The sequence below is a fragment of the Phoenix dactylifera genome, chromosome 2 (genome assembly GCF_009389715.1).
Source record: "Phoenix dactylifera cultivar Barhee BC4 chromosome 2, palm_55x_up_171113_PBpolish2nd_filt_p, whole genome shotgun sequence".
Taxonomy (NCBI): Eukaryota; Viridiplantae; Streptophyta; class Magnoliopsida; order Arecales; family Arecaceae; genus Phoenix; species Phoenix dactylifera.
Genome location: NC_052393.1, coordinates 24026670 through 24170848, shown reverse-complemented (window position 1 = coordinate 24170848; position 144179 = coordinate 24026670). Strand labels below are relative to the sequence as shown.

Below are 144179 nucleotides of genomic sequence, written 5' to 3'. Positions count from 1 at the left end.
TTTAAAGGCTACCTAGCATATTAGGAATTATTTTGGTGTAGGCTATGTGGTCATTTGTTTAGCTGTGCAAATCCCCAAATCCCTTATTACCCATGGAGATGGACTTGCTGGTGAAATCAATGTCCCGTAGTCCTTGGTTCGCTCTGTTTTGGCTCCTCAATTTATGATACGTTTGTCTTCTGTGGCTTGTTTTCTTTTTTTCTTTTTTGTTCTCTAGTTGATGTATGGTGAGAAACAATAAATTACAAATGCCAGAAGAATTCAGGGAAGTAAATAGGAGCTAGAAAGTATGACTCAGCTTTTTAGAAAGAGATCAGGGAATATCTCTAGATAAAACATCGGAAAATACGAGTCATCAATTCTTTATATTAATACCAGTTCATCTGCCTGAGTTTGACATATGCCATCTTGTGGAATGAATTAGGGAACCGGCGGCAGTAATGTTGGCATGTGACATATACATAAAAGGTATGTGGTTTGCTTAGGAATTTAAGATATTAAACATGAGCCTGTTGGTATATAGCTTCTGTTGGATTTGCTACTACCTCTATTTATAGCCTTTTCTTTTGCCAATCAACCAATTTGTGATTTGATGTATGATAGGCTCAGCAATTTATTGAAGCCTCAATGCAGATTTCATTCATATGCAGGGTTGGACAGGAGATAAATTATTAGGCTGAAATTTGGCACCATTGGATTTCGCCTGATTCATACATGGATGCATCTGATTTGGCGGGGTCTAGAGAATGCCATTCGCGCACAATTTTTGTGGTTGGTCGCTGAAATGCCTGTTCTCTAGTCAGGGAGCATGTAACATAGTGATATGCCAGTGTTTCATGTGAGAGCTTCATTGAGCTGGATGAGCCCTTGCCCCCAACCTTTGCAGAGGGGCTGGCTCTCCATTTGGAGAATGTGTTATATTTACTTTATTCGCACTCATGTGTGGCCAATTTTTATGGGTAAATTAAAATTATCAGTTGGTAATAAAAGGTTAGAAAATTCAATATGGTGTTTCTTGCTTACATCTGGAAATAAGTGATCGTTGCATCTGTGCTCTTTCTACATGTCCGCTGCCAATTGCTCTGTGAAGCCTGCCTCGCTTTTTAAAGTTTAGCTTGTTTGAACGTGGAAACTTAAATTGTGTGAGATCTGGCCCAAGAAAGGGCCGTTTTGGGCTAAAATTGGGAGGCCCAACCGGCTTCAGTGAGGAGAATGGATTGGACCAAAGGTATCGTGATCCTCAACTTCTTCGCTTCTTCGATTGAGAGGCTCGATCGCTCGCCATTGAGGAGATAAGGCCGCGCGGAGTTGTGGCCGGTAAGGCCTTCGTGGGCTGTTTAAACCGGCTGCAGGTTGTTTGAACGGCCACCGGCCGTTGGTCGAGCTCATCCGCTGCGAGAATCGCAATGATACAACATCCTCGAGTCTATCCGTTTCCGAAAACTCTCCTATAAATCTTCTCTCTCTGTGGTTGATCCACAACCGAACCCTCTACTCCCTATTTTTTCTTCTTCGGTAGCCAGCGTGCCACCCCGGTCGAGCACCACCACCTGAAGCTCTCTTTTCTCTCTCTATTTCTTTTGTATAATTTGTTTCGAGGTTCCATCCTGTTTGAGCATTGCTGCCACTAGCTTGTCGGACCCAACTCCTTAGTCGAGATCCTCCATCTCTGCCGCTTGCTGGTAAGCCTTCTTCTCCTGTTCCTCCAACCAAAGCTAACAAAGATGTTTTTCTTTCTTTATTTCGAGCTAAACAAAAAACGATCTTGGTTTTTCCTTTCCTGCCGGCTACCACAGCTGTTGTTGGACACCACCAACTGGCGACGGCTGGCTGTCGACCACCTAGGCTCGGCCGCCGCAAGACCTTCTTCCTCGGCTTCTTCCTTCTCTTCCCTCTCTTCCTTTCTCGACTTCTTCTTAGTTATTTTCTTCTTCCCATTCTTAGTTTCTTATATTTATCTATTAATCCCTATAAATATATGGATTATGTTCTTTCCTAGTTTACTAATTTTTCCTCCTGGCCCATCGACCGCATGTTGTGATGATCTATGCCACTATGACAAACCCAAACCCAGGCCCCTGACTGAACCCGAACTGAGAATCTCTCTCCTCTCCTCCTTTCTCTCTCTAGACAGGCTTAGGGATCCTTGTGTAAGCCTTGTTTTTCTTGTTGCTCGGATCCAAGTTGACCCAGTTTGGAGACCCTAAACCGTCCTGGTATCCGGATGATAGACCGGCCCATCACTACAGTCCCAACTAGATCTTTTGAAATTTAACTACTTTTTGATCTTTATTGGATAGTTAAATTCTCCCTGCTCGGACCGACCTGGGCAGTCGGGCACCGTCACCTAATCGACCTGATTTGGGGGCATAAGGTTGTTCTCCAGTAGTGTTTGATTTTGACTTCGTTTGACTTCTGGAATGATGATGAAATTTATGGTGTTTTAATTATATTAAAACATGTGTACCTGACCTGTCTAACTGAAGTGGGATTTTTAAAGTGACAAGAGGTAAGCAACCTAATACTTTAAAGTATGTTTTTCGAATTTTTGATAAAATAATAATTATTTGATTAAATATTGATTAAAATATGTTTTTATACTTAGTTAAACATATCAGACATGTTGATGTTATGATAGTAATGTATTTTAAAATATATTATTGTTATGTTTTTGAAATATGAAAATATGTCTCGATAAAATTTATTTTGTATATATATGCATTCTCAGCATGACTATGATCTGGCTCCGCCGATAGAGATTATTCGTTGGCCCCGTCGACTTATATCTATGAGAAACTGGTTTCGACATCGCACCACCGGTGATTAAAATAGTGGTATTTGGACACCGTACCACCAGTGGATAATAATAGTGGTGTTTGGCACGTTGTGCATTCTGTCCCATGCCACTGGGTAACGTGGCTATAGCTTGATATCTGGTTTCTAGTATTTCTTTGTAAAAACAATAGTAATACTTCAAAAAAAATATGTATTATTCGAGAAATAATTTATTTCTTAGTCAATATTATGTTGCATTGACCCATTTTGGCGTATTGTGTTGCTTATCGGCTAATATAGCTCATTATTACAATTGCTATATTTTTCAGATCTGGATGCATAGTTGCTCGGACTTGAAGAGTCCGCTAGTTCTTTTGAAGATACTTTCAGTCATTGGAGTTTTAGTTAGTCTAGTTAGAATATTTTATTTAATTTATGTTAGTAGTTATTATATGTTGGACTTATGTCACTTTGAAACTATTGTAAAATCATTTGGATAATTCTTGATGAATAAATTTTTTAGAAATTATTATTATTTTGATATGATTTGTAGCTTTGCATGCTTGTATGGTTTACTATACAAGTATGCGATGTCTGTTATGCTCTAGGTTTGGGGCATGAACGATTTGGTGGTATGGAAGCCTAGGTTTCCAATTTCCTCCTTCAACACATGGCTATCCCAAGATTCACGTGCCTTCTCCCCTGCTCCGTGTCTTATCCAAGCTACTCTACCACAACTCCAACCGCAAGCCATCTCAGCCATTTATCTCGCATCCACGTCATCCTTCCCAGCAAAACAACACTCCAGCCTTCATTCAGACCCAAAACAGAACAAGGAACAGAGCCGCAGATCTTCTTCTTCCAACCTCCTTCCGGATTTCCCCAGCTGCCCAACATCCCAGCGATCTTCTGTGATCCATCCATATCCTGCGCCCGAGTTGAAGCTCCCCTGCTTCTGCGTGTCCGGATGAGAGCCAGCACAGATCATGCACTCATCTTTTCTTCTCCCGGATATCTCCCAGCTTCTCCCGCGATGCATGCCAAGCAAACAAACTTTTATCTTCATCCACATCCTCAACCGAATCCAGACCCCATCCGGATTTGCTCCCAGCTCATCTTTCCTTCTCCGAATATCCCAGCATCAAAGGATCAAGTCTTCTCAGCCATGAGCTTCATCCACATCATACCCTGCCTCAAAACGGAACTCCTCTTCCGGATAAGCTCCAATCTCAGCACTCGTGGATAGCTTCCAGGCCGGATCCCATGATCCCGTGATGATCTTTCAGCATTCCCAAGCACGTTCCAGCTAGATCCCCAAGCCTAAGCCTCTCAGCATCTGGATTAACAGCAGCATCCCGAGCTGATTGCGTCCCCAAACAACTTCATCCCGAACGCCACGGAATTCTCAGCATCACCATGAACACATCGGTTCTTTCTCCCAGCGCGAACAACAGCAAATTAAACTTTCAAACGGCATCATCACAACTGATTAAACATCTCAACCAGCAGTCTCTCGAGTTTCATGGATTACCAGCTTCGAACTTCATCTCTTCCCGATGGATTATCACCTACTCCACGCGTACGGCTCCCTCTTACTCATCCAAACTGAATCCCCTGTTTCAGTCGTGAAGAGCAAAATTCCCAACAAATTGCAACGAAACAATTGATTCATTCAAATCCCCTGCTCCTAAATTATCTCCTCTTCATCATGAATCACAGCAGCTGCATTCTTCTCGATGGATAAGCTCCCAGCCATCAGATCTTCGCCGGATCCCCTGTTACAGCAAAACAGAACCTGAGCTTATCCTCACGGGTTGTTCAAGCCATCGGGACCAGAGCCAGCATCTATAACACGTCCGAAGATTCAAGCAAGAAATCCTCAACTCCATCCAGCTTCGATCCATCCTTATCTCCATGGGGGAAATAGGGAAGAGGAGAGATGAAGGTTGGAGCTTATAAAAGGCCCAGGCATGAACAGAGGAGGCATTCCTTTCTCGCCCAAAAATTTTATGCTTCGGCTTGTTTTCGGGAGTCCCCATTCAGTGAATCCCAGAAAAGTCCGAGAAAGGTAGAAGAGAAGAAGAAGAAGAAGAAGAAGGAAGGAGTCCACCATTGCAATGAAAGTCTTTGGCGTTGAAAGTCTTTGGCGTTCCGACCACTGTCTGCATGGAAGCTTAATTCTTCACTAGGGCTCGATGTAGCCCTAACAAAGGAACACGGGTTTTATATCTTTAATTTCATGTTCTCGAAATTGTATAGACATTTCTTGCTTTTAATAAATATCATTTTATCTTATGCTTAGATTTTGTGATTTTAAGTATAATGTCTATACAAATTTTCTTTCATGATCATTTAGAAGTACAAGTACGATAGTTCATGCTGAAGGAAGATGCGATGTGACTGCCATTTAGATTAGGGTAGACAATTTCAAGCTAACTGAAGATGCGCTAATGCCTAACCTACTCTTGTGAGATCTTATTCAAATGCCTATTGGGCTTGTAGCCAGTTTGCATAATAACCTGAGAACGAAATAAATTACGAATAACCCTTTGTCCTCTGTTAGCGGTGAATTTCTTGTCCTAGGTTCCTTCTACTCATATCATTATCAATTGCATTTTTATTAAATTTCTTAGTTTAATTTTCTTCACAAAACTCTTCTTTTCAAATATTTTTAAGAAAACAACTGTACCCCAATCCCTGGTGAATCGATACCCGTAATCACTATCCTACCAGATACGTGCTATTGCGTGGTCTTTAAAGTTGACTATCACAAACTCGGGTACTTGAATTGATTGAGGAGGTTGTTGGATTAGTACGTCAGCAAGAGGCAGCAACCTTAGCATTCAATATAGCAGGATGTTGGTCCAACTGATCAAAGAAGGGGTATGGCAGAATTTAGAAGAATGACCCCTTCGGACTTTTAAAGGTACCACAAATCCTTATGAGGCCAAAGCTTTGGATTGATGAAATGGAGAAATCTTTCAGGGCAATAAGATACACTGATGAAGAAAGGTTAGATTGGCCATCTTTATGCGATAGGAATGAGCCTACTATTACTAGTAAGTCTATGGAGTGCACTTTGGCTCCCGAGCATGAGCTAATTACCTGGCAGAGGTTTTCACACAACCTTTTACTCCAAGTATTACCCTTCTAGTCGACCGATGGGAGCTAGAGAGGAAATTTCTTAATCTATCTCAAGGAGCTATGAACTGTGGATGAATATGAGGCTGAGTTTGACAGATTGTCCCGGTTTGCTCCACCTCGTTATGGATGCAAAGTCTAGGATGAGGAGATTTGAAAAAGGATTGAAGCCTCACTTATATTGGGGTTTGGCCGCAGTGCACTCAACAAACTATGATAAATATGGTAGATAGGGCAAGAATATGGAGGTTATTTGGAAAAGAAACTCAAGATACTAAAGGTGGGAAGCAAAAGAAGAGGAGTTAAAGATTTTGATACTTCGTGGTGGATAGAACTCTATGGAGCCTGCAAAAATCTCGTGACCAAATCTTGGCGGTCAAGGAAGCAAGAATCTTATGATAAGACTAACTCAGCAAGACAAGCCGAAGTGTAAAGCGTGTGGTGGTACTTATAAGATTGAGAATTGTAGGTGGTTATCTAGTGCTTATTTCAGATGTGGCCAGCAAGGTCACAAGAATAGTGGAGTTGCCCTCGTAATCAGCAAAAATCTAAATTAGTTCAGAGGCCTCAAGCTACTAAGTCCCAGCAGTGCAAGCTTCTCTTGCTCTAGCTCATGTCAGCTCAGCTTTCTTCTCCTAAGCTTCAGAAGGGAGAGACCGCCACTCAGGGACATGTTTATGCATTAAATCAACAGGATGCTCGGGCATCAACATCGTGGGTATCAAGTATATTTGCCAATTTTCATCTATTTATGTCCATGTGTTAATTTGATTCTGGTGCTACACATTATTTTGTGTCATCTGTAATTGTGTAAAGGCATAAACTTGCTCTATGTGCCGTTAGAATTTGATTTGTATGTTAGCAACCCTAACCGATGGTGGGGTGATTGCTAATTAGATATTGATGTCTTGTTTAGTTCAGATAGTAGGTAGAGATGGACCGCTGATTTGCTAGTGATAGACATTCATAATTTTGACATAATTTTGGTATGGATTGGTTGGCATCTAGATTTTGCTGCTATTGATTGCTATGACAAACAAATAAATTTTTGAATCCCTATGGATACTAAATTTAGCTTTTTGGGTAGTGGCGCTTTTACTTTCCCTCGAGTTCTCTTCTATGCAAATTAAGCGGCTACTCGGGAAGGAGAGTATGACATATATTGCCACAATAGTTGACACCTGACAAACAGACCAAAATTGGAAGATATCCCAATAGTGAATGAATACCCTAATGTCTTTTCGAAAGATCTTTCTAGTTTGCCACTACATAACAATTGAATTTGCAATTGATTTGATTTCTGATACAACAATTAAAGGAGTAGCTATAAGATCTTCTTGATAAAGGCTTCATTAGACCTAGTGTTTCTCTTTGGGGAGCTCCAATATTGTTTGTAAAGAAAAAGGATGGTAGTATGAGGTTATGTATTGATTATCGAGAGATAAATAAGTGACAGTAAAGAACAAGTATCCTCTATCAAGGATTGATGACCTATTTGATCAATTAAGGATGCTCAGGTATTCTCCAAGATTGATCTTCGTCCTAGTACCATCAATTGAAGATAAGGGTGGAGGATGTGCCAAGACTGCTTTTTGTATGCAGTACGGACATTATGAATTTTTGGTCATGCCCTTTGGGCTGACCAATGCTCCTGCAGCTTTTATGGAGCTGATGAATAGAGTGTTTAAACCCTTTTTAGACAAATTTGTTACTTGTCTTTATTGATGATATTCTAATTTATTCTCGAAGTCAAGCCGAGCATGAGCAGGATTTGAGGATAGTTCTAGAAACTCTGAGACATGAGCAGTTGTATGCTAAATTGAAGAAAAGTGAATTTTGGTTGGACAGTGTGATGTTCCTAAGGCATGTGATATCTAAAGAGGGGATTTATGTAGATCCAAGAAAGGTAGAAGCAATGGTCAACTATAACAGACCGAACAGTGTTTCTGAGGTTTGTAGTTTATTGGGTCTAGCCGAATACTATAGACGGTTTGCTGAGGTTTTTTTCTTTCTTGCTGCACCTTTAGCTCGATTAACTCGTAAAGGAGTTAAGATTGAGTGGTCAGATAAATGTGAATAGAGCTTCTAGGAGCTCCTATCCTTACCCTTCCCTCTAGTGGTGGAGGTTTTATCATCTACAATGATACTTCAAAGAAAGGAGTGGGTTGTGTGCTGATGCAAAATGATTAGGTAGTTGTTTATGCCTCACGACAGCTAAAGCTATATGAAGAAGATTACCCTACTCATGATCTTGAGCTTGCAACTGTCGTATTTGCATTAAAAATTTGGAGACACTATTATATGGTGACTCACAAAATTTGTGAGGTAGACATTAAAAAGTTTAAAATAACTCTTTACCTAGAAGGAATTGTGAGGATGATAGTGTTATTTTGATGATTAACAAGCAATTATCTAGAGCATGCTATAAGTTTAAATTGATACTTCATTTATAAGTTCATTACTCTCAGTATATTTGTTTAATTGAAAATGGATAAATGGCCTTGTTCATTTGGATGGAATCTAACCTTGAGAATGCAGCAAAGTGTGGTTTGAGTCGACCCATAGGTTGATTGGGTCGACCCTGGCACATCAAGAAGTCATTCTGGCACACTCCTGCAAAAATGGCACAAATGAACAGTGAGTTGGGTCTACCAAGGTAAGCATGAGTCGACCCAACCTCCAAAGAACCTCAAAACACAACAGAAGAATGCTCTCTGGATTTACTGAGAGGGTCGACCCACACAGTGGTTGAGTCGACCCAAGCTTGAGTCGACCCAAACCCTGAGAGGGTCGACCCAAAGGCAAGACAGAAAGACAGACAGAAAATGGTTCTCTGGAATTACTGAGAGGGTCGACCCAAGAAGAAGTTGAGTCGACCCAAGTGAACTTTGAGTCGACCCAAAGAATGGTTGGGTCGACCCATGGGAAGGAAGGCTGAAATTGAGGTTTCTGTGGTTTCTGAGAGGGTCGACCCAAGGAATGTTTGAGTCGACCCAAGTGAAGGTTGGGTCGACCTAAGGACAGGTTGAGCCGACCCAAACACGGGCTGAACATAACGGCTAGTTGTGCAGAAATGCTTTTTGGACTCCCAACGGCTATAAACGGCTAGTTTCTTCAATCCAACGGTCAGAAGGACTATTTGGAGGTTGGAGAAGTATTTAAGAGGGAGTATTCATCAGAGGAAGCAAGCTCTTGGGAAAATACATCAAGTGCATTCAAGAGAGAACCCTAGCAAGGAAGCTTCATCCAAGTGCTTCATTCAAGAGTCAAAAGAAAGGGGTTGAGCAGATTCAAAGAGTCATCAAGAGCTCCATCCTCCCTTGAAGAGTGAAGCATCCTTGACAAAGAAGAGCAAAGCGACTTCAAAGCGATAAATACTTTCTAACTCTTCTTTGTAGTTCATATTGTTTTATATGCTCATTTAGGTGTTTGAATCTTTCCTTTTGTTTATTAAACACTTTGTAAAGGTTCGTTGGTGAGCCCGCAAAACCAACAAAGGTTTTGGTGAACCCGGAAAACCAAAGTGTAAAGGTTAGTTGGTGAGCCCGCAAAACCAACAAAGGTTTTTTGGTGAACCCGAAAACCAAAGTGTATAGGTTCGTTGGTGAGCCCGTAAAACCAACAAAGGTTTTTGGATTGTGAGCCCGGAAAACAATCCAACTGTAATCCGCGGATTATAGTGAATTCCCAAGGGGACGCTTGGGAAGTGGACGTAGGTGCTAAGGAGAGCACCGAACCACTATATATTGTTGTGTTTGTGTTGTGCTTGTGCTTACGTTTATTCTTGCATCATCTTCTATCTTTGCACTAGTTTTAAATCATTCAAATAGTTTAAGGAAGCATCCACCGCACTTAATTAAGAAACGTTTAAAGCACCAAAATTTAGAAGAAACCAATTCACCCCCCTCTTGGCTTGTCACCTTGGGCAACAAGTGGTATCAGAGCAAGGTGCTCTAATAGTACTCATTGATCTCACAATCAAGAGTTAAAGATCATGACAACCCAAGTGGATATTCTATGAGTGAGGGACAATTAATTGATAGACCTCCACTATTTGATGGTATAAACTACACATATTGGAAAGCACGCATGCGCATTTTCATTCAAGCACATGACTACGATTTATGGAGTATCATAGTCAATGGGCTACACACAAACACTAATCATGATAAAGAAAGGGCTCAGCAAAATGCAAAAGCCATGAATATTCTATATTGTGCATTGGATGATAGTGAACTTAATAGCATATCTTTTTGCATAACTGCTAAGGAAATATGGAATATGCTTGAAGTTAAATATGAATGCACTAACGTTTCTAGTGAATTTGAAACTAGTTCCGAAGAAGAAGAGCATCAAACTGAAACTGAAAATCTATGCTTTGGAGCACATGAAGATGAGGTATGTACTCGAACACAAAGTGATTTCTCATTCAAAATCAAGTACATACTGAAGCTCAATCAAATTTTACATTTGATGAACTTCATGATGCTTTTTCTGATTTATACTTAGAATATAAGAAGCTTAGTTTAAAGAATAAAAAGCTAAATCAGAAAAATCTATCTCTTGCTGAAAGCTATAATATAACTCAGAAAAATAATAAATTACTTTCAGAAGACAATGAAAGGCTAACTAAAGAAGCTAACAAATTTAAGCCTATAGTTGAAAAATTTACTATCAGCTCTGAAAAACTGAACTTAATGATAAATGATCAAAGAACTGAATTTGAAAAGGCTGGATTAGGATATCAATCTTGGTACACACAAAAATTCCTTAATGATATATGTGTTAAATCCTCCACTATCTATCCTAAAACGGATTCTAATTTATCTGATGAACCTAATGAACAAAAACAAAAAATTAAAATCCATCATCCACTTATATTAAATCAATGTTTGTTAAATTTAATAAGAGTATGCAGAAATACATTCCTTATAATCCTAAATTCTGCAAGCCTATGGACAAAATAGCCATTAAGAAAATATGGGTTCCAAAGGAACAATAATAGCTAACCTACAAGGACCCAAAAGAGCTTGGGTTCCTAAGTTGAAAATCTGAATATTTTCTGTAGGTGTGTCTAGCACTCAAGGCTCCAACAAAAGATGCTAATTTAGAAATTGGGTGCTCTAGACATATATTAAAGAATGAAACTTAAAATATACTTTAGAAAAATAATTGAAATGAAAAGAATAATGAAATTAGTAATCCTTGCATCTCATCATTCTCTTTGCCTTAGTATCTAATTAAAACATAAATTGGAGGTATTAATCAATTTTGTGATATAGGTAATATTTTTAAAAAATATAATCAAATCACTTCATTTTATAGTATGCCTTACTTACTGCTGGATAAGTTGCTAAATGATTAATCAATTTATTAAGAATAACTCTATGAATTCTCTATCTACTTGATTGAGAGTTTTTATCAATGGTATTATCTTATTGATCATAGACATGAGAATGTATACTTGGTATGCCTTTAAATATATGCACTATGAATACCAAGATTAAAGAAACCACTTTTGGCATATAAAATCAACTCATACTAGTATGAACTTAATCTCAAAAGACCTTGTCATTGGTTCACTTAGATTAATTTTTGCAAGGTCAAAGTTTGCTATGTATGTCATCTAGAAAAATAAACTAGAATCATTTCTAAATTTGAAAATATTGTTTCCACCTTTTAGCCGTTGGAAATTCTCCATAAGAACTTATTTGGATCTCTAGGATTGTGAACCTAGGAGATAAGCTCTCTAATTTTGTAATTATGGATGATTTCTCAAAGCTAATGTTGGTTTATTCTTGGCACTTAAATTGAAATATTTTCTGCTTTGGCACAAACTTACAAAAGGTTTCAAATGAAAAAGGTTTGCAAACTGTGAAAATTCATGGCACAGCTTTGAAAACCAATTTGTTGATAAAATGGTATTGGATACAATTGTGCTTGCACCAAGAACACTATTGCATATAGGGGTTATAAAAATAAAAAAAAAATATAGAACCTTTGTTGTGTAAGGACAATGCTTTGTGATAGCAGTTGATTAATACTATCATCACAGCTTGTCATATTATAAGGTTTCTATTAAATCTATTTTTAAAGAAAACCCCATATGAACTCATGAAAAACAGAAAATCAAATGTTGCATACCTTCATGTTTTTCAGTTATACATATTATGTTCTCAAGAATGAAATATATGCCAAATCTGATAAAACAAGTATTTCTTTGGATATTACTCTTTAAGCAATGCATATAGAATATTCAATGAAAAGATACTAGTTGTAGAAAGATCAATTTATATTATTCTTAAAACTAGATCTTTTATTGAGAATATAGTTTATCACTTTGATTCTATGTAACAATTTGAATTTTGATAGAAACAATTGTTTAAGATAATTTGATTAAAACTCAACTTGTATATCTTATTGATAATTATCTTAAGCAAATAGAATCTAAGCTAAATTAATTCTGAAAATAAAAAAAAATTTGATTTGACCTTGATGAATCCTTCTATTGCCTCACATGCTTGTCCTTGAACCATTTTACTTAATGAAGTTATCTCTTTAGTTCAAGTGACTTGTGCTTGCTTATATTTAGACAATCTCTTAAGTAAAGTGACTTAATATTCAATTATTGTCATATCTTATGTTGAGTCATCTAGCTAAGAAATATATTGTATGAATGTTTTGTATCTTGAAGAAACTAATGACTTTCCTTCAAGAAAGAAAAAGATTTTATTAATGATACAGGATTTATGAGCAAGAAATTTCAACTTGAAGGACACCTCGATGAAAGATACAATAAACATTCCCTTGCAAACAAAAAAAAGAGAGATTTTCTTCAGCCAAGGGTGTAAAGAAGCTAAAAGGTATTTGGCTTGAAGAATGCTAAATGCACTGGTAATCTAAATCCTTCTCCTGTGAGTTAGTTGAGCAAAATCAATAGTCTGAAATTATATGGTAGCATGATTAAACCTTTAATTGCTGATCATCTTGATATCATGCTTCATTCTCAAGCTAATAAAAATTGTTTCATGGTATGATTAAATTGAAGTTCACTTTTGCCTGTATAATGCATAACCATGAAATACACAAGTTTATGCCTCAAGTTTCTAATTCAAAATAACTTGTGATAAGCTATGAATCATTGGGCATAATGAAAATGCTGTTTGCATGATATATATTTATATGCAGCATATTAGATTAATTCTTTATTCTGCTCTTTCATGTAACTACTTGAAAAATGACAAAAAGAGAGAGAGATAAAGAAAAAGAAAATGAACATTGCTCAGAAGAAGTAAAAGCTAAGTAAATACTCCAATCTTAAGGAAAAGAAAAATAAGCATAATACATTCGGCACATTTGTGAGACTTGTGAAAGGGATAAAATCCGTAATTTATTACACTTAAACAGGAAGAGTTTGAAGTGAACATTTTAACATTTCTATATTGCTCATCATAGGGATGGTGTCAATGGGAAGGCTAGTGGTAGTACCCGACACTATTTGACCCAACTATTCGGTGTAGGGCATATTAGGGACGGCACAAGAGGGAGGCTAGTGGTAGTACCTCGTGCCCCTTCCAACTCCACCGGATAGGGAGCAAATAGAGTATAGAGCATAGAAAAGTAAGACCAAAAGAAATGAAGATTAGAATGTTCACTAAGTGGTTAAAGGAAGAAATTCAAAAATGAGGAAATGAATGACAAGATAAATGAAAGTATATAAAAAGCTTGTGAAAAGCCAAATGAAGTTTCGATCACTTGAAAACACACCTTTAGGATAAAATCAATGTAGAATTATATATAAATAGGGAGAGTTTATTTAAAAAGAATAAATTTTGATCCTTGACATGCTTGCTCTTAATGTTTTAATACATGATGTTATGACTTAATACATATTATGTTTTGCATGTAACATGATGTTATGAATTATGTGTTTTCAATATTCAAATAACAAAGATCTTTCCTAAATATAACTTGTAATGCTTCATGCCTATAAAATTTGATTGAAACATGTTATTACCAACAACAACATCATTTTGTTTTAATGAATATATTTTGAAAAATAAAAGAAAAGAATAATTTGAATTTGCAAATTAGGCAAAATGAATTGATTCTGATTTATCTTTTATCTTGTCTAACATTAGTACATAATGTCCTCCAATTTGTACCAAAAATTCAATATGAATTACAAAGATTCTGGATGTGCTCTAATATTCTTGAAATATGTGTTTTCAATCTTAATAATTTAAGATGAGCTACAATGTAGAAGATGCATATCTCAAATTATAATCCTGAAAGCCTCCTTGAAAATTTTTATGAAATTCAGAATCTGATTTTGTATAAAAGCTTAAACTTAATTTAAAAAATGCTTCTATCATTGCATTTTTGTAACTTTCATTATATGCTTCAATGATTGCATCATTTTGAGGAATAACTCAATATGATTCCTAGATGAAAACTACGGTCTAAGAAAAATAGAATTAATTTTGATGCCTTGATTGTTTGCTCCGATACGCATCTGAAACATATCATTTTCTATCTTATAAGTTTATTAAAATTAGTCTAAATGATGCATTTTTTAATAATCTTGATTGCAAATGAATGGTTCTAAACATATGATATTATTTTGATATTAAAAAGATTTATGGTGCTTCATATATACATTGCTGAAAAACTATGACTAAGAAATTAATATTTTGAATATACACTCCTACATAATTAAATGCTTCTATCATTAAAAAGAAAAGCTATTTTTAAGAAGAGAGTTAATGATCCTAAAAGCTTAGAATATTTCAACTCACTTCAATAATTCTTATAGGAAAGAAAATGTAATTACTTTTGAAAGAAATTTGAGCTTCAAAAGAATTATTTTCTGATTAATATTTCCATACATATTCAAAAAAAAAGAGGAAATATAATTTATTCTTGAAAGATTAAAAAGAGTGATTGATATAAATTTTGAAAAATTCTAGATCACTCTACATTCTTGATATTATAGAAGAACAAAAAAAAAGGGTTTGAAAGAAAATGCATCTTTTGAGGGGGAGCTTTAAATACTCAATCTCTTTATTGAAAATTATCTTCAAACTCTAAACTCTCAAATGGAATGATTAATTAAGGGGGAGAAAGAAAATTTCAGAGTGAGAGATCATATAGAACTTAATCGTATAAATTCGCATCTAAAGATGAGACAAAGAATACTAAATGTAAAGTGGTATTAAACTTTGTGCTTCATTGAATATCTTTTGAAAGTTGGATTTCCATCTGTATTCATCGGTAAATCATTTATTTCTGAAAATTTAATTGAAAAGGATTCCATCTGTCTTAGTTTTGAAAATTTATCTTGGAATCTACTTATGAGTTCTTATTGGCTTGCACTTTGGTGTTTCAATCCTGAGCCAATTCATTTTAATTGATTTTGATGCTATGATCTTTAAAGGAGTAAAAGAAAGTTTTTAAGAGAGCTCTAAAAGAACTTTCAAAGCCTTGAATTTTATGTATCCTACACTGCATAAATTCATGTTTTGGTATCTATGCCCCAATACTTTTATATCATGAAAGAACTTTGAAGTCATTAAGAATTAAGGATTCAACATAATCTTATGTTTTTCGAGTATATAAGTTTTGATCTTTATTTGCTCTTATACTATACTCTGAAAATTAATTAGATTGCTCTCATCTTGTTATATACTTAATATATATATATATATATATATATATAAAGATGTTGAGTTTTCATTCGTGCCTTCTTTGAATATTATTCTTGATACTCCTTGAAATAACTTGAAAAAGATTCCATCTACACTTGATTTGAAAAATATCTTTGGAATCTACATTTAGAGATCACTTCTGGCTTATATCCTAAATATCTCATTCCTAAAGCCAAACACATAGAAATAAGATATGATTTTATTAGGGATCATGTGCAAAATGGAAACATATGTATTGAGCATATATGCACTGAAAAACAATTAGCCGACATATTCACAAAACCCTTGAGTGAAGATAGATTCTGCACGCTAAGGAGAGAATTAGGTATATGTGATCCTTTTTATTGAAGAAATATAAAAGGGAGCCAGTAGTCTCATGATACATTCCTCCAATTTCTAAAAATCCATGAAACATGAGTCAAACTTGTTATCTATAGATTCCTTACTCATGTATCATTGTCCCAGAAAGAATTTATAAGGATTGGAAGCAAGGAAAATTTTTAGAAGCAAAAAGGAAGAGAAAAGAAAAATTCTGCACTTGGGTCAACCCAACCCAGAATAGGGTCGACCCAACGTTGAGTCGACCCAAGAAGTTTCTTGAGTCGACCCAACGTCGGGATCCCACTGTTAAAAGGGGGACCCGTGAGCTATCTAGGGCACTGTTTACCCTTTGTCCTCTTCCGAAAACCTTATTTTCCACTCTCAAATCTTCTCCAATCATCTCCAAACAGTAGATTACTTCAAGATCTTGGAGAAATAGGGACCCGAGAGAGCCGTAGCCAAGCGATCCGGGAGAGTCTCACGATCTTGTTTAGAGACTAGAATATGTATCTAGTTCTCATATGTATTTGGTGGTTATCATGCATCTTTAAACTTTGATTGAGGAATATTGTATTTGCTTTTGCTTTTGATATACTAAAATGTTCCTATTTTGATCAATGAAGTTTGAAGTTTGGTATTTATTGCATCTTTTCCCATGTACCTATTTGATGATAACAAAAAGGGGGAGAAGTAAAGAAAGAGTAATAGGGGAGAAGTAAAGATATCTTTAGAGTTAATAGAGTAACAAAAAGGGGGAGAAGTAAAGAAAGAGTAATAAGAGGAGAAGTAAAGAAAGAAAGAGAAATAATTTGTAAAATAAATTGAAAATCATATAGGAAAGCATATACATCCAAGGGGGAGCAATTTGCAACAATGAAAATGATCAACTCAAAAATTTATATCAAATTTCAGAATTTGGCACACATAAATTCAGAATTTGGCACGCACCTCTCGCACCCCGATACATAACCTGAAACTCAGAGTTTATCTCAAATTTTTGAAGTTTCATTGCTAATGAATTATAAATGAAAGGGGGAGCAATTCAAAAAGTCAAATTGGCAACATTTGAATGATATAGGGGGAGATTTCACAAGTATATATGAAAAGCTGAAATTCAGCAATTTAATCCCTTTTATAAACTGATTTTAAAGACAAGTATCAATAGGCTTATACTCTTTATTTTGTAATCATCAAAAAGGGGGAGATTGAGGATGATAGTGTTATTTTGATGATTAACAAGCAATTATCTAGAGCATGCTATAAGTTAAATTGATACTTCATTTATAAGTTCATTACTCTCAGTATATTTGTTTAATTGAAAATGGATAAATGACCTTGTTTATTTGGATGAATCTAACCTTGAGAATGCAGCAAAGTGTGGTTTGAGTCGACCCATAGGTTGATTGGGTCGACCCTGGCACATCAAGAAGTCATCTGGCACACTCCTGCAAAAATGGCACAAATGAACAGTGAGTTGGGTCGACCCAAGGTAAGCATGAGTCGACCCAACCTCCAAAGAACCTCAAAACACAACAGAAGAATGCTCTCTGGATTTACTGAGAGGGTCGACCCACACAGTGGTTGAGTCGACCCAAGCTTGAGTCGACCCAAACCCTGAGAGGGTCGACCCAAAGGCAAGACAGAAAGACAGACAGAAAATGGTTCTCTGGAATTACTGAGAGAGTCGACCCAAGAAGAAGTTGAGTCGACCCAAGTGAACTTTGAGTCGACCCAAAGAATGGTTGGGTCGACCCATGGGAAGGAAGGCTGAAATTGAGGTTTCTGTGGTTTCTGAGAGGGTCGACCCAAGGAATGTTTGAGTTGACCCAAGTGAAGGTTGGGTCGACCCAAGGACAGGTTGAGCCGACCCAAACACGGGCTGAACATAACGGCTAGTTGTGCAGAAATGCTTTTTGGACTCCCAACGGCTATAAACGGCTAGTTTCTTCAATCCAACGGTCAGAAAGGACTATTTGGAGGTTGGAGAAGTATTTAAGAGGGAGTATTCATCAGAGGAAGCAAACTCTTGGGAAAATACATCAAGTGCATTCAAGAGAGAACCCTAGCAAGGAAGCTTCATCCAAGTGCTTCATTCAAGAGTCAAAAGAAAGGGGTTGAGCAGATTCAAAGAGTCATCAAGAGCTCCATCCTCCCTTGAAGAGTGAAGCATCCTTGACAAAGAAGAGCAAAGCGACTTCAAAGCGATAAATACTTTCTAACTCTTCTTTGTAGTTCATATTGTTTTATATGCTCATTTAGGAGTTTGAATCTTTCCTTTTGTTTATTAAACACTTTGTAAAGGTTCGTTGGTGAGCCCGCAAAACCAACAAAGGTTTTTGGTGAACCCGGAAAACCAAAGTGTAAAGGTTAGTTGGTGAGCCCGCAAAACCAACAAAGGTTTTTGGTGAACCCGGAAAACCAAAGTGTATAGGTTCGTTGGTGAGCCCGTAAAACCAACAAAGGTTTTTGGATTGTGAGCCCGGAAAACAATCCAACTGTAATCCGCGGGATTATAGTGAATTCCCAAGGGGACGCTTGGGGAGTGGACGTAGGTGCTAAGGAGAGCACCGAACCACTATATATTGTTGTGTTTGTGTTGTGCTTGTGCTTACGTTTATTCTTGCATCATCTTCTATCTTTGCACTAGTTTAAATCATTCAAATAGTTTAAGGAAGCATCCACCGCACTTAATTAAGAAAACGTTTAAAGCACCAAAATTTAGAAGAAACCAATTCACCCCCCCTCTTGGCTTGTCACCTTGGGCAACAAATTGAATATGAGATAGAGAAGATGGTTAGAGTTGCTTAAACATTAGAATTTGTCTATACATTACCATTCGAAAAAAGCTAATATCGTGGCTGATGCACTGAGTAGAAAATCTACAGGTAATATTGTTGCCTTACTCACCTCTCAAAGAGGCATTTTGGAAGATTTGAGGAGAGTCAAAATCGAGGTATTGGCATGATCTTGATATGTATTTGGCTAACTTGTGCATCCAACCTACCTTAATAGAGATGATCAAGATTGCCTAAGTAGATGACCCTCAGCTGCAAAAGACTAAAAATGATTTCAAGTCAGGTTTTGAGTCAGAGTTTAGAATGCACGAGAATTGATCATTGAGATTCAAGAATAGAATTTGTATTCTAAATGATTCTGAGTTAAAAAAAGAAATTATGGAAGAAGCTCATAGCACCGGGTATATAGTGCATCCTAGGAGTACTAAAATGTATAAGGATTTGAAGAATATATTTTGGTGGAATAACATAAAGAGAAAGATCACACAATTCATAGCTTAATGTTTGACTTGCCAATAGGTTAAAGTAGAACACCAATGACCACCAGGATTGTTGCATCTTCTTTCGATTCCTAAATGGAAGTGGGAACACATCATAATGGATTTCGTCTCTAGGTTGCCACGTACTCCTAAGGGTTATGATGCTATATGGGTAATTATAGATAGATTGACAAAATCAGCTCACTTCTTAGCATTTAAAGTAGGAATGACATTGGAAAAATTTGCAGAATTCTTTGTTGAGCAGATAGTGAGATTGCATGGGGTACATGTATCCATTATTTCTTATAGAGACTCAAAGTTTGTAGCACATTTTCAGCACAACTTTTCACCCTCAGACCGATGGCCAGTCGGAAAGGACCATTCAAATTTTGAAAGGTATGCTGAGAGCTTGTGTGATTGATATGAGAGAATCTTGGGACCGTCACTTGCCTTTGGTTGAGTTTGCATATAATAATGGTTATTAGGCAAGCATTCAGATGCCTCCTTATGAGGCTCTATATGGAAGAAAGTGCAAATCTCCTATCTGTTGGGATAATATAGGTGAAAGAAAACTTATGGGTCACAAGATTGTTAAGCAAACAGTAGAGAAGATCCAACTAATCAGAGAATCACTTTGGATAACTTAGAGCAGACAGAAAAGCTATGCAGATAATAGAAGGCGAGAATTAGAATTTTAGATTGGAGATCATGTATTTTTGAAAGTATTTTCTAATAAAGGGGTAATACGATTAGGAATTCGTGAGAAACTCAGTCTGCGTTATGTGGGTCTTTTTTAAATTTTGAAAAGAGTTGGAGCTATAGTATCCATGTTTTCATGTTAAGAAAGGCCATGCAGAGTCGTGGCCGGTAAGGCCTCCGCAGGCTGTTTGAACGGCCGCCGGTCGTTCAATCAAGCTCATCCATCATGAGAATCGCGGCGGTGCAACACCCTCGAGTCTATCCCCTTCGAAAACTCTCCTATAAATCTCCCATCCCTCTACGATTGATCCACCATCGAGTCCTCTCCTCCCCCTTTCTTCTCCTTCTCTGGTGGCTGGCGTGCCACTCTAGCCAAGGACCACTGCCCGAAGCTCTCTTCTCTCTCTCTCTCTCTGCATTTCCTCCGTATACTTTGTTATGAGGCTCCTTCTCCCTATTTCAAGTGCGGCATCCGCTAGCCCATCGGGCCGAACTCCTCTGTTGAGATCCTCCATCTCTGCCACCCACTGGTATGCCCCCTTCTCTTGTTCCTCCGATTAAAGCTAACAGAGATGTTTTCCTTCACCTGTTTCGAGCCAAGCCGAGAATGATCTCGATTTTTCCTTTCTCACCAGCAGCCGTAGCTGCCGCTGGCCACCACTTGCTGTTGATGGCTAGCCGTCGACCACCTAGGCTCGGTCGTCGACAGACCTTCTTCCCTAGCTTCTTCCTTCTCCTCTTCCCTCTCTTCCTTCTAGACTTCTTCTTCTTCTTAGTTATTTTTCTTCTTCTTCCTATTCTTAGTTTCTTATATTTATTTATTAACTCTAATAAATATATGGATTCTATTGTTCTTTCCTAGTTACTAATTTCTCCCCTAGCCCATGGGCGTGATGATCTATGCTACTATGATGGACCCAAACCCAGGCCCCTAATTAAACCCGAGCTGAGATTCTTTCTTCTCTCCCTCTTTCTGTCTCTAGACAGGCTCAAGGATCGTAGTCTAAGTCTTGCTTTTCTTGTTGCTCAGATCCAAGTTGATCCAATTTGGAGACCTTGAACCGCCTTGGTATCTGGACGATAAACCGGCCTATTACTACAATCCCAACTAGATCTTTTGAAATTTGACCACTTTTGATCTTCATCTGATTAGTTAAATTCCCCTTGCTCGGACTAACCTAGGCAGTCGAGCACCGTCACCTGAACGACCTGATTTGAGGGCATGAGGCTGTTCTCTAGTAGTGTTTGATTTTGACTTTGCTTGGAATGATAATGAAATTTATGATGTTTTAATTATATGAAAATATGTGCACCTAACCCGTCTAACTAAAGTAAAATTTTTGAAGCGAGAGGAGGTAAATAACCTAATGCTTCAAAGTATATTTTCCAATTTTTTGGTAAAATAATAATAATTTTATTAAATATTTATTATAATATATGTTTATACTTAGTTAAACGGGTCAGACATGTTGATGTTATGATAATAATTGTTGGAGCAAGGAATGGGACTGCGTCCCCACAGGAGGTATTATCTGCTTTGGGGCAGGTACAACACAGGTTGGCCTTCCTCATGGTTTTTTTCTTTAAAAGGCGTCTTCTGAGGGAAGGGTAATCAAGCACTCTATTTAAGGCACAATCCTTTCCACTACTCAACCGATGTGGGACTAAAGGTTTGTGGCCCCCCTTTATACCCCTAACATTACCCCTGAGTGGGAAGGATTGTGCGGGGGGAGGTCCACGCACCCAGGGCACCCTATCTGTTGGAGTAGGGAATGGGACTGCATCCTTACAAGAGGTATTGTCCGCTTTGGGGCAGGTACCGTACAAGTCGGCCTTCCTCATGGTTTTGCCCTCTAAAAGGCGCCTTCTAAGGGAAGGGTAATCAAGCCTTCCATTTAAGGCACAGTCCTTTCCACTACTCAACCGGTGTAGGATTAAAGGTTTGTGGCCCCCCCTTTATACCCCTAACAATAATTATTTTAAAATATATTATGTGTTATGTTTTGAAATCTAAAAAATATGACTGGGCAAAATTTATTTCGCATATATATATATATATATATATATGCATTCTCAATATGACTATGATTTGGCCCCGCTGATGGAGATTATTTATTAGCCCTGTCGACTTATATCTATGAGAAACTAGTTTCGACGCCACACCGCTAATGATTAAAATAGTGGTATTTGGACACCGCACCATCTGTGGATAATAATAGTGGTGTTTGGCAGGTTGTGCATTCTGACCCATGTCACTGGATTACGTGGCCATAGCTTGATATCCGATTTCTAGTATTTTTTGTGAAAATAATAGTATACTTAAAAAAAAATAAGTATTATTCGAGAAATGATTTATTTCTTTATCAATATTTTGTTCTTTTAACTAATTATTTGGCATTCTTTCACCCTATTTTGGAGTATTATGTTGCTTACTGGGCTAGTGTAGCTCATTATTATATTTTCTTTATTTTTTAGATCTGGATGTATAATTGTTCGAGACTTGGAAAGTGCGTTAGTTCTTTTGAAGATACTTTCAGCCATTGAAGTTTTGGTCAATCTTGTCAGAACATTTTATTTGATTTATATTAGTAGTTAGCATATGGACTTATGTCACTTTGAAACTATTAAAAGAATTATTTGGATAAGTTTTTGATTGAATAAATTTTCAGAAATTATTATTACTTTGATATGATCTGTGGCCTTGCAAGCATGTACGGTCTGCTATACAGATATACAACGTCTGTTACGCTGTGCATTCGAGGCGTGACAAATTATTATACCTTTAGTTAAAACATTCGATGGTGAACACTCATGGGTAGGAAAAGATGTTATGAGGAATGATCAAGTTATTTAAGGTCGTTCTATTCTGCTCAGCATCGTGTTGAAATTATCAGACTTCTGTGGCAACGTTATTCTTTTTTCTTTTCTTTTTTTTTTTAATTTGAAATGCGTGGTTTACTCCGTCTGTTATTCAGCCAACAAGGGATATCTTTGGAGGGGACTTGAAACGTTAGTGTTTCATCCCCTGAGAATTCGAGGCTCCTATCGGTCCTCAAGCTGCTTTTTGATTTGTTTTTGCTTGAAAGCATCATTATGTATTCTAGTTATTATTAATGGATCATCAAGTATGTAGTTGATTTGAACCTTGCTTGTTCCTGGGAGAAGCTGGGTTTGAATATCTTGGTGGATGCCTATAGGACGAGGTGAAGTAGTGTGTGTAAGATCTGCATGGATGGATCTGAAGCATCTGGTCCTTTTCATGGGGCCTGTTGTCATATGTGAGCTAGCCCCTTCACAACCGTGTTCAGATCGATCCAACTCTATTTTGAAGACTCAGTATCTCGAGCATGTTGGTTGGTTACCACTGCGCAAGAGAGCATTCCTTGAACCATTGCTCAAAGGCTTCAGGTTGTAGTTGATCACCCTGGTAGGAGCTAAGGTATAAATTATAAAATGATTCCAAGCAGACTGGTAGCAATTTGACATATATGCCATGTATAAAGACATGGATGAACATACAAAAACTTGTTTGCAGAATCAGTGGTAATGTCTTGGCTAGAGTGGTAGGCTTTCTTCACCGTGCATGCTTCTGCTTCATGCATGATTTCAAAGTAGTGATTTGATGATGTGTTCTTTTCATGGTGGTCGTCACGATGATCATCGCAAAGCACCAATTTTGCTGTGGAAGTCAAGAACGATACATATGTTAAGAACATCGCAAAGAAGCCTGCACTACCTTCTTTCATTTTTTTTTCTTTTTTCCGGCCATTTTCTCTGTATATACCGATGGCAGAAACAAGCAGATGAACGACCTTAGTCTTGACATGCAGCATAGTGGGTGAGGTACTTTAATGCTTCTCACCTTAATGAAAACCCAATAAGGACAAGAAAAATATTCTATTATGAGTTGAGAGAATTACCAAGTCTTACAAGGTAATTTCTGATAACCTATCAACAAACATACAGTGATGAGCTCTCTATGAGATATTAAGATTCCTTCATTCATAGTATACCTGTGGATTTTTGGTTTGGTAGGACAAATATATGTTCTTCTACGCACTTTAAGATAGCTGCATAAAGCTATGTACAGGAGTAGTAGTTCCAAATATGGTTAGACCGATGGAGGATGCCATGTATCTTGCTCTACATGGAGACAATAAACTGTCTAAAAATCAACCAATCCCAAATTAGATTGTAACAGAATTCTTGGTTGACGGAGCATGCAATACATGGATTAAGGAGAAGAAGGGAATGATGTTATGAGCTCTCTCCAGGAACCATGAATTTACCATGAGTGAATAAAATTTGCTACTAGTTCTCATGAAGTAACTATTGTTATTCATAGTCCTCTAAAAGAATATTTGTAAGTTGGTTGGTATGGCTGCTCCTGTATGTAAACTCACCAGAATAAATCCTAAAATAACCCTAATATGGAAGATCAATTAAGCAGAGACAATAAATACTCCAGCCTTCTCAAAATCCAGAATGTTTATCCACATCTCAGGTTTGTTCTCTGACCTTTGATCTCTAAGCATCATTACAAGAAAAACAGCTACAACTTGTCCAACAAAAGCACTATGACTAAGGAGAGGACTCACTAAAATGAACTAGAAGCTAGTTTTGTGAACTAGGTAGAGACTTCCATCTGCTACACCTCTACCTAGCCACTCTAAAGGGTACTAATATATGGGTAAGGTTCTACATTTTAAATGTCATGTGTCTATGAATTTGAAATGGGCTGCACTCCACTTACCAAGTGCATCATTCGACGGCAACCATGTTTTGGATGTAGTTTAATAATGAGACACATGTTCTGCTTGAAGCACTAATTTATCCCTTTATTAGTATTATGAAGGGCCTATTTGGATGTCAGACACTGCACTCTTCAAATATCACCCACATGGATGGGAGTTGATGAATGGGGAAAGGGAAAGAAGAGAAAATGTGAGGAATCTAGAGAGAAAGGCCATTGAACTCAGTTTCAAGTTCTTTAGGACACCAAAATCCATCCAAGAAGATGATTTTTCACTATCCTAAATAATTTCAGATATTAAAATCTACAGATTCCCCCAATCCTCAGATTTCATTGTCCTTCCACCTTTTCTTTTTTTTAAAACAAAAACTTCCCTCTTGCAGGAAATATATTGCAGGAATATGCTGGTTGGATGTCCAGATTTGCCCTAAAATAGTAACAACATCAGTTAGGATCTAATCCATGATTGAAATGTTTATACAACTGAATTGCAGCTTGCATCAAGCATTAAACTATGAAGGAATGTTAGCTTGGGGAGGGGTGTGCTGGGGAGAAGGACTTCTCTCGACATACCTTAATATATAGTACTTCATTAAAAATAATGAATGTCACTCCGGAAAATTTATGGAAAAAGAATATTTGACATAGGGACGGCATTTGAAAGGTAGATTGGAGGTATTGATAAAATTAGTATCCTTTAGTATACCAGTCACCAGAATTACAGTATGTGTAGAAATGGTTTTCATTACTCAATGTTATTACTTATTCATGATAAAAGACCTCCGAATTAGCACTTGTACTTTCATTTCCGATAAGGAAAATAGGATATGGAATTTCATAGTCCTAAAGTTCTAAAAGAAGTGTTCTGGATTTATTGGCTATGAAAGAAAGAATTAATGTGATAGTTGCATGTGAAAGATATAATCTAGATGACATGCTAATGTGAGTCTTAATTAAGCAACCATGTTATATTCCCTACCTATTCAACTACTTTAATCCCTCAAACTTCACATGTATACATCAAAATGATCCAAAGAAGGCAGAGTCAAAAGGAAATATAGTAAGTAAAGAAGCCACAGAATGGACCTTACTTATCTGAGCTATGCACTAGGGCTGTCTTAATACAAGCAATTGATGTACTTGCTGCCTTGAACCCATCATTCAGTACAAATAGTTGGTACTTCTTGTATATAGATGAACTGCCGCGAAATACCAACAAACTGGCCTTTCCAACTGGCTCTGCATTTTGTTGCACATTCTAAAGCTATGAAATTGTTAAGAATCAAGAGCAGAATAGCAATCTCAATCTAGATCCTTCCATTGGCCTGCACAACTTTTAACTTTAGGCATGGACCATGGATGAAACTGAGTATGGTTATTTGAACCACTATAAATTAGACCATGGGAAGCCGTCTGGTGAGTATTGCGGTCTTTTCCAGTTGATCTCTTTAAGAACTTTGAAGTGCTTGCTTGTAACTTCATTTGTCTTTTCTTTGTAACACAGTTGGAGAAGATAAGTAAGCAGTTGATGTTGGAACTACACTGTGACTTCGATTGGTCGAGGAGATATCATCGTTAGTGAATTTTCTCGAATTTCAACAGACTGTTTCTTTGCTAACAACAGACACACCATCTGCAGATATAACTGAACCTCCTCTCTAGCAGTTCTGAACATTTAAGATGGACTTTACCTACTATGATGTTGAATTTTCCACTTAGCACAGTGATCTTCTGCTATTTGCTTTGAAGTCATGTCACTCAGCAATCTCTGCATTTCTCCTTTCATCCATATAAGCAGCATATCTTCTCCTGCAACTCTTAAGTTCTTCCAGTATACTCTGCATATATATGAAATTACTGGCTAGTTCACTCCTGCCCTTTTTGTTCTTTATATTATCTTTACATCATGATTTTTCATGACCTATGTAATTGTCTTCATAAGTTCTATTACATCCACCTTCAGCTTCTTTCTTATATTTCATGATATTGACTTTGTTGACGTTGTCAAGTCTCTTTCTTTTTAAGAATTTTGAAGAGTTAATCTCACCATGCTTTTCAGATTTAGCTGACTATGAAATCTGATATTTGTTTCAGTAAGGACTGGTTCAGCACTAGAACTTGATTGAGATTCATCACCTCAAGTCTCTTTCTTTTTAAGAATTTTGAAGAGTTAATCTCACCATGCTTTTCAGATTCAGCTGACTATCAAATCTGATATTTGTTTCAGTTTCTTAAGGACAGGTTCAGCACTAGAACTTGATTGAGATTCATCACCCGAAGAGTCAATGCCATCTTGCTTCCGAAACTCCCATTGCTGCTGAAATTTCTGGCCTCGAAACATTTTCAAGATGCTTGCTCAACAACAGCAAGTTACTCTAACTTTTGAAAATCATGACATCATTCCCAAAGGACTAACAAGCCATCTTTGTTTCACATTTTTCAATGGTAAGCCTTTCACATAACTTCTTGCTCGCCTAACACCAACTAGATAACGCACTTGACTACAATTATAATACAATAGAAGCATGTACAACATTTTGCTAGCTGCAAGCCTGGTAAGTTACATTTTCCACACTGCATTTCTTTTTCCAAATCGCCTTGACACTCAAAAGAAGAAGAAGAAGAAGAATCCAATCCACATACAATTCTTATTAATTGCCTTCAATCCAAATTACACTAAACCAAGACTCAAGAAAAGAAAAATCCACCACAAGTGCTTAGACGTAGAAGAAAGAAAAAAAAAAAGAAGAAGAAAAACTAGGAACAACAAAAGAGCATCTAAGATCATATGGTAACAATAGATAGATTGATAGATACCAGATAATTATTTAGCTTTGAGGCTCTCTTTCTTATTATTATTATTATTATTATTATCGTAACTACCGCAGTGGTATCTCTTGAAGACCCTGGGGAGATAGACGGGGAGCAAAAAGCCAAACAGGTTGAAGGCCCAGAATCCCATATTGGCGACGGCGAGCGCCCGGCCGGCGAACAACCTTCTCGGCGAGCCGTGATCGTCCTCGACCTTGCCGATCTCGTGGCGGACCCAGTCGGCGAGGGTGAAGAGGCGCTTGGTGTTGTAGAAGATGGGGACGAAGGCGCGTATGGGGAGGGAGAAGCGGCCGGAGAAGGTGACGTTCTCGAGGAAGACCTGGGCGGCGAGGAGGAAGACGTGGGGAGCGGCGGCCTTGATGCCCTCTTTGTCGCCGGCGAGAACGCCGTCTAGTATGTAGGCGATGGGGAGGAGGAGACCGAGGAGGGCGCCGACGGAGACGTAGATGGCGAGGAGGGGGTTGCGGAAGCCGAAGATCGGGGGATCGGGGGCGGCGGAGGAGGAGGAGGAGCGGGGGAAGGCGGCGGATGAGAGGAGGTGAAGGTAGACGAGGGAGAAGAGGGCGAAGGCGATGTCGGCGGCTGAAACCATGCCGGAGGCCGAGAGGACGATGACGACGGCGAGGGCGTTAAGCTGCCGGAGGGAGAAGAATCGGCGGCGTGGGGATTGGGCGGTGGCGGCGGGCTGGTGGTACTCCACCTTCTTCTTCTCCTCCTCCTCTTTCGGCAGCCGGATGTCGTCGCCGCCGGCCGTGGGGCCTACTCCACCTGACATCCCTTTACTTCTTCTTCGGTACGTTTCCTTTTCTTTATTTTGGAGATTGGAATTTCTTGTTTAATTTTTCTGGGGACTGGGATTTGGTCAGGGATTTTGGAACACAGGACTAGAGGAGAAAGGAGGAAAATTGTGAGAAAATTTTCCTTGGTTTAATCTAAAACTTTAACTGAAGGTTGGTGGTGAAGGAAAGAGGAATGGAGAAATAACTCTGGGGATAGGAGGATAAAGGGAGGAGTTGGCAGTTGGAGAGGTTGTGAGTGGAAGAAGGATCCAGGGATAAGGATTGGGTCATGGCAGAGGAGAGAGAGAGAAAAAGAGAGGGGTTGGCAGTTGGAGGGAGGGAGTGGCGGGGATTGTGAGTGGAAAGAGGCATGGAGAGAGGAGGATTTGGTCATGACAGATGACACGTGGCGAAGATGTGAGGCGACTAATGGCGAATGGCGCTGCGCCTAGTATGTTCGTGTGGTAGTAGAGTTTTTAGTGCAGTTATTTCTTATTAAAAACAAAAAGAATTTGTATTTGTGGATAGAAATTGTGATGTGTGAATACTATTTCACCAGGATCATTTTCGTATGTTGCATGGATCAAATACTACATAAATTAGGTGAATGCAATTGCTGTAACAACCCAAAATCTCATGCAAAATGGATAGCCGGAAGATATTATTTGGGTTCCTTGATCCTGTATAAGTACCCAAGATCTACCCAACGAATAACCGATGTGGACTAAACATACGTCTGTACGGATCCTCACATACTTCCCTCGTTCAAGCCCTGACGTCCTCGTCAGACTAAGGGTTCATATCTATTCAAATCAAATCACAAACACCACGATTGGCCCGTGGTCAGCCCAATGGATCCGTGCTGCAGTGTCTCTTGGTCCACATAGATTATGGGCCGGGTCCGCTCTGATAGCATTTGTAACAATCCAGGACCTCACCCAAAATGACTAGCCGGAATGTATTATTTGGGTTCCTTGATCCGTATAAGTACTCAAAATTTACCCAGCGAATAACCGATGTGGGACTAAACACACGCCCGCACGGATCCTCACAATTGCTTTGGCAATATATACAAAATCTACAAACATAAATATACAGACAACATGTCAATAGACTTGCTCCAAAGCTTATATCTAAAACTCCGCCTACTTGAAAATCAAAATTCTTGATATCTACTTAACCATATTAAAAAATAAAATTATCTTTAAGTATTTTCGTTCAATGTGCCTGGGCATGTTTACTAGTAATCTAAAATAAAATTATACATGTCATAGCATTATATCTTATGTTTATGTAATATGTAAATATTGCATATGACAATAAATTTTCTTATGATAAATAAGTGATATCAATTATACTATCATATATTGTTGATACATAACAATTTTAGTATTATATTATTTTGTAACAAATATTACATATTATTCTAATATATTTTTTGTTATGCATAACTAAACATAATATATAATAAGTCTCTTTTTATGTGACACGTATCCAGGATTAGGAAAAAGAGCACCCAATGCGGCAACCCTCCGACCCCAAAATGAGAAAATGTGTTATTGTTAGGTTTCTAACAAAATATTAATATTGATCAGAATCAAGGTTTGCGTGCCTAAATGATTTACCAAGCATAGAAATGAATTGGAATGGAAAATTGATACCCAACCCCGAGAACAATAACAAGATGCTCGTGGTATCTGAAACCCAAAGTGTAATGCTTAAGACCATGAGGAACCAGCAAACTTGCATTGTTGCAGTTTAGAGGTCATATTGTTGTGAAAGTTGCATAAATTTGGATTTAACATGCAAGGTACAACATTTTTTAGTATCGTGCAGAATACTTTGGTTGTCGAGCCTCGACAGAAATGAAATGTACAATCATTTTTTGATGATAAGACGACAATGGAATTTGGGTATGTCAAAGAATAATTCTGGATGGTAGGATAAGAGCAATGTTAAACAATTCCCGAACAAACAAGTCTCATGTCTGGTGGCAGATGGAATTGATGCAACTCATAGCTTTGTTCCAAAAATTACACTTCGGTTGATCGGGAAGTTGCCAAATTGGTGGTTGTGTAATAGCCCAGATTTTTTTTTGGGTTTGTGGGCAAGCTCGGAGCAGCCAGGCCAATCCGAGTTGCCCTGGCCAACCCCAACCGAAGTTGCCTCGGCCAGCCAACCGTTTGTGGGCCGGCCTAGAGTGGTCAGGCCCACGACCCACAATGCCTCACTTGAGGAAAAATTAGAAAAAAAAGACTTCTGGTCGGAGTCTTCTGTTTCTCGATTTTGATCGAAATCGAGCTGAAAAACTAGAAATTTCAAAACAATTTGAAGACCCGATCTTGCCTATTTAAGTTCTCATCCTCCACCTTTAAGAATCGTCAAAGATTAGGAGAGAAATCACCATAAAATCCGAGCTCTCTTCTAGATCCTTCTTCCTCGATTCGTTCCCGGAGAGCCGCCGAAGCGCCTCGCCGAATCGAGGTAAGTCTCCTCCTCTTTCTTCTCTTTTGTTGCCGGACTTGTTCGTCCTATTTCAGTCTTCATCCTCCCTATTTGACCGTCGCCGGCCGCTGGTTGGCCTAGGCTGCGGCCGCCGTAGCTACTGTCAAGTGGGAGGGAGGGGGCACTAGGGCCGCCACCCCCTTAGATTTGCGAGGAGGAAGAGAGGAAGAGGCGGGCTGTTCGTGAAGAGAGGGGAGAGTTTCTCTCTCTCCTCTTTTCTCTCTCTCCTTCTCTCTTCTCTCTCTAATTCTGCTCTTTTTTCTCTCTTCACCACTTTCTCTCTATACTTGACTCGTGGACTGGATTTGTTGATGATCGAGGATGGCATGTGCCATCAACGGACCAAACCTAGACCCCGAGTTGAATTCGAGCTGAGATTCTCTCTCCTCTCCCTCTTTCTCTCTTTAGACAGGCTTAGGGATCCCAGTGTAAGTTTTGCTTCTTTATTATTCGAATTTAAGTTGATCCAGTTTGGAGACCCTAAACCACCTTCGTACTCAGGCGGTAGACCGGCCCATTACTTCAACCCTAGTTAGATCTTTTGAAATTTGGACCTTATTGATATTCATTTGATCGGTTTAGTTTACCTTGTTCAGACCAACCTAGGTAGTCATGCACTGCCACTTGACTAATCTAATTTGGCCATGAGGTTGTACCTCCAATAGTATTTTAATTTTGACTTCGCTTGACTCCTAGAATGATGATGAAATTTATAATGTTTTAATTTGTTGCCCAAAAGACAACCCAAGAGGGAGGGGTGAATTAGGTTCTAATTAAAATTAGATTCTTTAATTTTATCTATTGAGGATTATAAAAGTTTTCTTGATTTTAAACAAATATGATTAAATGATCTATAAGAATGCAGTAAAGAAGTAAAGCATGATCCACAACACAAACACAACGTTTTTATAGTGGTTCGGAGCAAACCTTGCTCCTACATCTACTTCCCAAGCTTTTCTTAGGAATTCACTATAATCCTAAGATTACAGTCCGGTTATTTTACAAACTCACAACCTAACTTGTTGTTTTCATAGGATCACAACGAACCTAGTCGATTTTTCATAGCTCGCCGACTAAAACTACTCTGTTTGTTTTTCTGGGCTCACAAATAACCCAATTGGTTTTACGGGCTCGCTAACCAAAACCTACACCGTTGGTTTTACGGACTCACCAACAAACTTTAATCCGTTGATTCAATTCTCTAATTGAATCAAGTAACAAATGTCAAAGAAATAGTTTAAGGATTACAAGCTTCTAAATAAGCAAATATTGCAATGTAAGCAAAATGTAAAGTAAGAAGCTCTCAAACAGATTTTGCTGATACAAGACTTGGCTTCTTCTTTATTGGATCCTCTCTTGAATGCGCTGGTAGTTGAGGATCACTTCAATGAGCCTTTAATGTGAGGAGTGCTCTGAAATCACTTGGAATGCAATAATTCCTCTTTTCCGCTTTGAAAGGCTCTCACTTCTCTTTGGTGGTTGATAGACTTGAATGCTCTCAATGGAATATCTGTCTCTATGTTTTTTATACTTAGAACCACCTTTTATAAATTAACTCCTCGAAAACTAGCCGTTAGAAGGAGAAAAGAGCCATTCTGACAAAACTGCGCTTCCTGACAAAGTATCCGTTAGGATTGGAGTCGACTCGCCCGTCTTAGAGTCAGCTTGGCTGAAGCAGGAGATGCCTCGAGAAGATCTGGAGTCGACTCGAATTCGGGCTCTTACAAAAAGGCTCTCTGTCGATCCAATAAGAGTCGACTCGAAGAAATCGGGAGTCGACTCGCCTACGGCATCTTCAGAAGTGAAATACCAGCTCTTTTCCAGAAGACGGCTCGAGTAATTCCGGAGTTGGCTCATGTTCTGGTCGGTGGAAAAATGCTCTTGGCCATTTCCTGTAAGAGTCGGCTCGTGAACAGTTCGAGTCAACTAGGCCACTGTGCCAAAGAAATTACTTTGTGGCTTCAATTTGTGGAAGACGGCTCGAAACTTTTGGGAGTCGACTCGCGCACTGTAGCATGAAAACATGTTCTCTGTCTTTCTCTGTAAGAGTGGGTTGGTGAACAGTTGGAGTCGACTCGCGCTCTGCGACTTAAAAATCAGCTCTCTGTCTTCCTTTGTAAGAGTCCGCTCGTGAACAGTTAGAGTCGACTCGCGCTTTGCAACTTGAAAATCAGCTCTCTATCTTTACTGTAAGAGTCAACTCGCGTCATCTGGGAGTCAGCTCGAGAAAGTGCCAGACACTGACCATGTGCCAGAGTCGATTCGAGAATTCTGGGAGTCAACTCGAGTGTAAGGCAAAGACTTAAATGATTCCAAACATGAGTAAAACTCAACTTAAAATCTTTGAATCATTTTCTAAGGCATCCTTTCAAGTTTAAAAGTATTTTATCTGAAACACTCATTTGATTCATTAGTAAATATGAAATATACTCAAGTATTTTGTGCTCATCAAAATCAAGTGGGAGATCAACAATCACTCAATATAATTATATTAAAATAGGTGCACCTGATCTGTCTAACCAAAGTAGAATTTTTAAAGCGAGAAAGAGTAACATAATGCTTCAAAGTATGTTTTTTGAATTTTTGATAAAATAAAAATTATTTGATTAAATATTGATTATGATATATATTTTATACTTGTTAAATGGGTTAGGCATGTTGATGTTATGATAGTAATTATTTTAAACTATTTTATGCGTTATGTTTCAAAATCTAAAAAATATGATTGGGCAAAATTTGTTTTGTATATATATGCATTCTCAGCATGGCTATGATCTGGCCCGGCCAATGAGGACTATTTATGGGCCATGTTGACTTGTAATCTATGAGAAACTAGTTTCAACACCGCATCACCGGTGACTAGAATAGTAGCATTTGGAACATTGTACCACCGGTGGTTAATAATAGTTTGGCACTTTGTGCATTTTGATCTATACCACTGGGTTATGTGGCTATAGCCGGATATCTAGTTTCTGGTATTTTTTTATGAAAACAATAGTATACTTGAAAAAAATATATATATTATTTGAGAAATGATTTATTTCTCGATCAATATTTTATGCTTTTAATTAATTATTTGGCGTGCTTTGATCCTACTTTGGGGTATTATGTTGCTTATTGGGCTAGCGTAGCTCATTATTATAGTTTCTATGTTTTTCATATCCGAATGCATAATTACTTAAAACTTGGAAAGCGCACTAGCTCTTTTGAAAATACTTTCAGTTATTAGAGTTTTAGTCAGACTAGTTAGAATATTTTATTTAATTTATATTAATAGTTATCAAATATTGACTTATATCATTTTGGAACTATTGTAAGAACCATTTGGATAAGTTCTTGATTAAATAAATTTTTAGAAATTATTATTGCTTTGATATGATATGTAGCCTTGCATACTTGTATAGTCTGCTTTATACAGGCATGCGGCGTCTGTTACGCCCTGGATTCGAGGCGTGATAGGTTATAGGCCCGATGAAAGTTTCAAGTGTACTTCATGGATGCCTGAAGTATCTTCTGCAGGATAATTGATACTTTATTGAAAATGTATCTAGTTCTCATGAAAAGTTGTCAACTAGTACGTCAAATGATCTAAGTAGAGTTCATTTTATCGTAGCATTATAATTATGCAGTGTCAACAAAGTATGGCATACTCCCCCTTGAAAAAACACGAGGGTGCATAGATAAGAGAGGAGAGGAGACAACCGCAAAAAGTTGGTGTACTTTGTTCAAGAAAAATACCCTGAAGAAAAAAAAGTCCATGGTAAGTCTCAGGACCAAGGATCACGTACGTCTAGGTTTTTGGGTAAGAGGCATCTTGTATTATTGAATGTATTATGAATAATATAACTAACTATATTTCTTTAAAAAATAATGACCACATTATGTTTAATGGTTTTGATCAGAGATTATAATTGATTATTGTTTTGCACCGAATGTAACTAAAGTTTCTGGTCTCTGATAATTTGTGCCTCTATTAATCAAACTTGGGTTCGCTAGCTGCCATTGGCAGTGTTCTCTTTGGTGCATGACCTAGCCAAAATTTTAAGTTCAAACCTGGGGGAAAAAAAATCTAACTATTTCTTTAAAAAAGTTATGAGCTTCCCAGAGGATAGCAAGTCACTAGGATCCATATTCCATCCAAGTTTAATTCTCAGTTAATTTTGGTCTCATTCTTAATTCCTTTCTGATAATCTCGATCTCGCTTTTTGCACCATCATAAGCATCCAGCATATTGGTCTCCATAATCTAACTCCTATAGTAAGCTAGGGGAGGGAACATGTTAGCTGCAACTTGCACTTCCATACGGTTTCTTGACTAAGAAAATTGTTGCTTGGTCTCAGACCATGCATAAAAATGATAATAAGACTAACAAAATGACACAAACATATGTAGGAGGGCAGAAAATTAAAAAATTTACATAAACAAAAGGAATTCAGTTACACCTTTTACTCCTGGATTGATTTAGAAAGGATATCTAGCTAGGCATACAAGTACACACAAATATATTCTTCGTGGTTGGGATCTGAATACATGTACAGACAATTGAGAAATGAAGAGGGTTAAAGATATTACAAATGAGTAATAATTCACAACTTCTGCTGCTGCTGCCATTCCTGAATGGCAGAACGAAGAGCACGGTTTGGAATAAGCTCACAATGGGGAAGTTCTAGGTTGGTCATGGGTGAGGTGTTGTGCCCGCCATCAATCCAACCTCTTATAGCCTCAACTTCATATGTGAAGCCATCTGCTGCTATGTGTGGATCCTTCATGATCTCCTGAAATTATGCACATTTGTAAAAAGAAAATACGCATCAACAAATAACCATTAAAGAAGGGACTATGTTAGCAAAATTTTGATAGCAAGGACTCCGAAAAAACATGGCCCATGATTAAAACATATATAATTTCCATTGACAAGGGGAGAAAAACTTATGAGCTAACCAAAGCTAAATAATGAATGTGCACTAGCATCCAAAATTTTAGATATCTGACATGAACACAGAGTCACTTCTCTAGCCAACCTGGTTAATAGTGATCAACATAGTTATAGAAGCAGAATCCCCCATTGGAGGTCGTTCATTGATCAAACAAAGTGGATCAGTGGAATATGGCGCATGAGTCAAATTCTTGGAGCAAAGCAGCCCAATCCAAACACTGATTCCTCATATTTGATTTATTGGTAGTATTTAAATCAACTGCATACAATACTAACTACGACTAACCTGAAATATTGGACAGATGAAGTAGGAGGGGATGCGGTTATTGTCATCTGAGAATGACCCAAATGATGATGGTGACACAGATAATGAAGCAGCCTTCATCATGGGCTCAACCACCCTCCAAGCCTCCCCCACGAGATCTGGACGGCTTTTCCGGCTCATCTTGCAGCATCTCACACCCAAGTGGGCCAACTGCTTGGCCTGCAGAAAAGGCCAGTCCCCTGCTGAGGGATCAATCATCGCATGTAGGTATCCTTTATCCAAGGCTTCCTGTACTTCTCTACCAATGCCCAAGGCAGGTCTCCCTGTCAAGAGTCGTAGGATTATGATCCCAAAGGAGTACACATCAGATTGTGGTGTGAGCTCCCCAGTGACAAGAAATTCAGGATCCATGTAGGCAAACGTGCCCTTGGGGTGTGTGTGGCGGTAGAGAGTTGCGGTGGTAGTACTGGAGTGGATGATAAGACGGCAGATGCCGAAGTCACCAAGCTTGCTAACAAAATTGGCATCAAGAAGGATGTTATCAGGTTTGAGGTCACCATGAACCACAGGATGGGGCTTATTCGAGTGTAGGAAGATCAGAGCTGAACAAATCTCAGCAATAATCCGGGTGCGGACTTGCCATGTGATGGGTGGGGTATTGTTCATGCAGGTAAGACGGTCCTCGAGGCTTCCATTGGGAAGGAACTCATACACAAGAGCCCAAGATTCTGAGCATGCTCCTATAAGTGTAACCAGATTTGGGTGCCTCACCTTACTGAGAACAGCCACCTGCAATGAGAATATAAGAAGAGCACACCTTTTAATTATACAAGATTAAACACTTGTTCGTACCTCAATAAAGAGCCAAAAAAGGAAAAAGCTTTGTACATATCGGCAATAATGAATTATTCTGAGCTCACAGTTGAACAATTGAGATTACCTCTTGATGGAACTCTGATCGACCTTGCAGACTTCCAGGATGCAACATCTTTATAGCCATGGCAGTGTTGCGGAGAAAACCTTTATACACACTTCCAAATCCACCTTCTCCGATCTTCAGTGAATCACTGAAATTTTGAGTTGCTTGCTCGAGATCTGAGTAGGAAAACTCAACATTCAATTCCTCATAATTACCAGTGATCGACTGCTCTCTCCTCTGACGTAGCTCTTCAGCTTCTTTAACTGCAACATCTCGCTCCCGCTGCAACACCTCTTTTTCTGCTTGGAGAGAATGGAGGAGGTATCGGGCTGCTGACAGTTTTTCTTCTAAATCCTTGGCAATACAATCAGAATCAGCAATCTGAAGTTCCAATGCTGACTTCTGCTCATTTGCCTTTTGGAGTCGTTCATTTATTTCATCTTGCTGATTTTTGAGCTTTTCTACTTCCAGCTTTTCTCTTGCGAGCGTTTCCTCAATTTCTTTCCTTTGTTTCACTTCCTTGGCATGTAAGTCCTCTGATGCTTTGGCCTGCAAGATGACTCTGGGATTGGTGAGCTAGACATACTAGATTACCAGATTATTTTACTTTAACATTCCTTAGCTCTTTACAAATTAACTGCATGAGATCATATTCATGACCATGATCCAATTATCACGCATGGTTTGTTCATGATGCAGTCGCCTTCACAAAAAACAGGTTATACAAATAACAGACTTACTTTCTGCAGAACTACAACCAGATCCTTCTCAGCTTTGCAACGCCTGCGTGACTCTTCATAAGCTTCATTTTTTAAGTTCTCAGCCTCTGTTAGGGCTTGATGAAGTTTAGCATATACATCGGCATCTATACCCAAATCTTCCTGCAAAAAGAACATAAACATCTTCAGATCAGAGATTTCAGCATCCATAATTTGTTAGATTACCAGTTATTTAAACACCTACTTGAGCAATCAAATTCTAGCCCCCGCATGGAGATTTATTTCATAAAGATTTGCATTCAAAACAATCAACAAAGGATTAAGAGATCATCTAATGCAGTTTGTTAAAGAGTATGACCACTTCTTTTCCTTCCTTCAAGCATTTTTACCAGAAAATAGGGTTACCCATGAAGCAGAAGTCTAGCATGAGAGGGCTCCATGAAAGAATTAGCAGATTAGCAGATTTTAGAATTGGTTGTGAACCCTCTTAGTTTTGAACTATTAGAAAAGGTAATTTAGGCAAGAGAGTAATGCACTATGAAACCTAGAAGACCAGTTGATGGGTAAGGAGACCAATTATGACTGGTTACAGTTTAAGTATTGCAAACTACATGAGAATTTTACTAAAATATCAAATTTTCAGCTTGTCCATTTCTTGATCCCTCAAGACAATGAACAATTAGGAAACAAGTAAACAGTACGCACCAGCTCGTGATGTGGAGATGAAATTTGAAGATCCTCGTTGGATTCATGCACTGATGGTAACATTACAGACCCGATTTCACTCTCCTCGTCCTTAGGCAGTGAAAATGAACCAGAGTTGCTGAGTAATCCATCACTTGTTGACCACGATGAAGGGTCAGAACTCTGAGAACTCCTTGAAATCCCTTCCCATGGATCAACAGAGCTTCCGTCTGTGCTTAACCTGCTGTGTAGAGTCAATGTTCTAATGGGCCCCAACGGGGATACCACTCCCAAAATTTCACCATCAGGAGAACCATAATTGTCAGATTTTGACCTGTGCCTGAAAAGATCTTGCACAGGATTTGCATGCCTGTTTGTTAATCCAGAATGCTCTTGAAATAAAGACAATGATCTCAACTGTTCAGACTGGCTAGATATTGAGCTAGAGCTGGCTGTGGGTAATTGCGATATCCCAGATGCATCTAAACTTCCTTCCCTATTAATGACATGGTTGCAGTGCACACAAATATGAGACACAGTTAAACTTATTAAACATATGAAAAGATTAGTGTACATTAAAGAATAAGGAAAGCAGATGGAGTTTATTTAGTTTGGCTTGCCAGAGGGAAGGTACTGGAAGTTTCAGTAATGGATATCTCATTAACTATAACAACACTGTCATGCTTTCAAGGTGTGAAATTGCAAAGAAATCTTTTTTTTATCACCAGAAACGAATGTACATGTTTATTTCTTGCTTTTTCCTACACTGCAATGTCAAGCAGTGACCGATAACGAACATGCTGTGATGATATAGAGATTGGCAACACTCAGAGATACTTATGCATTAGACTTATGATCAGGCAGACAGCAGGTCTCATTTATACATGGTTTTATCTATATACTAGCAGTCCTGCAGTGAAGAACATATAGAAACATGAGCAAAAAACTTTCTTAAATTTCATCAGACAGAAGTGAGTTTACTGTCAATCTAATACCTTGGAACAAGCACACACATTTTAGAGTATCTGTTGTTTATTCTTGGAAACAGATATATGATAGAAAAGCCAAAAAACCAACAACTTAGACTGAGAACAGGAAAAGTTGTTTGACAAGAGATAATATGTACTTGTTTCTAAGTGGTCGCAACAAACTGATAAAAACAATTTGAGTGAAAAAATCTCATTTGACAGATTCAAAGATTAATCATTCAGGACAACAAGGGGAAACAAACAGCACCTGATCAATGGGTTTTATGGATCTCATATATAGTTCAATACTTAACCAGTGGTTGATGTGTAACATATGCTTTCAGATCTGGAATATTAAACAACATAACTACTTATATCCTGCATACCTTTCAGGATGCATAACATACCAGAAGTTGCCAATCTGGATAGATATACTTACCCAAAAGTTAGTACATTAACAAGAAAACTATTTTTAAATATTAATCATACCTGGTACAGATCCAGTTTCCTTTGCAAACAAACCATATCTTGCATGATGGATCAGCTTCTTCTTTAACAGTGATTGCAGTCTTGGACTTGGGCACTTTCATTTTCCTATAATTCAAAGATGTTGCATCGAACAAGAATTCAAAACTATAGAGCTTAGTTCAAGGTTTAATCGATAAGAATGAGTTTAAAATTCTTCACTTATAAGAATTTTATTCCTAGAAAATACTGTGCAGACTAATCTCATATTGTTCTTACTTTGTATAGTGCTTGTCTGCTGCTGCTCCCATGACAAGCTTGGTGATCCCATGTTGAGCAATAAGCTCTACCAGCCCTTTCCCGACATTGTCCATCTCGATTACTAATTTCTCAGCTCTTACCTGAAACAACAAAAAATTTACTTAAAATGTGATGGTACATTACTATTCTTTTCGTAATTATAGTATTGGAAATGTACTAGAAATGCTTTGAATTAAAGCTTCAGAAGAAAAACATATTGAAAAAGAAAAGGAGTGACCATTTGCTTGGCCTTGGTTTTCATTTGAGTAGCATCACTTGGTGGTTATAAAATATCAAGAAAAAGAAAAAGATAAGAAGCATCGAATGGCACCTTCAGCTGTGAGCACACAGCAATGTATCCATCTAAACTTCTATTCATCTTCTCCCTCTCAAGTTGTCTGTATGCATTGACCTGCAGTGGCTTTAGTGAGCTTGCAGGAAATCTGCCCCCCACTGAAGTCAAAATGAATGCAAAAATACTTGAGTATCGCTAATAAAAGCAATTAGATACAAAACTGTATCCACCATAACTTAAATATTGAGAATTGAACTGAATTGGATTACTTTCTACTGGTAGGTAATTACCAAATTGTAGAGAAAAAAAAGGCACAGCATTTTTTTTATTTTTATTTTTTTGAGAAAAATGGTGGAACCCCACCAAACAGCAGATTTAAAAGGGATTTTCTGTTCCTAAATCATCAACCACTTCAACCAAGTATAAAATCATGGGCTATCAACGAAGTTTTTTTCATTTTTCCCTCTTTTCTAAATACTAACTGAAACATGAAGAAAGGAATAGAACTAACTTGCCATTACAGTACTAAGTTTTGGATACTCAATGAATGGTATAGTTATACAATGAACAAATAAGAAAGGTGATGCAATAGCTAAGGAAGCAGCTGAGACCTATTGCATGAAGCCAATGTTTAAAGCCCATGAGATTTTCCAGGCCAAAGGAAAAAAGCTCAAAGAAATTCACATGATTTATTTCAAAGAATCAATCATAAAGCATTTTTGGTAGAGTATCCAAATTAACCGTTTTTTCCCATAATCCAGATTTCACCAGACTACCAGGAATCCTCTTCATTCATAATTTGCAAATATGATAAAATAACGCTCACATCAACCAGTCTAATATGCCCAATAATTGTATAATCAAATCATATAAGAGAATTTCCAATATTTCCTTTCCACACTTGTAGAATCTCCTTACTGATTAGAAAAGGATAAATGTGGATGTATTCAAGGATAGGTTCAAGGAGGTCCCACATCTATAAATAGGAAAAACTGGTCAATGTAAAATCTATCTAAGTTAAAATCTAATTTTAGGTTCTCTCCATTTTTTTGTATGTTGTGAGTTATTTTCTGTTGCTTTTGTGCCTCCTATGTTTCTATGTCAGCATAGTTTGCCTCTACTAAAATATTGCCATGTGCACTAAAAGGGTACTTTAGACCAAAGTGCAACTACTAAATGTGGGCAATCCAAAAAAATTATATAAAATAAACTGTTCATAAGGGGGAAAGCCAATTTTATTTTCTTTAAATATATTCCTAGGAGATGGAAGAAAGGGATTGGACTAAATTGGAGCTTTTTTAAACTTGACCACAAAAAAAGGAGCTTTTGATGATGGGTAATCATCAAATTCTGTTAAAAAAATATATTTTTTATCCAAACAGGAATTGAGTGATGAACAGATGAAATTGGGGAGTGCTAAATCATGGGAACTTGCTGAAGCCTAAAATTAAGGGGGAAAAGTCTTAATATGACATAAATATTCAACCAAGTCAACTACTAATTTTTGGTTTATCCATCAAATTATTACAACAAGAAAAATTATGGCTTCTTTTTCTTTTATTATAAGAATTGAGAATTGAAGGGGGAATTTAATTGAGTTGGAGTACCTGATCATATAATGTGTATTCATCAAATACCAGAATTAAAAAAAATACAGCACGGTGTAGGTCAAACTGAACTATAAATTCATGATTTACCCAACAAATAATGCAAATAACATCAAAACATGGGGAACTTCTCCCCACTTCTTCTCCTAGAGAGAAAAATGGATTAGAAGAACAGGATGACTTAATCCGAGTGGGAGCACTCAAACGAGAGCATTCAGCAGTCCCCAAATCTATGAAGAATTCCATAAAAAGGTGTGCACTTTCCCCTCAAATTGACTCGTTAATACATGGCTAATCAACCAAACTATACATAGAAGAAGAGAAGGAATTGAACTCAGTTCGAACACTCAATCATGGACATCCACCAAGTCCTAAAATCAAAGAACGAATCCCCTAAAAGATGCCATGTTTGTATCAAATTCAGCTATAAATTCATGTTTATTCAGCAAATTATTATACATGCAAGAAATGATCCATCCAAAAGGAGAGGAAAAAAAAGATTTTTTTTGCCCTAAATTGTTCTTGAAATCACAAGAGTCAACAATAGGCGAACAGAAGGCGAGCAGGGCGTACGCATGTTGATCATCTGGGCGGGCCTGTGAACGTGAGCGATGACAATCTTCGCGTCCCGGGAGACGCTCCGAAGCACCCAGGAAAAGTTGGCCTTTCCGGCCTTGAACTCCTCCCCCACCGCCACATAAACCTTCTCCTCCGCCGGCGCCGGCGCCTCCTCGATCTCTCCCACGCCGCTCGACCCCGCCGGGCTCACCACGGCCATCATACAACGAAGAAAAACACCTCCTCCTACCCTCCCTCTCTCTCTCTCTCCCCCTCTCTCCCTCTCTCGTAGGAACAAAGGAACGGCTGGTTGCCTTATCGGGGAAAACAGGGCAAATGACAAAGAAACCTAAAAAGTGGGATTTTTTTTCGCTCCAAGATCGGTCGCTGCAATCTTAGCCATCTCTCGCCCTCGTCTTAGCGTCGGCTTGCGACGGCTCTTGCTTTGGCGTTGGAGTCGATGGATTGTTGTAGGTTGATATTTGGAGCGATTTTAGGAAGGGAGCTGGAAAGTTCGAGTGGGCTTCCAAAACCGGGAGCCGCCTGAAGAAACCGGGTTGACTCTTGTCATAAGTCAACTGGCACGGAAATGGAGGAGTCCGAACTTCGCACGGTAATATTCCGTGAGGGGCCATGCTCACCTTCGTCTCTCTTTCCCAGGTTCCAATCTGGGCTCTTTTAGTTGACCCAAAAAAAAAATAAAAAATAAAAAATAAAAAATAAAAAAAATAGAAAAGTTGTATTTCAAAAAAAATATGATTCCATAGTTTATAGAAAAAAAATATTAAAGATTTAATTTTTATTATGAATATAATAGAAATTATATATAATTTTTCTAAAATAATAGATGGCCAATCAAACATAAGCATTCTGAAAATCTGCCATTTTTTTATGGTCAACCAAATATACTAAAAGTACTTTCTCATGCATTAGCTTCCTAAGAATCTACTTTTTAGATATCATATTTTTAGAAAGAAAAATGCTTCATGCGAACTAAACGAGCCCTATGAGAATCTTACACTCGACAACAACATGACGGCACGAGTTATATGCAAGGCCCAAATCGAACAATTGGTTGTAAAAAGATTAAGGTTAGTTTTGTGTTATAATAGCTAATAAAAAAAATGCCATGTAGATTTAGTTTTGTACGCTAATTCTCCAACCAAATAGCTAGAAGTTTTGAATTACAAATCCATAACATCTGTTATCAACGCCAGATCCAACACCATATGGGTCACTCACTGAGGGATACTCATCGCGTAAAACTCTAGATGAACAAATTATAAAATATGTGAATGAATAGTTACTAATCGATGAACCATGAATCAGCAGGTTTATTCATGATTATTTGGGGAAACAATTACCTAGGGAATGCAAGGTCACTACTTTAGCGGTGTACCCTCCAAAGTAGAATTTTTTTTAATTCAAATAACGTTACACCAAAAAACTTGGCGAGTAGATATGTTGAATATTCATAATGAAACGAGTTTCACATTTGAAATATAGAGATTTGGGCGTACATATTTTTTTTTTATTTATAGAGAGTGCAGTTCAAGTTATTCTACCAAAATTTATTATATTATTTTTTCAATCAACCAAGGACTTTGTTTCAAGTCCCGTCTCATCTCAATTTAGGCTGCGTTCTTTTCAATCTAGTTCTAAAAAAAAAACCCTTTTCATCTATGGGAATTATTGAGTTGAGAGTTTTAATTATATTGTTCTAGAAATTTTGTTACAATAGTTGTTATACCATCAGATATATGCATTTGAAAAAATCTATTTTGTGGAGGGTGCTGCATGCGAGTACACATCATCGATACTCAACTACCTCCTTGTGCCATTGCAACCTCTACATACAAAATTATGGATGGCTCAAACATGTTTGAGGATTCACAAGTAGTGCACCATACATACTTATTTATAGCACTATTTATAAATTAACTTTATCCTATATACTCTCTCCTTAGTTACGGAAATAGTTTCCCCCTAATTTCTCAAAAATCTAGCATCTACTAAAACATCAAGCAACTAATGGTTACTTGTTTACTGAATTATTACTACAACTTGCAATATAAAGGTTAAAGAATGAATAACCACAAGTTATATGATAAATTGCTTTTTTCTTTCTTGCATCACTATACTTTTCTACTAAAAAATAAAAAATAGTAATAACTTTCTCAAAAATGAAAAATAACAAAATTATTCCTTTAAATATTTATAAAATTTATAATTAGTTTTTAAACTAATGAAGTTAAAAGTACCAAAATATCAATGTAGCAAAGTTTGTTGTAATTGGATCGCGTGACTTATGAATGTATCCCACCATCACTAAGATTGAAGGATGAGGAGTGTTTGGGAGAGTATTTTTTTTTAATAATATAACTCACTATCTATGTACCATTTTATTAGAAAAATTATAGATAGATAGAGATTTGGAGAGAGAAAGGGAAATCCAAGTTTGCCTTTCCAACATCTTCGACTATGCATTGTTATTTCTACCAAAATTTATTATATTAGTTTTTTAATCAACCAAAGACTTTGTTTCAAGTCCCGTCTCATCCCAATTTAGGCTGCATTTTTTTCAATCTACTTCTCAAAAGTAAAAAAGAAAAAAAAAAAAAAACCCTTTTCATCTGTGAGAATTATTGAGTTGAGAGTTATAATTATATTGCTCTAGAAATCTTGTTACAATAGTTGTTATACCATCAAAAATATGCATTTCAAAAAATCTATTTTGTGGAGTCTGTTGCATGCGAGTACACATCATCGATACTCAACTGCCTCCTTATGCCATTGCAACCTCTATATACAAAATTATGGATGGCTCAAACATGTTTGAGGATTTGTGAATAGTGCATCGTACATACTTGTTTGTAGCACTATTTATAAATTAACTTTACCCTATATACTCTATCCTTGGTTGCGGAAGTAGTTTCCCTATAATTTCTCAAAAATCTAGCATCCACTAAAACATCAAGCAACCAATAGTTACTTGTTTACTGAATTATTACTACAACTTGCAATATAAAGGTTAAAGAACGAATAACCACAAGTTTAGAGATGTATGATAAATTGCTTTTTTCTTTCTTGCATCACTATACTCTTCTACTAAAAAAATAAAAAAAATAAAAAATAGTAATAGCTTTCTCAAAAATGAAAAATAATGAATTTATTCTTTTAAATATTTGTAAAATTTATAATTAGTTTTTAAACCAATGAAGTTAAAGGTACCAAAATATCAATGTAGCAAAGTTTGCTGTAATTGGATCGCGTGACCTGTGAATGTATCCCACCATCGCTAAAATTGAAGGATGAGGAGTGTTTGGGAGAGTATTTTTTTCTATAATATAACTCACTATCTACGTACCATTTTATTAGAAAAATTATAGATAGATAGATAGTTGGAGAGGGAAAGGGAAATCCAAGTTTGCCTTTCCAACATCTTCGACTATGCATTGTTATTTCTACCAAAATTTATTATATTATTTTTTTAATCAACCAAGGACTTTGTTTCAAGTCCCGTCTCATCTCAATTTAGGCTGCGTTTTTTTCAATCTAATTCTCAAAAAAAAAAAAAAAACCTTTTTCATCTGTGAGAATTATTGAGTTGAGAGTTATAATTATATTGCTCTAAAAATCTTGTTCCAATAGTTGTTATACCATCAGATATATGCATTTCAAAAAATCTATTTTGTGGAGTCTGTTGCATGCGAGTACACAACATCCATACTCAACTACCTCCTTCTGCCATTGCGGCCTCTATATACAAAGTTATGGATGGCTCAAACATGTTTGAGGATTTGCAAAAAGTGCATCATACATACTTGTTTATAGCACTATTTATAAATTAACTTTACCCTATATACTCTCTCCTTAGTTGCGAAATAGTTTCCCCCTAATTTCTCAAAAATCTAACATCCACTAAAACATCAAGCAACCAACGGTTCCTTGTTTACTGAATTATTATTACAACTTGCAATATAAAGGTTAAAGAACGAATAACCACAAGTTATATGATAAATTACTTTTTTTCTTTCTTGCATCACTATATTTTTTACTAAAAAATTAAAAAAAAAATAATAGCTTTCTCAAAAATGAAAAATAATGAAATTATTCTTTTAATTATTTATAAAATTTATAATTAGTTTTTAAACCATGAAGTTAAAAGTGCCGCATATCAACGGAGCAAAGTTTGCTTTAATTGGATCGTGTGACCTATGAATGTATCCCACCACCGCTAGAATTGAAGGATGAGAGGTGTTTGGAAGAATATTTTTTTTTATAACATAACTAACTATCTATGTACTATTTTATTAGAAAAATTATAGTTAGATGGATTGAAAGTTGGAAAGAGAAAGGGAAATTCAAGTTTGCCTTTCCAACAACTTTCTGACAGCGCGTTGTTCGATCCTTGGGGCCCACTGCGGTCTCTTTCTCTCCCAAAAGTCTCGGTTGAACCTACCATGTATCGAGACTTGGAGCGTGCCCGGGCCCGGCCCGGCCCCACAACTCTATTGTTTATTTCTGCCCTTCGGACCATAAAACTAGTGGATCCCACTTGATGGTCCATAAACCAACCAGGTTTGGCTTGTAAAAAGCTATATTTGTTTGTCTTATCGAGTGATTTCCTTTCGCGTGAAAAAGGAAAAGAAACAAAGGGTCATACGGGCTGCATCATCTGTTCCCTTAATGCATATAGCTTGCACTAAGTCTCTGTAAACGAATGAGTAATTTGATGCAAAATTTCAAGTAAAAACAAGTGAGCAATACATGTGGATGCCCCTTATCTGTACTCCTATTCAGATTTGATGAGCACTCCTTGGATTTTTTCAATGGTCGATTTGGGTCAAGCAGTCTGATGTTGACAAGTCCAAGTCACCATCGAGCTCCATGCTACGGATGTATTAAATGGAGTTATAAATGATACTGACAATGCCTGCAGACACCGAGTTGGTGGTAAAGTAGTTCAACGCTGTAATTTTCAATTCAAGCTTAGATTCGGTCCAACCAAGTCCATAAATCAGTCTTAACCAATAATAAAGACGCTGGTCAAAGATGCCAGATTTGCTGGGTGAGTCGGCAATTTTTTTTTTTTTTTTTTTTTTTTGGTGTTTGCAGCTCCTTGGAGGTTGAATGTCCAATAATAAAACGATCCATGTCATTAAACAAATAAATTTTGGGAGCTATCACTTCTTGAGTTGTGAGGGGGGCCGAAGGTCACTTAGCTTGTGACTTGTAATTTGAATCTATCATGGCAGGTAGGAATAAGCCCATCGCAGGATGGTCAAGAGAAGCTGTCTCTTTGACTGAAAGAATGGCCAGTCGGCAAATAGAAGGTGAGATACTACCGTCGACCTGCTAGACTTTGAAATTGTCGCTTTATTGCATATTTAAAGTGATTTTTATTATTTAAAGACTGATGTAAAGTATTTGTTACCTTGCAAGGCCAAGTCTTGAGTAGCTTCGAAAGCTATTGGAGAGCAATAAAACAAGTTTTTATATTTTTAGTCTTTGAAAAGAACAATAGATACATTGTCACAAGTCCTGAGTAGCTGAGAAAGCCATTGGGGAGAAATATAAAACAAGTTTTCATATATTTAGTCAATGAAAATTATATTATGTATAAATATAATGTTATTCCTCACATGATCATTACTTTTGTTTCGACACGCAACCCCAAGTCCTTTTTTTATATGGTAAAAACAGCAATTTATATAGCTATAATGTAAATACATTCTGCCAAAACACCAGTAGCACTTATAGAGCCACCATAATAACGGATGAACACAACTTAAATTACATGCAGCTATATAGCTCAAGGGGAATGAGCTACTTAGCACTGAGGAATGCCTGTGCCACACGATAAAAATATGCTACTACTTCATGAGCACCTGGAAAAAATGCAGTATTTATATGAAAGATGAAAAAAGATTTATCTTCTGATTCAAATTTTGAAGAAAATGCCATAAAAAAAGATGCACATCTACTACCCAGATGCAAAACATTATGATAAATACCAGAGCCTCATCGCATCCTTGGATAATATGGCTTTACATTAATACAAAACGCAAGCCTTATTTCATTTAGACAGGATCAGCAGAATGAACCAAACAATGATACAGCATACACTGGGAAACATCACTTACATGAAATTACAAATAAATGTACAGGCCATCAATAGACTTTTGATAGCAGAGTTGGAGCGGCATGAAGATGCAAAATTGGTCATCATTGGAACATCTGTAAATTAAAAATTATAAAGAAACATTGAGATCAGCATATCTAACAATTAGTCAATTCAATATAATAGCATGGGAAGAACTACTGAAAGAAATAGTAGTAGAGGCAATTGATCAAATTATTAGCATTTCAGTCCAATTGGTGAGGTTCAGAGGTTGGGAAGAAATAAGCAAATAGAATTACAACCTGGTGAAAATGGAGGCGAAGATTTTGAATCTAGTACTGGACTATGCAGCCGTACAGAGGGCGCAGCAACCAGATACGCAGAGTTTGTATCAAATGCAAAGAAATGATAACAGTTTTCGAATGTGTTACCCAACTAGGATCAAAAAGTGGAGGCCTGATGGTAAGCCTTGAAAGCAGCATTAACCTCCCATATCTTGGTGGTATGAGGTTTAAAATAATGTTTAAGTAACGGTTATTAACTGAATAATTTTTAACCTTCTTTTCGTGTCACTTCATGAGTCATTAAATGGCATGGTTGCTAAAATGATCCCAAGGCATATACCTTGACTAAAAGATGCTGACATTTATGACAACTGAAACGAATTGTGATATCATATTATAATTGTGGTGTTACATGCTGCTTGGCTAAGATCAGCAGCTGCTTTAACAGACCAGGTGAACTCAGATCATCATTTTAGCTCGAACTATTTGTCAGAAAACTTTGATTCAGCGGTGTCCATTTACATGCTATACCAAAAAACAAGCATCATAAGTAGCATCAGCAAAATTCAGATATGGACCAGAGGCTCCAAACAAACAGAGTGAGAAGATTCTTCGACTGTTGGACCAGGAGAAACTGCACTAGCACGAGATCACTGGGTATTGTTACTTGGATCTGATCAGGCTTAGAAGAAAGCTTGGCTAATAATGTGAGATGGAAATTGAACCATCCTCCTGGTAGCATTAAGAGATTTAGTATAAACCCAAAAAGACTGGGTCATGCCCATGAAAATAGGCTAACCATATCAATCAAGTAAAATCAATTTTTTTAAGTCACTTCTCTTTTATTTTTAGTTTTTAACGACTACAACATTTCCTTATTTACCTGCTCTTGAGAAGGAGGAGAAGAGGCTGGGGGTAGGGGCAGAGAAGAGGAAGAGTTACTTAGAAAATACCTGGTAGTCCCCCGGCTAGATAGCTCAACGTTAATCATGTACATTGGCAGAGTGCCTTCATCAGCCTGCTATTTTACTTGCTTGATAATTAGAATGCTACCAGCTTATCATTCCACAAGCACTAACAGACAGGGCTACCGAAGTCTTACTGCTGAAATGCAAATATGTACCAAGGTCCAATCTCTTCTAGAGGAAACACTAGTGACTCTCTGGTAGCCTGCGGCAGATGTAAGAAATAAGACAAACTTCAGACAGTCAATTCATTTAGTTCAATAGATAATATGATAACAACAACCGGAACTTGATGCGAGTAGGAACTTTGAATTTTTGAATGTTTCAGTACTACATCTTTGTTAACAATAAGGTTATGAAGAAATGAAACTTCCTGCAGTTCCTATATGAAAAATGAAACAACATATGGCAATCAGACAAGAATCCTTCAGGAAGGTTCTACATCGTATTCCTGTTTTGAGCCACTTTTATGAAGACTAGGTTACTGTATTGTCAATCAAAGCATGTTTGCTAAGAGATTCAACTGATGTATAACTTTTCTTGAATTAGCATGCATCACATAAATATTTATAATTTAACTGGCATGCAGCACATAAATTTTCAAACATTTCCTCTGCCCGTCATGTACTAAATGTGCTTGCACTGATTGTGGGGTTGGGCAGGTGCTTTAGAATTTATTTGTGATGTGTAAGCATTATTTTGAGCCCATAAACTGAGTTTAATAGGCATTGTAATGGGAACAGGAGAATGTGATTGTAAAATTCACACCTGGTTTTAAATATTCACCAAAACAGTGTAAGTGAAGCAGAAAGCAAAAAGCGCATGTGCGTGTGCGCGCGCGCGCACGAGAGAGAAGAACACAGCAAAGCTTTTGTAACAAAACTCCATTCAACATAAGCATAAATAACCAAATAAGATTAGATCGACAGATCCAAGAGAACCACAAAAGCAAAAAAACTGTTTGACAAAACATGCATAGAATTTAAAGAAAAATCATGCAATACAATTTGCTGAGAAAATAAGTGTTTCTCACTTCCATTTTCTCTTTCTATTATATGATAACTCTCAGACAACATGTTCAACTAACAACCATGAAAAAGAAAATCAAGTTGAGCTGACCAATTGCAGATTGAACATTAAATTTTGAAGCACAGATATTGTTATTGTCAAGAAAAGCTACTTCAATTGTTAATGAATTGTTAACAAGCAGAAACTTTAAACAGGAGATAGAATGAATCCATACATCTATGAATTTGAAAGAACTTCGTGAAAGTAGAGACCCATGGAAAGATCACAATGAAGGCTTCATATGCAAAGATATATTTCTTACCGCCACGGGAATTCACTTGTGTCTATTCCTGCTCGATGTAGTTCATCAACATAATGCAATGCTTCTCTACACTCTTCTCTATCATCAAAAAAATCCTTCTTATCACCTTCAATTTGATATGTTTCATGGCCTTTGCCTGCAACAACCTGAAGCGTGCATTCTTGTAAGATCAGGTGACAATCATGCAGGACACATATGAAAAACAGCTTAGTGAATGTTTTGGAAAATAGATGTTTGAATTAGAAAAAAAAAATGTAGAGAGTGGTAAAACTGATTACTATTGCAGAAGTTTTGAAAAAAAAAAAAAAGAAAGAAAGAAAGACAAATTTGCACAAAAGAAAAGCATCTGAGGAAGCATCTAATACTTACCACACTGCAAAAAACATTTATTTGAAAGGAGCAGCAAAGCAAGCCTGTCTCAGTGACAAAGCTAACTTTCACTGTATTTATTAAACTTAATAACTCATGTTTTGTTCCTTAAGTGCCAACGTTAAGACTATGACTTTTGTTTCCATATTTCATTTCATTTGATTTCAATTTTTCAATTTTCTGAGAAAAGGCTTTTCTCCAGATTCCCAGATTTAATTGCACTAATGGTGCAGGAATGAAACAGAAGTTATATTCACCATAATAAGATCCAGATGTTTCTCTTATATCCATGAATAGCAATCAAAATGGTTTATTTGTGTGTTGAGCTGATTATCTTTTATTAACTAACCATGTTGACCCCAAAATTCAAGCTATGAGGGAATGGACAAACAATGTATATTCTAACTCAACACCTTCCAAAAACCAATAAAAAAAGAAAGAAAGGAAAAACTACCCCGAGACAATGTACAACCAAGACTACAAACATGCAAACATGCATGGATAAACAAGTCAAGGCAACAATTGAAATGAATTATGATGAGAACTGGGAGAACTAAATAACTCACCTGACAACTGTATGAATTAAAAAAACTACTGACCTTTTTATCAAAAAAAATTAAATATTAAACTAGACGGGATTTGGACTCATGAGCTTCAGCAACCTAAGCTCTGATATCATGTTAATTTGTCACTTTGACTCCAGAAGTTTAACTGCTAGGGAATGGATCAACGATGTCTACCTGGCTTAACAGCACTTCTCAAGAGGTCTCTCTAAGAAGTGCTCTATGAAATAGTACACATATTAGAACTATCAATAATTGATAGCTAATTAGTTATCATTATGCATCCATATGATGCTAGAGGCTTACATATTATACTTATCATGATATCTATTAAGACCACTCGTTGGTATGACCAGTTCTTCTCTGCAATCCTGCTAAGCAACCCAAGCCCACCAAAAGTAAACAGGTTTGGGGTGAGGGCATTGCATAAGGAGATTGGGCTTGGGTTACTTCAGACCAACTTGATTATAGATGGATCAGACTCAGGTTTGGTCACCAGACATGATGGGTTACTACCGACTGAACAAACCCTTGAAACCCAACACTAGTCCCCTAAGATAGTGGTAATAGTGTGACGGGCCATGGCCTGGTCAAGGCTTGGTTTGGGTGTTTCAGAAATATCATGATTGATGGTTAAGAAGAGAAAATAAAATACTAAAGAAAAAGGTGGAGCAAAAAACCTGTTAAGGATTCATCATGTTTCCTTCTCCACTTTATCCCCCCTCTCTTTCACTTTACATTGATGCTCAACCATCGATCTCCTCTTCTTGGCCCTATTTCATATTCACTTTTCAAGAGACACAACTAACAAGCAAAGCGCTAATTGAGTTGGTGAGTTAGGCACAAGATTATATAAAATAAATGGGCCTGGTATAGGCTTGTTCTTTTCAATCTGATTATAAACAGGTTGTGTATAGGTTAAAGAATTTTTAGCCTAACATGAACATGGCATGACCCTAACGACTGCCACTCCTAGTTATGAGTTTGATTTGAAACTACATATAGTCTTCTTTCTAATCGCTGATATATGAGTGCTCATTATCTTGATTACTCAAAAATTAAAGAAGATGTAGGGAAGCATATTATTTTTTTAAGGCTCAACAAAAAGATTCATGTACTCTAAGCACAATGTGCTATCTTGGTCTTAATGGTTGTACCAGCACTCAATACCTGGAGACAAGTAATTACACAGTCTGGAGTAGATAAGCTAAATTCCTGACTAGGTCATGTCAGGTTGAAATTTGTATGCACTGTGTCCCAGAAAATGCATCAATGCATGACCAATAGCAATGCAGAAAGAAAATGAGAGATTTCATCAAACAGATTGGCAGTCCAAAAAACTGAATAAGCTGATATTCCAGACAACAGCAAAATAATCATCTCTTGCATAATAATATAAGATGATTAAAATTCTTAAGCACAAGGAGTCAATGGAGCACCTTATGCATTCCATCAAACCTTACATAATCTCCAATGATCCTCAACTGCCCAATACAAAGACCGGAGGTCAGGAATGACGACCTTGCCTTTAGAAGGCAATTTGAGAAAAATAATCACTTTGTGTACTTCTACGTGGAAGAACTCCAACATGAAGGCATGTCTCATGTCCTTGTACAAAATCAGAAGTTTGAAGCTGACAAGAGTAACTCTATAGCACAGAAAGGGGAAAATAGTTTATTTATTTGCCAAAGATGCTTCCATGCATACAGAGGCTGCAGACAATAGATCTATGCAAACAAACCCTTCCGCTAGTCTCATTTGAAGTCTTTAATGAGGCCTCACAACAATTTGAAGCTCCTGAATGTCCTAAGGCATGTTGAAACACTTTCGGGGCTAAATTGTAAAATCATACATCTGACCTGACTCTGTAGCCACCAAAAGGGTGGGAGGCCCCAAGCACCAGCCCTCTTCAATTTATCTTTTCTTGATACTTCTTCCAATATAAAGTGGGAAAGCTTGAGTAAAGTAATATACACATGCCCTTCCTCCTTCCACATGCCTATAATTCTGCAATGAAATGCCCTAAATTCCCTACGCACGAGACATGAACTCAGCAAAGACATGATCCTAGATCCCTTGTTGCCATGTGTCACTTCCTCAATGTGGCATAAAATTAAATGGCCACATGGTGTAAAATTACATTGCCGCATTTCCCACTTACTCATGTACAACCACCCATCCACCTAGCATAAAACAGAATTTCCCTGTGTCATGTTAAAGAGTTTAGAAGTACTTAGATTTCTGACATGGAACCACCCTTGCAACATGGCCATGGTCAGAATCAGGAGTCAGAAGTCATAACTACCTAGGCAAGTTTATATTCTAAAAATTGTTGAGTATTAGCTTGGTTATGAGTCTTTGGTCAAGTCATATTTAGTTAAAAGAATCATATTAAGAGTCCTGGGATCCTCACAGATAATTTAAGAATGATTTTTAGGACTTATTAACATACTTTCCTAGTTAGTTTTGGATTTTTGAGCATAGCTCTATGTGGAAGCATGAACTTTGAAGTTTGAAAGGATTATGTCTAATTTTTCAAAGCATTTTCTTGGTGAACTTCACATATGCTTTCTCTTATTCCTTCCCTTTGAGATTCTTCTTCTCTATAACATCTTGCCATGCATTAGATGTGCTACAGTGCTCAACAAGTTTGTCCTCTCACTACTTCTGTTTATATCCTTAAGCCCTATTTGGGATTGCTATTGGTAGTAGAGCAATAGAGCTTCTAGAGCTTTTAGAAGTAGAGCTTTCAAAAAGTAGAAATTTTGGAGGTAGAGTTTTTATTAAAAGCTATTTGTTGTTTGATAACTATATTTTTAAAGTACTGTGAAACTTTAACATACGTTTAGTAACCAAAATGAGAAAGTGCTTTTGGTATAACAAAATGACAATAAAGGATACTGCATAGTATTGCATAGTAGAATATAATACAAATAATATTATACATTATTATATATTAAAAATAATTATGATATGATATGATATAGTAATGTATTATTAATAGTACAATATTACTACAATGTAATATAATATTATTATAATTATAACATAATATATAATATAATATAATATAATAATATTGTAATCTAATACAGCAATATAATATAATATAATATAATGGATTAGAATCTAATCTAATAATAGATTATATTATATTATTATTAAATATTATTATATATACATAATAATAATATAATATTATTATAATATGATCATATAATAGAATATAATATAATCTAATAATTGCTACAACTAATCCTATATTACAATATTATTATAATAATAATATCGTACATTATCATAATATAACTATTATTGGAATAATAATAATATAAAATTATGATTGTAATAATATATATATGTCCATATATACATATATATCCATATATGTATATATATGTGTGTGTGTGTGTATATTTATATATATATATATATATGGACATATATATATGTGTGTGTGTAACTATATGGACATATATATATATATGTGTGTATGTGTATATATATGGACATATATATATGTGTGTGTGTGTATATACATATGTGTGTATATATATATATATGGATATATAACAAACACATATGTGCACACACGCGCACACACACACACATATACGCATGACCCAGCTGCTTTTTCCTTTAAAATCCAAGAAGCACACAACCAATTAACATTGCTGCCACTTATTCACTTTTACATCACCAACGTAAGCTCTTCATGTGAAGCAGTAGAATCAGTATCAGTAACTATTGAAGTTCAAAGTTCTATAGACATCTAGGATCTTACCTATGAGATTATTCAAGTTGCACTAAATAACTTCTCATATTACACTCAGACTTAATTTTACCCTGGAAGTAGTTTCTATATCATTGTTCAAACTATAAATCTTAAAGGCATGTTGTAAGATTATATCAGGTAGATGGATATGCATATTGATAGACAAGCTTGAAGAATTTAAATACATGTTCATACCTAAGTACAACACAAAAAATTTACAATTTTGCATAAATATATGATCATGATGCATGATGGATTTTTATAAAAACAATGTAATAAATAACCAAGATGACTACCTCAGTGAAGCGAGAAAGAATTTGAAAAAGCTTGCATCAAGGAGATGGGAATGAAGGGAAGAATGTATCCCTGATAGGCAGGTAGGTTAAGTTTCTGGAATATGGTGATTAATAATTTTTTCAATAAATGTTTTATATAAAAGTGTTGATTGCTTCTGGCTTCGTTATTTTCAGGTAAAATTGGAGAAGAAAATAACTTAAAGGATGGGCATGCTGAACTTACAACTATATCACCTTCCTCACCCATTGCAACAGCAGCCCTTACAGCTACTCTTCTGATGTCATGTAAGAAAAGCCTGTGGCCATTTAGGAGGGGCGGGTAGTAATCATTTTCACCATATTTTAAATAATCTTGCATGGTCCATCCAACACCAGCCAACATGTCATCTAAGATATCCACTGGTCAAAAGAAAGCAAGGTGCAGACATTAACACTCAAACTAAAGTTGGTCATAAAATCAACAATTTACAAACAGTTCCTTTTTTTAGGAAATACATAGACAGATCTCGTTAAATTCAGATTTTCAGCTTGCAGTCTAAGATACTTACACGGATCTTCATTCCTTGGATTGTCAGATGTCAACATAACCACATCACTTTTGTCTGTCGCAATTTTTGTCATTAAGGGTCTCTTTCCTCTTTCACTTTCACCGCAACATCCAAAGACTGTACATTGTGCATCAGTGAGCAGATAAGTTTTTATTAACATAATACAAGGTTCCACTAAAATATTACCAATTTTTAGTCCACAGTAATGTTCAATGTGATTTCAAGACTTTTAGCCACTACATGCTATCCCTAAAAAAGATATATCTCAATGATTTCAGCCCTTTATTTTCTATAAAAACCTGGCTTGATGAATCTCACATGATGCAATCAAATTTATTTTGCCCTTTAATGGATGGACCATTCAGATACATGTTTCAGACTCTTATAAGTTCTAGAGATCCCCATGAATTTCCCAGTCAATTATTTTCCCTGCTATGCTTTCAGAAATTTTATTGTAATCTTTCTATCTTTCTTTTAGGCATCATGTGCTCAAATAGAACATCAGCTATGAGCAGTATTTACCTTTCTCTTCTTTCTTTTAGCTATTTTTTTTTCTTCATGAGTATTTTGCACTTAACGTTTACTACTAATATTCCTAAATCACCACATTGATTGGAGTAGTACTTGTCCCATTGACAACAAAGAACATTCACAAATCACAACAACTGTCCCCACTTTCATCCAGTTTAACAAAAGACACTAGAATTGTTAAAGGAGCTTTGAGTAGATTTGGAAGCATATTTCCAAATTTTCTCTTCAGGCTCTTAGCTGCAGCATCAATCCATCTGTGGTGAATGGCGGAAATCGGAAAGATGAAGTTGGATGAACTTATGTTTGATGTTTCTTTTTAAGAAATACCAATGAACATCATATAACACTAAGTATGGTATGTAATTTATCCATGTTTTGTTTAGAGATCATCCACGAAATAACCTCCATCTTACATTTTAGTATTGAAATTGCATGCATGTATACACCTTAAAACTCTTTGAAATGTGGTACAAACTAGATTGAATCTACTACTCTTTACTTTGACATGGATCAAGTGATGTATCCACTTTTAATGTCAACTTTGAAATTTGCATACTCATTCTAGCTTTTTTCTTGAGCGAAACAGTTGGAGGTCCACCTCATCATTTCATTGAGTAATGAAATGGAGATACAAGGGTCGGGGTCAGAAGCACCTATACTCATTCTAACTCTTTGAAATTTACAAGGTCACCCATATTTGACAAGAAACAGTTTGGATAACAGGATGATGATGATGATCTCTTCTCAAAAAAGATAGGACGATGATGGCGGTTGCTCTTTAACAGATTTTTTTTTTTTTAGGGTATATTTCTCAAAAGTTAAAAGAAGCATTTCAATCACACTCTAGTTGCCAACTCCATGCATTAACATGAAGTGGGAAAATTAATAAAATGAGTCTGAAAAATGCTTGAAATAACAATGCAGAGAAACACCATACCAGTAATAATTCTCCCAGGGCCTAGCTCTCTTGCAGTATCTAGAAGTCTAGATAGAGCATCAGGTGTCCGAGCATCGTCCACAATTACAGCAAATGCTTGCTCCTCATCTATAAGCTCAAATCTACCTGGAACCGCATCCACCTCTTCAATCCCCATCACAATGTTCTCCAATGGTGCCCCAACTGCAATTCCAACAGCGACAGCTGCGAGAATGTTATATATATTGTGCTTCCCAAGCAACCCCGATGAAATCTCCAGTATCCCCTGAGGTGTCTGGACCAAAACTTGTGTCTCAAACATTGAAAGCTCAAACTTTAAAGCATGCACATTGGCATTCTTGTTCTCCATTGCAAAAGTCACAACAGGAACATCTGGATTCCCCTGTGCAATAAAGTATGGTGCATTTGGATCATCAATGTTTACTACTTTCCGGTGCCGCTCTGGATCAACCATCCTCGCAAACAGCTTGCCCTTGCTATTCCTGTACTCCTCCTCACTCCCATGGAAGTCAAGGTGGTCCCTTGTAAGGTTTGTAAAGACAGCAATATCGAAGTCAATCTCATCGCACCTCCCCAGCGCCAACCCATGAGAGGAAGCCTCCACGACAGCTGCCTCAGTTCCATTGTGGACCATCTGTGCCATCAGTTTCTGGACTGCTACTGCATCAGGGGTCGTGTCTGGAGCTTCCAACTTGTAGTCCCCCTGCACGTAGTACCCCAAGGTGCCCAGCATCCCAGTCCTCAACCCCATTGCCTCATACATGGCTTTGATCAAGTGAGCCGTCGTGGTCTTGCCATCAGTTCCGGTGACACCAATCACTGACATGCTCCTCGATGGATGCCTGTAAAAGGACGCAGCAAGGACGGGAAGCACCAAATCGGTGTCCTCCACAATGACAAGAGCCTTGCAGCCCAGTGTCTCATCTATATTGATCTCCTTATTAGCCACCACTGCGACAGCTCCTCGCTTATCAGCCTCAGTGAGAGTGTCAAGCCCATCACTCTTGGTGGAACCGTTGCAGCAGACAAAAAGGTCCCCGGCAGTGGCCTCCCTCGAATCATGCTGAATTCCGGTGATCAAGACCTCCAAATCGCCGTACACCGACACCGGCACGACCCTGCTATCATCCAGAAGCTCGGCCAGCGTCATTTTGAACTTGGGCTCCACAATCCGATTCGGGGACTTGCCAAATGCATCCACATCGAGGTCGAATTCCGGAGGCAATGGCGCTCCGTTCGATCCCGAGCCACGCGCGGCAGAGGCATCGTCCTCCTCTTGGTCGGGCAATTTGGTGGGATTCTCCTCAACGGGCTCGTCCTCGGAGATGACGGTGAGACCCTGGAGCTCGCCGATCTCCTCGAGGTCCACAACCTCCTCAGATGTGAGCTCGTCGAGTCCCTCCACGGTCTCCGAAGGCGGCTCCTTTTTGGGGGGATTGGGCTCGAGAAGGCCCTGGCGGACGAACTCCTGGCGCTTCAGGGCGACGGCGCGGTCGATGTCGCCGAAGAGGTCGTCGCCGGAGGAGGTGGGATCTCCGGCGTTGGCGGCGTCGGCGGCGGGGGTTTCGGGAGGGTCTTGTTCGTTGGCTAGGGCGGAGAGGAAGAGGGCTTGGTCCTTCTTGAACTGCTCATCCTGGCGGCGGCGGGCTCGGTCGACCTGGCTCTCGAATTGTTGGAGGCGGGAGACGCCATGGGAGGTGTCTTCGGGGGCCTCCGGGGGGTCGTCGTCGGAGGGGGAGGGGTGCAATTTGCCGTCGGGGCCGATGGCGGAGGCGGGGAGGAGAAGGAGGGGGCGGCGGCGTAGGGAGAAGAGGAGATGGTGGGGAGTGAGAGAGCGAGAGAAGAGCAGAGGGCGAGAGGGAGAAGAGTGGGGGAAGGAGAAGGAGGCGAGGGAGGGAGAAGGGAGAGCCATGAGAGAGAGATGGGAAGGGGTTCAAGGCCCAGGATGTGAGGGTTTAAGCCTTTGTGGATGAGAAGAGCGTGCGCATAACGGAACGATTCAATACATATGGCGTTATTCTATTATAACGGATCTACCAAACCTGCCATTATAACAGTCACAAAGATGGCTGTTTATCTCAAAGCTATGTTAAATTTAGAGGTATATTCTGCTCGAGTTTGCTGCTTTAATCCTATTTGGTGGGTTCAGTGTTGAGTTTTATGTCTCAGTGCATTTGCGTGCTCAGCTTGGGACATTCAATTGTTACTCTTATTCTTCAGTTCACCATTGCATGAAAATTATAGTACTCAAAGATCAATAAATTCTTCCAGATTATATGAAAATATTTAGAAGATAGTATCAAAATCATTTTATTGTCAGAAGGCAGAAAATTTATTGGTGACCATGCAGTTGAAATTTTAAATGGTGAGAATAGCCTCCAAAGGAACTATGTTATGGAAGTTTTAAGATTGACATCGTGATGTCCGTAAATGTAAGGCTGGATCGGACCTAAACTCTGCAAATAATTATGAGTTAAGGAAGTGCTATCGTAAAGATATGGGTTGAAGGGAATTCAGCTGCTATTATCTCATGGATAAATTTTTATCCTTCTTGTAGATAGCATGTTAATCCATTGTTGAAAAATTTTGACTATGAAAGTATGCCACAATCAGTTTTCACGTATCCCATATTTTAGATAAGCTAATTAAGCTGCTGATTGAGTAGCAACTCAAGCAAATAACTATCATGAGGTTTCTTATTCGTATCAATCCTCGGTTCTATAAAATTTTAGTTAAAACACTAATTTTTTTTCTTTCTTTGGGCTATAGGCTCCCTTGTGTAAAGGGAAAAAAAAGTATTATTGATCAAGTGATTTTTTATATGATAAAGTGAATTGGATCCCACATAATTATCGGTGTACCACAGTTTTCCAAGTGTAAGACACCACATGCAAGAAATATAAACTCATTTAGATACAAAGATATGCTACTCATCATCTGCCTAATATGAGTAAATGGAAGTTTCTTTTTAATCTCACTGAATTCTCGTAACTAGAGTCTTGCAAGTGGCCCTCAGATCACCAGGTTTAAATGTTAAATATGTTTAAACCTAACCTTTTCCTATCAGGATCCGTGGCGCAATGGTAGCGCGTCTGACTCCAGATCAGAAGGTTGCGTGTTCGATTCACGTCGGGTTCAATCCCGCCGCCACATTTTTTATTTTTTAAAAATGTGCAAGAAATTGCTGATGTGAAAAAAAGGTTCTGTAACTTTTATTTTTACCAAAGTCCTAGATGTGAAAAAAAATTCGATCATGCCATAAGATGATAAAATCATTTTATTTAAATATTCCAGATCTTAAAAAAGTTTGATCATGCCATCAAATGATAAAACTATTGATCAGACAATCAGTTTTTAATTTTCTTAAGAAAACATCTAGATTTGATCATGGCATAAGATGATAAAGTCTTTTTTTTTTCATGCCATAAGATGATTAGACCATCTTTTCTAAAAAAATCCAGATCTAAAAAATGTTCGATCATGTCATCAGATGATAAAACAAGTCAGATTAGTGAAGAACTTGAACACAGAGTTCAACTGATGAAAAGTTTTAAGTACATAGGTTGGTGATGGTCCTGGACTCTCTTCAGGGTGACATCGTGCAAAGAAGAAGGAACTAATTTAAATATACAAAGACATTGCAATGTTAAATCATGTGCTTCTGTTCTTGATAATATTGTGGTAGATTAACTGGTGGAATTCTTTCTCCTGCATCTGATTATCTACAGCGATGAACGAATATTTTGCGATACTATTTTGAGTGCTAGTTTTCAGTAGAGCACTTAGAAGCTCTATCTAATATATTGTTTTAATTAACTTCTCTAAAATGGCCTTCGAATTCGGCCGAAGGAATGCAACAAATGGTATGAAATAGATATCAAGCATGTTGCACTCTGTTTTGAACTTCTTCAGTGTTGCTTTAGATTATTTGCTAACAGCTCAGGAGGGAGGGAAGGTGATATCAGGGCTTTCCTTGATGAAAGAAGCCCATTGCTGAGAAAATAATAGTCAAGACCTCTAACTCTGACAAATTACATGAGATTGAGGCACATTCACTGAAACTAGGAGATGAACGTTTTTATGGTCTTTACCAAAGAGATGGAGGCAGTCATGACATGCTTGTTCTGTCATCTGACTAGAGGAAATTGCACTAAAAAACAGTACTGTGATGTACTTATAAGCTTTACTTTTTCCTAATTTCATTCAGGATGAAGACTTCAAGCAATAAATTTCCAGATTCAATCCAGTCCCCAGTGGTATATTTCACTCAGAGGAGAACTATGAATCAATTTTGATTTGGCAAGCATAAAATTTCTGTAACTTAGTTTCTCCTAATGCCTTGTGCTTGCAGAAGAAGAGAAATATGATCCCACACTGTCTCTAGAGAGCCACATGCCAGTACTGGAACTGTACATCTCTGGCATCCATTTTCCCTCTTTTTTTCTTATTGTTTCCCCATCAAATTAAGGACATCTATGTTTCCTTAACTTTTTTCAATTTATCTTGAACCTAGATCTGGATCTTTGATGAATTACATGGAAGCCTCTCTAAAAGGATGTTCAGAATGTGAGGATGTGATGCCATATTTATCATATTAATACACCGAAGACGTTCGGGATTACATACTTTAAGCTTTTCTGATGGAGTTAGGAATTGGATTTTTGTTTCTTAGACCACAGAATTTGGTTGAATTGGAGACATATTAAAAAAGGAACTAAGCAATGTTTGTATCCTGTATTTCTTCATTTATGCCTACTATTTGTATTCAGATGCATTCCTTTTACACTGAACTAGGTTATCAGTTGTCTGGTCATCTAAGTATTTAAGAGTAGCTTTTCTTTCATATGTTCAAACTTATATAATGATGCTGGTCCCTATGCACCTCTGATGGGTAACAAGAAAAGGATTCCAGTTTCAAAGGTTGAAGAGGAAAAAGCAAGGGCACTGAAATGAGAATTTACTGATTCTAAGCATCATGTGGCATTCAAACAGGAAGCAATTCCTCTGTGGGCCACAATATTTGATGGTTATTCTTCTTGTTGTTTCCATTCATTTTGCTATTGTTGTTAGCATAAGCAATTGCCATTATAGTATTATTATTAGCACTAGTATTTGGCATATGTGATGCACTTAATTTATCCAAGAGAAAGAAGCACTTCATGGATGACTATGAATCTATGATGCCAATGACCAATATGTTAAGAATAAATTTGAGAATTATATTCCCAGACTAATACAATGTTCTTTCTTGCTCAATGACCAATATGCGAGTGCTCGCAAATTTTATCCTTTAGAAAATTGCAATTCATGATGCATATGAATCAGATATGCATTGGGACAGCAAAAGCCATATTTGCATTCTTTTGGATCGGACCTATCTTTATTCTCATGACAGGAAAGGAGAGCTATTTGATGGATCGAGCGAGCGAAGTGACTATGAGAATCTTGAGGAAAGCAAGGAAGAGAAGAAGAAGATTCATGAATCCTCTGATTTTAGTTTGAAGTTATGATGCCAACGGGCATGTTACTGACCAATTGGCATCCCATGTTTACAGTTGCTCAAAATTCGCAATTTCATATTAGGAAGATTAAGATGTACCAAGCCTATTTTCCTCAATGACCAATTGGCAAGTGCAATCTGTTGTAAAAGGAATGATACTCTATTCAATTATTATAGGTATTTACCTTTCTGATGCCCATTTTCCTTAATGTTTAATAAAAGTTAATCAAGCAACTATAGTCCCGTGTCACACTATTTGATTTTATCTCAGATGAATATGGGATGGCGATTCCTGGCTTTATTTCTTACTCATTGGGCATAAGGCCTAGTGAGGTAGAATAATAGCTCATTGTATATTCTTATTAAAAATTTGAATAAAAGAGAGATTTAACTACTTACAATTTTATTCAAAAAGACTAATCGAAAGATATTATTTGAGTTTCTTAACCCTATATGAATATCTAAAATCCTCCCTAGGCAAGATTAAACTCTGCCCACACATGCTCTCATTTAATCTCTCAATTTAAGCTATGTTATCCTTGACAAGCTAAAGATTCAAATCTCATTAAATTTAATCACAAACACCACGATCACTCCATAGTTAGTCCAAATATGATCATGCTAATATATCCTAGTCTTATGGGCCATGGTTGAGTATACTCTGATACCACTTAATTTGTTATGTGTTGATCCATTAGCATGAAGTAAGCATGTGACAAATGGCTACACATCCAATAGAGTTTGACCTCATAAAACATGGATGGCTTGCCAAAATTCCTTAATTTCAAAAAATAGATGCTCCATGCAAGTATGCAACAATGAAGTAGGGTTTGGCCCCTACTTTCTTATTTTCATTCTTTCTTTTTTTATTTATTTATTTTTCCACACCAACCCTCTTCTTCTTTTGGCATCTCATGCCTCCCTTCCTCTCAACTTTCTTGCTCTCTATATATCTCTCTCTCCACCTCGAGTGACCCCAACATGTTGTTCTCTCTATTCTTCCGCCTGTGTATGAGTCTTCCCAAGCATCTTTCCTATGGTAGCACTACGCATCTTCAAGCATCTACGTTGCAATGCCACCAAGCATCTCCCCGTGTGACATCGTCGAGCATCTCTGCTGTAACACCGCCATGTATCCCCCTTATGATGCCTCTAAGTGCCTTTTTGGAACCATTACCAATCTACCGTCTCCTCTCTCTTGTCATCGACTCTCTCCATCTCTCATTCATCATGCCTTATCTTCTAATCTACTGGCCTTTCCTCTCCTCTGCACCCCTGGATAAGTGATTTTCTTTGTCTTCATGAATCTCTCTTTTTTACCTAAGACCTTTTGTCTCGTACCTTTCATTTTGCACATGAATGATCTGAACAGTCTCTCTCTCTTTCTCTTATTGGAGACTAGTCCTTCGATCTATAAGGAGCACCCATCTTGAGGGTCCAAACTTTCTTGTTGGCTAAATATTTATTTTATAAAATTGATTAATGATTGGATTAGGATTCTTGGGAATAGAGTAATTGATCAATGCGTAGATTAGGGGATTACTTCATAAATAGGCTAAAGAGAGGGTTGCTTAGATTTAGGCTCTACCATCCATAAATAGAGTTACTGACCTGCAAATGAAGGGACACCATCTCTAAACTAGAAGGATCCTATGTTGCAGAGTCCTGAAGGGTCACGCAACTTAGAGAGACCTTCACTATGCTTAAGGTAAAGGAAGGAATGGATAGGATGGTAGGGGGATCATGCTTTAGGGTGTCACAAAAAAGGTTGGGTGTTTGATATAACTATATTGCACATTGTGCATAGCCTTTCTATTAGAGTAAATCTCTAGATCTCATTGTTCTTGCCTACAAGTACTCTACCATCTCTAGAAAATTTTAAAATTTTGAATTTCTTGTGTGATTTATAGAAAAATATATATGAAATGAATAATTACTCTCCATTAGATGATTGTTTACTCATTTACGTGATTACTTATCAAAATGATGTTGGGAAAAATATTTACATGTATTTTGTGAAAACTATTTCCCTTGTGTTTATGTAAACATACATGATCCAGTTAAGTACTTGTACTTGATTATAATTTTACGGTAAAAAAATTAAATGGTGCTACATCCTTTGAACCCAGTCTTACCGACAAGCAGATGTTTGAAACTAATAAATAAGCCTTGTGGTATTTCATATGAATACAATTATTATATCACAGATCAAGCATTGAAATTATAAATGAATTTTGTAGGTCACTTCATTTGGAAATGTACTTTTGGAGTTATGAGCTTTTAAGAAACTAATGGCTGGTTAGAACTTGAAAGTTTGTAACAAGCAAACTACTGATGTTTGGAAATATAATTGAAAGCTCATGAGTATTTGGAACTTAATCATTTTATATGGTTGAAAGGTTCATTTTGGATATGGATTATTTTCTGGTCCTACTATGTTTTGAGCTTAGCACATGTTCACAAACTAATTTGTTTTGGGCCTCCATCATAAGATTAAAATTGATTTGGAGACCATACCACAGGACTAAATGCCGTTTCAGCTGTCTTGTTATCGGACTAATCATCATTCCGGTCACAAGGTCTAACAAAGAGCGTAATTGTAAATACTTTAAAAAAAATTGAAAATTTATTTTCTCAATAAATTTATTTTCTTGTTATGGCTTTTGTAGTAGTCTTTTGAAACATGAATCATCAAGTTGTTGAACACCTACGTACCAATTGTGAAACTCCTTCTTGAATTTTATAAAATTATTTTCTTTTATAATTTATAATGCTATTTGTATTTATCTAAGTATTTTTCTATGTGCTTTGATCCAACTGAAGGGATAGAGTTAATTCACTGGATTGTTAGCTCACTATTCATATTCTTGTCCTTCTGCTGATGTTAAGAAGTAGCATAGACTGGCTCTAGATGGTGTGATAGATTAGTGGGCAGTCATAATTATCTTAACTGAAATTTTGATAATGAAATGATCAAAGTCTATATAGTCTTGTAGTTATTTGAAGATAATATAATAAAAATACTTGAGTATTTAACCTAGATGATCTTCATTAATACTAAATATGGTTATTCACATTATTATTATGGAGTCTAGCGATGCTCTAGTTTGCTAATGCCAATTCATTACTGCATGGAGGATCTATTTTTTGAAATTAAAAAAATTTTAGTCGGCATTGCATGATTTATGGGGCCAAACCATATTGGATATTGATGGCCGGGCATGACAAGTGACATCCAAAGAAAGAGCGCCATTAAGCTTGGGTATGAGTGGTCTAGCCAGCGAGACAAATGGGACCCTAGAGAGTCTTGTTTATCTAATTTTCTGAATGGAATTACTGGCTTCAAGCCTTCAAGCTTTTGACGATTTAACACTGTAGCGCAACATTGAGCGCCTTATTTGATTTTCATAAGGCCCGTTATCAAACTTTTCTAGCTTCCACTTGGTGCAAATTGTGAAGCTAAGACCTCAGTCCTTTTCGAATGTGGCGAGTGAATACTTCGCAGTTCATCATCTAATTATTTCCAAAAATATCATCTTTGTTTCTTCTCTTCAGTGCCTTGATTCAGTATAAATATCCAAGATTTACCCGGTGAATAACCGATGTGGGCTTAAACACACGCCCGTGCGATTCTCACATACTCCCTTCATTTAAGTCTTGACGTTCTCGTCGATCTAAGAGTTCAAATCTATTCAAATTTAATTACAAGTACCATGATAGGCCCGTGGTCATGTCCAATAGATTCGTGCTGCAGTGTCTTCTAGTCGAAATATATTATAGGCTGAGTCCGCTCGGATACTATTTCTAACAACTCAGGACCTCATCCAAAAAGACTAGTCGTAAGGTATTATTTGGATTTTTGATCCTGTATAAGCACCCAAGATCTACCCAATGAATAATTGATGCGAAACTAAACACGCGAAGCCCTCGCACTTCTCATATAGTTTTACCAACACTAATTCATCGTAAAACAACAGCATAGGATGGGCCACCGTTTTTTGATGGTAGATTGTAAAAGATAGGTCGATTCCTTAGGCGACCAGAATGTTGAGGGAATCGACTAAGAGATGCTGACCAGGAAAAATTAATTTCTCTTTTATTGCTGATTCCTTTTAGAGCAACATGGGGGCACCACCTGACATAATTATCTAGTTGGGTTGGAGAACCCCATCATTTGATCACGGGTGCAACCACTAGGCCACTGTCCGGTTTCCAAAGATAATAATTTAAATTCTTCTCCAGAATCTAGTCCACGGAGGCTTTCTTAACTGTGCAATTTTTAGTTCTTGTTTCAGATCACTACTTCCTAAGTTGTTGCTTTAATGTTTTCTCCTTCTTCTGAGTACATGGTGCATGACGTTATGTGCTATCGTTTTGGGTGTTTGAAAACACCTTAATTTCAGGGGGTTTTTTATCTATTAGAAACTAGCAATAAATATGTGAATTTTTTGCGTTGGATATCTGAAAAATTGCTATCGTTGGATTGAGTAGTCTCTACCTTTAACCAGGACTCAATAAATATGTGAATTTTCTTTTCATTCAGACACGCATCCCTCACTATTTATTTTCTGAACAAGATATTTCTGTTTCTCTCTTTTCCTCTTCGCAAACGCCCTCTATTTTTTTTCTCTTTCTTTTATCTGCAAAATACCACTACATCTTAATTCTTGTGGCAAGGGGCGTGTTCTTAATATTTGTAGCTCGGAGCGCGTTCTCACAAAGGTTGTGATGTAACTGAATCTCAGAGGGTAGACGTGTTGGGACCCTTGGTGCCGAATCATTCAATGGGGGAAATGCGAAATCTACTTTTGTGGACAATATGGTCTACATCTCTATATCTAATTTTTTTCTTAATTAGTATATTCTTGTTTATTTATTTATTTTTGATAATTTGTATTTTTTATAGCCATTTGTATCCATAGCTTAAATTGTCAATACATGATAGAATCCATTATAAGTGTTGACTCTATGCATTATAAATATAACTGTAACAGCCTAGAATTTCATCCAAAAATACTAGTTAAAAGGTATTTATTTAGATCCCTCCATTTAAGCCATAGCATCAGGGTTCAAATCCAATCAAATTCAATCATAAACTCTATGATCAATTCATGGTCAGTCTCAAAAGGACTCTTGCTGTAGTGTCTGCTGGTCATACATAATTTGTAAAGATTCAGGATCTCATCTAAAAAAAAATAGTTAGAAGGTACTATTTGATTTTTTTTTTTTTGCTATATACGAGTATTCAACATCTTTCCAGCACACAAATAATGTAGAACTAAATAGATGCTCGCATCATAATACGATGTCTTGCATTAGTTTGATTTCATTTCTTGGCTCTTACTTCTTTAGCCCGCTAATTATTGCAAGGCCATGTTCTCAGTCAAATTCTTCCAACTTCAATGTGCTTGAAGTGACCTTGGATTCGTCTAAATTTTAAAAAGCTCACTACCTATAAAGAAATTCAAAGAATTTGTAATAATCAAATTTTATATGGACATCCTATCATTGGATGATTAGAGTGATGAAATGAGCAAATATCATCTTCTTGTTTAGTGCTCGATGAGATCTCCTTTATTAGCATCTTATTAGATGGCTAGATATCATCCCCATAGAAAACTAGTAGTGTTGAGATCTTGACATATGTGTATTATAAGATATCAAACTTCTATCTCCATGATTGAGCATTCCAACTTTATTCCTTTTACAACTGCTGAGTCCGGGTGAGGACCCACTTGGATGCCATTGAAGACCACCACACCCTCGTCCCTCAGAAAAGTGGAGAGTCTGCAGTTCTTTCTCCATTTTAAAATGAAGGCAAGATATGTTAGACGAGCGAATCAGATGACCAGTGGTCCTGAGATTCTCGGTAAAATGGCAGTGTAGGAATGTAATCTGCCAATTGGCTCTTCCTGCTACCTATCCATGTCAGAGGATTCATTCGGACATGTATTTAGTCCACAATAGCTATACATCGGATAGATTTTCGATATTTATAAAGAACCAAAAAAACATAATAATGGCTTTTTGGCTGACTTTTTTGGTATGGTCTCAAATCATCCCAAATAATGTCAGAGCGGATCCAGCTCATATCTATATATAAACGAAAGAATACCATAATACGAATTCATTGGAGCTGACCACAAGCTGATCGTAATATCTATAATTGGATTTGACTAAATTTGGACTCTTAGCCGATCGAATATGTTAGTATTTAAACAAGAAAAGTATATGAGGATTCATATAGGCGTGCACTTAGCTAGGACTGGCAAAATATAATCCGACCTGTATTTGATCTACAATAAGCAAGTTTAGATTTGGGCTATATAGGTTCATATATTAAATAAATCGACCAATTTAAACTGTTTAATAATCAGGTTGGGTTCAGTTCTAACCTCTCGATCCGTTTAATCTGTTTAATAATCAAGTCGAGTTGAATTAAGTAGATTAAGCAAATTGCCAATTTATTAAATAGGTAATAGGTCAACAGGTTAACAAGTTATATAGGTTATACGCATTAACATATTATACATGTTAACATGTTAAGCAGATTATCTGTTTATTAAATAAGTTAAGAAGGTCGGTCGGGTACCTGTTTATTAAACATGATAAGTTTAAGTTTCAAATTCTAATATGTATAATAAATACATCAGGTTCAAGTTTGGAATTTTCTGATCCGAGCCATATATAATCTAATCCGACCCAATTGTCATCTCTACGTTTAGCCTCAGTTCGATTATATCCTAAAGCATCCAAATAATATTTTCTTAGCAACTATTTTTAGATAAGGTTTTATATTTACCATGTCATTGCAATCATCATGTTATTGATTTAATTAGAGGTCCATACGGGAAGCGATCAGATGTCACCTCTCTACACCTCATCATATATATATTTTTTTTTTAGATAGATTGTTGTTCTCCCTTTTTCTTTTCTTTTCTTTTTTCTTTTTTTTTTTTTTGGCAGGCATTCCACAAGGGAGGCCAAGGAGGTGGAATCCAGCCGAGACAAAAGTTTGTGCGTGGGGCGGCATCCAATAGAATCTTTGTCAGAAAGCAACAGTGCCCAACCGACCATGCCACCTAAATGGTCCAAAAGGCATTGGTTTCCTCACATTAGGTGAAGGCTAAGAGGAACGTGGAGGTTAGGCCCATCATTTCTTCGTACAAGAAGGAAACAGAAAAGAAAGCGTGAGGCATCAACTACTATATATCCGGCACAGCGACTTGGGATATGGGCATCTCTCGAGTATGGATGCATGGAAAAGAAGACAAATGACGCAGGTTAAGACGCTAACATCCTAGCCACTAGGTAGCGTGTCTCAATCCTGTGCTTCGGAAGTCTACTCTAATTGGCCTTAAGACTTCAGATAGCAACAACGACTTAGTCTTTTTTTATAGTCAGTAGCTCTGACGCTTTGGTTGCTCTCTGGTTATGATTTTGGTTGATCTATAAGCTGAGGGCTGATAAAAATTAAACAAGTGGAGGAAACTGCTAGCCCCATAACTTGATTTAGTAGGAATCTTTTATGTATATATTGTAACAATCTAGAATTTCATTCAAAATAGTTAGTCGGAAGATATTATTTGGATTTTTTGATCCTTACATAAGATTGACTCAACGAATAATTGATATAGGACTAAACAGACGCCCGCACGGGTCCTCACATACTGCTCTCGTTTAATCTCTGACGACCTCATGATGGGGGCATCAGAACTATTCGTTCAGACGATCGCACCATCAGAGCAACTCGCTCGCGTTTACACCAGGGATTGACTTTATTGTGGCTGGGAGATGATCTTGAGCCACCGATTTGAGTCAGGCCTAGATTGGGTCCATTTGAGTCTGTTTTATTTTTATTGCCTGCATTTGAGTCGATTTGGTCATTTGCTTTTGTTTTGGTCAAGTCAATTGGGTTAGCTATTAAGTCATGTAATTGGGTTGAGTGATTGGATCGATGTTGGTATGTAATCAATCAATTGACTTTGTCAACTGATTGAAGGTTCAATTTTGGTATGTCACCAATTGATTGACCTAATGTAAGGTTATAGAAAGGCCACCCCTCTCATGAATTAGAGCATTGAATGATTGAATAAAATTCTAGCCCCCTTTTCTCCCTTCTCTTCTTCCTTTTCTCTTTTCTTCTTCTTCCTCCTACTCTTCTCTTCTTCCTCTTCCTCTTCTTTCCCTATTTTCCTCCGCAGTGGTCCTCCATCACCTCATCAAGTTAAGAGTTCAAATCCATTCAAATCTAATCACAAGCACTACGATCAGCCCATGGTCAGCCCTAATGGATCTATGTTGCAGTGTTCCCTAGTCTACATAGGTTATGAGCTAAATCTGCACGGATATAATTTGTCACAATGCAGGACCTCACCCAAAATAGCTAGTCGAAAGGTATTTTTTAGATTTTTTAGTTCTGTATCAGTACTTAAGATCTTTCCGGCGAATAACTGATGTGGGACTAAATACACCCTCGCACGAGTTCTCATATATTTCTCTCGTTTAAGCCTCAACGCCCCTCGTTTAAATCCTAACATCCTCATCAGGCTAAGGGTTCAAATTTATTCAAATCTAATCACGAGCAGTACAATCAGCCCGTGGTCAATCTCAATGGATGTATACTGCAGTGTCCCCTAATCCACATAGGTTATGGGTTGGACCCACTCTATCAGCTCTGATTTCATTTGTCACAATCTAGGATCTCATCAAAAATAACTAGTCGGAAGGTAATTTTTAGGTTCTTTAGTCCTGTATAAGTACCCAAAAGCTTCTCGGCAAATAACTAATATAGGACTAAATACATGCTCGCATGGGTCCTCACATACTTCTTCCGTTTAAGCTCTAACATCTTTATTAGACTGAGGGTTTAAATCCATTCAAATCTAATCACAAACACCACGATTGGCCTCTGGTCAGCCTTAATGAGCCCATACTACAGTGCCCTCTAGTCAACATGGACTATGGGCTGGATCTGCTCTGATACTATTTGTAACAACTTAAGACCTCATCCAAAAAGACTAGTCAGAAGGTATTATTTGGGTTCTCCAATCTTATATAAGTATTCAAGATCTACCCAGCGAATAACTAATGTAGGATTAAATATATGTTTGCATAGGTCTAAGTTTTTTTTTTTTTATATTTGTTCGTTTTCTTGTCAAGATTTTTACATGTTCGTTTTTAATGTTTGCAGTTTCCAGAGAAGTTCAATTTGTGCTGTCCACCGTTCCCGCGGCCACGTATCTTACTCTTGCTACAGATACAAGGGAAGCCAAGCCATTTCACCTTTCACATAAGGACAGCGGCTTTGAGTAACTGAGCATATATGGCAAGGGTGGCCAAAGTATTTCTTGCAGTTGAATATTGCAGTAGGGTGTACTAGTAGTAAATTAGGAATCTAACATTAAGTGCTGTATTTTTTCAAAAAAAAAAAAGTATTTTGTTATGCCATAATTTGTGAAAAGTGATGAGTCATCCACCTATTAAATATTACTTGCCACATCTATTCCATTGAATGTTGCAAATACTACCATAAAATACATATGATCTTTAGAAATATGTGCAAATAATTCAAGATAAGCATTCACCTGTATGGTATATAACCGTCCTCAATCTTTTCACTAGAAAAATGCCAATCTCTCTCCACGATAGTTCTTGAGGGAGGGGAAACCCAAAAAAAAAAAAAGAGGAGCAAGTGCGTATTACAAAATAGAAGTATATTTGTTCCCATTATCATAAAATTTACCAGCGAAATGATTCTTCAATTGCTTAGAATAAGGCCTCAAGGTGTTGGAGTTCATTAAAATGGAAGAGACTATTCTTTTATCTTATATGAAAATACTACTACATACAACAAAACGTTTTGTATCTTTAGAAGGTATGCATTTGGTAAGTTGCTACACTTTCTTTTGACATTGAAAAAACAAATCAGATACTTGAGAATATTCGCAGGATGGTGGGGGTTGCAGTTTCTTCCAGGCCATACATATGTTTAGAGAGACGAACAGAACTGCGGACTGGATCGTCTCCTTTGCTGCTCAACACTTGAATGATGTCCTATGGACATGTTATATTTTGCCCCTGTACCATTGCACAACATTCTCTCTTTACTCATGCTAGAGCTGTGTGAGCAGCTGCTCCCCCGCCCCCGTCCCCCCCCCCCCCCCCCCCCCCCCCCAAAAAAAAAAATAAAATAAAAATAAAAATAAATAAATAAATAAATAAATCAGATATGTGGGGATTAAAATGGAAGACACTATTCTTTTATCTTATATGAAAATACTACTACATACAACAGAACTTTTTGTATCTTTAGAAGGCATGCATTTGGTAGGTTGCTGCACTTTCTTTTGATACTGAAAGAACAAATCAAATACTTGGGGATTAATTAGTCGTCACTATTTTGCAGGAGCAAACAGTGGCAGAGCCCTCGTCAGATTGTCACAGCTAATAATACGTTGCCTTTTTGATGGACTCAAAAGTGGAAGGGTCCGCCATTAGATGTGCCGCATGCCACAAACTTAAGATGGTCCTTCTTTGTCACCCTTTAGACGTAGCCAAATCCGAAACTTTCGCTGGTACCAGAGCCCACAAAATGATCCAAGCTCACTCCCTGAAGCAGTACCTTTACTTTGTGGGGAAGCGTGGATCCATAGGAGATGGATTCATGGAATAATTCCCCCTTCCTTCCATGATGTTTGGTCACATAAGTTTGGTGTGGAAATGATGATGATGTCCTCTGGAAGCATAGAAGTGGGTGGGTTAGAAATGTGGGGTGTGTGGTGATTGAGGGTGGTTATGACACAGAGTGGATGGAAGATGGTGAATAATAGCATTGGAGAGACATGACATACCAAAGATTAAAAGAATAATAGCATTGGACCAGGTTCGGTTCACAAACAGATTTCTTGGCTCAAATCAGACCAGACCAAGATCAGAAGAATGACATTTCTCAAAAATGATTGTCGTGCCATGGTAATTAAAAGTTTTGCTTGGAAAAATAACTTGATTCTCCCTTCAATGTAATCGTCAACCCGTGAGGAGATAAAGATCATTCTTAGTATGTGGTTGGTTTGGTTTATCGACACTTGGGTGCATTGCTATGAATCACTTGAATTGATCTTTGCCGGTTTCCAACAACTGTTGTTTGTTCACCTCAAATAATGGCATAGTTTAGGCTATAATGAATGTGACTAAAGTTTCTCGACATCATTATTGTCTTCAAGGTGTATACCTTAAATTTTATTTATTGATATTCTTGGAAGTATGTACTGCAACTTTACTATTATAATAAATGTTCATAACAACCTTTTGAAGTTCTATAGCAGGTAATAGTGTACCATTGGCCACTTTAAGATTGCAGTGCCATCTTTAAATTTCTGCTTTATGTTCTTTTCTAACTTCACAAAGGGACATGGAGATAAGGATATTTATGAATAGCGGCATCATTACTGGAACCATGGTTTGTTAATGGGTTCTTAGTATAAAGTCTTCCACATCCATGTTTCTCAAATAAAAAAGTTTACCACACCAATATCCAATCATGGCAAAAGACAAAAGAATTAAGAAGCACCAGTGAGGTGGCAACATGCATTGTGAAAAGTATAATAAGATAGATCCATCCCCTCACAGCTAATGGCGAGCAATTTCCATCCCTTGGATAGATAGAGGAAGAGGATAAAGAATTTTTGGTTTTTTTCATATTGTCAAACAGTTGAAAAATAAAAATAAATAGTAAGTGTCTAATTGAATTGATCAAGTCGTATAGGAACAAAATTAAAATCTTTCGGTTTGTTAGGATGTCTCAACTGCATACATTACTACGCTTTCACTTGACACCTACTGCAACGATAAATATCTCGTCTCGCCATGATCTTATGTTGGATAGAGCTGGGAGAAAAAAGATCGAGCCTTCTCCTTTGTGACAAAAGAGTCAAGATCGAAGCTTAGTAATTGTGAAGTTTATAAGATCCACACTTTTATCACTTCATGCTACCAATGTATCATATGTTCCGATATAGCATAAGATATGTTTAATTAGTTTAAAATTGATGCTTCGGTTGGATTTGTGGATAGGTGATGTCAACCAAGGAGGACCACCTATTGATGACGGCATTCAACATTATTCCAAGAACAAATATGGTTTCAAGTTCTACATCTATAAATTAAATTCCTGCAAACAAGCCAACATCAATGAAAAGAACCTTTTTGATGCCTCACTCCCACTCTTACTAATCTAATCTGCATCTTAATTCCCACGTCAAACAATCAACTAAATCTATCAAACATGGTAGGCCGGCAGTCATCGCACTAACAACATATAATTGGAGGTTGAGATGTCACTTGGTGATCAATATTAGAATTGGACCTCAATTGTGAAGTGTTAACCACCTTAATCTTCATTTGTAGGAACAGGAATAGTATTGGCCTCCGGTTCTCCTCCGATCATGCCGACTGGCCACAGACTCAGTCTGGGTGTTTAGATGCACCCTATCATGGGTGCATGACCTGAAAAAATGGCCTGTGGATCAAGCAGTCTGATCACTGCCAGAGTTCCAGCACCAACAACTCATAGGAGTTCTCAGGGATGCCAATAGGTGAACCAAGATGAACCACTTGGGCTAAAAGTGAAGCTATAGTGAAATGCCCCTATAATCTACTGTCAAAACGTTCCCACTATTTATGCTTATCTGCTGTTGCATGGAACTACAAGGTGAGATGAGAAGCTGCAGAAGAAAACTAGAAGAAAAACAAAAAGAAAACAAAGAAAAAGGAGCAGAATCAAAGGCAAAGCTGGGACACATGCCTGAAATTCTGGGGGCCATCTCGCTTAAAAGCAGCCTAACTCATACTTCTCGCTTTCCCATTGCGTACCGTACTCTATTTTTAGTCAAAAACAGGAGCCTAAAGCGTTCTAGACTTCCAAAGCCACCTCACCTCTGAGTCTTCCTCCTCATGTGGAGGATGTATGGGATTCGAGTTGTATACAGGTGATAAATAAATATTCTTAGATCTTATTTTCTTTATGTGCATGTGTGCGTGTGTGAGAGAGAAGGATGAAACAAATCCGACGAATTACCTAAGAAGGGACAAAGATTGAATATAACACTCCTTTGGTTTTAAAGGAGAGAGATGAAAAAGTTGTTTTTGTATATGAATAAATTTTCCACGTTCTATGTAAGGTAGAACCTATGTGCGATAGGAAAAGTTACTTTACCCTAAGCTGAAAATCAAAGTAAATTTTTTTCGAAAATATACTTAACTTTAACTTATGTCATTTTTTCTTTTTATCAATTTATTAAGAGCATAAAAGATATTTTACGCCGCAAAAAAAAATAAAAATAAATACTCAACCAAATTTAAGTTATTTTGAAAGTGTGCTTCTTTTGCTATTTTCTATGGTTAACCAAATATGCCCAGATTACTATAATATATCCAAGCATTAGCTTTCCGAGAAATACTCTAATCAAAAAAAAATTTCCAGCGATCCCCCTTTCATCTCATATGCAGTGTGTTTACATCTGCTTCTATTTATAATATTTAACCACGACTTCTTGATGGTTCTTTACACATCCATGTGATTAATCTTTTATCGTTAGAAAGCAAAAAAGATTACCTAACATACTTGCTCTCTGGTTGAATTAAGCTTTTTATTCTTTTCTTTCCTTCCTTTCTTTCCTTATGACTCCCAACTATCTAGCGTAGAGACCTTTTACACGTGCATCTCATGTGCTGAAAACTAAATTTTGAAACCAGTTATGACTCCAACTTGAGACAGGTCAGCAGCCCTACTCTAAAGGCAACACAGCATGCACAACAAATAGCATTGTGGTATGCTTCCAAATTGCGACATATAAGAGAGCTTAACATTTTATGTTTTTTTTTTTTTTTTTTATGAAAAAAAGGGGTAGGGGGGAGGAAGGGACAAGCCCACCCCCGCGTAGCAGCCCCCACTGGGCCCCCGCCCCGCCAGGAGAATGTTCGATGCGGGCAGAAATGGCCGTGTGTTGGGCACCCCGACCGATTTTACTCATACCCTCCCCACCCGTAGGCCCGGCTCAGCTACTCCTCTGAGCTCTGGCTCGAGTCCCACGTGTGAGTACGTCACACCCGGCACCACCCCGGCTACTAGCGGTTCAAGAGCGGTCCTACACCACAAGTCCAAGCAGTGGCCAAAGTAGTGAGCTCCGGTCCACAATTTAATCGTCGCCGCAGCGATTCGAACTTGGAACGTAATGGTTAGAATTGCTGCCCAGTACCACTAGGCTACCACCTTGGTGGCAACATTTTATGTTTCAACCAAAGCAGCTGGTTCGAAGCAATTGTAGTATTGTATGTCTGCTCTTGGTCTCTTATTCGGAGTCCTGAACGCCGACCGCGAGGAGCCCGCCATCCCCAAATGACCTCTCTACTTTTTTACCAACCATGCATCCAGCTACATAGTTTAATTCACACACACACACACACACACACACATATATATATATATAGGGGATTGATAACCTACTCTCTGATATGGTAGGTTATCAATCTATCCATTTTTTATTGGACAAAAAATACCCTTATTTTTTGTAACTTTTAAGGGTGCTTTATGTCTTTTTACAATCTCACATTAACTCACCCTCTGAACCCCCAATTAATGTTCTCTCCCTCTCTCTCTCCGGTGTGTGTGTGTATGTATGCATGTATGTACATACATACGTATGCATGTATGTATATATATGTATGTATGTCTATGTATGTATGTATATGTGTGTGTATGTATGTATGTATGTATGTGTGTGTATGTATGTATGTATGTATGCATATGTATATGTATGAGAGAGAGAGAGAGGGAGAGAGCATTAATTGGAGGGGTTAAGAGGGTGAGTAAATGTGAGATTGTAAAAAGACATAAAGTACCTTTAAAAATTATAAAAAGTAAGGGTATTTTTTGTCTAATGAAAAATGGGTAGATTGATAACCTACCATAACAGAGAGTAGGTTATCAATCCCCATATATATATATATATATATATATATATATATATATATATATATATATATATATATATATATATATATATATATATATATATATATATATATCAATTATTTTTGAGATGAAATTAAATTTATTGTTTATATTTTTGAAAAAAATTATATCTTTATATCAAATTTTAGTGTCTTAATGAATGTGATTGGAAACATACCATTCTAATTTCTAAACAAAAGAAGAGAAAACTATCAAATGTGAATGCTCTTAACCTTTGTTATGCTAACTTACCTACTTTGATCTGATTTTGCACAAGTTTTCAAATCCAATTGCATAAACTTATGAAAAGTAATTGTGAAATTTAAAGTGAGTAATTTTATAGAAATTATATAAAATTTAAATATAAGTTATACAATTTTTTAACTAGTTTTTGGTTAGGCAATTTTTAAACCATTAGGTTGGTAGCATATGAAACTATGAATATGCCAATGTGAAAGATATTGCATTCTTCCAAAAAGAAAAAAAAATAATATCAAAATTACAGCTAACAGGGGTGTAAGATCAATATTTTTTTTTTGGAAAAGTAAATCTCTAAAAAGACCCTCCTACCTCTCATTAAGGGCATTTCAGGAACAAAATAAAATCCAAGTCTGGACCAAACTCTCTCTCTCTCTCTCTCTCTCTCTCTCTCTCTCTCTCTCTCTCTCTCCCCTAAAACGCCACTGAAGTGACGTTGAAAAAGAGAACAAGAGTTGTACCACAAAAATAAAAAATGGGAAGCAAGAGAAACAGCGCAGAAAGAATAAGTAAGAGAATACCCACCCAAAAAAGTCCAAACGCTCGGCCACCCGAGCCGTTGGAGGCTTGGAGCTCTCTGAGAGAGAAGACACAGAGAGAGAAGAGAGCCGTTGGAGGCTTGGAGCTCTCTGAGAAAGAAGAGAGAGAGAGAGAGAGATAGGAGAGGAAGAGATGGTGGAAATCCTCGGAACTTTTATCTAACGAAGAAGCACCTTCCAGAATGCAATTAGCAGCAGCGCAGAGGCTTCCTACGTTTCCTGCCCACCTTTTCCCATCCTCTTTCCTTGATGGCGGCTGCGTGGCGTCACTAGATAAAAAGGCGTCGTTAAGGGCGGGTAAAAGAGCTTTTTTCGTCTCTCTTTTGACTCTTTGATAGATATCTTGGATCATTGGGCCACTGTCCGTTTCTTAGCCTCCAGATTGGAGGAAAAAATAGAGAAAAGTTTCGAGCCTGATGGGTAGTTTTAGTGTTAAGAGTTTGTGGGCTGGGATTCAGTTGAGTTCAAGGGAGGGAAAAGGAGGAGGAGCGTATTTGGATCTCCTTTCGTAATGGATAAAAGCCTGAAAGCTGATGACTTTGAAAAGTTTTTGATGATGTCGATGCTTGTAATTAGTAAAAAAGACGATTTCTTCCCTTATTTGTGAGTTCTACATCAATAATTGGTCTTCATATATGGGAATCAGAGGAAACAGAGTAGTAGTTCTCTGAATTCTGTGTTTTTAATAGTGATTGATGGCATATATGGCTTGAAATCGATTGAACAAAAAAAAAAGAGGAGCTTTTGTTGTTGTTTGGAGTCAAACTGCATGTATAGAGGTCATTTACAGGACCCCTTTAAATCTTGAGTGTAAAAGATCTTGCTTTGATTAGCTTTCTTGCTTTTCTTTGAAGGTTCCAATTCGTAATTTTCTTCTAAAGATTCAGAGAGAGTGGAATTGGGATTTGGATTTCGTACCTCTGTTGCCATGGGTACTGGAGGTTTTGTTTGAGGCCATTGCTTTTACTTTGAAGGGTAGGTGCGGCTGCCGAAAGCTCTGCATCGGCTGCGGTGGCTTTTATTTGATTAAAGGAAAGGGAGAAACGTGTGGAGTTGTGTCTACGGTGGAAGAAAGTTTCGATTCCTTTCCCCATCAGAGAACAAAAAACAGCTCAGATTCCATAACTTTAGCTGTTGGGATGAGATAAACGTCTTGAAATTAGAAGTTGATGCCTTCTTGTCCTTCTTCTGCCAGACTTGCCATTGGAACAGTTTTTCCTTGCCATTCTGATCGCGTTCATAGTCCAAGGTACTTCTTTTCTTCATGTGCTCCATAATCCTCTTTCCTGTTTCTCTGTTCTAATCAATGTAGTGTTATTTTCGTCATGCAATTCTATATTCTTCGTTTTTGATTTTTTGGGTAATGGAATGAATACCTGAAATTAGATCATATAACTGAATCTACTATCATATTCTTTTTCATGCTTGCAAGGTCTAGCAAATATTAAAAGCTGGTTAAAAAAGAAAAAAATAATACCAATCGCTTGCTAGGGTCCTTAACTTACCATTAAAACATATTGATGGCCTAAATGGAACCTGTATATATGAGTAATTAATGGAAATATGGGATATAAGAGTTGTTGGAATTGAAGATTCCTTTTCTTTCCTTTTCCTTTTCTTTTTTCTTTGGCATTACTGGGAATTTAATGCAGAGTTCATTCTCCCATCCTTGTTTTTTATGTTATACTATATTATTCTATTATCTTTTGGAAAATGATATCAATGGCTTATTTAGATGGATAAGGATATGTGCTTGGTAGCATCTGTAATTGTCCTTGTGTATTGCTAGCATTAGAAATCTTGCAGAAACATAAATTTGATGTTGCACAGTACATTCCTGATGACAGATATAAAAACAATTAAAAGGATGCATTAAGGCTAATATACTTGTGCACAGCCTGTTATCTTGCAAATGAATTTTTGCAAGATCAGCTTCAGGAAATAAAATTTGCTTTTCCTTTTCTCTGAGAATTGGTATTATTCTTTTGATAATTCTGTCAATCACAGGCAAAATTTATCAAGAAACAAGTAAAAGAAAAAAGAAATTTGCACTTTATATAAATTGATATATATATGTGTGTGTGTGTGTGTGTGTGTGTGTGTGTGTGTGTGTGCATATGTATATATACACACATATTCATCAAATTTGTCAGCAGTCAGATCAAAATTAGGATGGATTAGCTATAGATTGTAGTCTGGAACCAAATTCTGCTCCCTATCTGCCTGTAACTGTCAAGGTGAAGGGACTACCTGTTGTTGATAGTGCCAAATAGTGATGAAGGATTTGATCATTCTTCATCACATAAAGTGGCTAAAAAGGTTTATATCCATTACATTGCATCTCAAATTCAAAGCTGTAGGCATCAAGCCTATCCCTAATCTGCAGCTATATGGATCCTTTCTATTTATGCCTATCAAGGTTTACATCTTAACAATGCAAGCCTTTATGATACTTTTTACTGACTAGATTTTCATATCTATAACCCCTCTTTCTTGACCCTTATGTTTATTCCATGCTGCTCTCCTTACTAAGGTTTCAGATTTTTGATAACCCATTTTAAGTTGGTTATCCATTGCTTATCCTCAAATGGTATAGCTATGATGCTTCTGTTAATGTATTGTCACTATTTCTATGATTTTCATCTTGTGTGCTCTGACCCCTTTAGGTCTGCAGCTGCTCATGAGCAGCTCAAGATTGGTTCAGCTTGAGCTCATTCAGGCTCAGCTCAGTCGATAAATGAGCAGAGCACAAATTTTGAAAGCTTGACTCATAAACGAGCCAAGTCTGAACATGAGCCTGCTTGTAAAACTTTAGGGAAGCTCGGTCTGGGTAGATAAAAGCTCAGCTCATAGCTTATACGAGCTGACCTTAAACACCTGAAGCCAAGCTCGGCAGGACCTCAAGCCAAGCATGAGCAATCCAAGTATATAACAAGGCAGCTCGAGCAGCCTGATACTAGGCTTAACTCAACTAGTTAGCACCCCTTGACCTAAAGCCTTTAACCTTGTGAGTATCACACCACATTCACAAATCACTTCACTTCATCCATCACATTTTAGTTATTTCTCATATTTTTATATATTTGTCTCCTTTTTATTTGTTTAATAGATAAAGGATACTAAAGCCGTTATATGCCACCACTTTTGTTGAGGCCTTGTTTTTGTTTCTATCCCCACTAGATTACCTTCCATTTTCTGTGTTTAATTGCAAATGGTAGTTAAGACTTTGCAACTAAAGATTTCTCTATAATTCTTGTTTAGCATTTAATCATATTATTACTTTACTAGATAATACTAATTTTTTTTGGAAATAAAATAAACTGCTACACTTTGATGTGGATTTCTGAGTACGAATTGTATGTATGCCATAATGAATTTAAACTTCTAAAAATGGTGAATGAAAAAGAAGGTAAAAAGGAAGTCAAGGAAAGAAAGATACACACTCAACCACAGAAAAAAGATACTTCTGAAAAAATATTTTACCAGACTCATCTAATATAGTTGATGTAAATTTGTTACTCCATAAAGACCATATTTAAAGACACTAGAGCAAACATAAGATGCTGTTTTTATATCCATAAAGGACTTTGAACCAGTTTACCATGTTACATATCCTCTTTAAAATTCATAAAGGGAAATCCTAAAAAAGATGGAAAAGGAGTAGTATTAAATATATATGATCTTCAAGCCTATTTGATGGCATGTCATTGAAACAAGGGCAATCAAACTTAAAAAGCATCGATTCAAAACCAAACTGGTTGAAGCACTAATCCATATGGTTTGGATCTACAAAACTATAAGTATGTTTATATTTTATACTGGTGCATGGTGGCTGGTTTGTCTTGTGACCACCATATTTCTTTGTGTTCGAAACCCTTGAGAAACTTTCTTTCTGAGAAACAATATGAGCATATGCTTGTGCAGAATCCAACATGTTTTGTTTATCCAATGGGTATGTTTGGCTAAATATGATATTTGGCTAAATCTTTTCTATATTGTAATCTCATTATGTGGTTTCTTTCAGATTCCGATCTTGTTTGATGGTTCCATATATTTTGGCATGACCTCTCAATAAAAGCAGGAGCTAAGGCCCCACTTGTCCACGATGGCAAAGAGATCTTACAAGCGAGCTGCACGATCTGAAAGGGACAAAGCAGGCTGTATGCGGGGTTTGATTAGCATGTTTGATTTCCACCGGGGTCATTCAAGTCAGAAGTTACTTTCAGATGGGAAACATGGGAGTGGTAGACATTTTGGTAAGATCTTTTACTGGGTAGTCATGCTTGTATAATGTTTGGTTTCCATATTTAAGTTATGCAGAGATCTATAAAGTTGAACACCATTCTATTTTGAATTTACTCTAGTTGTTTGAAAATTGTGGATTTATGCCTTTTCTTTCTTTAGTGCTCATTTAACATCGATAACAGTACAATTATAATTTGTTATATTACTTGAAGATGCTCTTTTATATGCAACTTTAGCTGCAATTTGAGTAGAAAAGAAGTTTAAGGCTCTTATTCATTTTTGTTGGAGTATTTTTTTTGTTGATATCCCAAATCAAGGTTTAGGTTGCATAGGCGGTGTAATTGGCATTTTGGATCTTGTTTGTCGCTAACATGCATATCATCAACTGGGCATTTGATGGATTCTGATAGTCAAATATGTTTTGATTTTTGTGTGGTTCAAACAGTTTACTGTAATTCTAGATGTACATTACTGTTTATAGAAATGACAGTAAAATTTGTACTATTAGACAGAAAAAGACAAATTCCTTCTGCTGACATTACCTGCATGCACAAATATTTACTAGATATACATGCTTGCAGACTACTCTTCTACTAGGGTTTAGGCTTCAATCATAATGGTGCAAAAATTGTGACAGGTGTTTCAGATTGAGGATCCAAATCTGCTGATCATGATCTAACATCTAAAAATATCTACAAATTGAAAATCATGTGCTTTGGAGGTCATTTACCTATGTATCAAGTGGGCACAAAGAAGAGGCAGCCATTAGTTATATTATGATAAACTAGAAAGAAGTGCATAGCCTTTGGATGCACACTATTAATCATATGATACACACATCTTAGAACAAGTGTGAACCATAAATTATATAAAACACTGTATTGAGCTACTATAATGATCTCTTTTTGGACCCCTTTGTGACTTAGGGAATAACCTCCATGACGCATAGTTTTGTATTTTCTAGGTAGCTCGGTGTATGTCTTTATTTTCCACTGGTTGAATTGAAGAGTAAAGTCTACTATAAGGAGAGTATTCTTTTGTCTATCTTCTTATGTATGTATGTATATGACATGGAGATACCTCTATAATAAGTTTTCTCAAGGTATTTATAGTTCTAAAGGTTCATCCTCTACAAAGTATTGAAAAATGGTATATGGCCACTGAAGTGGGTGCTTAGGTGGATTTTGTTTTAAAAATATTCAAATAAATAAAGAAAATTATTAAAAATAAAAAAGGAGTAGAAAATTAGAAAGAAATCAGTAAATATTCAGAAAAATATGAAAACTAAATAGAAGGTGGGTGTCGGGGGAGGAGGAGAAGAGAAGGTAGAGGAAGAGGTGTTGAGGGTAGGAAAATAGTCTCACCCATTTGCCATCCCACATTGTCTCTCACTTCTACCTGCTCTTGCTTCTGCTATTCAAAAACACCCATTATTGCTTTTAAAGTTTTGTTTGACCAGAACCTTCAAAGAAAGAAGAGCAATGCACTTTATCTTATACCTCATGCCTGGTTTGCCATATCCCCTACTTGGAACTGCCTAGCCCACACACCATCTTGCCTGACCTGGACTGGGCTGCGTATGTGAGTGCCTAAGCTTGTTGGATGCTTTTGAGTACCAAGTATACTGCCACTTGCATCGAACTGACATTTGAGCCTGACATGGGCTGGCCAAGTGGCTGCATATTCATCCATAACCACATCTTCAACTGCATAGACCACTATTTAGACAATGATCTTCTATTGCTCCAGCAAGAAGTTGGATCCCTGATAAACAGTGAAATATTTTATTATTGGCATCTGCTTTTTCTTTCCCTCTGCATTTCTAAAACTAGCACCACCATCAGTTGAAAATTTAGATAACATTGTTCAAAGCCATGGACGAATTATTTTCATTTGGTGTGCCCCAAGTTTAACACCTGCATATTCAAGACATGATAAACATTTCATTTGGAACCAGTCAACTCATACAACGGTTTTCCATTCACTTTTTTGGAAATATGTTGAAATATTTGCAGGAGACATGCATATTGAAGATGTTGATTTCTGTGTTTTCTTAGTTGTCATAATTGCTCCCCATATGTAAATCTATATATAAAGAGGCTGCTGTTAAGAAATCAGATATTGAATCCAAGAATGAACATATATCTCTTACTGAGAAAAGTCGGCATTGTATGGTTAGTAATACATGCTGCCTCTTGATATTTACTAATAGCTTGATGGTGCTCTTCTGAATTCCAGAAGACCAATAGTTTTTAGAGGGGCTGAAGCTGCAAGAGAATTTTGCAGAAAAATAAAAATTCACTGTACTCGTACATTTGCAGAAAGTGGTCGCTTTTACTCTTTTGGCAAATATGGTCCATTCTGGACTTTACTTGACCATTATGCTCTTACTCTCAAATGTATATGTGCATGTTGGTCATGGTTTTTACACATCAAGGTTTTCAGTCTCAGTACCTGACCTCATACCTATTGGGTATTGGCACAAGTCAGGTTGGTCCAGTCTCCCCTGTACCGACACATCATATGCTGTTAGAGATGGGACAGCAATTATACCATGTGTCCGTACAGTGCTGTATCAAGCCTTGTATCATACCAGTACCTTATTCAGTTTTCTTTTAGTTCTTTCTTATTGTCATCCTCATAATTACTTTTCATATTTTTGACAGGCACCAGATATTCGAAAAGTGTACCTGATTCTTGTAGCAATTCCAAGGAAAAACAAGAAATTGAAGATGTAAGTTTAGTCATTTTATTAAGAATTCCAACAGTACTTGAATTTTTTTATGAGTTTGTTAATTGATTGAAAATATATAGATTTCTTCTTGGTCAATGGTTTCAACCTAAAAAAGTTTGCTATTTATTTTGTATTTCTTGTAAAAGCCATAAGTATGTCCTCTTGGTGAATCAAGGACATAGATATCAAGCAAACTATATTACTTATTCTACTTCATAGTAGATTTATTTTTGGTTGTATAATAATTATATGGTTCTTGCTTTGGTACACCTAATTTTTTTTGAGCCATTCATTTACTCATTTTGATTAAAAGGCTTAGATTGGAAGTTGCTGCTAAATGAGATACCTGCTAAAACCAATTTCCAATATAATTAGATAAGAAAACTTGGGGTTATTTTGTAAATTGTTACATAGCGTCCACGTTACTCTTTAAGGGATAGTTATAGAAACTGGACCAGGCCGACCGGACCGGTTGTTCTGGCTAGAAAACTCGCAAATTGGACCCCTGGCCGGTCCAGTTTTCATACGAGACTAGACATGTAGTTGAATTGCACGAGAATTGATGACTTGGCTGACTTTCAAAGAAAACCAATTCACAGTCGAGATCCAAACCCATGTCCACAAGTTTATTTACGAACCTCTCAACCACCAAGACAACAATTGGTTCTTGATAATTAATCAAGCAACATAAACTATATCTGTGTTCAAAAGATGTCATTTTTTCACTATTTTAATAATCAATTTTTTCTAATAAAATAAACAATTCTTTTTCTCTTTGATGCAAAACTGAAAAAAAAACTATATGCTTCATTTTATGCATTTGGATACTTTTAAAATTTTAAAACTTTACTTTTAAAGGATACAAAATATCAATAAATATTGTCCATTTTCCTACATTGTACACAACTTTACTTACATTTTTCATAAATTAAATGGATCATGATCATTTCTATGCTGCAATTAAAGAGTAGTGTAGAATGTAGATCAATGTGCTTTAAAAGAGTAGTATTTGATGTAAAAAATTATAAATAGTTTTTTTATATCAAAAATAGAAAAAAATTAAGTAATGTTGCATATTTTTATATTATATTCATTTTTAATATTTAAATTTATTAATTATAATCTGGTTTGACCAATTGACCCGAAGGTTGGACCAATGACTGCATGAACCGGGCCATTTGCCGGGTTGGTTAGATTGCTAATTGATAACAATCTTTTCTTCTTTATCTGGATTCAAATCTCATTGTAATCTTATTCTCAAAACGATATAATGGTTGATCTTCCATCTCTCTCTCTCTCTCTCACCTCCAAAAAAAATTAAAAACCCCTTGTCTGCCTCCTTCTCTCACATATTTCCACCCCATCTCACCCCTCCCTCTCTCCCTCTTCCTCCCCTGCACCACTCTTGGCAATGGAAAAGTGAACAACATTAGAGATCAAGGGGAGGGAAAGCAACAGAGATGTAGTGGAAGGGGAAGGCTTGGGGCTGACATTTGATGAGAGAAGAGGGCCCATCTTTCAAAATTAGTCTGGCAACTGGCTGAACTAGCTGTGACACCATATGTCCAATTTATGCTTCCTTAATTTAATGGTTAAGTTCTAATAACCAAGATATCTTTTAAAAAAATAATGGCTAATGAATCAAATTGCTAATAATATTTTATTTTGTACCTAAGCTTTCTCCTTTTTTCGTTTTTCTTCTCATGATCAACCTTAGTGCCACCTGGGACTGCTCGAGCGTGCTCTTTTCATTAGCGAAAACTAAGCACTGAATTATAGGTATGTTTGTATTCTGGTTTGATATCATCATAATCAAAGTCTGAAAACCTGGTTGACATAAAAATGATTATCAAGGTTGAGGTGTTGTTTAAATTTTCACCAAAATAGAGAATTTAACTTTTCTCTGCCTAAGGGGCTATTTGGTTGAAGCATGGTCTGCCGTACTGGTCCGTACCGGGATCGGTACCGGATCAGCATGGAATCCAGTATCGGTAGTTTATTGTTGGAGAACCGGTATGGGACTGGTTCGGACCGGTACGGGACCGGTCCGGGCCGCTACCGGTACGCCGACCGGTACTGGTACAACGGACCTTGGGTTGAAGGAAGTAAAGGTTGAATTCAACAAGTACATTTTAACAAATTGTAGTTTTACTGCAAACTGTGTGGTGGCTCAGTGGTAGCATCCCTCTGCCCCTAAAGCAGAGGTTCTGGGTTCAGGTCCTAGTGGTGCACTTGGGGGTTTATCCTAGGTAATTAAATTGCAGGCAGGTTTCACTCCCTATTTATCCACGAAAAAATACAATTGTATTCCACCTTGTTGCATTGTATGACACAGCAATGGAATTGCATATTCATTTACTTCAAGTGGTTATTCTGAATTAGTGATGCTAAAGTTTTGTAATCTTAGGTCAAGTCAGTTTTACCTGAGTCGAGTTGGGTTGAATTGGATTTAATGTAGTCAAATATGTTTAGGTTGTTTAGTAAGGTTGAATTCGGATATGTAGACCTGCGCGTATCCTGTCTCTCTTTCCTCTTAACATTATTTGAGCTTCCACCTGACTGAATCACAAAAATGAGCTATGGCGGAGACCTATTTTGCTTCCTTCGCCAGCATTTACAAATATCCAGACGTTTAAAGTTTTGATTGCACGCTAGTTTGGACCGCCTACTTCTGTCAAAAGGAATGTCAGCTTATTTCCTTCTTTATCTTTACTGTTATCCTTCGCTAGTCAAAAGCTGCATGAATATTGATTTGACATGACTTCTTGGATGGTCAAAGCTCTCATAGTGGTCTAATCTTGATAGTAGTTTCACATGAGAGTTAATCCACCAGATGTTTTCATGATAGTCGGATTTCTCGTTTTGCAATTCTATCGGTTTATATTTGAGGTAAATCTTTGATTCAGTTCTGCTTGTATGCATGAATCTTTCACCGTTTCATTGTCACGAAGTAGTTAGCATACCTTAACGACTGTGAACCTTAATAAATTGTACGGTACCGGTACGGGCCGGTACGTACCGGTACGATACGCGGTGGTTTCAAAAACCACAGCGCGCGGTGCTGTGGTTCTAAAAAAAAAAAAAATCGTACCGGTGCAAACCGGCCGGTTCGCACCAGTTTTTTTGCGGTTTCCGGTACCGGTCTAGGACCGGACCGGTACATACCGGCCCGTACCGGCCGGTACGGGCCGGTACGGCATTCCATGGAATATATAGTATATTTATTCGTCATGGCATGCAAGTATATTTCAGATGTTGTATCCTACGATGCATTGGAATTTCTATGTTTAACTAAAAAGAATACTTTTTTCTAGATGAACATTAACATCTTACATCACACTCTAATGCAAATTCATGCCTGATATATTCATCATTTTTTTTATTTCTTAGAATTATCTTGTTTATTTGCCTATCATTAGAATTCTTTCTTCATAGTTAATGCTGTACCCAATAGTCCTTTGAACTCTCTTCTGATTTTCCAGACTTTTGCTTTTTAAAGAAAATCTTAGCCTCTATATCATTTTGAATTAAGATTTGACCATGTTGGCTATTTTCAGAGAACCACAGGTTTTGGGTATTAGTTAACAGATTCACTGCAGATTATTTGGAGAAATAATCAAAACTAAAAATCACTTGTTTATGTCTTTCAGCATGACCATCTAAAATAGTGTGTAAACTGCAAGGTCCTTTATATTTATTTTTTTTCAGGAGTCTTCAAAAGGTAAGGTAGTGACTGAAACAGGAGCACTATGCTTCCTTCTCACTTTTATCTGGAAACACAGTCCTAGAAGAAAGCTTTGATTTCGTGAATAATATATTTTTTTTTAGGCATGGCTAACCATATTTTGGAATTTCTCTTCTGAAAACCCATTACTGATTAATTGTAATTTCTTCATTGAATGTTAGCTGTCCATCAAATACTTGAAGAGTTTTGCAATTACTGTTGGAATGTCTAAGGATTTATGTTTTCTTATCCTAATAGTGCTGTCCGAAATCAATTTGGTTTTGTTCATTGGATACAACCATCCATCAAATACTCATCCCCTGAACCAGTCATATGTACTATAAGTGTGTGCAAACACAGAGTTTATTATTCTTATTGCAATTTGATTTGTCCCTTTATAGATCACAAATGTTCACCAAACACTCCTTCCTCTGGAGACTGGGATCAGCAATAAGAAATAAGAATCACACATATAGAGTTCTAGTAGTGCAGAGTTATCTAGTATGTGCATATGGTGATGCATAGATTTAAAACAATACATGCATCTATAAAGTTCTCTACTGAATCTTCCAACAAAAGATATTATTTTATTGAATATACGATGGTAGCTTAATTATACACATGTAAAAACATTTTGGATCTATCTTGCTCTATCATTTGTATTTACTACATTGAGCATGAAGTTTCTCTTTAAGGACAATACAGAAAGGGCAGATGAAAGGTTATAGCATGAAGACTTCCAATTTTAGGGCCTGTAATTGGGAAAATTCTGTTGCATCCGGCAAGATCCAGCAGGACGGGCAGGAGAGAGGGGTGTTAGGGAGTGAGAGTGAAAGAGGGGGAAGGAGAGAATGGCAGGGTCATGGAGCCTGACCCCCCTGGGATGGAAAAAAAGACCTTGAGAGGCCCTCTTTTTCATCCTGCCAGGTCCAGGCTGCAATTCCCTGCATAGTCTCTCTACCTTCTCCCATTTTCTCACTTTCTCACCCCCATGCTGTCTTTCTCTGCCTATCCTTCCGGATTTGGTGGGATTTAAACACGCCTTTAATCTGACATCATTATGGGCATCAATAGTTGAATAGCGATATTTAATGATATTTTATCTTTCAATGTTCTTAAGGGACTGGAAGTAATATAAAGTAACAATTGTTGCACATTGTATTTTCCCAACATACCTCTAACTCAGTGTAGCGCCAGACACAAGACTCTTGCTAGGGCCTAAAAAGGTGCCAATTATGGCATAAGAAAATGAAATTTTGAGAAGTTTGGTCACATCATGAAGTATCCTAGTATCCAGGCACTTCTAGAAAGCTTCCAGACCATAGATATGCTGAATCCATTATTTTTCAGGATTTTGATGAAGAAAGAGAAGAAACAGGCAATTTGGGTATGCCTAGTGTCAAAACACTCATGAAGGAGGAAATGTCAAGAAAACATTCCCCAAAGAAGATTCCAAGTGATGTCGCCGAACGGATACTATCTGACTTAGATCACAAGGTCCATCTTGAGAGAAACCATAAAAAAACGAGCAATAATCAGAAAATAAACTCATATCTTCATGTCAATGATCTGAATGCTCCTGCAAGCTTGGATTGTCATATGAATTTAATGGAAAGATCTTCCCTCAATTTCGACTTGGCCGCAGTTTTAATTGAATTCTATGGTTACAATAATGGAGGCCAAGATATGCATGTAGATTGTAAAAGTATTAATGGTTCAAGTCCTTCCTTAGAAGCTATTGATCTTTGGAAGCATTATCATCAGGATGAACCTGATTCCCAAATTGAACAGAAGAAATCTATTCTTCAAAAGGCACTGGGCAGAGTAGCAGAGGCTATTTTAAATCAGAAGCTTGTTGAAACAAAACAGCTCACTGGCAACAGGGCAGCCCAAGCTGAAGAGTTCATCAATGCATTAGAGATGCTGAATTTGGACAAGGAGTTAGTTTTAAAGCTTCTTCAGGATCCAAATTCACTTTTGTTAAAACATATTCAAGATCTTCAGAATACTCAAATCGAAAAACAGTCTAAGCTGGAGCCTGGTCAAAATTTAAAAGGAATTGAATTGCTGGAAGAAGAGATTGGCAGTTTAGGGCAATGTGAAGAATCCGTCAATAATAAAGCATTTCACAAGCAAAGCAAACATTTCTTTAGAAGGAAGGACAAGTCAAAAGGAACGGGGCCACCGGAAGGAAATGTGAGTTCCCAGGATTCAAACAGGATAGTTGTTCTGAAGCCCAGCCCAGCAAGAATTCAAAATCCCTCGATCGTGATCAGTTCAAGCTCTTCCGCACAACCACATCATAGCTTGAACTGTAAAGAACATGGTCAAGGAATGACTTCTCATTTTTCGCTTAAAGAAATCAAAAGAAGGTTGAGACATGTTATTGGTGAAAACAAAAAGGACTGCCATTTGACCTCCATTGATGGTGTTCTACCCAAAAGTCCAAATCGATCCAAAGCTTCGGGTGACACAGGTAAACAGATCACAAATTTGGCGAGTAAAACTTCCCGCAGTACTGCTGACAGTTCCCAATCCTCTGCTATTTTCAAGAAAACAGACAAGAAAATCGGAGACAAAGAATGTCAACTTAATGTCGAGAGTGATCTCGCTCCCCCCAGGGTTGGATCTTTGTTCTATGAAGAGGCCAAGAAGCATCTCATCGAGATACTACATATTGGAGATCACATCAATAATTTGCCAAGCAGACATGGCTCAAACTCCTTGGGAAGGATACTTAATCTGCCAGAATATGCGTCATCTCCTGGATTTAGCCCTACAAGTAATAAGGAGCTTGACTTGTCACCAAAACAGACAAGATTGTCCCCATCACGACAGTTCAAACAAGAAGATGCTGCCATCCATCTAAACCCATCAGGACAGAAATCTGAAATTGCAGCATGCAACGCTAGCAATCATTTTGATGAAACACAAGTTCTTGAGTCAAAGCCAGAACTCCTTGGTACACAAATGCAGAAGGAAAATTGCACTTGGGAATACTTAAACCCAAAAGGTACTTCCTTTCATTTGTTGTCAGCGGCATCGAGAACCATCATTATATGATTTTTCTTGCTTTGCTTTTGTTATGATAAAATTCAGGGAAACCTCTTACATGAACTGCAGAAACTCTGGAAATAGCAGATGCCAAATGCTTGGAAGGGTGTAATCATATGGTTCAACTTTCAGAATCATATAGCAGCGAACCCATTGCTACTGGTAGAAGATTCAATGAAGAAGGTCCAGATCTGGTGAGTTGGTAGCTTTTTCTAGAGTGTAAATTGTCATTACCAGTATCTTTTATTATGATTTCTGTGTTCTAAGGGACTAAACTAACATCATCCTCATCTATTTCTCTAGGGTTCGTTGTCAGAGAAGCCACAACCAATGACCCCATCTGTATTTATCTTGCCCAGATCTTCTGAGAACATCAGTGAAAAGCTAGACCGGCCAAGTCCTGTATCTGTTCTTGAACATTTCTTCTCAGAAGATATTATCAGTCCTGAAAGCACCACTGTCGAGCAAGGTATGATGCATGCGGAGTAGCAATGATGTTTTTATTTATTTAGTTTTGGTTTCTCTTTCTGACACTGAAGTCACCTAATTATGCATATTCTTTGCAGCTGAGGTGCCAATACAGCCTCGAGAGTTGCAATTTGAAGAACATGATAGTTCTTCAGTAGTTCTAACATCATCTGATTCCGAAGTCAATCGAAGATTTTGTCTGGATGACAAAGTGGCAAGGTTTGAATACATAAAAACCATTGTGGAAATCTCGGGCTTAAGCATGGATGACATTTTGAAAGAATGGAGTGTGAAAGATCAGTTCCTCGGCCCATCTTTATTTGATGAAGTAGGAACCTCATATGGCCACTTGCAGAACAATCCAAAGCTTCTCTTTGATTGCATAAATGAAGTTCTTATGGAGCTGCAGGAGAGATTTTTCAGATGCACCCCATTGGTATCTTTTATCAAGCCTACTGTTCAGCCAGTCCCAGTAGGTGGGCACTTTGTCCAAGAAGTGAGCAAAGGCATTGACTGGCATTTGCAAATGCAGTTCCCATGCACATTATCTCAGATAGTGCAAAAAGACTTGGAGGGTCGAAGCTGGATGGACCTCCGGTTCGAAACAGAAGGCATTTGTGCTGAGATAGAAGACACCCTCTTAGATGATTTAACGGAAGAAACTGTTTATGAGTTCTGGTTTGAACCTTGAATTTGCTAAGGGGCTTATATTATTTACTCATATTCCAAGATAAATGAGCAAGTCACAGGTCATAATTGGGACCAGGGAAAAGATGGGGTGGAAATAATTGTTCCTTTCTAGTGAAGTGTTGTTGTGGATTTGGTAGGCTCGGAAGGGCCGTTTTTTTTTTCCTCCCATGTGTTTCCTACTGCATCAGTCACAGATTTGACACCCCAAAATATCCTAGTGCAGCGTTTGCTGCTAATTTTAGGTCGTTTTTAAAACCATTGTGGAAATTAAAGGAGGTTGTAGCATATGTAAATCAGTTTCATCACTTGTACTACTGAGAATAACTTGGAAATGAAGGAGGTTGTAGCATCTGTAAATCAGTTTCATCACTTGTACTACTGAGAATAACTTGGAAATGAAGATATCAGCTGCTGTGTTCTATCTGTGCGATGGTCTATTAGTTCTCCAAAGCTGTTAACAGGTGATTGCTAATGCTGATTGTATTTTATGCTTGGTAATTCTTATTGTTCTTTTGAAACGGTACTAGTTGCATTCTGGAAGCTTGCAATCCTTTTGAGAAATGCTTGAACTGTGATATGGTAATTGATCTTTCATTGGTTGTAAGTATGATGCTGTAGCCGGATGCAGCAGGAAGGTCCCAAACATGCCCTAATAGTAACTTCTGTAGCAAGAGGAAAAAAATGCCAGATATGAGGATTCGTGCGGACATGTATTTAGTCCCATATTGGTTATGCACTAGGTAGATCTTGGATATTTCTATAGGGTTAAGGAACCAGATAATACATTCTAGCTAGTTTTTTTGGGTAAGATCCTGAATTGTTACAAATTATATTAGAGCGGATTCAGTCCATGACCCATATGATCTAGAGGATATTGTAACACGGGCCTATTGAGACTAATAACGGACATATTGTGATGTTTGTGATTGGATTTGTGGTACCTATAGATGAATTTGCATGGATTGGGACCTTTAACCTAGCAAGAGTACGGAAGCTTAAATAGAAGGATTATATGAAGTTTCGTGCGGATATATATTTAGTCCCATATCGATTATGCATTGGGTAGATCTTGAATAATTATACAGAGCCAAGGAATCCAAATATTTTTTTCTAGCTAGCTTTTTTGGATGAAGTCTTAAGTTGTTATACAAGAACGTAGGAAGATGGCAAAGTTTATCTTCCTTAGTAACATCAAAATTTACCAAGCTACAAAAGGTGATTTTTGCACTCCTTGAGCAAACTATTCTACTTTCTATTCCTTGATACCTGGAAAAGGATAAGGTGGCATTTCAACAGCAATCATAATAGTGCCCTTACAAAGTATTCTCCTTCCCTAAGATCAATTCTAAATCAACGACCACGACAGCCTTATGTTAGAGTTTATGACAGTTTGTGAGGGAAATGATTATGAAACTAAAGAGGGTAGTGATAATTTGGGCGTAACGTCCCATAACTCCAGAGTCTTGTGGGATTCCCTTTCAATTTCCAGCTACAATATAATCTGACCTGCATGATACAAAAGTGAAATAAAAATTCAAAAACTTGACAAATTAACCTGCAATATCTGTCTATTTGGATAAAATTAAAAGGAATAGTTTTTTGTAAGATTGATTGCTGGCAAAAAATAAAGTCAATGGGGCTTCATTGCCTATGACTTCAGCAGCATCTGCCTCTATATCATCGATTTCATTATTTGGGTTATTGTAATAAGACTTGTAGGGTACATTCCTCCTTTGCATCTCTTCTTGGAGCAAGACTTCATATCAAGAAGCACTTGTTGCTAGTTCGAGCAAGTATCTGAGTTTGACTCCTTTGAACATCTTCCTTAGCTTATAGTTCGATCTAGCCTTTGTAATTTGCAAAAACTCATTCTTGGACAATATCAAATGGCAACTATGCCTAAATTCCTTGAATCGAGCAATATATTTTTTAACTAGTTCGCCATCCTTCTGGTGTAATTTTGTTAAACCATCCAAAGAAATATCTAGCTAACTCCTACAAAATTGAGCATTGAATTGGTCCTCCATCTCTCACCATGAACAAATAGAATTTATCATTGCGATGCACTCTCGACCTATGAATTTGAAAATAATCTCAATTTCCTTAAATCATCTCCATTGAGTTCATTCACCATATTGTGCAGTAAATTGAGCAATATGCTCGATGACCAATTGTTTTCCATCACCAGTAAATTTGGTGAAGTCTAGGATTTTATAATTTCTAAGATATTCATATATCCTATTATATTCATCTTATAAAATTGGCCAAGCAAGCCATCATTGGGTTTGTTCGATGAATTGAGTTAAGGAATGAATCACCCAATTAACCCTTCCATGGGTGGAATATCATCTAATAAATTTCAATTTTTAAGGTCCCACTCAACCTATTTCCTCATGGCTTGTAATATAGACATTATTGTAGTCTAACAGGATAATTGATTTTTTAATCTTCAAAATCAAAATTGTCTAGCCTGTATTACTTACTTCTCATTTGCCCTCTATTTTCTTCAAGAAATTTCTTGAGAATCAAGAATATCCTAAAGAAAGGGTTGCATTTTGTTGGTTGCTTTTCTGGATACAAGATAAGTTAGACCAAAATGCTTGGCGAGACTAATAGGTGCAAGCATGCCACTAGTTTGAATTGGAAAGGATAGAAAAATAACAGTGGATCCTACTATCTTAAATCTTTAAGGACTTTTACTACTAAAATACTATCTGCTCGAAAAGTGGTGAATGAAAAACTAAGCTAACTAAAATAAAATAAAATAAAGGACAACATTAATTGAAAAGTAAAAAGGATACAAAAATAAAAAAAATGATAATAATTTGGAGTTAAAAGATTCTCTCCATACATTTAAAACTTGAAACTCATAAGTAGCTCCTATTAACTATTGGGTAAGTGACACTACTTAGCTTCGATGTCTATCCTAGCCAGTTTGCACTATATGGATACTATTATCATACATGGCAGTTACTTTTCTTTCACTACTCTTGTATTCTATATATTGCTATCACTCCTCTTATATTTTGGATAGTGGTAAGATAGCTATCACTACTCAGTGTTGTTATGGCTAGTTTTCACCATATAGGCCACTATTGACATGCATGTCTATTACCTTACTTCGACTAATCTTCTACCCTACGGAGTGCTACCAATCCTCCCACATTTTTGGTAGTGGTAATTAGTTCCGCTTCACTAAGTGCCTCATTCTAGGTTGATAATATCTAACCCTCTTGGTATGTACCTTGATAATCGATCTACATCTCTAGTACATGATTTGAGGTTGGCACCCTTCTAGTAGAACCCGGCCTTCATCTCACCCTTTTGGACGGTGGCTTGATAGTAGGGGAAGGGAAAAGATAAGAAGAGATTTGTGATGTGGTTTTTTTGCATGTTGTCAATGGTTTCACGCTCACTTGGATCCTAACAATAAGTTTTAGTTGCCCAACGCCTAGACAACAATTTCAAAATGACCCCATCAATTCTGCATTAGCTTTGCCCTCGTGGATTGCGATTGTAGTCCTCTATTTTTTAACTCAAAATCGTTAACACCAGCCAGCTTTGGCTGGGTTGTTTGAGTTGGTCCAGTCGGATTGCCTCTCACAGAAGACCAAAAAAGGACCAAGAATAATTATGAATTAGAAGAATTAAACACTTGTCTATTACCTCATATCCTCCCATAAATTTATGTTAGAAGTTTGGTGGTTGTCCAAAATATATTCATCCCACTAGTTGTTGGCATGAATCTCGAGGAATCGAACTTCAAGCTTGTTCGAATAACCTTTTAGTATTTCCATATTATCCTTATGCACTTTGGAGGTCTTATTTCTTATGTAGTACTAGCAAAAGACCTTTTTCTGGATATTTGAGGACTCCATAGTTTTTATTTCATGCTAAATCTAGAGATGTGGTAAGTATTGGTTTAATTTGCATGACTTGATGTTCTCGTTATTGGTGTGGTGGCTAAGCTCATGACAGCCATGTGAGTCATTTAGTTGTTCAATGAGACATGGACAAGGGTGAATAAAAAAGAATAATATTATCATTGGTCACTATTTCTATTTTTTGATAAAGTACTTATCCGAGAGGCATTTTAAAAGGTTGCTTTTAGTGCACATGGCAATACATTTGTATGCAAGAGTTTATTTTAATCAAGAATTTATAAAGTAAAAAAGAAACTGATTATTTGATAATTACAATATTACAACGTATTTATATAAATCATTACTATATGATCTCTTTTCGAGACTTTTAGTTCAAATTCAATTCTAAAAGTTTTATTTGACATTGTCTGATTATGTATGACATGGATAGCGGGGCTACCCTTATGCATTTGCACACCAATGGATTATTTGTTGGCTTTGATTGCAAATGTATATTGCCTAAATACTAAAGCATTATTTTTAATATTCAGTATCCTAAAATTTATGGGAGATATTAACCATTTGGAACTTCTTAACCTAAATAAATGCATATCTCGAAGTGTAACTATTTTATCTTAGTCTACACTTGGCATCATATGAATATATAATGCTTCTATTTATCAAGTATATAACAAGTAGTTAAATAGTTTTTTTTCTTAGAAAAAGTAATCAAAAAATTTTCTTTTGTAAGTTGCAATGGAGCTAAATCACTTATAATGTGTTTTATATTTTAGAAAAGGCCAAATATGTGTTTTAGCATTCATGCAGACCCTCTTATATGAATATATATACAATTAGATGATTTTAATGTCAGTGTACATGTGAAGAGTGTTAATTATGAGTTGATAAAGTAATTTATGCAAATAAAAGTGTCAGTTTGATCTTTCTCCCCACTTTGACATTAAGATGGCAATTACAACACATGTATAAACAAAATTTTGTGCTTATTAGGAAAGTAGAAAAGTGATACAAATTTTGAGATCATAAAAAATCAAATTATTATAGAAAAAAAGACCCGGTGTCTCATATATTTTTAGGACTATTTGCTTAAGTACAATACTAAAAGTTTGCTTTGATATGAACACAGAATAGTGCAACTTGGGTTGAGGTGCTACCTTTTATGCATTTGTACACTAGGTGGTCATTTTTGGTTTTGATAGCAAATATGTATTAGCTAAACTTAGGATATTATTTAATAGTTAGCAATGTAAAGATCAAGAGAGGTTTTTCAATACAAGTCTAAAAATCAAAGAAGGTATTTTAGTACAAGGGAGGTATATATGAGCATGTACAGTCTTTTTCTTATTAAGTATATAAATGTCAGGGGTAGCTCAATGCATTTGGAGGCCTAAGGTGAACTCACTAAGGAGGGCATTTTTTTTTGAAAAATAATAAAAATTTTTTAATAATTGCAAAATCTTTTAAAAATTTTTTAAAAATAATTCGTCTAGCTTTTTGAGATGCAAAATACTTTCTTTTCACTACTCTTGTATTCTACATAGTATTATCACTCCTCTCATATTTTGGATAGTGGTAAGATAGTTACCACTATTTAGTTTTGTCATGGCTAGTTTTCACCATATGGGCCACTATTGACATGCATGTATGTTACCTTACTTCCACTACTTTTGTATCCTATGGAGTGCTACCAATCCTTCCATATTTTAGGTAGTAGTAATTAGTTCTGCTTTACTAAGTGCCTCATTCTAGGTTGATAATATCTCACCCACTTGGTTTGTACTTTGATAATCGGCCTACATTTCTAGTACATGATCTGAGGTTGGCATCCTTCTAGTAGTACTCGGCCTTCATCTCACCCTCTTGGACGGTGGTTTGATAGTAGGGGAAGGAAAAAGATAAGAAGAGATTTGTGATGTGGTTTTTTTGCATGTCATCAATGGTTTCACATTTACTTGGATCCTAACAATAAGTTTCAGTTGCCCAACGCCTAAGCAGCAGTTTCAAACCGACCCTAGCCATTCCGCATTAGCCTTGCCCTCGTGGATCGCAATTGTGGTTCTCTATTTTTTAACTCAAAATTGTCAACACCAGCCAGCTTTGGCTAGGTTGTTTGAGTTGGTCTAGTTGGACTCTCTCTCATAGAAAACCAAAAATGGACCAAGAATAAATACGAATTAGAAGAATTAAAAGCAAAAGTAAGTAAAAATTAAAAGGGATAACTAGAAGGCTTAACATCTTATGTTTCTGCTAGACCTTTAGTCTTGTACTTTCAATCTTTGTAGAGACTTATAGAAGAATCTTGGCCTTTCATCATAATGTTCTCCCAAATTGTGACTGTGCATCACATGCTCTTAAGTAGCCTCTCACCATACAGGATTTTGAGAAGAATTTCAAAAGATTTATCAATTTCTATGATTGATTAAAAATTGAGTATACTAAGGAGACATTTGTAGGAGAAATTTTCTAAAGATGATAGGATTTTTCGAATTCCCATATAATACAATTCACCTAAAAGGAAATAGAAGATAATATAAAAAAGTAGAAATATTTTTATAGAAGAAAGAAACAAGAAAATTTGGTAAAAATAAAGGGAAAAAAGGAAAATTATTTTTAAATATCATAGATTGGTATTTTAGTGAATATGTGAAACTGCAGCATTGACATTTCTTAAATAAAATCATCCACATCATCCATAGAACCTTCATCAAACCTTCATTTTGGATGATTTGAGATGCATTTAAAAGCTAATTAAATTAATGTTAGATGCAATGGAAGTCATCCCATGTAAATATCATCTCTGTTGGTGCTAATGAAGCTCACTTTTGGATTGATGTGCCCTTGCCTACTCTCTTAAATACGGCTTGATATAAAAAATTGACACTTTAGTTTATTAAACACTTGTCTATTCCTCATATCCTCCCATAAATTTATGCTGGAAGTTTGGTGGTTGTCCAAAATATATTCATCCCACTAGTTGATGTTGGCATGAATCTCGAGGAATCAATCTTCAAACTTGTTCGAATAACCTTTTAGTATTTCCATATTATTCTTGTGCACTTTGGAGGCCTTATTTCTTATGTACTACTTGCAAAAGACATTTTTTTAGATATTTGAAGACTCCGTAGTTTTTATTTCATGCTAAATCTAGAGATGTGGTAGGTATTGGTTTAATTTGCATAACTTGATGTTCTCATTATTGGTGTGGTGTCTAAGCTCAAGGCAGCCATGTGAGTCTTTTAGTAGTTCAATGAGATATGGACGAGGGTGAAATAAAAAAGAACAATCTTATCATTGGTCACCATATCTATTTTTTGATAAAGCACTTATCCGAGTGGCATTTTAAAAGTTTGCTTTTAGTACACATGGCAATACATTTGTATTGAAGAGTTTGTTTTTATCAAGAATTTATAAAGTAAAAAAGAAGCCGATTCTTTGAGATTTACAAGATTACAACTGATGTGGTCGGGGTGGGTTGCAGAATTTTTTTTCTTCGTTTTTTTTTTTCTTCCCTTATCAATGGCGGCTAGGGCTCTTTGTTGGTAGAAGGGAGGAGGAAGAAGATGGGTTGCTTGTTGAACTAGATTGGCTTCGAGGAGGATTGACCAATTAAGAAAATTTGGGCACCAATCCTAGTGGGTGGTTGAAATTGGTTGGACTCAATGTATGTAGGCTGAAGTGGAGTTAGTTGGGATTTTAATTGAAGACTCTAAGGAGAACGTGATAAGGGTTTGGGCATGAGGAAATAGACTGGTTGCTGATGTGGCAAGGTAATGGCGTGAACAAAGGGGAGGCGTGGGTCAAGAAAGAGATAAGGATGAATTGGTTATGAGAATCTCACCCAAAACTCAATCCAAATGAAGGCATGAAGAGGAGAGGCATCCTACCTTTCCTCCAGCCTATTAGCGTCGCACCAAAATAGGAAGAGTCTCTCTTCATGTAAACAAAAAAAGGGATTTTTTTCAAACACCAAAAATTCTCATTTCATTTTTCATACCTTCCCTTATATAGAGAGGGAGGTTGGCAAAGATAAGGATTATAACCAGAATTTTATTTGGACTCTTATCCACATAAGGACTCTTTTTAAAATTCAAATCTCCTAATTGATCACCTAGACAACTTGCCAATTGAGGCTTAGCCACATGTGGAAGCTCTTCTTGGCGTGAGGATGGGAGACTAGGAAGGGAATTTCAGCCACAAGTAACAGTCTTCTTCAAGTGGGACTCCATCTTGCTGCATAAAATCAAATCCAACTCCTTAGGACTCTATCCCATATGACATGTGGCCACTCCTAATTAATCAATGACTCACTCGACGCCTTGGACTCAATCTAATTAGGTGTCGAAGAGACTAACCCATTGTGAATTTAAATTACTTATTATATGGACTCAATCACACCACAACTTAGACTTAATTTTTCCTCACACAATGACTCAATCCTCTCACACATGAACTCAACCACTCAATTCCTAAATTAAATCAAGACTCTCCAACCCCTTGGACTCAATTAAATCAGACGTTGGGATAACTAAACCCAATGTGACTTGATGCTGAAAACTTGGACCCACTATAATTTGTTGCTGGAATTTTGTGGACCTAATGTGATTTGGTGCTCACCCAAGGAAGGAACTCAATCACCACATGCGCCTCCGGCTTGGGCCCATGCTCCTGCATCAACAACGTATTTATATAAATCATTACAATATGATCTATTTCCGATACTCTTAGTTCAAATTCAATTCTAAAAGTTTTATTTGACATTGTCTGATTATGTATGACATGGGTAGTAGGGCTACCCTTATGCATTTGCATGCTAATTGATCATTTGTTGGCTTTGATTGCAAATGTATATTGCCTAAACGCTAAAACATTATTTTTAATATTTAGTATCCTAAAATTTACGGGAGATATTAACCATTTGGAACTTTTTAACCTAAATAAATACATATCTCGGAGTGTAACTATTTTATCTTTGTCTACACTTGGCAATGCTATGAATATATAACATTTCTATTTATCAAGTATATAACAAGTAGTTAAATATTTTTTTGTAAAAAAAAGTAATAATTTTTTTTTTGTTTTATAAGTTGTAATGGAGCTAGATCACTTATGATGTGTTTTATATTTTAGAAAAGGCCAAATATATGTTTTAGCATTTATGCAGGCCCTCTTACATGAATATAATATACAATTAGCTGACCTTAATGTCAGTGTGCATGGGAAGAGTGTTAATTATGAATTGATAAAGTATTTTATGCAGATAAAAGAGCCAATTTGATCTTTCTCCCCACTTTGACATTAAGATGGCAATTACAACACATGTATAAGCAAAATTTTGTGCTTATTAGGAAAGTAGAAAAGCAATACAAATTTTGAGATTCATAAAAAATCAAATTATTATAGAAAAAATGACTTGGTGTCTCATATATTTTTAGGACTACTTGCCTAATTACAATATGAAAAGTTTGCTTTGATATGAACATAGTATAGTGCAACTTAGGTTGAGGTGCTACCTTTTATGCTTTTGTATACTAATTGGTCATTTGTTGGCTTTGATTGCAAATATGTATTAGCTAAACTTAGGATATTATTTAATAGCTAGCAATGTAAAGATCAAGGGAGGTTTTTCAGTACAAGTCTAAAAATCAAAGAATAGACTTTAGTGCAAGGGAGGTATATATAAGCATGTACAGTCTTTTTTTTTATCAAGTATATAAAAAGTAACCAAATAGTTTATAAGTTGCAAACTTTGTGAAGTTATCTTTTCATAATAAAGCCAAATATGTGTTTTTAGTATTTCTTCCCAAGCCTTTTCATATGCGGGTGTTATACAACTGAATATTTAAATATGAATAATATATATGAAGGGTACCAAGCGGCTAAGTTACTAAAGTCTTTTGTATAGATATAAGAGAACTACTTTCGATCTCTCCCACACTGATATTCAATTAGACTTCTATGGACCATAGTTCTTATAATATCAGACAAAAGAACAACACTGCCATATGATATGGTATCTTTTCATTTAGTTCTACTCTTGTCACACTAATCTTTTTATAAATTACATACTTTATTCTCAACTCTACTGAGAACCCTCCGACTTCACAAAATCTTATTAAATTGCATGCCCTAATACAAAAGATATTTACTCCATTAAAAAGTTATATATTATGTCCAATTGAACACCATCATAGTTTTTTTTGCAAGCAAACAAATAAAAACATATTTATTTCTATGAGGATACTTTTTTTTTGCTTAAGAAAAGGGGAAGGGGGAAGAAAGGGATAAGCCCACCTCCGCGTAGCAGCCCCCACTGGGCCTCCATCCCGCTAGGAGAATGTTTGATGCAGGCAGAAATGACCGTGTGTTGGGCACGCTGGCCGGTTTTACTCATACCCTCCCCACCCATGGGCCCGGTTCGTTATCCCTCTGGGCTCCGGCACGGTTACCTTTCGTGTGAGTACGTCACATCTAGCATCAACAAGGCTACCAGTGGACCAATAAGTCCTCCCAAACCACGTGTCCGAGCAGGAAGCATCCGGTCTTCACAATTTAATCGATGTCCGTATGTTTTGAACTCGGAACCACTTGATTAGAAGTAAGGCCTAATTCTACTGAGCTACCACTTCAGTGGCTTTATAAGGATACTTTAAGGAGAAAAAATTACTTTAAGGAGAAAAATTTATACAAAACGGTCACTTGCACTAATAGAAGCCCTGCCACCATTACGAGCCAATCTTCCCTTGCCCATACCAGTTAAAACTACAGGACTGTCCGTTGGGTCACCACAAATGGTCCTTTGCGTAATTTTCCCAGCCAAACAGTGCCCCATGCTGTGATATTCCTAGAGGACGGAGGGCAATTTGGGAAAAAAAGAAGCCCCCGAATATTTTTCCATCGGGTAGTTCTATATACACCCCCCCCCCCTATTGCTCAGGACACCCCCCAAAAATTAAAAAAAAATTAAATACTCTCTACACCCCCCCATTTGCTAAGGACACCCCTAAAAAATTAAAAATTCCTAAATTACCCCCCACCCTCCCCACCCCCTCACCTAAATTGCTCTCTACACCCCCCAAACCCCCCCACCCCGCTCTTCCCCTCCAAAACACCCGCCGGCTTCTCCCTTCCGCCCAAAAAACCTCGCCTCAAGCACCTCGCCGGCGGCCAAACCCCCTCCGTCTCCCCCTTCTCCCTCTCGTCGCCGGTCGGTGCATTGCACCTCGCCAACGCCCAAAACCCCCCCGTTCCCCCTTCTCCCTCTCGTCGCCGGCATTCTCCCGATCTCCGACCACCTCGCCGGCTTCTCCCGGAACCACCTCCCTGGCCATCTCCCGAGCAACGAGCACCTCGCCGGCGCCTCCACGACCACCTCGAGGTAGCTCCCCCCCCGCCTCCAGTGCTCCGTTCGGCACTGGATCGCCGAACAGAACCCTTCTGTTCGGCTGAACAGTGCCGAACAGAAGCCTTCTGTTCGGCAACCCTCAACCGAACAGAAGCCTTCTGTTCGGCTGCACAGTGCCGAACAGAAGCCTTCTGTCCAAGATAATCTTGGACTAGAATACATGGATTTATCCCTTCTGTTCGGCACTGTGCAGCCGAACAGAAGGCTTCTGTTCGGCACTGTGCAGCCGAACAGAAGGCTTCTGCTCGGTTGAGGGTTGCCGAACAGAAGGCTTCTGTTCGGCACTGTGCAGCCGAACAGAAGCCTTTTGTTCGGCGATCCAGTGCCGAACGGAGCACGAACCATGAAAAAAAAAATTTCGAAACAAGGTGGAACACGTACCTTTGCGGCCGATTCTTCGTCCCAAATCACTAGTTGCTTGTCCATGCTTCGAATGGGGCTTAAATCTCCTTCAAAGATCGCCTAAACGATGTAAATGGATCGAGGGGTTTAAGGGGGGTTTGAGGGGGGTTTTTTTTTTTCTTTTCAAAACGAAACGGAGGAGGAGGAAGGGGGGTGTATGAGAAAATTTTAAGGGCAATATGGTAATTACACTAAAGGTTAGTTTGGGTATTTTTTTTTGGTTTTTGGGGGGTGTCCTGAGCAATAGGGGGGGTGTATATAGAACTACCCTTTTCCATCCCGTTATTTATTCCCTAGATCCCTTCCCTCCCGTCTCCAACGACACGGAAAAGGGCCTCGCACGCACACACGTTAATGCACTCCATTATTTTATATACTTCCTCTCGTCCGAAAAAGAAGAGTCAAACGCCCTCGTTCGTTTTCTTAATTATTCCCCTATTCTAGGGTTCGCGAGATTCCACGGCTCGCGAAACTCTAGTTCTCTGACCCTTAAGAGGAGGGTGTGGAACCCTAGCTCGTCAAGGAATCGGGTGAGCTTCCTCGGTTTGCCTCTTCTTTTTCAGTTTCAGGGCTTTGGCAAGATTCGATCTTGGGGGTTGTTCCGGGGCGGATTTGGGATCTGAATGTCGGAGTCCGGTTTTTGGTTCTGGGTTTGGAGGAAATGGAGTCGTCTCTTTATGCAAAGCTAGGGTTTTTGTGGGTTGGGTTGGTGGATTGTTTGTTCTCGTGGTTTCTTTGTTTGGAAGTATTCTTGTAGAGGCAGGTTTTAGTGGGTAGGAATTGTTCTAGCACTGGAAAGTGTTTTAGTTTGAACTGCGCTTTGAATGATTGACTGGGATTCTTCTTTCGTTCTGCTAGAAAGATGGCGAGATCGTGAGCTTGAGCCTGTTTGCTTGCTGTTATGCTCTGTTTATCAATTTTTGATGCTCTGGAACTTAAGTTTCTGGTAGAATGATCTTTTTACTAAACACCGTTGCCATATGTTGCTAGTCAATTTATGTTACTTAATTGATCTGTTGTAATAATGCAGTGATTTGTGAAAAGCTTGCATTTCTTTTTTTTTTTTGGGGATCAAGGGGATAGTTTTAGAAGGGGCTGCAACTATTCTGTCGGGGATCCAACTGGGCAGTCAGACGTGTTGCTAGTTTGGTGAACTTGCAGTTGATCGGTGATGGCTAGATACTTTTGCAATATAGTTTGTTGCTCCACGTCTTCCGTTATCTTTTGGTGGGAAAGACATTAGTTCAAATTGTGATATGGTGATTGGGTTGGCCATTGCACAAGCGACCCTAGAGAGGTGGCATTTGTTGGGGTGATTTGAGCTGCCTCGCAGGGCTGTTCATAGGGGTTCCGGCATTGGAATATTCATTATTTAATTGAAGTAACTTGTGAGCGTCATCTATATATTCTCCATTGGCATTGACTCAACTCATGCACCTGCCTGGACAGTCACTGAAGACCTCGATTGTTACTAAGAGTGTACAAGACCAACTCCTGCTCTGTTATCTTATACCAAGGCTTGATTCCAATGATTCATGGTCAGATATAACTCTGTTTTATGGTGGACTGTAATATATACTGTCCAGATCAGCTCTGATATTGGAAGCAGTATGCCAGTAATCGTGGGAAGAGATGCAAAGATATTCTGCTGCCAGTTGTGGTGGTGGAGTTAATAACAGTGCCATTAGTGGAGCATCTTCTAGGGAAAATGCTAGGGCTGAGTCAACCTTGTCCACTTCGAACTTTACCTTGAATACAAGGTGATTCTTGTCTCATGCTTTCTCAGTTTTTTACTTTTTTGCTGCTGTTTGATTGTTTATGATCACTCTTGCTTGCTTCAGTATACTTCTCAAGTCATATTTTCTGGTAGGTGGCATGTTTAAATAGTTTTTTTTGATGATACTTTTGGTAATGCTGGTCCTAGAATAGAAGAGTGCAATACTTTACTTTGACGAGAGCAACTTTGAAGCTGGTCTCTTTCCATGATAACACTTATGGTAATGCTTCTCCTAGGATAGAAAATGTTGTAGTTTTGAAAAGAGAACAATTATGAAGCTGATCTCTTTTTGACTTTACCTATTGCTTATGCTTGTGCCAATGTATGCACATGCCGACTGGTTGATGCAAGAGTGCGTGGGTACAAATTTTAGTTTTTAGGGTTTGGAGCATGACATTTTATTGAACAATGATCCAAATTTGATGCCACAATGAAGCGCAAAGGTGAACTCGTGTTACCATAGTGTTTGCAAGGCATCCATGTGTTTTAGGTAAAAGGATGTGTTGAGCACCCATGAAAATGTCATTTAGAAACTTAATCCTATTCCTTGGAGGACTAATTACGTTCAAATTTAACATCATATATTGTCTTCTTATAATGGATCTAGGTATATTTGCTTTCTATTTTTGCATCTTCAGTCTGTGGCCCTTTCCTGTAAGTAATATGAAACACCACCCCCAATATGACGGTTTGTAAGATGTGTGAAATTGGAGCATTGAACTTTCATCATTCTTTAATGGTTTATAGAGTGTTTCCACATCCCTAGTGGTGTGGTTGGTTTAAGTAATATTCATAAGGAAGAGCTTTCAGAGAGCATTGTCAGAAAAGCTATTATAGTGAAATTACTTATAGAAAACAGATGTTTTTCTTTGGTGTGCAATGGAGGAAAGTGGTGAGGGAAGGATAAAATTAGAAGAGAACTTGATTTTGGTACTGCTGTTAGTTGGATTAGATTTAGATTATTCAAGATTGGGTAATTGCATTCTATTGGATAAAATTAAGTCAGAGCTTTCATAGTTCAAGATCAAGCAATTTGGGCATCAAATCTATTTTTGGGACTAGACCCTGGAGTCGAAAGATCTAGCTTTGGGTTTGGGTTGCGCTCAAGTCTGGTTGCCTAGCATAACATTTTTTTTAATGCAAAATTATACTCCATACTGGACACATTCAAGGTTTTCGAATGCTATTTCTGATTTCTAGTCATATAAACCCAACTAGGGTTATGCTTCTATACATTTGAAATGCACTTATACTAAAAATTCATGAAACCTTTTAAGGCTTTTTAAAAACACATTTTTAGAAACATCCAACATGATGATTTTTTGTTCTACTGGTGAGGTCTGTAAGTACTATCTCCACACCAATCAACAATCAAAGTGCTGAATATGTAGGTTTGAGGACCTGAAATTTGTTTGGAAGCCTACATCCTAAGTATGGATACAAAGAATGCCTCTTGTATCAAGTATCAAATCCTTTCTTTCCATTCTATGATAGCTTATTTCTTGATATACTTTGATGACGAGTGCATTGCAAGTTAGTCACTAGTTACACATGGGATGGTGTTGTTCTATTTATTTTTATTGTTGCACAATTTTATTGTGTTGATATAGCCTTACAAGCGATGTCCTAGATGAAAATTAAATTGCACAGCCATGTGTGCTACTACATCCTTGACAAGAAATGTTTGATAATGCACCAAACATCAAAAGTAAACTAGGAAGCTAGACCTATTAAAATTATCAAAATTAATATCTTTAACCACCAGGCCAGCAAAAAAAAAAACTTTATTGTCTTTTCTTGTCCTTCACCTCATTTATTCACTTCCTCTTAATCCTACCCCTCTTCCTTGTTTTCAAAAATGAGTGGTGGTAAAGTGATTGCAGTCACCACCACTAGAGAAGTGGAGATGCGAAAGGAGAAATACTAGTTGAAGTTATTTTGATTTGCTACTATCTCTCTATCTCCATGCCATTTGGATCTCTCGTTATAAGCACTCCCTTAACTCACCAAATTTTGCTTTTCTGCTTGGATCTCTTCATCCTTTTCTTTCTTTCGATCCTTTTATTGGCGTAAATTGTGACACAATTATTGGTACAAGTATTAGCATGGCCAGTTGTATTGTATAAATTAGGCCATTGCCCCACATCAGTAGTTGCGTTTTAAAATGGAAGATATTTGAATTATATGACATAAACAAAACACTTAAATTTAGAGTCCAAAAGGTGTCAGCTTATAATTACAGAAAATTATAAGGTTGCTTAACTAGGAATGGCAAGCTTATGATTCGACTTGCTCTTCTAGTTTTGTTGTTTTCTGTCATAGGCAAAAAACCTTTGTTTTTGTCAGAGTATTGCTTCTAATGAATTTATGTTATAATAACACTCTTTTACTTGATGTTTTTTTTAAGAAATGTGCCTTTGTTAGCATTTTTAACTAATATTTTACGAGGCATTGGTAAGGAAATGTGCTTGGATACGCATTCAGGAATCTAGAATAACAGATAAAAATTCTTTAACTGATGTGGATGGAACCTCTAAAAGGATTTGAAAGTATTTGCATGAGAATGGAAGGCAGTCCTTAATAGGAAGAATTGGTGTAAGGGTTTGTAAAGCTGAACTCAAAAAAATAGTTAAAATGATTGTTGATGGTTAAAGCAGATGATATCTACAGTTTGCATGGGTCAGGTTTAATTTAACAAAATTGTAAAACTTGGTTGTTGGTTGATTTAACACTTCAAATAAGAATCAAGCTATTAGTGACAGCAGAACCATGATAACTCGCTCAGGATGTCAAACTATGCAGACATATGTTAGAACTCTGTGCAACATATAAAAAATGTTTGGCACCTTAGGTTGGTGTAAAATTACTGTACAATACACTCAATTCAGCACTTCTCTGAGATTGCTGTTTAATTACAGGCCTACTAGGTCCGTGCACTTCCTATCATGGCAGGAAAGTATGGTGAGAAATAGTACTAGGGAGTTAATGATGGTGGCAAAATGATAAATACTATTAAGTTCTCTTGCTTGTGAACAGTGCATATGTTGCAGTCTAATTATTGGCCATGTAAATAGTCCTTGGGAGTTAATGATGGCGACAAAATGATAATCATTATTAAGTTCTCTTGCTTGTGAAACAGTGCATACGTTGCAGTCTAATTATCAGCCATGTAATTTAGTCTTGTTGCGTAAGCGTCATTGAGTCCTTTTCAATATAAGTAAAATGGCCCAGTGGCTCAACCACATGTGCTTCATTAGTTAGATTTCTTCATAATCATTTCTTGCCCTAGAATGTTTTCCTCTTGTGTATTTTCTACTCACATATGACGGGACCTCCATTAGCATGAAACTGTTGGTCATGTGGTGATGAATATTTTTACATTACAGAAGATAATGCTGGTAAACTTAATAGTACATGTTTTTTAGTTCCTTGAACTTGTATGTAAATGCATGCCCAATGACATTATATTCTAACTCATACATGGACATCTTGTGAATAGCTAGGTGAAGCTGAAAGTTCATTTCAGTGGTGTTTATAATTGAAGAAAGCCATTTCTACTTTTCTCAATATATTTCTACCTTTCTTCTCCAAGGTTGTTGTTGTAAATCATTACTTAAAATTTCTGACACTTGTTTTTGCAGGCGACAACCACAACTATCCTCTTATAAGCTAAAGTGTGATAAAGAACCACTCAATTGCCGGTAAACTTTGCACCTGAAAATAAAATCACATTAGATTGGTATTTTTGTTGGGAGAGACACTTCTCATTATTGACTATGTTGGATAATTTCTTCCATCATAAATATCTCTTTTCCTCTCTGCCATTTACTTACGTTATCCTGTGTTATGTGCTTTCTCTCTCACCTTTTAGCTACAAAGTGAACTAATAAATCATTTTCACATTTTTCACATAATCATGTGCCTGTGTTAGTTCCATTCGCTCTGCTTGCTGATGCAAAATGATCTTGAGAATTAGCGTTTTTGCAATATTATGCCTGCGACTATACCTGTTTTTATTTATATGAACATTATATTCTTTCTTATAATTCTTAAAACTCTTCCGTAGACTTGGGCCACCAGACTTCTATCCCCAAACCCATAACTGTCCTGAAGAGACATTAACAAGAGAATATCTACAATTTGGATATAAAGAGACTGTTGAAGGAATCGAGGTGAGTTCTCTTTATCACTTTTCTTTTGTTTTTTATTTTTTAAATTTTGTTGGGACACCAGCATAGCTTTACCTTATTTTACTACTTGAAATGTTTTGTTTTCTTTCATCTCTTCCCTATTTATATACTTTTGTGTAATATCGAGACTTTCTCATTCTTTTTTATGCTAACTTGTTGGATAACTAGGAAGGGAAGAGTTGTGGAATCGGAGCCATCTTTCTACTTTGAACTTGATTAGCAAGGTTGCCTTTCTTTGCTATTTTGACATTAAGATAAAATTGTTAGTTCAAGCTTGTCACGCCCCAGATCCAGAATATGACTCCGCCATGCTACCATGGTGTTACAGCCCACGATAACACGAAGCCAACTATAACAACTTAAATCCGATTCCTACAAAATATAACAAAGAAAAGATCCAAAGTCTCCCGTCAATTAAGTCAAGAATAAGTTGCTGGTAGAGAGTTTCTAAATGCAAAATTAAAATGTTCAAAATCCCATAATCTCAAAATCCACAAAACATCAACTACAAGTCCATAATATTATTAATCATCTAATAAACTAATAATCTGCTACAAAAGCCTCTGAGCTAGCATAAATCCCAAGCTTGGATCACTCTTAGCTCCTAGCGGCTTTACTCGTTTGAAATGATAAAAAAGAAGAGCAAGTTACACATCTCAGTCAGCCTTACACTACCTTACCAGATCATGCATAAATTTTAGAGATAATAACTTCCATTTATTTCATATTAACAATATAATAAAGCAAGTCATAAAATCAAGGGGTTTTTTTGCGTACATAGCCTCCTAAAAATTGGAATTTGCGTGAATACCCTTCTAAAATTGATATTTGCATGTATATCTTCATCAAACACTTATTTTGTATGTATACCCTTTTTTTTTTGCGTATCTACCTAGGACATCTAACGTCATTAAGAAATTAGCAGTTTAAAATTGAAATGACAAAAATACTGTTAGCGGGTAAACGTGCAAAAAGAAACGTTTATAAGGGTATGCATACAAATAACAATTTTGGAGGGTATTCATGCAATTTCATATATTTAGAAGGGTATACATCCAATTTTTTTTTTTAAATTTTGCATAAAGATCCTTCTAAATATTAGAATTTATGTGCATGTATACCCTTTTAAATATATGAAATTACGTGAATGCCCTCCAAATTGATATTTATGTGCATGCCCTCACAAAACACTCTTTTTATATGAATTTCTTTGACATAGCGATTTAGCTAATGTGATTAGCCAAAATCATATTTATTTAAATTAAAAATTAATTAAAATTATAATGTCTCTTTTTATTTCTAAAGCCGGTAACATGTTAATAGGTCTCATTAAAAACTAATATCTCTACCGTTTTTGAAATTTTTTTCAGTTTCTTTTGACTCTCGTTCACTTCTCTGTTCGGAATCAAAACCATTCCCTTGACTTCTGTCTCCACCATAGACAACCATTCATTATATCTTTTTTTACATGAAGATGGTCATGTCCTGCCTTTAGCTTTATGAATTATTTTAAACAAGGGTTGTGAGAGATTTGCAGTATTTATCTTTTAGTGTATAAGATTTGTAATGTTTATCTTGTAGAGTTAGAAAATTTCTCATGTGTAGGCTGATGGCTGATTTAAAATTACTATGACAAGATGGGCCTCATATACTAGATCTTTTCTTCTTCAAGAAAATTGAAGCTCCAAAGAAAAGTGGCTTAAGGTACACAATATAAGGGCTGATCTTCTTCCACATGGCCATGGAGGTTGTTAATAAGTCTGAAGTGTTTGGGGCTGATTGATGTTGGTCTTCCACCCATGAGCATAGTAGTAGCAAGAAAGCTTGATCATTGCAATCTATCGTGTGCCTTTAGGTGATTCTAGCCTTTTTCTATGTTCTAATACATGCCCTCATATATGCATCTATAACAATAAATATTATAAGCTATGTTTCGATGAAATAAGATATAGTGACTATTATAAATGAAGAAGAATAAAGTAGAATAATCCATGATTAGTGAAAGAACTTTCATAACTCGTTTTGTTATCTAATTGTCAAATCAATATTTTCTTAAGCAATATTTTTATGGAAAACATTGAGGAGCAGGCACTAGACAAATCCGAGTATTAAAATTGGTTGAAATAAAAAAAATAAAATTAAATTTTTTTGCATGCTAACCCTCCTAAATATGCGAAATTGCATGAATATCTTCGCAAAGTATTATTTGCATATATACTTTTATAATTTTTTTTGCATATCTATCTATTAAGGATATTTCAGCCATTTTTAATTTTAAACCACTAATTTCTTGACAACGTTAGATGGTGTGGGTACATATGCAAGAAAAAAATGAAGGGTTTACATGCAAAACAAGTATTTTATAAAGGTATACATGCAAATATCAATTTTAGTATGGTATTCATGCAATTTCAATATTTAGGAGAATATGTGTGCAAAAAACTCTAAAATCAATTATGCTTTCACATATGCTTTAACTATACAAATTTCATAAATATGATTCCAAGTGTAATAAATAACTAGAGTCATAAAATATTTGCCATTTAGCCTTATCATATTATAAAATAATACTCTCACGCATAATGCTAAGGTCACTTTGTGCTTGTGTTAGGGCAATAATCAACTAAATATCACAATATGCCAGGAAGACTATATGCCAACTATTACAACCTGCTGGTGGGGTTGCATGCCAACTATTACAACCTGCTGGTGGAGCCGTATGCTAACTATTACAACTTGTTGCCAGGGCCAAATGCCAACTATTATAACCTTGGTGGGGCTGTACACAGCTATCTGAGAGCCTCTAATTATATTTTCTTGAAATGAATTTTCTTAGGTCATTTCTTCTTAATGCATGTGTTTTTAAAAGATTAGAGATAGATAGGTTGAAAGGCATTAAATGGCATTACAGAGTTTATGGTACATAAACTGGTTATTAACAATAAAGTATTCATGTAACCATTCTTTTTATGACAAAATACAATTTTTATTATATCATATGCTTGATCCTTCATTTAACAGAACTTTAGAATTGTTAATGTTAAACATCATTTATAATTTTTACAAAGTCTTAAATATTGAAAATAACCACTAAGGAGTGTCGGGGTTACTTACCTCTTTTCGCCTTGAAACCTCAAAAATTCAATTAAGCGAAACAACCAAACCTATTCAAAGCCATTTAAAGCCCAACTAATTCATATTCAGCAACTTTAAGGGTGGTAAAATTTCAAAAACAACGACTGATAGGACCGGGTAGGTCAGATTTAAGTGACTTAATCGGTGGATCAAGAAGCAGAAACTCAATCAGAATGAAGATTGTATGATAGGGATTGCTCGTGATGAGTTTCAGGGATGCTTAATAAAGGTTGGGGTGAGGGGGCAGCACGCTCCTTGGTACCCAGGTGGTTTAGGGTCCCTTTATCGAGACCAACTTGGGTCCATATAAAAGGAGTACGGGACCCTCCACTAGGATCCATAGGTCCATATAGAAAGAGAGAGAGAAGAGAGGAGAGAGAAAGTAAAGGGAGTGAAGAGAGAAATAGAGGAAAGAGAGAAAGAAGAGAGAAGAGATGAGAGAGAAAGATGAAAGGGAAATATCCTTTGTGGCCTCCTCAAAACAAGGGAAGAAAGGAGGAGGACTTGTGGTTGGAGGGTGGCGATGGCTTTTTTTTTTTTTGGGGGGGGGGCGTGTTTTGAGACAACTATGAGCAACGACAAAAGGCCAGTGATGACGGATGTCAAGTGGAAGAGAAGGAAAAGAATAAAAAAAGGGGAGGGTGACAGGGTGTTTGAATCATGATGGAGGAAGGCCAACGACAGTAGTAGCAAAATCGGTTAGAGGACCGGCCTCCAGTAATGGTTGCGACAGTAGTGATGCCAGCTATGGCTGATGGTGGAAGCAAGCAAAATAAGAAAAAAAAAGAAGAGGAAGCAAGGGAGGAATTTATCGGCAAAATGCGATGATTTCTTGTTGGAATTCAAGGTTAATAGCGGCAACCCCAATGTGAGAATGGTAGGAAGGGTGAGTATTGGAGAGGGGAAGAGGTGATAACTTGGTTTTTGGCAAACTCAAGTGAGAAAAAGAGAGAAAAAGAGGCACTGCTCGATAGTGGAGGGTCGTGAAGGGGAGATGGCGTCTTTTTATACATGAGCCCTTGGGTTTTGCTTGAGTTTGGTGGCCCTAGGACTCCAATTCCTATTTGGAGTCCGCTAGGAAGAAGACACCCATCGGGGAATCTACTGCTACGCTAATACGCGCAAAGCACGTGCTCGACCGTGGTGGGGTGGGGGGCTTTGGTTGAGTGGATCGGCCCAAGCCGGTTCAGGAGGTGGGGCCTCGCAAAGGTGGTAAAAACGTGTGTTATAGAACACTAACTAAATGTAGTAGAAGTGCATGAAAGCCATAAGGTGGCCAAGAAAGAATTTAAGGAGGAGGTATGAGAGGTTAGATTCAAGGCATACAAAGAGTTAATATCATAAGATAGAAACTAAGGTTGAGGAGAAAGATATCAATAAGATTGTAACACTAAAAGAATTGAAAATTAGAGACTTGACTTGTGTAAAATGCATCAAAGATGAATATCAAAAAGTTTTGGTAAAGAAGGACGAGATCAAAGAAAGATAGAGAAGTTATTTTGATAAGCTATTCAATAGAAGTAATGAAGACGATTTAGGATGCTTTACTAGTCATAGTGATGATAGCAATGTTAAGTATATACGTAAAATAAGAGTATTTGAAGTAAAGAGGGCTATGAAAAATTATGAGTTTGTCTTTCGGAGAATCAAAATACTTTTGTTCGCTAAGTTTGTAGAGGTTGCTATTGCTTCATCAGAAATTGTGTAGTTTGTGGATGGGAGTGACTTTTAATGGTGGTAATCAATCATAAAATAGTTGATCTTGTGTAGTAGTTCTTAGAAGTTGTTGGTTAAGGCCTAGGGTAATACTCTTGTGGTTTGATTGGATAAAAAATATAGAATATGTTCTGGTAACAACTTTATTTCTCCTTCGAAGGATGAAGCCTTACAGACAACTATGATGAATCAGATGGGGTATGTGTAGAACCATGGTTAGCAGAACCGTACCGAGCCGCTTGTTTTGGGGCGTATTAAGTCGTACCAGCAGTGGACTGGGACGATTCCGACAACCAAAACGAGAAACTAGTGAGAGAGGGGGAGAAGGAGAAGGAAAGAGAGAAAAAGAAAGAGGGTGGCGGTCAGCCGGTGGAGGGCCGGGGAGCCGTGCAAAGGGGCAGAGGAGAGGCTCCACCTTTGGTTTTCATGTTTTGTTTGAAACAGGGCCTGAAGGGGTTTCTTTTTATTTTTGAACTTTTTAAGTGAAATCGACAAACTCCTTGCCGACTTCACTTAATTTTTTCAAAAGTTTTGCTGGCTTTACTTAAAAACTTCGAAAATAAAAAAGGCCTCCTCCGGGACCCTGTTTCAAATGAAACAGGGAACTAGAGGTGGAGCTCCTTCTCCGCCCCTCCGCTCGGCTCCCTGGCCCTCTGCCTTCCTCTCCCTCCCCCTCCCTTCCTCTCTCTACCCCTCCCTCTCTCCTCTCTCTTTTTCTCTCTCCCATTCTCCCTCTCCTCCGCCCTCTCTGCTGTGTTGGGATGCACTCCGCCGGCCTCCGCCGGTCTTCTCCTTCTCTCTCCCTCCCTCTCTCCCCCTTCTCTTTTTTTCTCTCTCTCCCATTCTCTCTCTCTTCTGCCCCCTCTACTATGTCACTACGGGCTTGGCATGGAACAAGATGGGAGTGTACTGAACCATGCCACCGGGCAACCGGTCCGGGCTCTGGTTTCGGCACAACAATCCTTGTGTAGAACCATATATGAACTATATGTAATACAATCTGTGTAGAATGTAGATGTACGAAAGTAGTACATATTTTGCAATTATACACGAATGAACCAATATGAATATCTTTGGGTTTAAGCATTTGATGACCTGAAATCAGTATCCCATCATGCTAAGCTTCTTGACTATTAAACGTGTAATTTGCATTATTAGTACTACACTAATCTTTTTATGATCAATTTTTTGGGTTTCTTTTTTTTTTATAGTATTCTTACATATTCAAGTTCTTCAGTTGCTTTGGTATCCTCAAGATGGTTTAATATATGCTCTGTTGGTGGCTCTTGCAGCTATGGCAGTATTTTTCCCTTTTGCATCGTGTTTATAAGAGAACAAGTCTGCTAAGTATTGGAAGTATGTTGATTCTTTGTTAAAAGCCAAACAAAGTAGTCTAGCTGGTTAGGAACCTTTTCTAGTGTTCTCTTCCTGCAACGTCATAGCATTAATTTACATGTCATATATCATTCTGGTGCCGCTAAATATTTCATGGAATTGGAGATGTGTATTTTGTTGAATACTGGACAGGTGATATGAAGAGTCATTTAGGCTTCTATATGTCACAATATACTATAGCCCAAACACTATTATAATGTTTTAATTTTTATTACATTTTATCAAACAAAAGATAGTTAAGCAAGTGAAGAAAGATATGAGCAATGGAAGCCTTCACCTAGATTGTTTCATCGATGCTTCTTTTGGTCATTGATCCTATTGCAGGCATCTTCTTTGGTAAACAAGTTACAAATTCTATCCATGTTTTTGGATAAGACAGTATTTCTAAGTCAATTGTCTAAATGATATGTAAAATTCTGCAGCAAAAAATAGTAAATCTGCAGAATCATTACTCAAAATTATTTGTTGGCAACCCATTCAAAATATATAATTTGATCCAATCTAAGCCAATTGACATATTCTGCCAGCATATTCACATAATGATGTTGTATATTTACCTGTGGTATTGTTTTATGAATTGTTGATTGTGTAGCCATAAAAAATTGAATGTTGTTAAGCAGAACTTGTAAACCTTCTGTTATGCTTTATTGGAGGCTTTTTTTAAGAAATTTGTCAGCATGCAAAGTATATTCTCAAAATGTTTATTTAGTTCTTGGTTCAAGTATTAATGTTGTTATCTGCATTTCTGATCTGCATATTTGCTTAATCATGCTTCTAACCTAGCATGTGTGCCTTAATATGCTATGCTCCATTTATCATATAATTTGTGGTTGACCGATTTTCTTTTAGGTTGTAGTTTATTTCACATTTCATTTTCTTGTGATTGTGCTTGAACCCTTTGGGCATATTTATGGCGTGTGTTTCTTTTTGGATGTTAGGAAGCTAGAGAGATTGCATTGGCTCAGATTCCAAATTTTTTAAAACCTGAGTTGATCGTAAAATACAAAGAGGTAATCTTATCTTTGATCAAACATTAATGTTGAATGCATAATTTTCTGAAAAGTTCTTTTGGTGAATTTAGTTCCTCAAGCTCAAATTACATAATATTTTATCTATTCTGAATTGTAAAATAATAGAATGACTATCTTGTCTTTTTTGGTTTGATTTTATTTTGTTGAGAGTAAAAAGATGGAATAAACGCATATGTACAATCAAAATCAAGGTGCTGGTGAAAGCAGTCTCAGTGATGCTGTGAAACCCTTGCCCTTCAGAAGAATTAAGAGAAAAATGTCTTTCATTTATTTGTATCATAATTATTTATTTTTAATGTGTTGGAAGTGCAAGAAAGCTGTGGTTGGTTGTGGGTGGTTTGGTTGAAAGATTGTACTATGGGCTATTTTCTGGTGCATATGGAGTGAAGACTCTGTTAGGTAGAATAATGAGTAAATGAGAGACAGTATCCTCCTATATGGCTTTTGAAATTCTTCAAAGCCCAATATACCAATGAAACTACCAAGAAGACCGGCAAATACTGTTACCATAGACCTAGAAATGGAATCATGGTCTACATTTAGGGGTCCAAGTGGATTTGCTTGGTTTAATTAGTGGCATGAGCTTCCTGGTGCAAATTGATTTCTGGCTCGTGATGCATTCTTGGTTCCTTCTTGTTGCTAAAGGGTTTTGGGTTGGGTTTAGTCTAATCCACCCTTGGTTTTCTTCATGTCCGAATAATTAGCTCTAGACTCATCTACTTGGATAATTTAGGTAGCATTTGGCATCACTTATAGTTTTCAGCTTTTGTTTTCTTAGAAACCAAATGCAATTATTAGTTTACAACTTTACACTGTAAATAACAGATAGTGATGGATAGGGACAACAAGTTTTAAGTAATGCTGTTTCATTTGAGTTAGTTAATCTTATACATGATTCACTATATAGTAATGAACAAGATGTTGGATTTTTAAAGAAAGAATTAATTAGTGCATACATTGTTTCCCTAAATCATTGTCTTTAATCATACTTCTTGATCAATCATTTCTCAAGCTACTTTTCTGTGGAAGTCCTTTGACCAAATGACGTTAATTGATCCATAAGCTACCCCATTCTCGTAATGACACAGTTCACTAATTCAATTTAAAGAAAGAATCAGAAAAATTATTATTGAAAAGTCTGCTGTCTATGATTAGAGATCCATGTTTGTGTGATGGTGTTTTTATGTGCATGTATCAAGGTTCTCTTTCTGTCTCTCATTCCTTTTTCTTCTTCTTTTCTTCCTTTCTTTCTTTCTTTCTTTCCTTTTTCTTCTTCTTCCCTTCCTTTCTTTTCTTCCTTGCTTTCTTTCCTTTTTCTTCTTCTTCTTCTTTCCTTTTAAACATCCATAAACCTCAATTAATCCTCAAAAACAAAAAAATTTAAAACAAAAAAAAGAAAACCAAAAAATGTTGTATTGGTACTCAACTAGTGCGCATTTGCATGCTGTGTCAGTATGGTACAGTTTGCTACTGTGCCATACAGTTAGGTATTGACGGTGCTTGGTACCAAAACAATGGAATTTGGTGGACATGATTGTGGTGGACGACGGCTGATGACCACTGATGGTGGCGTCAGAGACCAACGTAGTGGTAGTGAGACCCAATGGAAGCGGTGGTGGTGGCCATGGGTGGTTTTGGTTTTCAAAATCTTCAAAATGAGATTTTTAATTTCCCACATTTCCTAGAAATTGAGAGAGTTTCCAAAAAAAAAAAAATGAATGCAAACTGGGTTACCAAATACCCTTTCTGCCTAGATTTCTTGGTTTTTGAAAATAAAATCTGAAAACTGGAAACTGGAAATGATGCCAAACAAGGCCTTAGTTTTGTCCTTATTCACACAGGTTTTTTTTTTTTTTTTTCCGTGGCATTTTTTTTGGGGGGGGTGGGGGCTAGGTCCGGCTTTGTTAAACATTACTCCATCCCAACTAGAGAAAGAGATCTATGTTATGGACCAAGTCCAAATGGTTTATCAAAATAGGTTCCATAACAGGTGTGGACGTACCCACTTGTTCTGTTAACCAGATAGTACTCCCTTTAGAAAAGTTGATGACTCATTCTTATAGCTGTTGCTTAAAAATCCAGGAAAAATGTAGGGCTTGTTGGCATGTTTAACCTGCAGCTATAATACATATAATAATACAAAAGACTAAGTAGTACAGTGATGATGAAGGGGAATTCCATGAATTTTAGGCTTGTGCACAAAAAGGAAAAGTCGCTCCTTTATCTTAATAAAAAGAATCTGTTGAGACAGGTCATTTTTTTGGTTAAGTTAATTTTTCAAAATAGTTGCATTTGACAGAAGTAACCACTGCTAGATTAAAAGTTATGTGCTAAGCTTAGTTCTTATCTATAGCTTACAAGACTTGTCATTCTCCATTTTACCTTGTATATCCATTATCAATTAACTTGCTTCTTTATCTTAATAAAAAGAATCTGTTTAGGCAGGTCATTTTCTTGGTTAAGTTAATTTTTTAAAATAGTTACATCTGACAGAAGTAACCATTGCTTGGTTAAAGTTAGTGCTTAACTAATATTTATCATGCTGTTTTATCTTAAGGCAATACGAAAACGGCTCAGAGCTATCAATGAATCTCGTGCACAAAAGAGAAAGGTAATCTTTGGCATGTTTTGCTCCACATTGATATAAAGTCTATTTATTGGCTACTTGCTTATTTATAAATATTCTGCATAATTTTGTGAACTAATCCTTGAGTCTCTGATGTTCAACAGGCTGGCCAGGTTTATGGAGTGCCTCTTTCTGGATCTCTATTGAAACCTGGTGTTTTCCCGGAGCAAAGGTCTTGTAGCGAAGACTTCCGCAGGAAATGGATTGAGGTTTATGAGTTTGAATATGATGCTCTATTTTTTCTTTTAGCTATAACAATTTGCTGATTTTTTCAGCTTTCCATTGGCCATCAACTTCATCAATCATTATGGATTTCTAGATTTTGATCCACGACAAAGGGAATATGTTTTCACATGTTCTATTTTTATCATAAAGATTATATACTATGTGTTTTTTTGCCACAGACATATTCCAATAAATTTCAACTAGATTTCTCTTTATAGAAAAGGGCACTCTGTTGGTTTTTCCGCCTCCTCTCTTTCATTTTAACTTATTGTCTTTCTGATGTTCTTCATCGTCAGTATTTTGAATTCAAATTGGGTTCATTGTTTGGGAGCCATCATCTTGTTAGCAGTTAATCATGTTTGGCTGCAACTTGTCAGCTATTTTATTATGTTTTTTTTTTCCTTCTTTTTAGTTTTTATCTGCTTTTGCACTAGTGTTTACAAATAAATTCAATTCTTTCTTGGAATTTTGTTCATGATGTATTTTGAGTCACCATGTTAAGTTGTTAACAGTTATTCATGTTTAGCTGCCACTTATGAGCCATTTTATTTTGTCTTTTCTTTCCTTTTAGCTTTTATCTGCTTTGCGCTAGCCTTAATAATGAATTCCATTCTTTCTTGGATTTTTCATGTATTTTGAACATGCAGACTTTTCACCGTTCTGTGCAGGCTCTATCACAACATCATAAACGATTGCGTTCCTTGGCTGAACATGTTCCTCATGGTTACAGACGTAAATCTCTCTTTGAAGTCCTTATTCACCATAGTGTGCCATTTTTAAGAGCAACGTGGTTTATCAAAGTTACTTATCTTAATCAGGTGTGAAGCTACTTGAAGCTATCTGAGAACATTAGTTTGTCATCTGAATTTCTCTTCTACTTGATTGTTGCTTATCCAGTTCATGGGAATTGTGTATTTGCATTTGCAGGTTCGGCCTACCTCCACGAATGTTTCTTCTGCAGCTCCAGATAAGACACCATTATCTTGCACTGATTTATGGACCAAGGATGTTATTGGATACTTGCAACAGCTCTTGAATGATTTTTTCTCTAAAGATGGCGGTTCTTTTTCATCTTTACCTGGTAGGGATCAATCATCACAGGGTCTTATTGCTGGACCTGGACCAGCACAATGCAAAAGTGACTCTGTCCCAGCTACTCCTGATAATGAGGAACCTTCCCTGCACTTTAAATGGTGGTATACGGTGCAGCTTCTTCGATGGCATTGTTCAGAAGGATTGCTGCTTCCTTCTCTTATCATTGAGTGGGTCCTTGATCAACTTCAGGTAAGTGATAGTCTTGTCTAAGAAAAAAGAGGGAAGCCTCATTATATCTTTAACTTATTGGATCCCCCCCCTCCCAAGATCTTTGTCGGGCTTTAATGCTTGTTCAATCTATGCATTCAGGAGAAGGATTCACCTGAAGCTTTAGAGTTGCTTTTGCCTGTCGTGTTTGATTTAATAGAGAGCATTGTGATGTCACAAACCTATGTGCGGATGCTTGTGGACATAGCTGTCCGGGCCATCAATGGTCTTTCTTCCAGTGACTTGAGTTCGGTAGATAATTTAAAAAAGCAATCGCTTAATTCTGCACTGGTTCGTATCCTGCAGTACATGATTCTTTCTGTGCCTGATACTTTTGTTGCTTTGGATTGCTTCCCTCTACCATCCTGTGTGGTACCTGATTTAAATTGTGGAAATTCTGCACCAAAAGTACCTGAGGGTGTAGAGAGTGTTCGCTTTGACATGCAAGATACTTATCTTCAGTATTTGTCCTGTGGCTATACTGTTTCATCTATTCAGAAACGCGCATCTAAGCTTGCCAAAATCGTAAACCCTAGTTTTCAAGGTCATGGTGCAGCTAAAGTTGTGAAAGCTTTGGATAGAGCTTTGATGACAGGCGATCTGAAGTTTACTTATAACTCTCTCTTTGAAGATTTGTCTGATATGGCTATTGAAGAACAATGGGTTGCTGAAGTCAGTCCATGTTTACGGTCTTCTTTGAAGTGGATTGGAACTGTTGGTTTGCCTCTTATTTGCTCTGTATTTTTTCTATGTGAATGGGCGACATGTGATTATAGAGATTGCCGTACTGTCTTCCCACAGAGTCACAAATTTACAGGCGGAAAAGATTTTTCACAAGTGTATATTGCACTCTTGCTTTTGAAGCTTAAACTTGAAGACATGCGTATCTCATCCCAGTCTAAGAGTGGCAGTACATTGTTATCTAGTAGCAGTGGAAAAGCAACTTCTGTTCATGACACTTCATTAGGTGGAACATTGGTGGAAAACGTTTCGGCTGTAAATAATATGATGTTCTCTGGCAGCAGAAAGCATAAAATTGATATCTTTCAAAGTCCTGGTCCATTGCATGACATTATTGTGTGTTGGCTAGATCAGCATGAAGTTGGGAATGCTGGAGGTTTCAAACATGTTGAAGTTTTCATTATGGAACTCATTCGTAATGGCATCTTCTATCCTCCAGCTTATGTAAGGCAGCTAATTGTTAGTGGAATCATGGATAGGAATGTGACTGCTGTGGATTTGGAAAGACGAAGAAGACATCAAAAAATTCTGAAGCAGCTGCCAGGGTCCTGTTTGGTTGATGTTCTAGCAGAAGCAAAAATTGTGGAAGCTCCACTGTTATATGAGATTGTGTGTGTTTACTCAAATGAGCGTCAACTTATGCTCCGTGGACTTCTGAGTGATGAATTCAATGACATGGGCACCAAAGGTGACAGTTATCAGAGGTTTGCTCTACAAAAAAATAAGGATCATTCTGCTTCTGTAAGAGAAGGTAAGCATGTCAAAACAAAAGATGAAGCTGCTGAGCTGAAGATTTTGATTTCAACTCTTTTGCAGTTTCCTTATTCAATGCAAGTTGAAACACACCCTGAAGAATCTCAGAGGATCTTCAAGAGACGTTTAGGTTTGTTTGACATAAAAGTTCATTTGACAGAAGTGATATCTGGCTGCAAGGAATGTAGGCATGCAAAGAGGCAAAAGTTAGGTATTGAAAGGAGCTCTTCTTGTCAAGGATTTTCTTCTAACCAGTCAGATGATGAAGATACTTGGTGGGTGAGGCAGGGAATTAAATCCCGGGAGTCATTCAAGGTGGAGATGCCTCTTAAATCAACTAAACTTCCCTCAAGGGGTAGGCAAAAAACTGTGCGTAAAACACAAAGTCTAGCACAGCTGGCAGCTGCTAGGATTGAAAACAGCCAAGGGGCATCTACTAGTCATGCATGTGATAATAAAGAGAGCCGTACTCACCACAAATCTGTCAGTGAAGGTGAAGTTCCTAAAGATGTTGACTGGATGAAAACAACACATCTCAGCAATATTAGGAAGGCCATAAAGCGGCTTAGGTGGCTTGAGAGGAGATCCATATCGATTTGGTTGTTAAAAACAATCAGGCAACTTGTTGAAGAAAATGAAAAAGCTACTTCCAATGCGAGTAATTGTACTGGGATCTTTTCTGTATTGACTGATGATAGAAATGTTGTTCGATGGAGGATTGGTGAAGATGAGCTATTGTCCATCCTATGTATATTGGATGTAGCTTCTGACCTGCTTTCAGTAGTAAAGTTCCTGCTATGGTTGTTACGGAAGACTTTTGGCAGACCAAGCATTGCTGTTCATGTTGGGAGAAGTATTATGTTACCACAAAATAGAGAAAACCAAGTCTGCCAAGTTGGGGAGGCATTTCTTTTATCATCCCTGCAAAGGTATTGGATTTTATTTGTCATTGCCTAAAAATCTTGTGAATGATGCTTATCTTGATTTATGGAGAATACATTTGATCTTTTTCCTGCTTCTGTTCATAATGATTGTATGACCAAGGTCTGCTTACTTTTTTGCTTTCCTTCAGTTTTAGGCATCTATACCTGGCTGATGTGCTTTATTTAAACCCAGTGATTCTTATTCTGTTGGCAGCAGCTGTCATTATGAAATTCCTGCATTTCCATTTCGCTTCATTAACAGCATTACATTGCTTTCTTTTTTTCCCATTACAATTTTAGTGCTGTCTTGTACTTTGTTCTCACTTTTCATACTATATGTTAGGAGGCATTTGGTATCACTTTTATTGTCCTGATTTGCAAAAAATAGAAAAAGAAAAATTTATTTCTTAATTTTTAAAAGTATAAACATGTTTGATATAGTCAATTATTTTTAAAATCATAAACAAGATATTAGTGGGCCAAGGCGGTGGCGGAGAGTGGAGGCTGTAGTAGTAGTGGTGACGATGACAATGGTGGTGGGGGCACCGACCATATGTGGTGGTAGCGATAGTGGTGATATGGTAGAGGCCGTGGTGGCGACGATAATGTGGTGGAGGTGGTGGGGGTTGCGGCAGTGGTGGTGGTGGAGGCGATGGCAGGGGCTGATGTTAGAAATGATGGTGGTGGCGGTGGCGGTGGTGGGGACAATGGGGCCGGCAGCAGCGGCGGTTAGGTACCCAACGCTTATATCACTTCTATTCTTGGTACATCATGAATTTGTTCTTATGTATCAGATACTAGTTTAATGTTGCATATTTGTATATAAGCTAACTCTGATGTGTTCATCACAACTGTTACAGTTTTTTGTTGAATTGTGATTATCTTAGGATTTTGTCTCTTTGCTGTAATATAACATAGAGCAGTATGAAGTGTTAGCGGCATGTTCAGCATAACTGCCGAGGAACTTAGCACTTAGTCCTTTGTTTAACTGCCATTTTATGTTTAGCGCACACAAGGCATTTTACCTTTCTTCCCTGTAAACAGTCAGGCTTGTGTTTTGTATAGAGTTACGCTTATGTTTAGTACATAAAAAATTTTAGGGTAAAACCCTAAAATACAAATGCAAAAAGACTTTGAGAAATCCCTGAAATAAAAACTGTAGCAACTAGCAAACCTTTTGACTTCTTTCATCCTGGGAGAAAAAGGTAAGGTGTGTCATGCATTTCTTGGGCCAGTAATTGAACAGCCCAACCCTTGAAACTGTATTTAGACAGCATCTTAAAAAAATGTTTGGATGACCATGGAGATTCATTTTTCTCAAAAACATTTGGTGGAAATTATTTTTTTTTGCAGCTTGGGACATATAGTTGGAATCCATATCATAACCAGTGTCACCACTTTGGAATTATAGGAATTGGTTTGTGGAGAGAATCTAGGGGATGATGACATGGTTTGCTGTGATGCTGATTGATATTGATGGCGATTTTGAGATGGTATCACCCTTTCCACTTGGGCAAGGGGTCGGGTTCAGTTCTGGCTGGAGTCATCCCTCTAGCGGTCAGGTGGATATAGGGTAGAAGGTGGGGATTAGCTTTAGAAAAAAAGAGATAGTGATAAGAAGAATTCCCTCTGATAATTGTAGAGAAGAAAAGATGGGTATATGGCTTAAGATGTCTTGTGAGAATGATCACTGCAAGAATTTTGTTGTGATATTCTTGACACCTTTAATTTCCGAATCTGTGACTTTGTCTTCTCCTAGGTTCCATCTTTTCTTTGGTGTGTTTATGCGAGACACTGTTGCTATGCATGCATACCATGTTCTTATGAAATATTGCGCTGCCAGCACTATTTATTAGCATGTCCTTTCTCTCCTTCATATATGCATGCACCATTTATTATCAAATCCACGAGATGTCCATAATTTCTTGAACCATCAGTCTGCATTTTCATCATGTTCCGATTGCTATAAGATTTCCTATTTTGATGTGGATCTCTCCCCCCCCCCCCCCCCCCCCCCCCCCCTCCTCTCTGTTGGGTGGGCGGAAGGGGGGGACCTTTAAGATGAATAAAGTTTTTTCTCATGATAATCAGATAGTGTGATTTTCAAGACTGTTACTTGACAATGGGTTTGCATGCTAAGAGTATTCTATCATTATTTCAGAACATAAATTCCAATGTCAAATATGTTGAGCTTGAACTTTACAATATATATTGCTGTTTAGTTTTCCTAGATCTAATATTTAGCTTGGTTCAGGTATGAAAATATACTTCTAGTGACAGGTCTTTTACCTGAAGTGCTAACTACTTTAATGCAACGAACTGTTGCCTTGGTGACGTCCAATGGAAGGTCTTTTAGAGCAGCATCTTTTGCTTATGCTCGAAATTTACTGAAGAAATATAAAGATGTGGCTAGCGTGACAAAATGGGAAAAAACTTTTAGAGCTACATGTGATCAGAGGCTTTTTGCAGAACTTGATGCTGGCCGATCACTTGATGGTGATCTATTGTTTTCTTCTGGAGTCCCTGCAGGTGTTGAAGACATGGATGGGCACCTCCGTCAAAAGATAACTGGGAGATTGCCAAGGACTAGCCCCAACCTGAAGGAGATGGTGCAACGACATGTTGATGAAGTTGTGCACTGTTTTTATGGAAAAGAAAGAAAACCTTTTCCAGTCAGTAATCCTAAAGGTCCAACATTAGAAAATTGGGAAGACAGTAACAAAATAGCGCAAGATATTGTTTTAGGTTTATTAGACTGTATTAGGCAAAATGGCGAGGCAACTCTAGAAGGAGATTCCTCTATAGTGGCTTCTGCTGTTTCTGCGATTGTTGGTAATGTGGGGCCTGTTATATCAAAACTGCCAGATTTTACAAGTGGTAGTTACCAAAGTTTTTCATCTACAACACATTCATTGAATTGCGTACGACAAATCTTGCACATTCACATAACCTCCCTCTGCTTGCTTAAAGAAGCTCTTGGAGAACGTCTGAGCTGCATATTTGATATATCTTTGGCTGCTGAAGCTTCTTCAGCTATTTCTGGAGTTTTTGCTCCTGGGAAGACTCATCGAAGTCAGTTTCAAACATCTCCTGAAACTCATGATATATATTCAAGTCATTCAAATGAAAACATGAAGAACTCTGCAAAACTATTTGTAAGGGCTGCAAAAGCTGCAGCTGCCGTGTCTGCACTTGTTGTGGGGGCCATTGTTCATGGTGCTACTAGCCTGGAGAGGATGGTAACTGCCTTCAAATTAAAAGAGGGCTTGGATGTTCTGCAGTTTATTAAGAGTGCAAGATCCAGTTCAAATGGGATGTCCTGTTCCATTGGCAGTTTAAAGCTGGATCATTGCATTGAAGTATATGTACATTGGTTTCGGCTCCTTGTTGGGAACTGCCGAACTGTTTCTGATGGACTAGTTGCAGAAATCCTCGGTGAATCATATATATTAGCTCTTTCAAGGATGCAGCGCATGCTTCCACTTAATTTGGTTTTACCTCCTGCTTACTCGATCTTTGCAATGGTCATTTGGAGGCCATATATTCTCAACATCAATATTGCGACTCGTGAAGACATCCAACTATACCATTATTTATCAGTGGCAATTAGTGATGCTATAAGGCATCAGCCATTTCGAGATCTATGTTTTCGAAATACTCATGTACTTTATGATCTTGTAGCTACTGATGTTGGCGATTCTGAATTTGCTGCAATGCTTGAACTGCATAATCCGGATAAACATTTGAAAACAATGACATTTGTTCCTCTTCGGGCAAGGCTGTTTCTAAATGCTCTCATTGATTGCAAAATGCCAGCATTTACAATTATACAGGGAGATGGGTCGTGGATTTCGGGGCCTAATGAACAAAGAGCCTTTACTGAAAATGAGGCAAAGCTTCAGGATCAGCTTGTGCATGTTTTAGATAATTTGCAGGCTGCAAAGTTTCATTGGCAATGGGTTGAATTGAGGCTTCTTTTGAATGAGCAAGCTCTTAATGAAAAAATTGAGACTCAGAACTTGTCCTTGGTAGAGGCAATTCGATCCCTATCTCCTAATTCTGGAAATAGCATACTTTCTGAAAATGAAAAGAAATTTACTGAAATTATTCTTACAAGGACGCTAGTTAGGCCTGATGCAGCACCTCTTTACTCAGAACTTGTCCATCTGCTTGGAAAATTGCAACAGGAGTCACTTGTGGTGGACATAAAATGGCTTTTAGGTGGTCAAGATGTCCTTCTGGGACGGAAATCCATCAGGCAGCAACTTATACATGTTGCTCAGCGAAATGGTCTTTCAACAAAACCCCAGTTCTGGAAACCATGGGGTTGGTCATGTTCCATAACTGATGATGTAGCTAACAGAGGTGATAAGAGAAAGTTGGAAGCCATTTCTATTGAAGAAGGGGAACTTGTGGATGAATGCGTTGATGTTAAAAGATCTGGCAAAATGAACTTTCACAGTATTGATGCTGAAGGCTTCAGTTCTACCCAGCAGTATATAACTGAGAAAGCTCTTGCAGAATTAACACTTCCATGTATAGACAGGAGTTCCAGTGATATACGGAATTTATTTGCAGCTGAGTTGATAAAGCAGATGGGTTCTATTGATCAACAAATTAATGCAATAACTCGTGGTGGTAATAAGCAGGCTAGTGCGCTGTCTTCTGGAACTGAAGGTTCATCAAGCAAAGGTAGCACCTGCAAAGGTATGCGTGGTGGAAGCCCTGTATTGGGCAGGCGATCAACTGGAGTTAGTGATTCTACGCCATTGTGTTCCACAGCATTGAAAGCATCCTTGTGGTTGCGCTTGCAATTTCTTTTGAGATTGCTTCCCATCATTTACAGTGATAGGTAACTTTAAATCTAAAAGTTATTCTTGATTATTTCCTTTTATTATTTTTATTCAGCAGCAGCAAGAAGTATGATTGGTTTAATTGTCAATAGTCTTAATTCTTGAAAGGTTGCAGCCACATCTTTTTTTTTTCTTTTTTCGGAGGGGGGGGGGGGGGTTGTGAACAAGAACTAACTTCTTGTTGATAACTTTTCCACCCATAAATTATTGTAGCACTGATTCTTATAAGATATTAGTTTCCTTTTTTTTTCTTGCTTGCCATGTTATTGTAACATTAGTAGACTGTAATTTGTTTTTATAACCACAGTTTTTCATTGTCTCTCAAGATATCAAAATAATTATTTCCTTCTTAGGACAAGCTCATGGTCTGATATTTGGTAAACTTTTCTAGAATTCTAGTGTCAGCATCAAAGTTTTGAAGAAGTTAGTTCTTGTCGTGGTTAATGAAACTGCCTTACATCTAGAAGGGCACTTGACCTTGGGTGATATCCCATGGTTTTCATTGGACAAGAAATTTCAATCCACCTCCTTTCTGTAACTCTCTAATTTTCTCACTTTTTGTTGTGAACTTGGTGTTTTACATCATTGACTTCAGGTGGGGTGTTGTTAACTGAAGGTTCACAAAACCGCCTATGTTTCTATATGTTCTTTCATTATCATTTTGCAAAATTCTTTACAGTTTTGTAGTTTTCCTCCTAGGTGAATCTTGTAGGTTATGTTTGGATGCATGGAAATCTGCTTGAAAGAACTCATGTTTCTCGGAAAATCTAGTTTCCCATGTGTTAGTTTCAGTAACAAATTTGGAAAATTTTTAACTGCTTTATAGAAAACTTTACCGTTTTCATGGAAAAGCCTTAGATTTCCTTGCAATCCAAGATACCCTTAAGGGTTGAGAAAATGGAAAGCTGAGGCATCTTATCCATTGAAGGACAACGATTTTGTTTCTGCGGTGATCAGAAAGGCCCATTGGATTTGATTTCTTGTTTGCGGAATCTAGAATTTCTTCATTTGAGCTCCCACCCTGCCCTACCTCATTATACTTCTAGTCTGGACAATTGCAAGGTTTTGACATGAAAACATAGGAGTTTTTTTGGTGCATATATTTGTATCAAAAAATACTTTATGTAGATATTTACATAATGTATCTTTCTATTTTACTCTTAAGGATTTTTACTATTTATTACTCTGTTAGGTGGAAGGGAAGGGGCAAGCCGGCAAGTAGAATAGTTTCCTATAATAGAGCATGGTGAACTACCTGTAATGGCTAATATGTCATTGAGGGAGGCAACCGGCTTTATCACAGTAATAATATTTTAAGTTCGCATTAGAGAAGGATCAGCAAGCCAATATGTAGGGTCAAGATCTTAATCAATTGCTTATGCTAACTCTCTGATTTTTAGAAGATGTAGTTAGTTGATGCTGATGTTTTCTTAATTTGTAATGATTACATTAGCCATCTAAAATCTAGTCATGACAAGGTCTGCAATCTTGGCACAAGGTACCGTATCGGTACCTTTTTGGTACGGTACGGTACATCTCTGTGCTGAAATAGTTTTCTAACCATTTTTCTCAATTATCATCTTGGTACGCCTCGGTACGGACCGGTATGCACTTCGGTATGCTTCAGTACGGACCGATACATACCTTAGTATAGGTACGAGGCTTGTACCGACTTGAAGCATGGATCATGATGTGAAGCATGGATTTCTCCCAACTAGCAACCTTTCCTGCTGATTTAGTGAGAGAAGTAGTTGTCGTTTTTTGAAGTGGATAAATCTCAGACATAATGGTACCAACTTCAAGTTCCATATTTTGCTCTCCCCAACCTATCATCATCAGTAATAGAAAACAACTGTTATGGACAAGAAGGTAGTTTTGGATAAGTAACAACTAGATCTTCTCCTGGTGTACCTGGTGGAACTGTTTTAGACAAAAAATCTGCTGCACGATTCCCTCCTCTCCATACATGACTGACCTGATAATTATCTGAAGAGGTTACATACTTATTTGGCAAGGAGGTGGCAAATATCCCAAGATAGTTTCCATTTCTTGTTTATCCATCCACAGCTATTCTTGAATCCTATTCAATCCATAGTCTGATGCGATTTCCTCTCAGTTGTACGGTCTATGTGTCACTCCTTGATAAGACTTAATTTAATGTATGATATATGTGATGGAATGAAGGCCTACCTTAGTACAATAATAAACAATCACTAGCTGCCTCCCTACCAAACCACCATAACCAGCATTTGGATGATTTATCGAGCCATCAGACTTTTAACTTCAGCCACACCCATTAGCTGGTGGGAACCCCATGAACATAAACATTCTGGTATTCCTTCTTACGCAACTTGCCATTCCAATTCTCTGAGTTGGCTATTTTTTAAACCAGTAGCCTCAACTTTCAGAGTGCAGTTTAAAATGACATTAAAGGTTGTGGCATTTTTTTGCTTCAGCAGATCCACTTATGTGCTTACTGCCTTGAAAAATGTCTCTATTCTTTTCTTTCCCAAGGTACCATACTGTAGCTGACATGGTTACTCTTGATGATACATATGTTTGATCCTTCATTTGAAAGATCCTCTAACTATCATCAAGTTCATCCAACAATTTGGATGAACACAACATGATGCTTCTAGTTTGTATTCCAAAAGATTTTGTCTGGATCGAACCAACAGCCTGTCTATAACAACTTTATACAAGCAGCAACTGGATTTAGAAATGTGATTGGGAAACCATACTTCTGTCCACCAACCTGCAGATATTTGGGGCAAATAAATTTCCAAGCACTTTTAAAGAGGACCATTGGAGTTTAAGACCAATCCAGCAATAATCACAGTTCTTGTTAGGGAACTAAATGTTTTTGATCGCCTTGCAAACTGCAGCTGTGCCAGATGTCAGTTGAGGTGGCAATTGCCAATGCTCATTGTCCATAAAGTGCCCAGCAGTTTCAAAGCAGCTTCCGAGTTGTACTAAGCCCGACCAAGCAATCCTATCAATAACCCTTCCTCCTGGTAGCAAAGGATCAAAGAAGCAGCTTGCAGACTGTCGATTACCAACCAACTTGCTAATGGCACCATTCACCATTGATCACGAAAAAAGCACTGTCTACATCCAAATTATTTTGTGGCTAACACTAGACGTTTTCACTGGATGGATACTTGATGTACAATCCAACCCACATTATTGTATGGCCTGTGGCTTTGCCTTCAGCTTTTGCACTTGACTCCTTTTCAACCAACACCTTGTCTAGCTCTATAATATATGGCATCAAAGATGAGTAGTGAGTAGTCTTACTGATAGGACCTGAGTAGTTTGGCTACCAAAGGATCTTTTTAGGAATGCCCTACAGTTCCAAAGTCAAATTTTGACCAAGTATTTGTGTTATGACTACATGATTTGGTTAGGATGTGGCACATCCCACTAATGTAGTTGCATCTATCAGTTTCAGAAACTCATTTGTGTATTCATCAGATTCTTACTAACTTAACACTAAAAGTTCATCTTATCACCAGTCTGTGGAATCACTAGTGCAACTGCAGGTTGCTAGGAATAAGGATATAGGCTTGCTATAATTTAGAGGATAAAGATGTTTTGTGATTGTTGAGCCATATTTTTTTGCCAATCCATATCTTATGTGTGGAGAAAATATGTAGAAGTTGATTGTCGTTCTATTCTAGATGCTATTATGAGCAAGAGTATTGTGACTACATGTACGAAGTTAGTTAATCAGTTTGATGGTTTCTTCACCAGAGGCTAATGTTCCAGTCTGAGTTGACTATTTTATATTTAGTCTGGGACTGTTGTGTATGTGCTTTGAGTTATATGAATTATTCATGTATCGGGATGTTGGTTATGGTTGAATGTGTTTTGGTCCAATTCTAGGACAAGTTTTTGCTTGCAGAACACTATTTAGCTGGCTATCCTTGAGGCAGGGGGTGTGAGTTTGCTTTTTGCTGCCTCCTGTTTGACTACGGGAATGTTGTTACAGTAAAAGGATTCTGGTGTATGGCAGACTAACCTATAGTGCCAACTCTGTAAACCACCCCCCACCCCCAACTTTCTGAAGACACGCACATGCAGACACATGTTCGTACATGCACATCCTTTTTTAGATACAATTTCCATGAATTTACCATATGAAAACAAATGTATGTATCTGTACTAGTATGACTAATGAGGGATAAGCTTTGGTGAGAGACCAATTTTACTGGAAACACATTCCCTGATGTTCTAAAGTCACTTCCGTTTTGGAAATCTGGTAAGAACTGGGTGGTTACCACCAGTAATGAACTAACATTAAACCTATACATGTTTGATTACCTCAGGAGCAAAAGGTAAGGTTTTGTTTTCACTTGTTTAACAGATGAATTTGGAAGAATCGAAGATTAGATCCACAGATTGTGAAAATCACATATTCACATGTTTTTGCACTGATAACTAGTATTGACAGGAGTCAGAATTATGGTAGGTCATAGCATAGTGCCAGAACCTGGTTGTTCTCATTTACTTAGAATATTATTTGCTGAACATTTGAAGTCAAATGATCTCTATTATGTGCATCCTGTTATACAAAGGCAATTTCTGGGAGTCTTACTAGCATGAAGTTTTCATCACTATCTCAGTAACTTTTCTAAATGTTTTCCGTCTTATAAACTTGTCATCATAAGTGTTTGTTTCTCTTTCCAGTCATCATTTGCTTAAAACATAATGCTTGAGTGATCTTCTTGCTCGGTGACTTGCTTTACAGAAGCAGCGATTTGCTTTGTCATAACCTAATGGGGGAAAGGGAAGAGGGAGTTGAAGGGATTGCTATTGGTAATGAGGCTAGACCTATGTCAAGTTGCAAGTGGTTAAAAAATTACCATTCTTGATAGGATGATTTATAAAGAGAACCTTTGCAAATCTAATTGTTTGCCTTTTATGTGTGTGGGAGGCTTGCACAGTAGAAAGTAATAGATTGATTCTGTACTTTTGTTTTCTATTATTTTATTAGTTTTAACTTTAAAATATGTTTACCTCTCTCGTTTGGGTGAATAGTAAGCTTCTTAGAGCTCAGTTCTTGTCCTGAATTCCTATCATTGCTTTACAGGGAACCATCTGCACGGAACATGAGGCAAATGCTTGCATCTATCATACTTCGATTACTTGGAACAAGAGTTGTGCATGAGGATGCAGACCTATCCCTTTCTGCCATGCATGTAGGTTCTTTACAAAGGGATGAAGAGTCACTTGTGGAAGCTTCTGTTGCTGCCTCATTGGAGTATTCTGGTGATAGCCTATTTGAAAGGCTTTTGTGTGTCCTGCACGGTTTGCTCAGCAACTGCAAGCCAAGTTGGCTGAAGCCCAAGCCTACCTCCAAGTCATCTGTTAAATCTCCTCGGGATTTTTCTGCATTTGATCGTGAGGCAGCAGAGAGCTTGCAGGTCAGTTCCAATTGCATAAGTTGGTCTCTTTTCTTGCTTGTTTCTTTGCTAAAAAATAAACTTCAAGATGGGGGAAAATTAAATTATTTGAAGCCAAAACTGTAGAAATTCCCTGGTTTCATGGTTTAATGCTTTTAGAACAGCAACTGCAAACTCCTAGTGGTTCTTTTAGAGAAAGAGGTTTTTGTCATCATCCAGATATTTTGTCTATAAACCTCGAATAGCTAATGTGGCAGATCACAATTTCCGTTGCTTGGACTTAAAAGTTGGAATCTATATAATACCTGCTGCTATGACTGGGCCTGCCAATTATTAATTCAAGGATGACTAACCTTCTGTTCCTGGTTTTCATTTTCTTAGTTCTTATGGTTGATATCCATCTACAAGATCACCTTGACATAAACCAGTATCCTGCTTTACTAATAAATATTATTTTTTTGGGACACCTTGGGCTACTATGGAAATGTCGTAGTTCTTTTCTACTTGGTTTATTTTCTAGCAGTTTTTCAAGTCACTGTCCATTTTACTTGCAGTACCATCCTTTTGCCACATTGGTGGTCCGATATTTGTTCTGCCAAATGGCCAGCCATTTTTGAAAATGATGATTTTGTTTATTTATTTGTTCCTTGCGTGATGTTTATTGTTTTCTTTTTCATTTTTGCTTGTAGGCTGACTTGGACCGCATGGAATTGCCAGCAGCAGTTCGGCGGCGTATCCAAGCTGCAATGCCAATTCTCCCTCCGTTACTTCCTTTTTCCAGCCCATTGTCTTCAGTGGCGCATGCGTCACTTCAGCCCAATTCATCCACTCCAGGCACCCACCAAAGAACGCATCCTACTGCCCGGACTTCTACTAACGTATCTGGTAGAAACAAGACAGTGCCATCCCAGGATCTGGACATGGAAATAGACCCATGGACGCTTCTGGAAGATGGTACAGGCTCTGCCTCTACCTCAGGTGGTAACAGCAGCATGGTTGGTGTTGGCGGGGATCATTCCAATCTCAAGGCTTGCAGCTGGCTCAAGGGGGCTGTGAGAGTGAGAAGATCGGACCTTACATATATTGGAGCCTTGGACGAAGATAGCTGACCCTTTTTCTTGTACAATTATTTGGCGATGGAAGTCTGGCTGCAATCTTACAGGCTCATGTGGTTGGCTTTCAGATCAATGACAAATGGGCTCTGTTCTCTCTTGCCGGCATAGGCAGAAGATGTAATCTTTGGGAGAATGTTGGAGGGGGTTTTGTATTGAAAACCACCGGCCATGCCCTGTGGGCAATTGGCTTGTCCGACCAGGTAAACTAAAAACTTCAAAGGCCCCCATTTTGCTGCCACGCCCGCACTGAGGCTGTTGTATATATAAGCAATATTTATTTATTCTTCAATCGATCATAGTATAATGCCGTTGACCAATGACCTGTAGCTCTTTATATCCCAAACTCAAATCTTTTTTATCACACTGTACTTCCAAAGAAAAGGTGGCCTGTGCCTTTGTGGGAAGGATATATTGCATTATCATTAAAGGAAGTGGAAAATTATTGATGAATCATGGATTGATATAAATGTGGTGTGCAGAATGTGTTGCCATATTTATCCTTAATGCAGATGTTTTGTGCCTTAGTGGCCTGTTCAACTGTATAATTTTTCTCAGTTCTTGTGAGTCGCGAAGGAAGCAACAATGTCTCAAATTTATAGCCTTGTTTTTGTTTGCTTCTTGGTTTCTTGTGATTTATGATTCCAAATGATCTTTTTATTAGTGAATTGCACTTCTCTATGAGCTATAAGCCTTGCAACAATCTTTGAGCACTCCTGAGAAACAGGATGTAAAACCTTCTGCTTGATTCTCTGAACTCTATGCAGCCATCCTGTTCTTCGAGTGGATGCCTGCTTGATTCTTCGACCTAATGCTTGTTGAAGTCTTTAAGTGGGGAATTGGTATTTGGCTGACAATTAAACAAAGTAAGGAGTCATGCATGGATTGGCATCAGTTGCAAAAAGAATAAAAAAAATAAAATCCAGTAGATGATTGTGTAATTCTCCGATCATCATACCTAATATTTAGAACTTTTTATGTTCAGTTTAGGATCCCTTCAACAAGAAACAAGAGAAGTTGCAGCGACAAGAATTTAGAAGTACACATACTTATCTAACTAATATAAGTTACATGGGCAAAGTAATTATATTAAAGATTCACAGTCATCCAGGTTTTCCTTTACATGCATCATTTGTGCCAAAGCCTAGCAAGAAAATGAGCTCAATTCATTGTTACGGTCAATATGATTTTTTTTTTTTTTTTGTAAAATCCCATTATCTAGGGGAAATTACTTTGCTTTGGATGTCCCACATACACAGGATGAGGGTGGATTTAGGATTTATGCGATTACCAAAGGTAAAGCGGTGTTGAATTTTACCTTCACAAAGCAGTGGGCGTTTATCGCTTCTTGTCTTAGTATCTGATCTGCCAAATTGCTTGTCGCCATAAAAAGTCTTAACAATGAATTCAACTGGGAAAACTACGGGGAACGGTGGACCGCGACTGCGGAGGACCGGGGGACCGCGATATCGCGGTCTATGGGGGACCGCGACATCGCGGTCTACGGGGACTGGTGGACGGCGACATCGCGGTCTATGGGGGACCGCGACATCGCGGTCTACGGGGACTGGCGGACGGCGACATCGCGGTCTACGGGGACTGGTGGACGGCGACATCGCGGTCTACGGGGACTGGTGGACGGCGACATCGCGGTCTACGAGGGAACGGCGGACTGGAGCACCGATGTCGAGGTCCAAGAGGAGTTCATGGTGGGATTCTGGTAGCAAGAAGAGGATGAGAACGGGGAGGAGTAGGACCATGGCAAAGGAGGAGGGGAAGGGAAAGAAGAAGGGGAAAGGGAAGAGGAGAGGGACTTTGGGATGGTGGTACTTGAGGAGGCCATATAAGAAGAGGGGGAGGTGGAAACACAGAGAAAAAAAGTCTTCTCCCTTAGAGGGTCCGATGAGCTATTAAATATATCTATAGCTGTAGCCATGCCTTGCCTTCGAAGCAAAACCAAAGCTTTAACTAAAGAAGAACAAGGAGAGTAGGGAAAACCCTTCTGGTTCGTGAACAAAACCAAAGAACAGGCAAAAGGGAAAGAGGGAGTTTGTGCTAAAAAGATGGCCTCTTTTGATCCAACTAAGATAAAAAAGAAACAGAAAAAGAGAACAGAAAACCAATCTCAGGGTATTAGAAAAACAAACTCTCTTGGTCTTGGCAAATCTAAGAAAAGGAAAGCTAAAGAACTAAAAAAAAAAACTGAGATCACAAGCCCAGGGGTAAAGGGGGGGTCTGGATCTCTGTTCTGAAACCTCTGTTTCTCTAGACAAAAAACAGAACACCTTTTCTGGGCCTCAGAAATCAAAGAAAAAGCTCAAAAATCGGTCTTTTTTTCTTCAAAAGAAGGCAGAAGATCACAGAAAGGGATCCTGAGAAGGATTTTACAAGGAAGAAGAAAAGGAAGAAGAAAAAACTGGACCAAAATATCTCTTTTTAAGTTCTGAATGGGGTCTCTTGGCCTCACCGAAAGGCCGGGTTTTTGCTTTCACGTGGAGGTAAGCAGCTTCCTCTCCGACGAGAACGGGTCTTGGGGAGGTTGATATGAGCCCGCACCTATGCCAAGTCCACCAATTGTAGCCTGCCACGTACCCTGCTTGCCTGCGGGCGCTGTCCAGAACAATACCGGCGGGTGTCGGCTCTGGACACGCGTGACGGTTGGTTTTTATTACCCTTGGGAATTACTGCCTTGGATTTTAACGAGGTTTTTGTTGCTTCGGCAGTCACCGGAACCAGGAGCCGTGCGGCGGCGGTCTCTCTCGGAACACCGGACAAGCTAGGAAGGAGAAACTCCGTGGCAGGTTTTGGTTGGCAGTCACTTTTAAAGAGATTTTTTTGGGGGGGAGGACTATTAGAGTAAGTGGATTTTTTGCCGCAGGTATGGTGGTTGTGCAAATGCCACACAGAAACTTTCTTCCTCATCTTCCTCGAATGCAGAAGACAGTGCGAATCTGACAATTGATGCAAATTACACTGTTCTCTAGGTTAGCAAAATGATTTAGTTTCCATGGTTAGTTTGTTCTATGGCAACATCTGTTAGAATGACATTGTGAGAATTCTGTCTACAACTCTGATATTGAGTTGTTGTAGGGTGCAATGAGCTGATCACCGCCGTTTCACAGATCCATCTATGAAAAGAACATCATCAATCCATGCAACAATATTGAATGCCAAACTTTCCAGCACCCTCGAGTAGCTCTCTAGGATTGCTTGTCCAACATCCTGTAACAGAAAAAGGCTACCATCATCTACATGTGAACAGCTTCCATCAAGTCGCATGCAGATGTGATGAAATTGGGATGATGCTAATGACAACATGGGAATTATGATGCAGCAAAATGGCCAGCAGAATGGCAGCCTCTTATCGATACTTGCTCAACATTTTCCTCCATTTCTAGTATATTTAAGCAGAACAGCAGATTAAATTTCATGTCCCATGTTTGCATCCTTACCTTATTGCACTGTATTTTGCTTGTATCTAGAGTGGTTTGTGACAATTCAGGGTACCTGTGCTTCAGACAAAGCAAGAGAGACTCAGCTCTACTCGCAAGCATGTGGTTTTTGTCTCCATCAGCCATCAAGTCCTTGACCATATCCCATGAAGATTTTGAATTGTTCATGCTTGCTTTGCGCCGCCATACATACATCGCAGCTTCGACGCAGTCTGCAATATCAAGTGCTTCATGCTCGGAAGTTATATCAAGACAATCAAGAAGATAATCAGGGCAGAACTTGTCTGGAGTTGATACGCGGCGATAGATAGAATCTCCTACACTCGATCGCCCACTCTGAAGAACAAAAGGCAATTTTCAGCTATAAGAATTTTAATTACAGCCCTTTCACTTCTTTACAATCAGATAAGAATAGCAGTAGAATAGACATAAGTCTTGAAGGGTGAGATTAGATCATTTTGCTACAAAGGGTGTCTGGGCATTGGATTCTGTGAGATAAAGGCTAGGTGATCCATTAAGCATATGATGTTTGTGGCAACTTTTGAATTATATACCTTTGGAAGTGCTGCAAGGTACGATTCTGGGACTTCCATTTCAGCAAGAATGGCACTGTTGATTGCCATGGCTGCTTTGTGAATCTGATTTGCACATTCACGTTTGTGCTGCAGCTCCTTCCGTGATCTCTCGGGGAGGCCGGATGCAGGAACACATGGAACAGGCAGCCACCATTTTTCGTCATCCCGATGAATCACCTGCCTGAATGACCTTGAGGTACAGGCAATCGATGATTGCTTCCCTTCGTCGACATACCAGAATTCTGTGTTCTGGAAGCTGTCCAATATTTCCTGCAGTAAATTTTGGTACCCAATGAGCTAAGTCCACAAATATTTTATAATTTTTTTAAAAAAATATGTAACTGTATTGAATCTTTTTGATACATGAAGTCCGTGCCAATAATACATATCATAACAAAGTGCTGATCATTAAAATCTTACAAGCAGCATAGAGTCCAGTTTTCCAAGTGCAGGAAGGTTGACGTAAATATCTGATCTTGGTCTGCTTGCCATCACCTGAAAAATAAAGTTGCATTAAAGATGAGAAAAAGAGAGCCAATGGAAGTAAGGAGAGTTTTTTTTTTTTTTGTTTATTGAGATTGATCATCACCTCAAGGGCAGTACCATCTGGCAAGTTTTGGAAAGAAGGGTAGAGTTCAACTATGTAATCGCAGACAGACAGAAGGCAATCCATCTCTCTCCTCCACATGGACTTCTTCTCAGGTGGCAGAGGCTCCAACTTATAACAGTGGCCAAAGACAGTAGCTGTGGAAACAGAGATGGAAAGAATAAAGGAGATGAGATGTGGATGGACATGGAGCTAAATCAACATCTCTATGAATCATAGCTGCTGTTACACAAACCGTTGTATTTATGAAGCTACATTATGATTCTGATATGAAGAATTAATTATGATGTAGAAAATGATAGAAAAAGAGATTCCATCACTTGTGTTCCAGATTTTTACCATAGAGGTTTGTAATGGCATTTGAGATTGCAACAGCTGAGCAAACACCCTTCCCACTTCCCGACATGTCTTCGCCGAGCAAAAGCTTCGAGAATTTCTCCTTCATCATTTCCAGCTCTGGTAGTCTAACAAACATCAGAAGAAGCTACAAAAACCTGAGCAGGTTATGTTTTAATTCCATAAGAGACAGTGAACTGACCTGAGTTTGCCATATCACCATTGCGCGGTTTCTCATCCACCAAATCGACATGCTGTTCCATTCTGAGTTTGGTAAGAATAGGCGAAGCTCGTCCCACTAGCTTAGAATCTGGCCATGTCATTGGTAGGGGAAGGGGCTCATCCGAAATGCTGGGCTCAGAATAGGTTGAGACTTCAGAGATTGTGCGGCTATAGTCGAGTGAATCGCCACCAGGAGTGGAACATCCAATGTCTGTATTTGATCTTTCCGAATTCTCATCACACACTAAGGAGCTGTCCATCTCAAGTATAAAAACTCCAGTTGGTCCACTTAAACCTGCAGTCAACAAGTTAGGTAATGGAGTTGAAACCTTTTTTCATGGAGGAATTACAAGGAACTGGTAACTTCCTGGTTTACAGTGCAATGCATCTGCTTTTTTTTTTTGAGAGAGAATCTATTTTATATGACACTGAAAATTTGATGTCAATGAGGAATTTATCATTGCAAAAAATTCTAAAGAATAATAATATGTATTATTTGAAGCAGATTAATGCATGGTTGTTTTCTTAAATGCAACTTTTCTAACTGCCTAATGGTGAAAATAGTTCAAAGATAGTTCTTCTCAGTAAAAGAAATAGTCGCAGATATTGATAGTATACGAACTTCCTGAGAATCTAATGCAGAGAAATGGTGGAAGAACTTACTCCTGATGGTATAAAAGAGCAGAGCAGTTTAATTAAGGCAACCCTTCTGATCACAAACAGGAAATCGCCAAACAGAATGGTACGAAATATAAGATGGGAAGAAACAAACAAGGTGAAGATTTAACTCAAAAGCCTTTTCTAAGTTTCATCAACAACATTTCAGTTCTTTTGCTTTTATGTCGATTGCTTTTGCTTTCTCTATGTTTCTCTAAGAAAAGCTTAGTAGAGTTTTGTTGCTAAGTTCATAAGACAATGATTCACATGACCACCTAATCAGCTTTTCTTTTGTACTACCAAAGCACCGGGCACGAGATTCAAAAAAAAAAAAAAAAAAAAAAACCTACCGTTGCAGAGATAGTAACGGTCCCTCCTTACCTTTTTGTAGTTATTTGAATTCCAGAGTTCTAGGCACTGCCATCAGTTTGAATCCCTTCCCTTCCCTTCCCTCCCATTATTTTCTTCTTTGCAACCTTTCCTCCAAAAGATACCCTTCTCTTGCTTTCTACTGAATTATTATCCTGACACTTCGAAGCACCTGGCTGTGAAGGTGGAGGCGAAGGCTTTCAGGATCCCACCTATATAGTGTTGGAAGAAGTTGAGCTGTGGAATGGGGTGGTAGCATTGCCTTACAAGAGCCTAAAAGAGGACCCACTTCTTATATTGATGGAATTCTGTGACTGTAGAGCTCTTTATTCTCTTTTTCAGGCATTGGAAGAATGTGTCTGAGAAGCAGTGGAAGAGATGTCAAGTTCCATCTTAATGATTGAACGATTAGCTGGTTTTAGAATAATGACAAGAAGGAAAAAGCAAGGTTTTAATTGTGAAAAACTATATTTTATGAGATAATATATGTTTCATGTGTGAGAGGGATTTTAAATGTTAATTTTATTGGCGACGGAATTTTTTTAACCCTTCTCCAGGGTTTAGTGGGAGATTATTCAGAGGTGCACTCGCAGAAAAATAGTCAAGTGGATTGAGAAATGAACTTGAGAAGAATGGTATA

The 144179-nt window shown here is 37.5% G+C and overlaps 6 protein-coding genes, 2 long non-coding RNA genes and 1 other non-coding gene across 18 annotated transcripts in view; 5 read left to right on the top strand and 4 right to left on the bottom strand.

Moving 5' to 3' along the window:
• Positions 1 to 735, top strand: part of LOC120109926 — an 11569-nt gene extending 10834 nt beyond the window's left edge. The window contains exons 3-4 of the long non-coding RNA XR_005510738.1: positions 425 to 468; positions 651 to 735. This is a non-coding gene — a long non-coding RNA (uncharacterized LOC120109926). The remainder of the gene's footprint in view (positions 1 to 424; positions 469 to 650) is intronic.
• Positions 736 to 27287: 26552 nt separating this feature from the next.
• Positions 27288 to 28616, bottom strand: LOC103717428. The gene has a single exon (XM_008805809.4). The coding sequence runs from the start codon at positions 28275 to 28277 to the stop codon at positions 27495 to 27497; it is 783 nt and encodes a 260-aa protein (XP_008804031.2). The 5' UTR covers positions 28278 to 28616; the 3' UTR covers positions 27288 to 27494.
• Positions 28617 to 35173: 6557 nt separating this feature from the next.
• On the bottom strand, positions 35174 to 43026 carry LOC103717427 (U-box domain-containing protein 33-like). The gene is made up of 9 exons (XM_008805808.3): positions 42518 to 43026; positions 40374 to 40495; positions 40022 to 40143; positions 39767 to 39871; positions 38331 to 38805; positions 37647 to 37787; positions 36928 to 37455; positions 36009 to 36776; positions 35174 to 35561 (listed from the first exon to the last, which is right to left on the bottom strand). Exons 1-9 carry the CDS (start codon positions 42723 to 42725, stop codon positions 35373 to 35375), a joined length of 2658 nt encoding a protein of 885 aa, XP_008804030.2. The 5' UTR covers positions 42726 to 43026; the 3' UTR covers positions 35174 to 35372.
• Positions 43027 to 48486: 5460 nt separating this feature from the next.
• On the bottom strand, positions 48487 to 60197 carry LOC103717440 (UDP-N-acetylmuramoyl-L-alanyl-D-glutamate--2,6-diaminopimelate ligase MurE homolog, chloroplastic). 2 transcript variants are annotated; one of them, XM_008805821.4, is made up of 6 exons: positions 58225 to 60193; positions 56757 to 56873; positions 56432 to 56607; positions 51206 to 51351; positions 49864 to 50080; positions 48487 to 48742 (listed from the first exon to the last, which is right to left on the bottom strand). In XM_008805821.4, exons 1-5 carry the CDS (start codon positions 60134 to 60136, stop codon positions 50062 to 50064), a joined length of 2370 nt encoding a protein of 789 aa, XP_008804043.4. In that variant the 5' UTR covers positions 60137 to 60193; the 3' UTR covers positions 48487 to 48742; positions 49864 to 50061. The 2 variants fall into 2 exon arrangements, with proteins under 2 accessions (XP_008804043.4, XP_026664365.2); XM_026808564.2 differs by lacking the exons at positions 48487 to 48742; positions 49864 to 50080 and adding an exon at positions 52818 to 52910 and having other exon boundaries at positions 51223 to 51351; positions 58225 to 60197.
• Positions 60198 to 61290: 1093 nt separating this feature from the next.
• TRNAW-CCA lies at positions 61291 to 61362 on the top strand. The gene has a single exon. It is a non-coding gene; the product is annotated as a tRNA-Trp (tRNA).
• Positions 61363 to 79473: 18111 nt separating this feature from the next.
• On the top strand, positions 79474 to 94874 carry LOC103717439. Of its 3 annotated transcripts, none has more exons than XM_039123720.1 (7): positions 79474 to 80783; positions 83616 to 83790; positions 86446 to 86513; positions 91588 to 93250; positions 93361 to 93485; positions 93595 to 93760; positions 93858 to 94874. In XM_039123720.1, exons 2-7 carry the CDS (start codon positions 83640 to 83642, stop codon positions 94448 to 94450), a joined length of 2766 nt encoding a protein of 921 aa, XP_038979648.1. In that variant the 5' UTR covers positions 79474 to 80783; positions 83616 to 83639; the 3' UTR covers positions 94451 to 94874. The 3 variants fall into 3 exon arrangements, with proteins under 3 accessions (XP_038979648.1, XP_038979646.1, XP_038979647.1); XM_039123718.1 differs by having other exon boundaries at positions 79475 to 80783; positions 83559 to 83790; XM_039123719.1 differs by lacking the exon at positions 79474 to 80783 and adding an exon at positions 80872 to 80894 and having other exon boundaries at positions 83559 to 83790.
• Positions 94875 to 106462: 11588 nt separating this feature from the next.
• LOC103717424 (mediator of RNA polymerase II transcription subunit 12) lies at positions 106463 to 137861 on the top strand. Of its 4 annotated transcripts, XM_039123714.1 has the most exons (14): positions 106464 to 106667; positions 107587 to 107897; positions 111556 to 111615; positions 111981 to 112086; positions 114716 to 114877; positions 119289 to 119360; positions 121939 to 121992; positions 122112 to 122216; positions 122901 to 123050; positions 123160 to 123516; positions 123637 to 125957; positions 128206 to 130803; positions 135897 to 136230; positions 136899 to 137861. In XM_039123714.1, the coding sequence occupies exons 2-14, from the start codon at positions 107770 to 107772 to the stop codon at positions 137316 to 137318; spliced, it is 6867 nt and encodes a 2288-aa protein (XP_038979642.1). In that variant the 5' UTR covers positions 106464 to 106667; positions 107587 to 107769; the 3' UTR covers positions 137319 to 137861. The 4 variants fall into 4 exon arrangements, with proteins under 4 accessions (XP_038979641.1, XP_038979642.1, XP_008804025.2 ...); XM_039123713.1 differs by having other exon boundaries at positions 106463 to 107897; XM_008805803.4 differs by lacking the exon at positions 114716 to 114877 and having other exon boundaries at positions 106464 to 107897.
• A 1509-nt stretch (positions 137862 to 139370) lies between these two features.
• Positions 139371 to 143663, bottom strand: LOC103717426 (rop guanine nucleotide exchange factor 3). Of its 4 annotated transcripts, none has more exons than XM_039123717.1 (7): positions 143552 to 143663; positions 142494 to 142808; positions 142295 to 142411; positions 141938 to 142092; positions 141769 to 141843; positions 141328 to 141618; positions 139371 to 141109 (listed from the first exon to the last, which is right to left on the bottom strand). In XM_039123717.1, the coding sequence occupies exons 2-7, from the start codon at positions 142771 to 142773 to the stop codon at positions 140645 to 140647; spliced, it is 1383 nt and encodes a 460-aa protein (XP_038979645.1). In that variant the 5' UTR covers positions 142774 to 142808; positions 143552 to 143663; the 3' UTR covers positions 139371 to 140644. The 4 variants fall into 4 exon arrangements, with proteins under 4 accessions (XP_038979645.1, XP_038979644.1, XP_026664364.2 ...); XM_039123716.1 differs by lacking the exon at positions 143552 to 143663 and adding an exon at positions 143177 to 143291; XM_026808563.2 differs by lacking the exon at positions 143552 to 143663 and having other exon boundaries at positions 139371 to 140543; positions 140829 to 141109; positions 142494 to 142875.
• Positions 140932 to 141754, top strand: LOC103717425. Its single transcript, XR_605669.2, has 2 exons — positions 140932 to 141345; positions 141442 to 141754. It is a non-coding gene; the product is annotated as an uncharacterized LOC103717425 (long non-coding RNA).
• Positions 143664 to 144179: the final 516 nt, after the last annotated feature.

Excerpts from the sequence above, each read along its gene's own strand:
- LOC103717428 (XM_008805809.4), bottom strand. The coding sequence starts at position 28,277 with ATGTCAGGTGGAGTAGGCCCCACGGCCGGCGGCGACGACATCCGGCTG.
- LOC103717426 (XM_039123717.1), bottom strand. The coding sequence starts at position 142,773 with ATGGACAGCTCCTTAGTGTGTGATGAGAATTCGGAAAGATCAAATACA. Across the intron at positions 142,412-142,493 it reads TGGTGATATGGCAAACTCAG|AGCTGGAAATGATGAAGGAG; the intron begins GTCAGTTCACTG and ends TTAGACTACCAG. Across the intron at positions 142,093-142,294 it reads TGCCATTACAAACCTCTATG|CTACTGTCTTTGGCCACTGT; the intron begins GTAAAAATCTGG and ends CTGTTTCCACAG.
- LOC103717440 (XM_008805821.4), bottom strand. The coding sequence starts at position 60,136 with ATGGCTCTCCCTTCTCCCTCCCTCGCCTCCTTCTCCTTCCCCCACTCT. Across the intron at positions 56,874-58,224 it reads CCCTGGGAGAATTATTACTG|TCTTTGGATGTTGCGGTGAA; the intron begins GTATGGTGTTTC and ends CACAATGTACAG. Across the intron at positions 56,608-56,756 it reads TCCAAGGAATGAAGATCCGT|TGGATATCTTAGATGACATG; the intron begins GTAAGTATCTTA and ends TCTTTTGACCAG.
- LOC103717424 (XM_039123713.1), top strand. The coding sequence starts at position 107,770 with ATGCAAAGATATTCTGCTGCCAGTTGTGGTGGTGGAGTTAATAACAGT. Across the intron at positions 114,878-119,288 it reads TGCCAACTATTATAACCTTG|GAAGCTAGAGAGATTGCATT; the intron begins GTGGGGCTGTAC and ends TTTGGATGTTAG. Across the intron at positions 125,958-128,205 it reads CTTTTATCATCCCTGCAAAG|GTATGAAAATATACTTCTAG; the intron begins GTATTGGATTTT and ends AGCTTGGTTCAG.
- LOC103717427 (XM_008805808.3), bottom strand. The coding sequence starts at position 42,725 with ATGATGGCCGTGGTGAGCCCGGCGGGGTCGAGCGGCGTGGGAGAGATC. Across the intron at positions 40,496-42,517 it reads CGCCCAGATGATCAACATGC|TGGGGGGCAGATTTCCTGCA; the intron begins GTACGCCCTGCT and ends TTTTGACTTCAG. Across the intron at positions 35,562-36,008 it reads TCATCTGTCCAATATTTCAG|GAGATCATGAAGGATCCACA; the intron begins GTTAGTCGTAGT and ends GCATAATTTCAG.
- LOC103717439 (XM_039123720.1), top strand. The coding sequence starts at position 83,640 with ATGGCAAAGAGATCTTACAAGCGAGCTGCACGATCTGAAAGGGACAAA. Across the intron at positions 86,514-91,587 it reads AAAAACAAGAAATTGAAGAT|GATTTTGATGAAGAAAGAGA; the intron begins GTAAGTTTAGTC and ends ATTATTTTTCAG. Across the intron at positions 93,761-93,857 it reads AAGCACCACTGTCGAGCAAG|CTGAGGTGCCAATACAGCCT; the intron begins GTATGATGCATG and ends TATTCTTTGCAG.